General features: G+C 42.3%; 1 protein-coding gene across 1 annotated transcript; it reads right to left on the bottom strand.

Annotated features, from left to right (window-relative positions):
* Positions 1-61252: 61252 nt before the first annotated feature.
* On the bottom strand, positions 61253-132107 carry GFRA3 (GDNF family receptor alpha 3). The gene is made up of 8 exons (XM_073620426.1): positions 131678-132107; positions 95975-96244; positions 92786-92869; positions 81062-81404; positions 79790-79896; positions 76864-76998; positions 67022-67137; positions 61253-64061 (listed from the first exon to the last, which is right to left on the bottom strand). The coding sequence occupies exons 1-8, from the start codon at positions 131715-131717 to the stop codon at positions 63915-63917; spliced, it is 1242 nt and encodes a 413-aa protein (XP_073476527.1). The 5' UTR covers positions 131718-132107; the 3' UTR covers positions 61253-63914.
* Between the last annotated feature and the right edge of the window lie 12072 nt (positions 132108-144179).

The following is a 144179-nucleotide window of genomic DNA, read 5'->3' as shown; positions in this document are numbered from 1 at the left end:
TTTCATTGCAAACCTAATGTCAAAATAATAGGATTTTTAATACAGCTTACCTGTAAAATCCTTTTCTTTGAAGTACATCAAGGGACACAGGGCCATAGTAGTTACTATGTGGGTTATAGGCCACCTTCAGGTGATGGACACTGGCACGCCCTAAATTAAAAAGTGCACTCCCTATATAACCCCTCCCACTGGTGGGAGTACCTCAGTTTTGTAGCAAAGCAATACACGTGTATACCAAAGAAGGGAGGGACCTCTGTGTCCCGTGATGTACTTCAAAGAAAGGGATTTTACAGGTAAACTGTATAAAAAATCCTATTTTCTTATCGTACATCACGGGACACAGAGCCATAGTAGTTACTATGTGGGATGTCCCATAGCAATGCCAACTGAAAGGAGAGAGACACAACAAAGTAGGGCACCAAGAGACTAGAGGACTCATACTGCAGCCTGCAATACACTGCGCCCAAAGGTGATATCCTCATGCCTTTTACATCTACTTGATAGAATCTGGTAAATGTTTGGACCGAAGACCAAGTTGCGGCCTTTCAGATCTGAGCCATGGAGGTTTGGTAATGCACTGCCCAATAAGCACTAACAGTCCTGGTGGAAATATATTAATATGAAAAGGAGGAATTTTCCTCTTTAAACCAAAAGTTTGAACAATCACTTGACGAACCCATTTAGAAATAGTAGATTTCGACGCTGCATGTCCTCTTTTAGGACCGTCTGGCAACACAAACAAAACATCTGTTTCCCGAATCTGAGCGGTCACTTTCAATAGACCTTGACCGCTCTCACCACATCAAGAGAATGTAGTGACCTTTCTTCCACAGAAACGAGGTTCTGGAAAAAAATGAAGGCAGAACAATGTCCTGGTTTAAATGAAAACCCGATACTACCTTCGGTAGGAATTCAGGATGAGGCCACAATACAACCTCATCCTTATGAACAACCAATATGGCTCTTTACAAGAAAGATCAGCCAACTCTGATACTCTTTTTGCAGAAGATTTGGCAATCAAGAAAATTAGTTTTCCCCTGTCAAGAGGACCAAGGGAATATCTCGTATTGGCTCCAAAGCCTGCTTCTGAAAGCCGACAGGACTAAAATTAAGTCCCAATGGTTAAAGGGTGACCAAACTGGAGGATTAATCCGCGTCCCCCTGAATAAAGTTACGAACCAGAGAGTGAGACGCAAGTGGTCGTTGAAAAGAAAGACCGATAAGGCCAACATCTAGCCTTTGATAGTACTCAAGACCAACTTTATTTTTCATCCTATCTGTAGGAATTCAAGAGTCCTACCTATGACATATTTCCTGGGGTGCCAACCCCTGGATTCAAACCAGGAGACATATGCCTTCCAGATTCTATAGTATATGACTCTAGAGGCCTCCTAGCATTAACCAAGTAGAAACTACTGAAGCTAACACTCCACGATCTTTCAAAATGTGGGTCTCAATAGCCAAACTGCTAAATTTAGCGTTTTTAAGGTAGGATGGAATGCGAGAGAAGGTCTGGCCATAGTGGTAGGGTCCAAGGGTCCCCTACCACTATCTTTACGATCTCTGCAAACCAATATCTCCTGGGCCACGCTGGGCCACAAGAATCACCTCCTCCCCTTCTTGCTTGATCCTGCGAGAAGGCGCGGAAGCAGCAGAACAGGAGGAAACTCATAGATCATTGAAAAACTGATCCCACGGAAAAAACCAAGGCATCTGTTCCGTATGCCATCGGATCCCTTGTCCTTGACACAAAATTGTCAAACTTGTTGTTGAATCTGGACGCAAACAGATCCACATCCGGAACTCCCCATCTTTGGCATATTGACAGAAAGATGTCGCTGTGAAGGGACCATTCTCCTGGGAACAATTGTTGGCGACTCAAGTAGTGCGCCTGCTAATTCTCTATCCCTGGAATTAAAATTGCTGATAGGCAAGGAATGTTGTTTTCTGCCCAAGATAGAATATAATTCACCTCTTTCTGGGCCGCACAACTTCTCGTGCCCCCTTGGTAAATGACACAGCTGTGGCACTGTTGGACTGGATTCTGACAGGACAACCCCGTAGTCTGAGCGTCCAGGCCTTGAGGGCCAGGCGTACTGCCCGAATCTCTAGAATATTGATGGGCAAAGCCATCTCTGATTTGGATCATTTCCTTTGGACAGATGCTTCTTCCAGGCCTGCTCCTCAGCCCAGAAGACTGGCATCTGTTGTTACCACCTTCCAAGTAACTGGTGGAAAGGATTTCCCCTTTTTGAAGATTCTTGGATATCAATCACCAATTGAGGCTCTGATGCACATTGAGCTTGGACCTTCTTCTTCTAAGCTGACAGGATACTGTTTTGCAGCAGTCTTGAATGAAACTGCGCATAAAGAATGGCCTCCAAAGAAGCCACTATCTTTCCCAACAATTTCATGCAAAGTCGAATAGAAGGATTCTTATTTGTTTTGATCAACTGAATCAGCTCCCTTATGGAACTGATCTTTCCCTGGGGAAAAAAGCACCCTCTTCTGAGCTGTATCTATGATCAGCCCCAAGAACTGCAATCTCTGTCAGGAAGGGCATGCCAGCACCCAAGATGGCTGCCGAAGAAGACGACCTGTTACCTCTGCCTGTCAGGAAGGGCATGCCAGCACTCAAGCTGGCTGCAGAAGAAGATGACCTGTTACCTCTGCCCCTGTCAGAATGCCATTGGTGCACACGCACCTTGTGACAGCTTTTGCCACCCAAACAGGCTAATTAAACTCAGGAAGTTTCTAGACTCAGTGCTGTCTGCTCTACAGCATTCCCTGTGTATCCTGCAATTACTTACCTGACTTCCGTTCCTGTTGTGACCTGGCTTGCTTCCTGATATTCCTGTTTCCTGCCTGCATCCGACCCCGGCTTGTCCTCCACTCCGCACCTGCCTGCTCCTTCTGCCACTCCGCTGCCAGCCTGTTGACGACTCGGCCTGTAATCTGATTCCACTTCTACTTCAGCCTCTATTCCTGACGTGCCCGTTTGTGTATGACCCGGCCTGCCTGTACCTGCCTTCTCTTCAGCCTCGAAGGTGCCACCATCCCTTCTGCTGCATTTGCACTTCCGCCTGTGGGGACCGGTTGTCTACTCGCTCCAGCTACCTGCCTACCACTGCTCTGGGATTCCTACAGACACCTCTGCAGCCGGCCAAGTGCTCCGATCCAGCTCCAGGTTCATCGATCCTGCCAGGCACTCGTGTGACTCTGCATCTTGGTGCTTCCTGTCAGCTCTATCAGGGGCTCCAAGTCAGAGTTGTAAGAGAGGCCGTCCTCTGCATATCAGGCTCCATCACCAGGTATGTGACAATCTCCTTGATGGTTTTAAGGAGGATTTCTCTAGGTTGAGAATCCAACCTAGTGTGACAATCCGGGGTGATTAGGTTCAAGTGGTGCATGCAGTTTTCCAGAAACGTGGCACTCCAGACTGCGTTTTTAGGACATGGCAGCCCACTTTTATTTAAAGGTAACGAAAAAATTCAAAGGTTCAGTAATCTTCCCTCGCAGGGGTGTTCCACCATCACTGTATAAACAAACTTTAGCCTCCTGGCTTACTCACTGTCAGCTTCATGCTGTTTTGGTTGTGGGCCACATCTGCCTTCTACAGATGTGCACACACAGGCTGCCACCTGCAGCTTTAGACTTCGAGACCTCCTGTCTCTTTCTCCTGGAGCCGTCTCCTACTGGGACCCTCCTAGGCCAGACTTCCTGTCTGGTGGGCGGAGCTGTCTCCAAGTCTGAGCACTGACCTTTATTCTTGGGATGTTTATGAACCCAGCCCACAGGTGTGCAATTAGTATTCCTGCCAAAATCAGGCACACACTGCTCATATGCACCCGTGACACGGGGTCGTATCTCCACACTAGGTATTTCAGGTAGCTGACTGCGGTGAACAAAGTTTGGACTAAGCGGGCTACCGATTGATCTATCAAGAGAAGATCGTTTAAGTAGGCTAGTATTGCTATACTTTGAGCCCTTAACCTGGCTGAAGGAGGACCAGGACCTTTGTAAACACTCGAGGTGCAGTAGCTAGACTGAAAGGCAGAGCTGCAACCTGGAAATTAAGATTTTCTACCTCGAAGCGTAGAAATTTCTGGTGAGCGGGGAAAATCGGCACATGGAGATAAGCATTCTTGATGTCGACTGACGCCAGAAGTTCTCCCCCTTGTAGGATGGAGACTACTTATCAGATTGACTCCATGTGAAAAGAATGGATATTCAAAAAACGGTTTAGATGTTTGAGATCCAAAATGGGTCTGACATCCCTGTTTGGTTTTGGAACCGTGAATAGGTTAGAATAAAACCCTAAACCTTGCTCTTGCAAGGGGACCACAGATTCCAAAGCTAGAAAGAGAGACTTCCTTTTCACTGGATCTCTGGGAACGTTTCATCTGAGAAAACGAGGAGACGGGAACTCTCTGAACTCTAGTTTGTAACCTAGAGAAATTGAGGAAGCCACCCATCTGTCTTGACATTGTTCCTGTCAGACCCTTGAAAACTGTAGAAGCCTTCCCCCCACTCAAGCGAGCGGGGGTGCCCCTTCATAAGGAGGCTTTAATATCTTGTTTTGTGGGTTTCCTTTGAACCTGGGACTGACCCTGAGGTTTACCTCTTGAACCTGACGGTGGAGGCCGTCGAGACTGCCTGGAGGCTGATGCCCCTGGCACTGGAGAAGAAGCATGCTTGCCAGAAAAAAATGCTTAACTTCTTCTTGACCGATAAAAGGGAACTTTTTCCGATCGAAATTTGTTGAATATACTTATCCAGGTCGTCTCCAAATAACCGTTCACCATTAAAAGGGAAACTGGTCAAGAGCTATTTGCATGGCGCTTCGGCTGACCAATTTTTCAACCATAGGATTCTATGCACATGTACCAGCCCTAGCATGAGCCATGAGGCCTGGAGAATAGAATCTTTCATAGTGTCTATTGTAGAACACAACGCTATCAGGAAAAACTTTGAGTACTTCTATAAACTGGTCCTATAAGGACTGAGATACTCTGATCGCTGCCAGCGATGGTTGAACGACTGAACCTGAGAGCGAAAAATGGAACTCCAACTTTTTATCTGTTGACTCTTTTAGCATAGGCGCATTGTCTACTAGACAAGTTAGGTTTTTGTTTACAGAGGATATAGCAGCGTCAATTGCTTGAATTCCCCATTTCTTATAAAACTTCTCCTCCATAGGATAAAGTATTGAAAAACTTTTTTCGGAGGAAAAAACTGTTTATTTGGGTGCTCCCACTCAGAATACATAAGCTTTCTTAGCCATGAATGGATAGTGTCACAGAACGTCCCACACTCCGCTTGAGTGCTTCCGTCAGTATACCACTTCCTCCCAGTCTGGACTCAGATATCAGATATTTCAACCGCTCTCAAGCATAAAACAAGGCGAGACTTGCTTAAATGCTAACATGGACTATTTTTATTTAGAATCAAAATTACAAGACTTTATATGCCGTTGGAACCTCCTCTAACAATACAACTGTAACCTAATTAACATGAGCTAGTTTACTAAATCATTTACCCAGACTAGGTTACTATTCAATACACATTACCATAAACATCAACACAGAGTTAATTAGAACAAACAACAATGTGTGGAATACCCTTAGAACCTGTGGTAAGCTAGACTGTTCCTCTCCTAGCCAGTCCTGGAGGCCAATGTGATCAGCTCACTCAATTAACATGTTGAGTTCAGAATCAAACAAACCAATAATAGTCTTTACATATATATCCTGGCAGATATTGGGGATAAATATTACTGTCCCATTTTAAGTAGTCCAAGATATATTTTCTCACTCACCCTGTGCCAGGATAGCACAGGGTGACTTAGACATAAGAGGTGTATGGGGAGCTGAAACAAGGGCATCCCCTATTTTCCAAGGGATTCTGAGTTCCACGGGCCCTACCGTCACATCTCTCCCCTTTCGGCAGAAGACTAACACAGGAGGAGACCCCAGACGGGTTGACTCCGAAGTTAGTCAATAGTTCCAGTCCTCTAATGCCTGTACCCACACAGTACCCCAAATAAATTGTTCCAAACAAAGCATTACTCACCCAGCCAACCTCTGCCTCTCTCAAAGAACATATCTGCCGCTGGGGAGAGGCCTGGACTGGCCCTTCTCCCTGGAGTCCTTTCTGCCTCTGGAGAGAAGACAGGGTGACTGGGCTCAATCCGTCATGCTGTTGGGGATCTGGGCCGACTTCCCAGCATCCCTGGGGTATACAGGTGGAGACTGAAGTCCCATCCACCTTCACAGGAAATCCATCCTCTGTTAGTTGAGGGCAGAGTCCAGCAGTACTCGGCCCTGTTGCCAGCCCTTCTGCTGGAAACCCCACACCATCTGCTCCAGATAACTGTTGGGGAGGGAGGCCGACTGCCCCGCTTCCCTGGAACTCTGTAGTTGTTGCCGGTGCTGGGCAGAGGTTGGTAGCACTCTGCCCGGTTGCCAGTGCTTGAACTGGGGAAGTTCCTTGTAATTCCACAGATACTGCTGTTGGTGCTGGGCAGAGCACAGTGAAGTTTGGCCTCAATACCAGCTCTTCTGCTGGAGGCTCATCAGGTTGTTCTTCCTCAGCAGAAAAGTCTATTAAATCCCCTACCTCTATAACTGGTGTCTGGGGATAGAGGTTCACCATCTCCTGTCCGTGGAACTCAGAAGATGCTATCGGTGCTGAGCAGAGCACAGTGAAGTTTGGCCCTAATACCAGCTCTTCTGCTGGGGGCTCACCCGATTGTTCTTCCTCAGCAGAAAAGTCTATCAAATCCCCTGTCTCTGCAACTGGTGTCTGGGAATAGAGGTTCACCATCTCCTGTCCATGGAACCCAGAAGATGCTATCAGTGCTGGGCAGAGGTTAGCAGAGCTCTGCCCTGTTGTCAGCACTTCAGCTTTGGGGATGGCATTCTCCAGATTTTCCACTGCTGATTCTCTGGCATGCTGCTGGACAGGCACATTCCTCCATCCAAGATCATCCCATGCAGAATCAGGATCATCAAGGTCAGTCAGCACTTGCTGCATCCGCCATAAGACCTCCGCCTCCATAGCTGCGGGGGCAGGTTGGAAAAGCACACTATTACTCTGCCACCTTGCCGACTCTTGAGCCAGGATTTCAGGGTTGGCAACTGGTATTTCCTGATAGTCCCAGGCAAAGGGAGCCCAGCCCTGGCACTGAGCAATGTCTAGCAGCCGTTTGTAGGCGATCTCCAGCTCCCATTCCTGAACAGCCAGAAACTCCAAATCTTCCTGTACCCAGTGCACTTCCGAAATGTTCAGTAGCCCTTCTCTGAAATCCATGATTTCGTCCACCCGCCACTCCAAATCATTCCCAAAGTTAGGGTCCCCTGTCAGCCTCACATACAACAGTCCCAAGCCGCTGTAGCTTAAGCCTTCCGTTGGGCTGTCATCCGCTATCCAGGGACATGCTTGGGATACATGCCACCGGAGGGCTCTGTAGCTCTCATCCAGCTTCATCTCTGCCCAGACCAGCCTGCTTAATTCAGCTGTCTGCTCCTTGTGCGTTTTTTCTTCCAAAAACCACACCCGCAATTCGCACTGGGACCAGTACCATTCCTGGATGGAGGGGAGAACTTTTCCCTGGTGTCACTGCTCATGGGCTAGCGCTTCTTTCCAGAGTTTGCAGCGAATAGAATCACACCATCCCAGCAGGACCTGCTCTGATACTGGTCCTCTGTGCTGTATCTGCATCTCTCGCAACCTCCTTCTGAATTCCTCCTCCATGGCGGCTGGTATCTGTATCTCTCCTCTCCTCTCCTGCTATCCGGACCTTGGATCCAGGTGGAGGTTTGGATGTCCCAGACTGCAGGAAGCGTCCCGCTGCTTGCCACCAATGTCACGGAACGTCCCACACGCCGCTTGAGTGCTTCCGTCAGTATACCACTTCCTCCCAGTCTGGACTCAGATATCAGATATTCCAACCGCTCTCAAGCATAAAACAAGGCAAGACTTGCTTAGATGCTAACATGGACTATTTTTATTTAGAATCAAAATTACAAGACTTTATATGCCGTTGGAACCTCCTCTAACAATACAACTGTAACCTAATTAACATGAGCTAGTTTACTAAATCATTTACCCAGACTAGGTGACTATTCAATACACATTACCATAAACATCAACACAGGGTTAATTAGAACAAACAACAATGTGTGGAATACCCTTAGAACCTGTAGTAAGCTAGACTGTTCGTCTCCTAGTGTCAGACTTCCACGTACCAGACAGGTGAGCCCGATGTAGCAGGGGGAGGCCTCTCTTACATATCTGGTTCCCGGCCCCTGGTAGTATGGACAGGAGGCACGGGAGCACAGAATGGTATGAAAGCCTGGCAGGCTAGCTGCAGGAAGATCCCGGTAAAGGTGGTTATTGAGATCACCAGTCAACTGAAGCACAGGCAGCAGGTGCAGAGCAGGAGTGGAGCAAGCAGGTCGGGTCACTGGCAGAGGTCGGCAACAGGCGGGCAACATGGTACAGAGGAGCAGGCAGATTCATAGTCAGGACAGTCCGGGATCAGTGGCAGGCAGCAAGCAAGGAGAATCAAAGACAGTCAGGAGGTCAGGTTCAAAGCAGGAAGCAGGTGCAGGGATACAGGGAGCTGAAGATCGGACAGCACCGAGCCCCCTGTGCAGACAGCCTAAATAGGCAGATTGGCGCCAAACACCGGGCGCGCGTGCACGCCGACGCACGCCCCCGCACGCGCCTGCACGCCGGCACCCGCCCGTGCGCGCCGACGCGCCCCAACGCACACCAGCAGCACGTCTGCCCAAGGGGACTCTCTGACACCTAGCCAGTCCTGGAGGCCAATGTGATCAGCTCACTCAATTAACATGTTGAGTTCAGAATCAAACAAACCAATAATAATCTTTACATATATATCCTGGGAGATATTGGGGATAAATATTACTGTCCCATTTTAAGTAGTCCAAGATATATTTTCTCACTCACCCTGTGCCAGGATAGCACAGGGTGACTTAGACATAAGAGGTGTATGGGGAGCTGAAACAAGGGCATCCCCTACTTTCCAAGGGATTCTGAGTTCCACGGGCCCTAACGTCACAGATGAGAAAAACATCAACTGATTGGGGGGGCTTTTTGGTGAACCCAGACCAGAAGTGGGCTCATCGACTGACTGCCTTACTGGCAGAAAAAATGTGGAGCAGACCAATTCAGTGAGAGACTGTACCAACAACCTTTCCTGCGAACTAGATACTTCCTTATCAGGTTCTTCAGAAGAGGAGACATCAGCCTCTTCCTGGTCCTTTGAGAGAAATTTGTCATCTCTCGCTCCTTGTTCCTCAGCAAGAGGGTCCTGAGCAATGGACAGGAACCTGCTATGCTTAGTCCCTCTCTGGGATGCGATTAAAGCATCAATCTTTACTTCAAGCTTGAAATGGTTGAAGGAAAAAAACTCCTAGTAATATCACAAGGGCTTCAGTGTTTAAGAGCAGCTGCAACACTTGCCCCTTCTGATGGCTCACTCTGACCAGCCATATTACTCTCAGTGGAGGATGCCATCTTTACTGGGATGGATCTAGGCGTCCGTGTGACTGTAAAAAGTTTTTCTAGAGCCCTTTCTGAGGTGTTTTTCACCCCCCTTCTGCTATAGCCAAATGCACAAAACAGAGGTACTATTAGAAGGAATGCATCCACTGCTTGAGCAAATAGTCCAGCTCTGTCACTTCTATTGATGCTCAGACTGATGCAGTAGTAAATGTGTCAAAGGAATGCTTGTGTCACCAAACCTGTTATATGCAAACAAAACATTTGTTTTACCTTGCTCCTGTGTCCCCCCGCAGCTTGCAACAGCACAGCCCTTTAAAAACATACCTTCCCGCGCTGGACTTTGGAGAACGCCAACGCTGTGCTAAGCCCCGCCCCCCCTCGCGTCGCCTACAGCCCTTCCCCTCTTTTTTAAAAAGAGCTTTTTCCCACGTGAGTGCGGGCTCCTGATCCTATGGGATCCACCAGGTAGGAGCAGAAATGGCGAGGGGGGGTCTGGTGACACATAGGCATGACAGCATTTACTAAATTAAAGGAGACATTCATAAGAGAATTTTAAAAATTTCTTACACTCCACTTACCTTTCCCGCCGCAGGGTTTTCTGTGGTAAACCAACAGACCCAATTTTCACCCTTCACGGTGGGTTCCGTTAAACCTTCAGGAGCTGGGGATCCTCTAGGAAACCCACAATCGTGGACCTGTAGTAGCACCTCCGCCAGTTAAACTTTTTGGTATTAAGGCCATAAAGTACTGGATCCCGGGTTCCAGCTCTCTAAAGAGAAGCGTTACAGGCAAAACCTAATTTCTTCGGATACGTGGCCCGGGTACCATTCAATTCGGCCAAAAAGACACTTTGAATGGATCCGGCTGCATGGATAGCCTCAGCAAGGATTGCTCCAGTGGAGCTCAGCACAGCACATCTTTACTCGTGACCAACACCTTAGACACTGGCGAAAAAACTGAGTTACTCCCACCAGTGGGAGGGGTTATATAGGGAGTGCACTTTTTAATTTAGGGCGTGCCAGTGTCCATCACCTGAAGGTGGCCTATAACCCACATAGTAACTACTATGGCTCTGTGTCCCGTGATGTACGATAAGAATATGTATTTTTTTAACCAAGCACTCAGTTTGAATTACCCAGTTTTGTTTTTTTACAAGTGAACTCCAGGCACGATAAAAACAAATTTACCATACTTGTATGTTAACCACTATACCTGCCAAAGTATTTGCAGTTCTGGTTTGTGATCTAGGCACCACAGCCACTTCAGTGACCTCCCTTTTCTGCACTGCATTTAAAAACTATCTCCAGGAAATCCCAATCCCTCCAACCCCATCCAATCCTACTCATTGCCAAAGTTTTTTTTTTTAAAGGAAAAACCTACAAAGTCAGATTTTTATTTACCTCATTTACCAGTCCACCATCAGTTGACTCTCTGCCACACCTATTTGGGTAGTGGAGACTGCTGCAGTTCAAGCCTGTTGCCTGCTCTTGTTGCTGCCCCCATATGTCACAATGTCTTGATGCTACATCTTTAAGGACAATGGACCCTGCAAAGACCTTGGGAATCCCTGTGATGGACATTTGTGTCAGGGAATGAGAATATGTAGAGTGCCTTGAAAAAGTATTCAATTGAGAATCTGTGGCAAGACTTGAAAATTGCTGTTTCAGACACAGACACCATTCAATCTGACAGAGCTTGAGCTATTTTGAAAAGAAGAATGGGCAAAAACGTCACTCTCAACATATGCTTCTTATGCCAATGGCACTGCTCATTGAGATGTGATGCCTTGTCTTTAATAAATAAAGATTATACAAAAAAAAAGGGGGCTGAATACAAATGCACGCCACACTCTTCACATATTTATTTGTAAAAAAACACATTTATGTGCCATTTTGTGTTGGTCTATCACAGGCAATCCCAATAAAATACATTTACAGTTTTGGTTGTAACATGCTAAACTGTGGAAAATGTCAAGGGGTATGAATACTTTTTCAAGGCACTGTAATTCAGGAATTAACACGGGCACTGCTAGCAGAACCCTCACACACTAAAGAAACAAGAAGAATTAAGACTTTGCCTGGTACAGGGCTTTTGGTTAGGTTTCTTATTAACTTAAATTATAGATACTGTAGGTTAAATGGAGTTGGAAAGGATGGGCCTTTTTGTTGGGAAAAAAAGGAAGAGAAGGAGGGCGCACCGACCTAGTGCATTACCACTAGTAAAGCTTTATTGAAGCATAAAGACAGCAAAATGTATACTCTCAAATGAGCATTGATAACAGGCATTGACAAGTGAGCAGGTTCGCAGTTCTGAACACTGACAAGTCAGGACCTGACGTCGAGTGGATCAAACGATACCTCAAAATGGCTTGCCCGCTTAGGCTCTGAAGAAAGGGGTTCTCCCCTAAAACGCGCCAGCCATCTTGAGGTATCGTTCGATCCACTTGATGTCAGGTCCTGACTTGTCGGTGTTCAGAACTGCGAACATGCTCAATTGTCAATGCCTGTTACCAATGCTCGTTTGTGAGTATACATTTTGCTGTTTTTATGCTTCAATAAAGCTTTACTAGTGGTAATGCACTAGGTCGGTGCGCCCTCCTTCTCTTCTTTTTTTTCTCTAGCTTACGAATACCCATTATTCTGAGGAGGGCTGCAAGAAGGCAGGCATTACTGTACGAAGTTGGTCACACCACGTATTGAGGAACTATACACCTGAGTGCAGGAGAGATTTTTCTGTTTTTGCTTGCATTTTTGTTGGGAACCCAGAGATCAACTATAAAGTAAAGTAACTATAAAATATGTATAGCCCTAATTTGAAGAAAGTGTCAAAAGAATTAAAAGCTCTGTCAAACTCTCTGCTGCTCTTTATTGGGAAATTCAAAATTTGCCGCCAGAACAAAAGGCGAGGGTAATTTTTCCAAAGGGGACACCTATTCTGGAGACATTTGTCTAACACATTTGTCCAAGAAATCTTTTTAAAAATGTCCTTTCTCTTCATGTTGCAGCCTTGGGACACAGAAAAAATAAAATGACAGGGGTTTTATCACTTTTCTATACTATCAAAACAATTAAAAAAAAGAGGAGAAAAAGTGTATCGTTGCACAGGACTTTTGAAATAAAAAAAAAGGAAATTATATTATCCCTTTTGAAGAATAGTAATTTGATACATTATTTATTGCAGATTTTAATTAACTTTGCCATAGGTTGATAAATTTACCTAGTTTCATTGCTTTGAGAGGTTTTCTTATTTGTCTTCAACTGAAAATTAATTTTTGTTATCAGTATTTTAATGAAAGGCTACAGTAAACTTTTTTAAAATAGTGTTAATCTATAATGCCAATGAACTGTAAACCATAGAAAATATTAAATTCCTATACAGAACTTTCATTTATTTACTTATTAATTGTATGTCAAGAAGAGTTATGACTTTCATTTTAGAGAATTTTTATTTTCTTCAGCTGGTAATGGCATATGAGCTATGTTTCTTGTAGGTTTCTTGTTTCCTATATTAAATTTGATGCTAAAAATTCATTAAACTTTTGAAGAGGTTGTTTTTCATGGCCATGACTTTTTGGTCCTGGAAAATAATCATATATCCACTAAAGCTATTTCTTTGGGTTATATTATATGTAAACCCTAAATCTAATTTTCAGAAAGTTTGGCTCATTATATGCTGTAAATGATCTTTTGTGAATATGTTGCAATGTTTCTTACTTAGATATCCTGAAAGTAAAAGCACGTTATATCTCTCTGTTTTGTTGGCTGTTCTTCATCATACTGTATATACTCCATGCTACTCTTCTCCCCAGTTTTCACTCCACAAAAATTTTAAGTGGCTCTAAAGCCTTAACATTTCTTATCTTAATGCATTCCCTGTTTTAAGGTAAAAAATGTTTAGGTGATAATATTGCCTCTCCCCCCCACCCCCTTTCTTTAGACCCCTTTCACACTGAAGACCGCCCCGCACAAGCGGTAAAGCACGGGGCGCTTTTAACCCCAAAGAAGGGATTAAAAGGCGTTAAAAGCGTTAACATAATCGTGCTCTTGAGCGTCTGTGGCACAAGACTAAGTCTCTCAAAGACTTCAACCAATACAAATCTGCCCTCCAAAAATACTATTCTTTCCTCCACACTGCCAAGCAAACCTATTTTACAACGCTTATTAACACCTTCTCATCCAATCCCCGTAAACTCTTCTCTACCTTCAACTCTCTACTTTGTCCTCCACCGCCTCCACCCACTGACTTACTCACTGCCCAGGAAATTGCTAATCACTTCAAAAACAAGATTGATACAATCCGCTATGAAATCTCCGCTCTACAGGTGTCTCCCCCAGCTAAGACCCCATGTCAACAGGTACAACTGACACTCCCCCTATTCAAATCTGCTACTACAGACGAAGTTGCTAAACTCCTTACCTATCGCCCACCTAACCACCTGTCCCCTGGACCCGATTCCCTCTCAAATGCTACGTTCACCCTCTGACCCCATCCTACACTCTCTAACCCACATCTTCAACCTCTCCCTCACCTCTGGCATCTTCCCCAATGCTCTAAAACATGCACTGGTCACCCCCATACTTAAAAAGCCTTCCTTGGACCCCACCAATCCTAACAACCTATGCCCTATCTCCTTGCTCCCCTTTTCCTCTAAACTCCTTGAACGCCTGGTTTACAACCAACTGAGTGACCACCTCATTAAAAACAACCTTCTTGATCCCCTTCAATCTGGATTTCGCCCTCAACACTCCACAGAAACTGCTCTTTTAAAACTCACAAATGACCTACTAACTGCAAAAACCAACGGACACTATTCTGTACTCCTACTTCTGGATCTTTCAGCTGCCTTCGACACGGTTGACCACCCACTCCTCCTCAAAAAACTTTACTCCCTTGGTCTCCGTGACTGTGCTCTTCAGTGGCTCTCATCCTACCTATCCCAACGCACCTTCAGTTTCACTTACAATTCTACTTCCTCCACTCCTCTTCCCTTCTCTGTTGGGGTCCCCCAAGGTTCTGTTCTTGGACCTCTTTTATTTTCAATCTACACCTCTTCCCTGGGTCAGTTGATAGCCTCTCACGGCTTTCAATATCATTTCTATGCTGATGACACACAAATCTATCTCTCCACCCCTCAACTCACCCCATCAGTCTCCTCACGAATCACTAACTTACTAACCAACATATCTGTATGGATGTCACACCACTTCCTCAAACTCAACTTGTCCAAAACCAAGCTTATAATATTTCCTCCCCCACGTGCCTCTTCCCCGGACTTCTCTGTCAAGAGCAATCGCAAAACCATCCACCCATCCCCACATGTCAGGGTGCTAGGTGTTATCCTGGATTCTGAACTCTCCTTTCGGCCCCACATCCAATCACTTTCCAAAGCTTGCCGCCTCAACCTCCGCAACATCTCTAAACTACGTCCCTTTCTAACCAGTGAAACCACAAAGCTCCTGATTCACTCCCTGGTTATCTCTCGCCTTGACTACTGCAACTCACTCCTCATTGGCTTACCTTTAAATAGACTATCCCCCGTTCAGTCCATCATGAATGCTGCTGCCAGACTCATCCACCTTACAAACCGCTCAGTGTCTGCTACCCCTGTCTGCCAATCCCTCCATTGGCTACCACTCGCCCAACGAATTAAATTCAAAATACTAACAATAAGTTACAAAGCCATCCACAACTGTGCCCCCAGCTACATCACTAACCTAGTCTCAAAATACCAACCCTAATCGCCATCTCCGTTCCTCCCAAGACCTCCCGCTCTCTAGCTCCCTCATCACCTCCTCCCATATCCGCCTCCAGGACTTCTCCCGAGCCTCGCCTATCCTCTGGAACTCCCTACCCCAATCTGTCAGACTGTCTCCAAATTTATCCACTTTTAGGCGATCCCTGAAAACTTTCCTCTTCAGAGAAGCCTATCCTGCCTCCATTTAAGAACTGCACTATTTTCTCCATTAGCTCATCCCCCCACAGCTATTACCCTTTTGTATCACTTGACCCTCCCTCCTAGATTGTAAGCTCTAACGAGCAGGGCCCTCTGATTCCTCCTGTATTGGATTGTATTGTACTTGTACTGTCTGCCCTAATGTTGTAAAGCACTGCGTAAACTGTCGGCGCTATATAAATCCTGAATAATAATAATAATAAAAGCGCCCGAAAAAGCGCCACTTGATTCTAAAGGCAGGGGCGGTTTAGGAGCGGTGTATACACCACTCCTGCACCGCCCCAAAGATGCTGTTTGCAGGACTTTTTTTTCCGCCCTGCAAGCGCACCGCCCCAGTGTGAAAGCACTTGGGCTTTCATACTGGGGAGACTTGGGAAGCAGTTTACAAGTGCTTTAAAGTCACTATTTTTAGCGCTAAATGGACTGTAAAGCATCTTCAGTGTGAAAGGGGTCTTATGCTTATCTGAGCCCTCACTCGATCACATAACTAGCTAAAATGTTTCTAAAGGCAGAAGCTTTTTTAACCTTAATGTATTCTATGCATTAAAGTAAAAAACCTTCTGGGTGCAGGCCTCCCCTTATACTTACCTGAGCCCCATCTCGATCCAGTGATGTGCTTGAGAGCAGCGGCTTTCCCGGGTCTCTCTCTCTTCATTGGCTCACACAGCACTGAGAGCCATTGGCTCTTGCTGCTGTCAATCACAGCCAGTGAGGCAATAAGGAGAGGGTGGGGGTGGGGCCAAGCCTCGCTCTGTGTGTGAATGGACATCTTGTGAGCGAGGCTGCTGGAATGCCCCCATACCAAGAGGCTTGCTTTGGGGGCACTTGGCAGAGTGAAGGAGCCAGGACCGCTGGCAGGGGACCCATAAAGAAGAGGATCAGGGCTGCTGTGTGCAAAATCATTGCACAGAACAGGTAAGTATAACATGTTTGTTATTTAAAAAAAATACAGCCTTTAGAATCACTTTAAATGGAGATCACCTGTGAATAGTTAACAGGTTTCAAGTGATTGTAGTATACATGCTGTACATGTGTAACTGGAAGGTTCAAATTCTGGTGATTCAGTTTTGTAACAAAACCTGCACCAAGAAGACAAGAGAACACATCAAGCAACTCCATAAAAAAGTTGATTAGAAAACACAACTCAGGAGATGAATATAGTAAGACACAGAATATTCCTTGAAGTACAGTTAGATCAATTATTAAAAATGAAAAGAGTAGGGAACAGCTATCAGTCTCTTAAGAACAGGCCATCCATTGAAAGTGAGCGACTGAAGCAAAAAACTAGGGAGGGAAGCCACCAAGACACCTATGATAACTCTTATGCCCTGTACACACGATAGGATTTTCCGACAACAAATATTGGATGTGAGCTTGTTGTCGGAAAGTCCGACCGTGTGTATGCTCTATAGAACATTTGTTGTTTGAATTTCCGACAACAAATGTTTGAGAGCTGGTTCTCAAATTTTCCGACAACAAAACTTGTTGTCGGAAATTCCAAGCGTGTGTAGACAATTCCGACGCACAAAGTGCCACGCATACTCGGAATCAAGCAAGAGAGCTGCACTGGCTATTGAACTTCATTTTTCCCAGCTCATCATACGTGTTGTACGTCACCGCGTTCTTGACGTTCGGAAATTCCAACAACATTTGTGTGACCGTGTGTATGCAAGACAAGTTTTAGCCAACATCCTTCAGAAAAAAATACACGGTTTTGTTGTCGGAAAATCCTATCGTGTGTACAGGGCATTATGCCGCGTACAGACGATCGGACATTCCAACAACAAAACCATTGGATTTTTTTCCGACGGATGTTGGCTCAAACTTGCATACACACGGTCACACAAATGTTGTTGGAAATTCTGAACGTCAAGAACGCGGTGACCTACAACATGTATGATGAACCGAGAAAAATTAAGTTCAATAGCCAGTGCGGCTCTTCTGCTTGATTCCAAGCATGTGTGGAATTTTGTGCGTCGGAATTGTGTACACACGCTCGGAATTTCCGACAAGTTTTGTTGTCGGAAAATTTGAGAACCAGCTCTCAAACATTTGTTGTCGGAGATTCCGACAGCAAATGTCCGATGGAGCAAACACACGGTCGGATTTTCCGACAACAAGCTCACATCGAACATTTGTTGTCGGAATGTCCGATCGTCTGTACACGGCATTAGGAGTTACAGACCTCAGTGATTACAATTGGAGAGGCTATGTATAGAACAATTGGGTGTTTTACCAATTGCAGCTTCATAGGAAAGTAGAAAAAGAAAACCACACATAACTAAATCTCACCTACAATTTGCCAGAAGGCACCTAGAAGACTCTGAGGTAGCTGTGAGATCTTCCTTTATATGGTGAGACTACAACTGAGCTTTTATAACATCACCACCCCCAACATGAAGCATGGGGGTGGCAGTGTAATTTTGTGGGGATGCTTTTGGGTAGCAAGTCCAGGAACACTTATGGAGTAGAATGACTGCAGGAAAATCCAGGAGGGAAACTTGATGCAGTCGGCAAGAGGCTTGAGTCTAGGGAGAAGATTTGTCTATAAGCAACACAGTGACTCCAAGCAAAAAGCCAAAACTATCCACAAAAGGCTTAAAGTATTAATAGACCCTAAAAATGTGGACAGCTTTACACTGGATGCCTGCATACTTAGATGTGCCTCTTTTATTCATCAACCATGTGAGTTGCTAAATGTTGTACCTTCATTAAAAGTAATCATATTGCTACACTTAGAGGCGCCTCTCTTCTCTTTTATACTCTGGAGCTCCTGCTGGATTTAGTTTCTAATCCGCTTGTGGAGGCTTCCATTTGTTGATGGTCATTTTATGGTTACACAACCTATTACATTTCTACAATCTTTGTATATGGACTATAAACTGAAGGACTTATGAATACATGGTTGTGGAATGAATCATTTGAGTTTCCATTATTTCTTATGGGGAAATTCGCTTTGATTTACAAGTGCTTTGGATTACAAGCATATTTCCAGAACGAATTATGCTTGCAATCCAAGGTTTTACTGTATTTTCTCATCCGTACCATATGGCTTGGTCCCTAAGGTCTCCACCACTTGGGTCCGATCTTGGTTGCTGGGGCGCAGACCACTCGGGAGGTAGGCTATAAACCGCTCCCCTTGTTATACATGAGACCCTTCACCCCTGCTGGTACCTCTCTCCCGCTATCTAGCTGTCATATCATCCTTCTCGTGTACTCGTTGCCCCTAGTAACAGCATGTCACCAGTTCACCCCGTGTGTGCATTATAGGCCCAGTTCTTCCATACGCCATTACCACCATGCACCCCTTTAACCACTTCCCTACCCAGCCATAGACATATGATGTCCACAGATGGGATCTCCCATCCTGGGTGGACGTCATATGACGGCCTGGGATTCCCGGCCGTCTAGGGGGCGCGCGCCGCGTTGCTCGGGACCCGGTGCATGTGCCCGGCGGCCGCGATTGCCCGTTAACCGGGCCGGACTGTGGATCTGTGTGTGTAAACACACAGATCCACGTCCTGTCAGTTGTGAGGAGAGCGATCTGTGTTCCCAGTACAGAGGAACACCGATCGGTCTCCTCCCCTTGTACTTCCCCGCCCCCTACAGTTAGAAACACTCCCTTAGGAAACATATTTAACCCCTTGTGTCCCCCTAGTGGTTAACCCCTTCACTGCCTGTCACATTTACATAGTAATCAATGCAATTTTATACCATTGATCGCTGTATAAATGTGAATGGTCCCAAAAATGTGTCAAAAGTGTCCGCCATAATGTCGCAGTCACGAAAAAAATCGCGATTGCCGCTAAAAAAAATAAATAAATATATTTTTTTTAAATGCCATCAATCTATCCCGTATTTTGTAGACGCTATAACTTTTGCGCAAACCAATCAATATACGCTTATTGTGATTTTTTTTACCAAAAATATGTAGAAGAATACGTATCGGCTGAAACTGAGGAAAAAATTTGTTTTTTTTTTTTTAAATTGGGATATTTATTATAGCAAAAATTAAAAAATATTGTGTTTTTTTTTCAAAATTGTCGCTCTTCTTTTGTTTATAGCGCAAAAAATAAAAACCGCAGAGGTGATCAAATATCACCAAAAGAAAGCTCTATTTGTGGGGAAAAAGGGACGTCAATTTTTTTTAGGTACAACGTCGCTACCGCACAATTGTCGTTTAAAGTGCAACAGCGCTGAAAACTAAAAATTGGCCTGGGAAGGAAGGGGGTGAAAATGCCCTGTATTGAACTGGTTAAGTAACCATGCATGACAAAGTTTCAAAAGCTTTACTGGAAACTCTCTACACAACAGTACCAAATCAAAGTACACAGTCTTTATCCTAAACTAATCCCTAATTCAAGCAAGAGTCCATACACAGCAAAGTCCAAAGTGGCAGATCTTCAGAGCTGGTGTTCTTCAGGGAGGACTGCAGGTCCCAGCAATCCCCCTACATGTGGAAGGTTCCTAGAGGCAGGCAAGGCTCTGTCTGGTTGCTGCAGTTCCAGCAGCTCTGTGATGTGGCTGGGGATTACATACTGTGTCCTGTCTGTGTCTTCTCTCCCATGCAGACTGTATGTCTGGGTAGAGCCCCCCCCCCCCCTTTTATTTTCCAGCACACAGAGAGAGTCAGTGCTCAGTAGAAAGTGTAAGAAACATGTTAGATGGGGCAGCAGCTCTTTAACTGGCTATCATTTCGATCTTTTTACAGCCCGACAAAGCTGGAGCAGTTATAAAAATTGTTGAAAATTTGTAGAGTACAGATGTGCGAAGCTGATATCTTATCCAGATATCCACAGGGGCTCAAGGCTGTAATTGCTGCCATATGTGTGTCTACTAAATACTAACTTAATGGGGTTGTATACTTTTGCTGTCAGCTATTATGTGGTTTTCACTGTGATTAATTTAAGGTGGTTGTAAAGGCTTTTTTCCCCTAAAATAATAAACATGTTATATCTACCTGCTTTGTGCTATGGTATTGCACAGAGCGGCCCCAAACCCCCTCTTCTGGGGTTCCCTGCTCACGCTCTCAGCTCCTCTTCTTCTGTGTCTGCCCCCATAGCAAGCTGTGTGCTATGGGGGCACACATGGGGGTGCACTCCTGATCCCTGCTAGCTGCGTCCATAGACACACACAACATGGTTCAGTCCCGCCCCCCTCGCTTCCTCCTCACAGGATTTGATTGACAGCAGCAGGAGCTAATGGCCTGTGTCCTGTGAATAAAGGATTAGAGATCAGCCCTGCTGCAGATAGGCACAGTACTAGATCAAAGTAGGACATTATATATATATATATATATATATATATATATATATATATATATATATATATATATATATATATATATATATATATATATATATATATAGAGGTAGAAGAGTGATCAAATTACTGGGACATTTTTTACCCTAATGCAGGGAATGCATTAAGATAAAAGATGTCTTCCCTTTATAACCACTTTAAATCACATTGCCCTAAAAGAGGATTTTTAACAGGCTATCAAGTAGTAAAAGTCACCAGCAAAAAATGTACTTACCAGCCCCTTGAAGGCCAGCGTTGTCTCTCTTTGCAGTTTTTTTTTTCCTGTGCCGCCATCTTGGATCACTCAGCTGACCCCTGCACACATGCACACAATTGAAAACTGCTGTGGGAGAATTTCCTGAAGCCTACTGGGATGTGTGATATGTATCCCAGGGGCCACTTCACCTTTGGCTAGGCAAGAAATTAGGATATGGGAGCAAGCACCTGCAGAAATAAAGTACTTGCTCACCTACCCAACCCCTCACCCCACCCCCAAAACTTAAGTTACAGTATGATTGTATTACAGATAGGGTGGAGGAATGTAATAATTCTAAGATTCATTGATGTGTGAAGGTCTGCTTTAAAAGCTTATTGTTGTTCAGCATACAAAAAAACAAAAATGACATAAAATAAATACATTGAAAAAAATCTAAAAAATGTTCTGTGACACCAAAACATGAAAACTTCCAAGGGAGTGAAAACTTTTGGTTGGCACTTTATGTATATAACATACATATATATATATAGGGTTAGGTTATAAAAAATATTCCAAGCTTCAAACATCTCACAGAGCACTGTTCAATCTATTGTCTTAAAATGGAAAGAGTATGGCATAACTGCACACCTACCAAGACATGGCCATCTACCTAAACTGACAGGCTGGGCAAAGAGAGCATTAATCAGAGAAGGAACCAAGAGGCCCATGGTAACTCTGGGAGAATCTGTCCACAGGACAACTATTAGCCATGCACTCCACAAATCTGGCCTTTATGGAAGAGTGACAAGAAGAAAGCCATTGTTGAAAGAAAGCCAGAAGAAGTCTCGTTTGCAAGAAGCCATGTGGGGGACACAGCAAACATGTGGAAGAAGGTGCTCTGGTCAGATGAGACCAAAACTGAACTTTTTTGCCTAAAAGCAAAACGCTATGTGTGGAGGAAAACTAACACTGCACATCACCCTGAACACACCATAGTGAAACATGGTGGTGGCAGCATCATGTTGTGGTAATGCTTTTCTTTAGCAGGGACAGGGAAGTTGGTCAGAGTTGATTGGAAGATGGATGGGTCCAAATACAGGGCAATCTTAGAAGAAAAGCTGGTAGAGTCTGCAAAAGACTTGAGATTGGGGCTGAGGTTCACCTTCCAGCAGGACATCAACCCTAAATATACAGCCAGAGCTACAATGGAATGGTTTAGATCAAAGCATATCAATGTGTTAGACTGGCCCAGTCAAAGTCCAGACCTAAATCCAATTGAGAATCCGTGGGAGGACTTGAAAATTGCTGTTCATAGACGCTCTCCATCCAATCTTACAGAGCTTGAGCTATACTGCAAAGAAGAATGGGCAAAAATTTCAATCTCTAGATGTGCAAAGCAACATCCACAAAAAGACTTGCAGCTGTGTGCAGTGAAAGGCGGTTCTACAAAGTATTGACTACAAATGCACGTCACACTTTTCACATATTTATTTGTAAAAAATTTTGAAAACCATTTCTCATTTTCCTTCCACATCACAATTATGTGCCACTTTGTGTCGGTCTATCACATAAAATCCCAATAAAATACATTTACGTTTTTGGTTATAACATGACAAAATTTGCTAAATTTAAAGGGGTGTGAATACTTTTACAAGAAACTGTATATGAAAATAAGTTGCGGTGGCTTGAACACAATATGCTCTGAAAGGAGAATACTTAGCAACATTTTCTCATTGCCTATTATATATATTTTTAGAACTTCTTGCTTGCTTAGTAAACATCTGACTACAGGACATCTATTGTCACCTAATGTATTGATGACACAAACATTTCACCCACCATAAATCTAGTGAAACGCTACACTCACACTTGCACAAACACCTAATCAAGGCACGGCCACACACACACATCACTTACTGCGGTAACTTAGAATGACACATAAGGCTGAGCCCACACACCATCCCTGAACACAAACCATCACTTGGCACACGTCTGTTTTTTCTATAACTAATCAAATCAGACTCATGATCGCTTAGGAAGAGTCCAGGTCACAAAACACAATGGTCTTTTTGTTATATGTGATCTGTTCATCCAAAGTTGCATAATGTAGCAAAAAATAAAATAAATAAATACAATTCTACCAATACATATACATTCAACAAAATTTGTATTTGTATGAATCATAAAATAATTACTTGGTGAATAAATTTAGAGTGGATTTGGCTGAAAAGGTGCAATATGTTAACCACGCTCTCTCTTTTGCCCCTGCTCGGAACCCGTATCAAACAACCTGTACTGAGAAAGTATGGATGTTGTTGCATACAAAGCAGGAGGATTAGGAGGGCTCCAGGACAGCATAGTGATCCCACCACACATCACAACAATGTGAAAATGATGTGAAACTTTTGGCAAGAATCCAGGGCCAGATTCACCATTAGTCACAAAAGGCATGTGCCTAAAGGCAGCAAAAGCAAACAAGCAGTTTTTCCCTGCATAGTCATCATCATAGTCATAGTCGTCATCATCAGGAATGGTCATCTCATATATTCTCCTTTATATATTATCACAATACTCTAAGCCAAGTAAGAAGAACCATGAAAACTAGGAAAAAGAAGGGGGTTACTTAGGCACCAAAGTTGTGTACCTACATACTCAAGTGATTTAAATGAAATTCATGTGGTTAAATTAAGCCATGTAAATCTATGTCCTGAGTCAATCTTTCCTGCCCAGTTGAGCCTTTAACATGGCAAAAACATAATTTAAGTCCGTTATCTAGCGCTAAAAAAAAATCTTAAAATGCGTTTTAATATACAACATACATTGCGCCTGAATCTGTCCTGACATCAGCCTCTTGTAATGTCATGTACAGCAGCACTCAGACTGGGCAAGGGAACATAAGCATTTCTGAGTCAATCAGGGCTGGCCCCTTCTCCTGCATATGCCTATTGATCAGTGTGGCCACCTATCAAAGTGTTTAACCAATAATAATGTGTTCCCAACTGTCCTTCATTCAGAGACTGCCCCTCTTCTGAGACCAAATCCTATTGTCCCTTGTGCAGCCCAAAGCCTGGTTCACACTAAGTTTTTCTTCCATTCAACCCAGTGGGTTGAACAAAAATAAACCTGACAGCTCCAGTCTGAGCCGCTGTACTAATAGTCCGATCTTACAGAGCCCCCCCCCCGCTGGACTGTTGTGTTCTGACACTCTGGTCAGCGCTCTCAGCCATTGGCTGAAAACACTGATCGAGAGTTGGTCAGCAGCTGGACCGGCTGACATACACACAGGCAGAATATCATCCGGTCTTTATTGAACCGGTCGATGTCTCCCGACATTCGGCCTGTGTGTACTAGGCATTAGTTGTCTGTCTTTTTGGTCTGATGTGTACAGCTCTGAAAAAAAAAATATTATTTTACTACCAAAAGTTTTATGCTGCACTAAACTTTTTATCCAACCTCTAAATACTGTAACTGCATTTGTTATTTTGAAAAGCCAGTATAAAGGAAAAGTAGAGGTCAAAAAAGTACTTGTGTGGTTTAGCCATCATTTTCTGCATATTAGATCATTGTGGTCATTGTAACTGGGGCTGTGGCAAGAACATGTCCTTTGTCTACATAATATGTGCTAAAAGATGTCCCTCTTTGGTATGGCTAGAGGAATTATAAAGTGATGAATCATTTTAGATGAGTTTCTGGGAAAAAAAGGTGCATTTAAGAAGCTGGTCCTGTGGTATTAGATTTACAGAATTTTTTTTCCAGCAAGTTGTTGTATCGATGTTTCTGTGTACTCGGTAATGTTGGAAACCTTCCTGTATTTTAATTGTTATTACTTTGTTGTGATCATTTTACTTTGTTTAATAAAAACCTACAATGCCTTGAGAAATTATTCATACCCCATGAAATATAACAGGATAAGTGCAGCGCAAAAATATACGAATATGTTAATCGAAATGAAAATTGAATATGTTCCCCAAAAGTCTATCAAAAAAGATCCATATGAATTTTAAACGACAGGAATCAGTCATGCATACAATATGCAATTGCGCTTACCAGAGATAATGGACCTCTGCAAAGCAGGGGTCAAACTCACATGTATCCCCACAGGGATGATGGTATTCCTGGTGGTGTCACTGTAGGAGATCACTGTGGTATGGAAACCCAGGTATCCAGAGGAATGAGACAACCTTCCAACAGGGAAAAACCAAGGATGTAGACTGCCAGATAGGAGATGTAAGAAAAGCCGCTGCTCTGTGCAATTGTTTTGTACAGAACAGCCTGGATCCTCCTCTTCTGGGGTCGAAGAGGGAGAAGAGGTTACGGTGAACCGGAGAAGAGAACAGCCCGGCGGACTGACTGACGTCTACAGCTTGCGATTGGGGCAGGCACTCTAAAGGCATGAGGAGCCAGAAGCATTGGTGAGGGACCCCAGAAGAGGAGGAACCAGGCTGTTTTGTAAAAAACAATTGCACAGAGCAGCGGCTTTTCTTACATCTCCTATCTGGCAGTCTACATCCTTGGTTTTTCCCTGTTGGAAGGTTGTCTCATTCCTCTGGATATCTGGGTTTCCATACCACAGTGATCTCCTCCAGTGACACCACCAGGAATACCATTATCCCTGTGGGGATACATGTCAGTTTGACCCCTGCTTTGCACTTATCCTGCTTTGCAGAGGTCCATTATCTCTGGTAAGCGCAATTGGATATTGTATGCATTACCGATTCCTGTCGTTTGAAATTCATATGGATCTTTTTTGATAGACTTTTGGGGAACATATTCAATTTTCTTTTCGATTAACATATTCATATATTTTTGGCTGCACTTATCCTGTTATATTTTTGTTACCTCTCAGGCATATGTGATTACCTGCAGTGTTCAGCTTGAAATTTCTGATTCTTTGTATGTGTTTGCGCTGATTGTTACACCAAAAATGTAAATGTATTTTATTGGGATTTTATGTGATAGACTAACACAAAGTGGCACATAATTGTGAAGTGGAGGGAAAATGATAAATGATTTTCAAATTTTTTTACAAATAAATATTTGAAAAGTGTGGCGTCCATTTGTACTCTGCCTCCCTGAGTCAATACTTTGTAGAACCACCCTTCACTGCAATTACAGCTGCAAGTCTTTTTGGGGATGTCTCCACCAGCTTTGCACATCTAGAGAGTGACATTTTTGCCCATTCTTCTTTGTAAAATAGCTCAAGCTTTGTCAGATTGGATGGAGAGCGTCTGTGAACAGCAGTTTTCAAGTCTTGCCACAGATTCTCAATTAGATTTAGGTCTGGACTTTGACTGGGCCATTCTAAAACATGAATATGCTTTGCTCTAAACCATTCCATTGTAGCTCTGGCTGTATGTTTAGGGTCGTTGTCCTGCTGGAAGATTAACCTCTGCCCCAGTCTCAAGTTATTTTCAGACTCCCTGCTGCAGAAAAGCATCCCCACAACATGATGCTGCCACCACCATGTTTCACGGTGGGGATGGTATGTTCAAGGTGAAGTGCAGTGTTAGTTTTCTGCCACACATAGCATTTTGCTTTTAGGCCAAAAAGTTCAATTTTGGTCTCATCTGACCAGAGAACTTTCTTCCACATGTTTGCTGTGTCCCCCACATGGCTTCTCGCAAACTGCAAACAGGACCTCTTATGACTTTCTTTCAACAATGGCTTTCTTCTTGCCACTCTTCCATAAAGGCCAGATTTGTGGATAATATACATGCTCCAAGACTTTTACAGAACTTCCGCAACAGGTACCTAGAGAAATGGTCTAGGTTGGGCATGCAGAGGCTGCCCCTTCGGAGGGGCACTGTCAGGGACATGGCCGTCACAGAACTGGCAATGTTGCCCAGGACCTCTTCATGAACGCTCACGGAGGGTTCTGAGACGTGCACGAGCGTGCGCCGTGCATCAGCGTGCATTGGCGCACGCCGGCGTGCAAGTGGCATGACAGACACTGGCGCCAGTGGCCCTATTTAAGCCAGCCTGTGACCACAGGACATTGCTGGATTATCTCCTCAGCTCCCTTGTGCACCTTACTTCCTGATCTGTGATTACCCGTTGTGACCCAGCTTGCCTTGACCTCACTTCTTGATCTCCCGGTTTGACCCTTGGCCTGCTTCTGGACTCTGCTTGAGCTTCCTGATCACCCGGCTTGACCTTCAGCTTGTACCTGGACCCTGCTCGTGTATGACCTTGGCTCGCCCCTGTGTATGCTCTGGACTGACTTATCTGTGTATGACCTCTGGTTAGGCCCCTTCTCCGTTTACCTGAACACAGCAAGTTCAGCTCTGCCTGCTTCAGTCATCCCTCAGTGGCCAAGCTCATCTGACCGCAAACAAGCACCTGGCCAACTGTGCTTCTTTGGGCACCGTGCTCCCTGTTCCGAACTCCAGGGGTGCGCTGCACTTAGCCGCGAGGGAGCTCTCTTAGCATCTCGATCTCCATACTCGCACCTGACACTGCTTCTCTGATTAATGGTCTCCTTGCCCAGGGCCCCCCTCCCCAAAGCACCCACCATCCCACGTTGAGGGCATGCGGCCTGGTACAGCTCAGGAGGGGGGGGGCGCTCGCTCGTCCCCACCCCCTTTCCTGACCAGCCGGGCTGCATGCTCAGATAAGAGTCTGGTATGGATTTTGGGGGGACCCCCACGCCGTTTGTGCGGCGTAGGGGTTACCCTTAAAATCTATACCAGACCTAAGGGCCTGGTATGCCCCTGGAGGGGAACCCATGCCGGTTTTTTATTTAAAATTTGGCTTGGAGTTCCCCCTCAAGATTCATACCAAACACAGTGCCTGGCATTCACGGGGATCCAAGTTGGATCCACGCACCAGTGTGAACCCGGCTCGCAAAGTGTCAATCTCGCCGATAAAAGTGGCGAGATTGACACAATATCAGACAACAATACAGAAGTTGACCAAAGGGTGGTGGTAAAGATCTGAAAAACCACGTGATTTGGTGAAAGTTGGCTGAAAAAGTTCTGCCGTGTGTATGCAATACAAACTTATGGCCAACGCTCTTTGCACAAAAATCCAAGGGAAAGTTTGTACAAAGTCCTATCGTGTGTATGAGGCTGTGGAACATTTCAAGGGGTATGAATACTTTTTCAAGGCACTCTATATACATTAGTAACAAGGATTTATTGCTGTCCATTTACTGAACTCTAGGCAAACAGCTAAATAGATGAAATACATACAGTATAATAGAGTTGTTTTCTCTACCCAAAGCCCTTCAGGCTCATTCACACTAGTAGTGCCCTCTAAAGTGTGATCTGCAGTGGACTGTTTTTCAGAGCTAATTTGCCAGGTGGTGAGGAGGCGATATGTCGCTTTCATACTTTCAGATTTAGCTCTATAAATGCCACACTATCACACTGCAATCACATTCATTGTAGTAGTTGTAGTGCTGTAGTTGCAGCACAGCCCCATACCCATAGCTCCCTAAAGCAACATGCTGTTTAATTTATGCTGCGGCCGTGGCAATGTACACAGCCATGAGCGGTTGCATTCAGTGCTCAGGCTGGCGGTCAGCGGGCTGCTAAACCGTGGCATAACTATCTGGTTTTATTGCCCCATGGCTGCACATGTGAGCAACAACTACAGTGAAAGGAGAAGCAGTAGAATGATAAGCTCACCTTTCTCAACCTGCTCTCTCCTCCAAGCAGCATATTTCTTGCCCTGCAGATAACTGATAAGCTCCCTGTACTGCTTATCCCTTCCCCAGTATGAATTATCTTGTATATGGACAGCCAGAGGCTAATACCAAGTCAAATTCAGCTGTTTTCACTCTTTGCATAAAAAAATGTAAAAATAGATAAAGAGCTGCATCCATTTTTGTCTTTTATATCTGGAGTTGAGCTTTAAAGTTGAATTCCAGTATTTGCATAGTTACATTGGTATAAATTGGACCAATGTAAGTATACATATTCCATACCTGTGTTACCTTGGGGTGGAAGTAGAGAATCATTGTAGTAGTTGCCGCTACTACAGTGATTGCTACAGTCTTCCAGGTCCTGTGGTATGGCTCTCATTCACAGAAGCCTTTTACTTTTTCAATGAATGCAACACATTCTCTGGCTGGGCCAGGTGAAGATTGTGAAATTACTGCCCCAACTTTCTACCTCTTCTGATCAAAGAACGTTTTGTATTCATTGAAAAAATGTAAGACTGCTGTGCCAAGTAAGTTACCCCCTGTGTTCACAATGCAGCCATTTGGCACAGGACTCGGATGACAGCAGTGATCTCTATAGTAGCACCAACTACTACAATGATTCTCCATTTCCACAGTGGTCCTACAGCTTTGGAATATGTATATCTACATTGGTCCAAGTTGGACCAATATTACTATGTAATAAAAATCTTTATCTGAAGTTCATCTTTAATTAACATGAGATATTAAAGATATTGAATACTTTTTCAGAGTAAAAAGTAAGAGGTTAAAATAAAAAAGGCTAGAGAAAGAGATAGAGGCATGATGGGTGCACCATACTACCCAGTTTACTATGCCCCTATTTATTTAGGACTCATGGTTTATAGGTATTTGCACCTCTACTACATTTCTTTAAAAGACTGGTAAGTCTTAAAGTAGAAATAAACTCTTAGGAGAATTATGTAATAATGTGCTACAATGCACTGCATATTTTTTTTACTACAGGTACATATAGCACCGTCTATTTATGCAGTGCTTTACACATATATTATACATTCAAACCAGTCCCTGCCATCAAGGAGCTTACAGTCTAAGGTCCCCACTTACATTCATACGTAGACATACTAGAGCCAATTTAGAAAACATGTCTTTGGAGTGTGACCCCTTGACCCCTTGAATGGCCAGGCTGCGATGACGTCACTCCTACATACATTATATGCACAGGAGTCACTTCATCACAGCACAGAGCGGGTGCCGTAAACGTACTTTGAGCTGCGCATGTGAGGCTCGGTGTACATTGCCACTGACTACCATGGAGCAGCATTTACAGAAGACAGAAGAAACAGTTATGGTCTTTTCTGCCGTAAAAAACCCTATCTGTCATTGGTTTTTAAATTTTTTTCTTTAATCCCACTTAAAGCTTACCCCACAATCTGATCTCCTTTACAGTATATCTCTTAAAGTCTTGTACATACGGGCTCGAAACAACGGCCGGTAAAAAAGAAAACGGCCAACATTTGGCCCGTTTGTATGTTGGTCTGTCCAACAGAAGCTGGCCATTCGATTAGTACAAATCAAGGAATTGGTCGTACACTGGAACTCCAAATTATCTCGATGTCATCTTTATTGTCAAAAGGGTCAGACAGATACAGGCAATGGTAGACGTTTCAGAAACTATAGCTTGCTTGTTCACAACCTAGTACAGCGGCTCCGACCGGAGCTGTCAGTTTTTTTTGTGCAACCCGCTGGGTTGCATGAAAAATAAGTGTTAGTGTGTACCCAGCTTAAGGGCTTGCCTAATTAGAAACACATTTAAAATTGATTGTACAAATATTGTATGGTCAGACTGAGACGTGTATGGTGACTCTTACAGTTTACCTTTACAGTGGTCATGTAACACTGGATCATTCCTAGCCTTCATTCATAAAAACACTTCTGCTTGTACACCAATTTGTTGTGGAACAATACTCCGTATCTACACATACAATACAATACTCAGTGTTAAAGCTCCAAGAGTACATGGAACTACTGGCACTTTGTGAGCTGCAAATGTATTTGGTTGCCTTTTCATCTAAAGCAGGGGTCTCCAAACTTTCTAAACAAAGGCCCAGTCTAATATGCTTCAGACTTTAGGGGGGCTGGACTAAAGCCAGTGGGAGTAGAAAATGTCATGGCATCCATTGGGAGTAAACAATGCCCTATCTTTGGTGTCAGAGAGAGAAATTTTGCCCTTTCGTTGGTGTCAGTGGGGGGAATAGTGCCCCATTGTTGGTGTCGTTGGGAGGAATAGTGGGCAATTGTTGATAAAAATGAAATAAATTATGCCCCATCAGTTGTGTCAATGGAGGGAATTGTGCCCCATCAATGGTGTCAATGGAAGGACTAAAGCCCCATCGTTGGTGTCAGTGGAAGGAATTGTACCCTTTTGATGGTGTCAGTTGAAAGAAAAGTGCCCCATTGTGGGCATCCGCAAAAGGAATTATGGCCGATTGTTGGTATCATTGGATGGAATAGTGCCCCAAGGGCCAGATAAAGGGAAGCAAATGGCCCCATCTGGTCCTCAGGCCACAGTTTGGAGACTGCTGACCTAAAGTGTTGTGCTCATCAGATAGTGTTGATGCCATCCTTACATGGGTGATGGGTCATTTCCCCATCCTCAGAAGTTGTAAATTATCCACCACAGTTTCCATTACACATGAAAATTTAGAAAGTCGAGGGGCAGGAGGCGGAGCCTAGCAGAGCAGACATGCATTGTTAGAGCTCCACACCGCTGAGGAGAGAAGAGAAGGACAAAGCGGAGCCTGCAGGCTCAAAAGGTATCCATTTGAACCTTTTTGCCCCAGGGAACAAACTGTGAAAGTTTGGGCAGGAAATATGGTACTGGGAGGAAACCGTGGCAGAAATAAAAATCACCTCACAAAGAGCTCACAGGCACTTACTGCAGCTGAAGCAGCTCCAGTCACCTCACAAGTTACAGCATCAGGGTGCTCTCACAGACAGAAAATGTCACAGCAAGACTCTCCATTTGAGTCAGATACAGAACAAATCCTCTCACAAACTTCTCCACAAGCCTCCTCAGTATCCCCGGTAATATTATTACAATTTGAAAAGATGCTTCATAAGGCTTTAAAACAAACCTCAGACCAAATAACAAAAAGCCTAACCAAAGAAATAAGAGAGCTGGGAAACCGCACCGCAGCTTTAGAAATAAAAATGGATGAAATTGAAATTACAACCCAAGAAAATATAACAGAATTGGAACAATTAAAAAAAGAGAATTTAATACTTCAAACTAAGCTCGAAGATTACGAAAATAGAGCCAGATGTTCAAACTTACGCATAAGGGGAATACCTGAAACTGTGACAGACCTGCAATCTACTATTACTGCTCTATTACAAGAACTAAAGCCAGATATCCCTATTGAACGTTTAGAACTGGACAGAGTACACAGAGCCCTCACAGCCAAAAAGAAAGATGGACCCCCACGTGATATAATCACAAAATTTCATTATTACAGAACGAAAGAACAAATACTAATTGCTGCAAGAGAAAAAAAGGAACTTAATTTTCAAGGACACAATTATCAAATTTTTGCTGACCTATCCCAACTTACTATTACTAAAAGACGATCCATGAAACCCCAACTAATGGAACTGCAACGCCACAACATTATGTATCAATGGGGCTTCCCCTTTTCAGTCAGATTTAACTACCAAGGTACAATTTACAGAAGCAGATCAGCAGATGAACAACACAAACAAATTTAAAATTAAATCTGACAGAACCCACAAGCAGCAACACTCCCACACGCAGAAGAATGGCATCATCTTCACCTTCAGGCAGCACCCAGAAAATTTCAGAACAAAATGGGAATCATCATTCTCACAAAAGAGGCCGTTATGCCACATCATCCATGGACCAAGAAGATTCAATGGACTGACATCCTAATTCCTGATATCTCTTCATTTATTATACTAAGAGATGGTTCTCTATAAAAAACCTATATTTATAACTGAATGTAACTGCATTCTGATAGTCACACACTGTGTGGGATCATGTTACATTCCAGTTATATTTCTTATTACTTCTGATTCATATAGCCTTAGAATATATAAGTGAAATAAGGAAATTCTTGTTCAGTTATATATTATCAGGTAATAACAATAGATTTATTACTTTTTAGGACAAATATGTTCAATAATCCAGAAGTAATGGAAGCTTTTTCTTTCTTTTCTTAAAACAAATTTATTATTATCTAACTAGTTCCTAGAATTATGTTTTTGTTCTAATCTGAAGCAATACAACCTCAATTTTATGAGTTAACATATCTAAACAGTTACGTATGAATAAAATATGTAATTGTTTACTCTAAAAGGGTTAAAATCCCAAAATAATTCAAACTATCTTCATCAATACCAAAGTTATTAACAGTACCTTTCTAACTGAATTATTTAGCCTAGGGCAAGACTAACCATATACAACCACCCTGGAATAAATAATTTCAACAAAAACTATATTCTGCACTCCAATTAATGAAACATCATTTTGATGTCTTTTGACATAGCACTTCTCTCCTGTAAGCGGAAGATCCGTGTACCCCCATTAGCCCTCCTCATTCTCCCAACCATATTATGTGGGAGTGTGACGAAGGCACTTATTCCCCTGAGAGAGATATTTATTCTCTTTCACGGGTAAATTGTGATTACTTGCAAAAAATAATTTATACAATGTATCATCTAATCTCGTATGTTTTTTGTTTACTCTTTACTCCAGAATTCACTGGTTTCTTTTCTATCTATTCATCTCTTCAGTCCACACAGGTTGATCTGCGCAGTCAGCTCTGCATAACAAAAAGTAAGTCAAAACTATTTGATCTATTGCCATGGCACCACTGAATATACTTTCCCTGAATGTTCAGGGAATAAATGTCCCTCAAAAAAGGACCAAAGCCTTCCGTACTTTCCATAACAAGAAGGCTCACATAGTATGCCTCCAAGAAACACACTTCACCAAAGATTCTACTCCAAAATATATTTCTCCTTTTTATCAACAAATTTACACGGCTTCTGCCTGTACCAAGCAAAGGGGAACTCTAATTGCATTTCACCAATCCACACCATTCACCTTATCATCAGAAATTAAAGACCCAGAAGGTAGATACTTGATACTCATGGGTTATATAATGGATACAGCAATCACGGTGATTTCCTACTACGCTCCTAACAAACAACCTACACCATTCCTCTCACATATATTACAAGTGATTAATACACACAAAATAGGAACAGTGATAATGTGTGGGGATTCGAACCAGGTCCTCCTCCCATTTCTAGATAAATCACCTTTTACACCATCCAAAATAACCTCTAGATTACCTTTTTCTCAACTTCTTTCCAAATACAATCTGGTAGATTCATGGAGAGAAAGTAACCCAATGAAAAAAAAATTCACTTATTTCTCACACCCTCATCAAACCTTCACCAGAATAGATCATATTTTTCTAACAATAGGAATGATACCAGAAATTATTGCATCAGATATAATTCCGATTCCGTGGTCTGACCATAATGCAGTATACACTACTATAGCCTCAGCCATACCAAAAGCGCATGACCCAACGTGGTACTTACCGGACATAATGCTCAAACACCCACTACATCAGATGGCCATTGAACAAGCTTTAAAGGAATACATATCAATTAATAATACAACAGACATCTCCCCAATAACACTGTGGGAAGCTCATAAGCCTGTCTTGCGTGGTACAATACAAAGACAAATGGCACTATTTAAACGGGAACGCAAAAATCTAGCAAAAAAACTAGAACTCAATTTTAATGCAGCCTACATATCATTCCAAGATAATCCATCTCAGAGTACAAAATCTCATCTGGAAAAATCTAGATTGGAATACGATCTATTTCTCACGGAGTCAGTTGATAAATCCCTCAAACGCTCCAAACACAATTTCTACATGAATACAAACAAACCAGGTACATATTTGGCTCGGGCATTAAATTCAACTAACAAATCTTTCAAACCAATACGTTTGAAATTATCAAAAAATGTTTACACTTGTAATCCAGTTAAAATAGTCCATAAATTTCACTCACATCTCGCAACTTTATACAAGACAAACAATGAATTTAATCCTACAGAGGCTGAATCCTTCTTCTCAAAAATAACCTTACCTGAGTTATCTCAAAATCAAAAAAGCAGTTTGGATGAGCCTATAACTATAGATGAAGTTGCTAACGCCATAAAAGACCTAAAACTTAATAAAAGACCAGGCCCAGACGGCTACTCGGCTTTATACTATAAAACATTCTCAAAAATACTCTCTCCCATTCTCACTGAAACTTTTAACAAACTTCTAGATGGACATTCTTTTCGGCAAGAAACACTAATGGCAATTGTTTGTATGATCCCAAAACCCCTTTCTGATGATACTTCCTGTGTGAATTATCGGCCTATCTCTCTGTTAAACCTCGATATTAAATTATTAGCAAAAATAATAGCAAAACGCCTCAATAGCATTATAGGAAAATTAATACATAGAGATCAAGTAGGCTTCATGCCAAATAGACAGGCAGGCGATAATATACGCAGGGCAGTGTTATTGGCACATATTGCTAAAAAACGGAAAATCCCTTTATGTTTTCTGTCTCTCGATATTAAGAGGGCATTTGATACAGTATCCTGGCAATATATGCAATATTCATTACAAAAATGGGGTTTTGGACCCCACTTTTTAACATGGATCAAAGCATTATATAATAAACCCAAAGCCTATATAAAATATGCTGGATACAAATCTGAAGCCTTTAATATCGAAAGAGGTACCCGACAGGGTTGCCCATTATCTCCCTTATTATTTGCCCTTATACTCGAACCCATGGCCCAATACATCAGAACAAACCAAACTATAACTGGCATTGAAGTAGGAGGTATTACACACAAATTATGTATATTTGCAGACGATATATTACTTTTTCTATCATCACCACAGGTCTCTGGTCCTAACTTAATACCAGCTCTTGATGGGTTTGCAGCCCTATCCGGCCTTATGATTAATCCTAAGAAATGCCTAGTGCTTAATATTTCACTCACAAACATGGAATTGATCCCGGCTAGGGCTGCACTCCCATTCACATGGGCAGAAAAATCAATCCCATATCTTGGAATTCATTTAACAGCATCTCATTCTGACTTATTCTCAACCAATTATCCTCCTGTATTAAGACAGATCACAAATCTAATAAAACAATGGTCGCAACTTCCTTTATCCTGGATAGGGAAGATTAATGCAATCAAAATGACTATTCTACCCAAATTGCTTTATCTATTCAGAGTCCTCCCTATTCCAATTCCTTCCTATTTTTTGAGAATAGTACAAAAAAGAGCAACTTCGTTTATATGGGGCTCTTCTAAACCACGTATACCTATACACACACTACATCTTCCCAAAAATAAAGGAGGCCTGGGATACCCTAATTTTACTAACTACTACAGAGCAGCACATTTGGCCAGTCTGTCCAAATACCATGCAAAACAGGAAATCCCATTATGGGTATTTATAGAGGCTTCAGAAAATGACCCTCTATTAATATCAAATTTATTATGGCTTGATCCTAAAGACCGCTTTAAAATTCATAATCCCATAACTAAACACTTCTTATCTCTCTGGGATAAACTAAAAACCAAATATCAGTTACAATCTCCACACAATCCTCTCCTTTCTTTTATCAGAAATCCGGCCTTTTATCCGGCATGGATCTACCCAAATTCTTTTAAAGCTTGGACAACATCAGGCATTCAGACACTAAATGACTTCATAGCATCTAAATCATTCCTTTCATTCCCATCGCTTAGAGAAAAATATGATCTACCAAACTCTGAGATATTTAGATATCTCCAAATCAAAAATTTCTATACACCATTCCTAAAGGGGGATACACCATTATCCCAATTATCCATTTTTGAATCAATCTGTACAAAAGATCCATTTGCTAAAGGTACAATTTCATCACTTTATAATCAATTATATGGAGTAGCAAATCTTAATAGACCCTCTTACGTTCAGAGGTGGGAGGAGGACCTGGGACGAACTTTAGAAGACACGGACTGGTCTAACATATGGCTCACATCTAAGTCATCTTCACCCAACATCTTAGCACTGGAGACAAATTATAAAGTCCTAACTCGCTGGTACCTTGTACCCGCTAGAGTGGCAAAATATTCACCTAATACCTCAGCTCTTTGTTTTCGAGGATGCCCAGAAATAGGCACATATTTACACATATGGTGGACGTGCCCAGTAATCCAAACCTTCTGGAAGGAAGTCTTCGTGATTGCATCTAAAATATTTAAAAAAATAATACAACCAGATCCATATTTAACTTTACTTAATCTAAAACCGGAATGGTTAACACTCTCTCAATTCAAACTTATGATCCAACTAATAACGGCTGCAAAACAAACAGTGGCCAAGGCATGGAAATCTCCTACATTGGTACTAGCAGAAACAATTCACAGAATGAATAATACAATGTCCCATGCTAAGATGGTAGCCATCGATCAAAATCAAATTCCAAAATTTGAAAAACTTTGGCATCCTTGGATAAAACAACAGTTCCTGTCAAACTTCAATGACTCTGTCCTGTTGCCATGGTAACAGATTAAATGACTTACAGAGACACCCATTCTAAGGCTTCAAAGAGAACTAAAAAGAATAATAAACTGACGAGCGGGACAACCTTGTGGACCATACCTCTACCTTTCAACCCTTTTTCTTCTTTCTCTTTCCTTTTCTCCACCTTACGATTAAAGCTCATTATCAGAATTTATTTGACCTATATACACTCTACTTGTAAACAATATGTATAGTAGGTATAAATCATTTAAATACCTACAAAAGTAACTAAGGAAATGATATATATCTTTAATTTAGGTTTACGTGAACCCAATGTTTAATATTTGAAATTTCATGATATTTACCTATATAAACCCTACTGTAAAACAATGAGCTTACTTTATAGATCCTTGTAAACTTGCTTTATGTATCTTTATAACATTGTATACTCAATAAACTTCTTTTGACAAGGAAAATTTAGAAAGTCATAAGGTCATGGTTTCCTCTGTTTGTATTGAGCTACTGGTTTTCACAATGCAGGAAACAGTCACCTCTTAAAAGGACATGCAGACAACATACATAAATTATTGCTCAAAAAGGGTCAACACTCTGACATAAATCCATGCTGAAGACTGGCAGGTTTCTAGTGCGCTGTTGTACAATGGAAATCAAGTAATAAGAAAACAGCAATAAACTTAGCTGCAGACAGCTGTAACCTCTGGTGGTAGTTTGAGGTCATGAGGAAGATTTGTTTCGTAAATGACATTTGACTTTGTCAACAGCTACTGTAGCTGTTTGTCTGCATTGCTATTCAAACATTATTGCATATGGGAAAACAACAATCTAACGTATGTTGAATATATAAACTAGTCCAAACTGAACAAGCTGTAAATTTTTAAAAATAATAATTTTAAAAATATTATAGTTTCTATTTTTACATGTTTTCTGTGAGTCAAAATGGTTATTTAAGATTTAAATGGATTACAACATCATGTTAAAGCTATAACTTCCAACCAGAATGAAAAGCTGTGCTTTGAATATGGTAAGTGAAGGTGAATTGACCTATTTAAAGTCAGTTTCTGAAGCAAGTGTCTCCTTGGTGATGCCTACTTTCATAAAGATTATTAATTGCAGAGTCAAATGAGTAGCTGATATAAAACAACGTTCCCCAACCACTACCTCTGTCCCTTGAACAATGAGTAGAAAGGGTTATTATTCTATTAAAATAATTGACCTTCATAATCTGAGAGACAGATAGATAATTGAAGCTGACATGCTTTTATTCTTCTATTCATGTTCAGCCCCTTCTGGAGATGACATCCGCCATCTTACATATCCAAACTCAACAATTTTGAATAGAGTTCACTGAATCCTTTAACATGTATCTATAGCCATAACAGTAGTTTTGGATAGAGTAAGGCCAGCCATACACGCTTCGAGCTGAACCGGCTGAGATTCGAACTGTCAATGGGCAGGCTGAATGTACTAAGTTGAACGATCAATCAACTTGGGTACAACCAGCCTGCTGGATTCTCTTGTTTTTTATCACTAATGTCTGCTATAGCCACTAGCAATAATCACTGTCTTCTCCTGGCTGGGACCGCATCCCTCACCACCCAATCCCCCCACCCCCCCACTGGGAGAAGACAATTGATGATTCCCCTGTCAGTACTGTGTTGATGGGGGAATCATGCGAACTTCTCTCCTGTGGTGTGTATGGCCAGCTTAAGTGGTCGTTAAAACTAGGGCTGCAACTAACGATTATTTTCATAATCGATTAATCGGCCGATTATTTTTTCGATTAATCGATTAATCGGATAAAATCATAAAAAAAACCGTAATGTGCCATTTTTTTCTATTCCTCCCGGGGACACCAATGACGGGGCGCTATTCCTCCCGGGGACACCAATGACGGGGCGCTATTCCTCCCGGGGACACCAATGACGGGGTGCTATTCCTCCCGGGGTCACCAATGACGGGGAGCTATTCCTCCCGGGGTCACCAATGACGGGGCGCTATTCCTCCCGGGGTCACCAATGACGGGGCGCTATTCCTCCCGGGGTCACCAATGACGGGGCGCTATTCCTCCCGGGGTCACCAATGACGGGGCGCTATTCCTCCCGGGGTCACCAATGACGGGGCGCTATTCCTCCCGGGGACACCAATGACGGGGCGCTATTCCTCCCGGGGTCACCAATGACGGGGCGCTATTCCTCCCGGGGTCACCAATGACGGGGCACTATTCCTCCCAGGAACACCAATGATGGGGCACTATCCCCCCACCCCTCCCAGGAACACCAATGGGGCACTATTCCCCCCCCCTCCCAGGAACACCAATGGGGCACTACCCCCCCCCCAGGAACACCAATGGGGCACTATGTCTATTCTCCTCCCACCCAGGAAAACCAATGATGGGGAACTACTACTCCAGGCAGCCACCCCCCGGAACACCAATGATGGGGAATTATCCCCCCCCTCCCAGGAACACCAATGGGGCACTATTCCCCCCCCCCAGGAACACCAATGGGGCACTATTCCCCCCCCCTCCCAGGAACACCAATGGGGCACTATTCCCCCCCCCAGGAACACCAATGGGGCACTATTCCCCCCCCCTCCCAGGAACACCAATGGGGCACTATTCCCCCCCTCCCAGGAACACCAATGGGGCACTATGTCTATTCCCCTCCCTCCCAGGAACACCAATGATGGGGCATTCCCCCCCCCTCCCTCCCCAGTAATACTGTTAGGATGGTGCCCGGTCATAAAAATGTGCTGTTTTTACTGTGTTATTAGCTGCTACCTTTCACTATGAATGAGCAGCTCGGCTCTCCTCGCTTCTTGCCCTCGCCTCTCTGTTCCCTCGAGGCAGCGGGCAGGGCTGAGATCAGTGGGGATGACGTCTGCAAAGAGGAGGAGGGGGAGAGGTGCGCCGCGGACGTGCCTGGTCACAAACGGCGGCGCCGAGGACACAGGAGGGAGGATTTTTTCTCTGTTCCCTCGAGGCAGCGGGCGGGGCTGAGAAGATCAGGGGGGGTGACGTCAGCAAGGAGGAGGAGAGGCGCGCCGTGGACGTGCGGCGGCGCAGATGTGCCTGGTCACAAATGGCGGCGCCGAGGACACAGGGAGGGAGGATTTAAAACGGACGGACAGACAGAAGGAAGGTGCGGACCAACTAATCGATAATGAAAATCGTTGACAACGATTTTCATTATCGATTATTATCGATAATATCGATTAATCGTTTCAGCCCTAGTTAAAACCCAACAGTTTGTATCCCATTAAATTGAATTTCCTTCAGAAACACAAAAGGAAGTAAGGTAAAATCTTAAAAAAAAAAAAGGGCAAATCTACTCTTAGATAGTTATCACTATAATAGGTGTCCTTATTGGAAGATTTCACCACCACCTTCTGTTCTGGTGACAACCAAAAATTTTGAATCTCCCATCACTTTTTCTCCCAGAGATAATGGTCTCCAGGACAAACCAAAAGGGTGCATCTCTCCAGCAAGGACATAGACAGAAATAATCTCTGACATGTTTCTAACCTTACCATACTCTATCCAAAAATAGAAAAAAATGTATATGTAGGCAGGTGCAGTCTACTTTCTCCACTGCAGGTGACGCTCAACCGCAGCAGCATTGCATAGGGATAGGAAGTCAAGAGGAACATGGTTCCTATATGGTTTCCTGGGTCACTGGGGAAGCTATCCGATTGGATGCTGCCACCCCATTTGACTCTGGTGGCCATCTTGGGTTGACAAAACCAGAAATCTCTCCTGCGCTCAGGTAATGGGTTCCTCAATGTGTGGTATGACCGAATGCCTCAGTGGTAATTGCCGTCTTGCAGCTCTCCTCAGAATAATGGGTATTCATAGACTACAAAAAAGGAAAGAAAGGAGGGCGCACTGACCTAGTGCATTACCACTGGTAACATTTATTAAAAAATCGATTACTCGTCTAGGCTCTGAAAAAAGGGGTTCTCCCCAGAAACGCGTCAGCCATTGCCCCATCTACCCGATGTCCGGTCCAGGGTTTTTTGATGTTTGATTTTGCTCACCTGCAGCTACTGTCTATGTCTGATATTTCAAGCTCGTTTGTGAGTATCCATTTGCTGTTTTACTTTTTTAATAAATGTTACCAGTGGTAATGCACTAGGTCGGTGCGCCCTCCTTTCTTTCCTTTTTTGCCATCTTGGGTTGAGCAGAGTCTATTTAAGACCCTGGCTCCCAGGCTTGGCGCACATTTCGCATTTAGGTAGTGTAGGGACCCATCTAACAGGGACAGTATTTAGCAGCAAGGAGAGATTGCAGATAGGTAGGGAAAGAGCAGGGACGTCAGTATTCCCAGAAGCTTCCCCGTTTGGGCACAGATCAGCCAGGCAGCATTCCACCCCTTGAGATAGATGCTGTTGGTGCACCTAAGGCCCACTGCTATATTCTTCACTATTCTGTGAGTGCACCCGGTCGGGTTGTCTTCCTGCCAAGTAGTTGTGCTTTGTTGAACTTTAACTTTAATACATTTCTGTTTCTGCAACTGGACTCTGACTGTTTGCTGCCACCGCACCATGCTGCACCTCCCCACATATAGGCTAGAGATACAGTTTATTTGGCTTTGGGTGCATCTTTGCGAATCTTCTTCAAATCAATAGCAATAAATAAATGAAATTACAAGGTCATGATGCTTTTCACATTGTTCTGTGATCAGCACAGTGACAAAGCTCCTTCTATCTATCTATTCTTCCCTGGAAATCTCATTATATTTTAGAATTCTTAAAGTAACTAATTGCAAATTTTTTTTTTTTTTTCGTTTTGGATAGAGTGGAGAGAGATTAGAACACCTGTCCATTTTTTATTGATGTCTGTGCCCCGTTAGGTAGATGCATGCTCTCTAGTTGTCCTTTTTACCTTTATCATTGGAAGTGAAAGTAAAGGAAAATACCATATTTTAGGTTGATATTATAACAACTATAGAGGGAAAATCTTCCAGAAGGGACATTTGTTCAGTTGATCCTGCTGACAACACGTGATTCCCTCATTTTGCAAGGATTTCCTCTCACTTCATGTTTTGGCTATGGGACAGGAAGTGAAGGAAAATCTCCCCTATTGGACAAATATGGCAAAACAAAACCAACAGGGGTTATAACCCTCCATTACTTAATCCCTGTACACTTTAAAGTATAGGGCCAACCTCCGACACTAAATTTATGATTAACTTCTTCATTAATAGCTTGCGAAAAAGTGCCTTTTCCGGTCCAGACAGTGCTACTACTATCTCCTGGATAACAACAGAAGTTTTATGGAGGATGATGTCACTGCTGAGGCAAGACACAGTGCCACGGGGTGATAACACTAGAAATTCAGCCGCTGAACTGTGGTGTTACCAGCCTGAGGCAGGAAATGAGGACACAGTGGGAAGGCTGGCGGGATCAACAGGTTAATACTTTAAAAAGAAAGGAACATTAAAGATATCAGCTTTAGGAAAGTCATAAAGATTGCAAATTATTTAAGAAAATGTTGCATTTAGCCTATAGTTCCACTTTATATTGGAGGGAAGGTTGATGACTTATGTGTCAATGAGAGATCATAGATGGGCAACCAAAGGTATTGTAGTATAAACTGGATTTCACTAGTATTGGCCTGAATACCTGAAGAGAATTATGGAAAATTATAACTTATATAAACAATCACAGCCTTTCTGAACTGAGGCCTTCTAAGGTTGCTATTGATTTGGGGTTCCTTGAACAGTGTTTTGAGCTGAGTTGATCTCCCACCTACATGGAGCACCAATACAAGCCAGCAATTTTTCCCTGACTAACAATGTAAGGAGTCATTTCTAAACTGACCAGTAATGTTAGAGGACATTTTTCACTGTCTCCATTCTTTTCATCATATCATTATTCATTTAATTTGAGGGCATGAGGTTTAGAGTGCTTAATGCAGGAAATGACTATGTTCAACATTGTGATACTGTGAGTTGATAGTATCTGAAGAGATATGAATGTCCATTTAGGTCTGATCCCAAAGGAACAGTAGCACGTATATACTATTCATCTGATTGGTCAATCTGCGCAACAGCAACCGCCTGAGGATAGGCTCCAGATCTGCACAGCAAAAGCACATGGGCAGAGAAGGTTTTGATGCAGTCTTTTGGTAAGTTTCTAATTTTTTACATGCAACATTATATACTGAAAGGTTAGCTGAAATGTAGCTGACCAACTACAACATATGGTACTTGTTCTCATTTGGGCTCCAGTTTACCTCCACGTACATGTAAAACAAGTACCCTGTCTCCAAGTCATAAAGGCAATTGTTTGACCTCCCTTTCATTGCTTAAGTCATTGCCCATGTCACACTACATTTTTGGCCCATTCTAGCTGGTGTCAGTGTTCCAATATCAATTTGTCTACATTCCTCATGGTCATTGCCTCTGAGTGCTCTATTATTAAATTCATAGTCTGTGGTGCCCAAAGAGCAAAAAGAAGGATGTTTGCCCTGTAGGGCTATGGATGACATAGGCTATTTTGCTATTGCTTCTCTCTTGAGGATTGCAACATGTTTAATAAGGTTATGTTAAATTATTCACAAACTACATAACCCTGGGTGTGATAGGGTGTGGTATGTGATCTGATAATTCCACACAAATGGCACAGTTCAGCACAAGTGATCCAATTTTTAGGCCCTAACCGGTCAGTACCCCTCTTGGTAACTGTAAGGACTAATTACATAGTTCCAAAGAGCTTATGCAGTGGTGAAGGCAGTCATATCTTTGGTTGACAACCACAACAAACTAAAAAAAATAGTCAATAAAAACCAAGGCATAACAGTGTCTGAAGTGACAGTCTTAAAGCATAACTCCACTTTTGTTGAGAAAAAACATTCCCCTCTGGGTGATCTATGTACATTGCAAGGATTATAACCACCTTTGTTGCAGATTACTACCTTTTGTTACTCTGAAGAAATCCATGTGTTTTTGTCTGTGCCGAATGGGTCTAATGGGAGTGGTTTTATAATTAACTGTCAGGTGTGCAGCTGTAGGGCACTAATGAGGAAATTCGCTGGGCCTGCATCCCTTTAGACGTGCTACTATTGAAAGTATCTTTCCAAAAATGACATTTTTGTTGCAGGGGATGCCTGAGATCTGAATTGTATCTTAGGTAGACTTCTGGGAAAATTGGTAAGCCAATCACACAAGCAGGAAATTATGTTTCTGGGGAGTGGTCAGTACATACTCTGTGTACAGAACATTTAATTTTTAATAACATTCAATTACAATATGATTAGAGACGCAATTATATGTGCTATATTATTTTTTCTTTATTTGCTATTTTTTCCCCCAAGAAAGTGGAGTTACCTTTTAAGAGCGACAATGTTCATGGTTATTAATTCAAAAGATTCCTCCATTGATAAGTGGCCCTGTCCTTTTTCCATTGCGTTTGTGTATTGCACAGACTGCACAGTCTCTAAGTGCCTGTGCTACCCAGTAGGACAATCCTGGGCAGTAAAAGTACTGCCTTACTACATTTTTCATTACGCCCAGGCCTATGCAGAAGTATGCACCAGCTTGATTACATACTGCAAGAGCAGTTTTCTGTGGAATCACTAGTTACCAATTTTTCTGTTCTTCTCTTGGAAGTTGAATCCATTGGTAGTCTAACAGTTTTTTTTAACTGACACAATGGTCACCAATATTGATGGCCCCTTACACTTCTATATGTATTTTTCACAGTAATTCATTGATTCCTACTGTGTGTGCCACCATGGATTTTAGTATATATCTTCCCAACACTGAACCTGCTCTTACCTGTCCCCTTGGTCCATATGGATTGTACTGAGAAAGCTCCTGGGATAGACATCCCTGATGGCTCTTTATTCTCAAGCACTGTCATGCCTAAGCTGATTTGTAAGTAGTGAGGCTGTTTAAGAGCCTCATGGAATAATCTGCTTGATTTTGTGATATCAATATTTGGCATAAACAACTTTCTTATACTGATATTTTACTTCATAGATACATATTTTCCATCTACTTCTGAGGAAGTGAACACTGATTCGCGAAACACGTCAAGTTGTTGGATGCAGTTTGTTGTCTACTCATGTATCCATATTTCAGATTATGTATCAATACATTAAAACTGCATATTTTGATTACTAATCAGCTTAATATTTATTGTAACTGGATTTTATTATGATGTCACTTTAAATTATGTATCAATAAACTTAATAGTAAACTTAAAAGTAATCTTGTAGAATAATTACAATATGTGTTTTGATGTGTGATGTACCTCATATAAGGTCCCAGGGAAATGCAGTGGCTCTTGGGTATCTATTGAAGCATGTCCTTTTAGGCCCCTTCTATTGTTAGCGCATTTAGGCCACACCTACCACTTGCCATGGCGAGTTAAGCTCTCCACATGGTGCCCTTTGCCCAATGGTGCCCCAAGCCTTTCACAAACAATTGCTGGGCAAAGCAAGCTGCTTCATGCTTGGCTACTTTAATATGCTGTATTAGCTGAAACATTTGTAGCATCTCAAGAAAGTATAGGCAGTATTAGATGGAGTAATAAACATAAAGTTGCTGATTAAATATTTATTCTTGAGTTTAGCTGCCATTAAAATAACTAACCTAGCAATTTTCAGTTCTAATGTTGGTATTATAGTGGGATAATTTGTTTACTTCTTTGGATTTATTCATGTAATGGTTTGAAAAAGCTGGTGTGGTTTCCATGATCTTAAACGCTAAATTGGTTTGAAGTCAATTGTGTCAAGGGTGAGCGAAACTCCAGCGTTTGATTGATCTTATTAACATCTTCCAAGTGTAGAAACAAGGTGTGTCTGGAATCAATTCAATTTTTTTTTTAATATAAACATCTGCTTTACCTAATATTTAGGTGATCTGTTTTGCATGCCCTCATATTTTATAGTATCCTTGTCACTATAATAAATATGAAAAACACTCTCAAATCCTATCCAGTGCAGACATTTCCCACCTAATGGACAACAATCTAAGCACCAGAGGACTGAGAGTGATTGTCACTGGGGCAGGTTAACTACGCAGTTAACCCCTTTACACACATACACAGTACCCACCACCACAACGCCAGGTATTAACGGAAACATGCACCATTCACAGCATCCACTATTGCAATTCTGACCTTTTAAAAGAAATTACTGTATCGCCTGCTGCCATGCCCAGACAGGAATGGAACAGAGTTTACAGTACAGTAGCTAATTGGCTCATTCAGAGATTCAGCCAAACAATTTTTAAATACTGTATTGTTTTAATAAACAGAAGAAAAAATGGTACAACAGAGAGAAGGGATAGCTAATAATGTGGTTGATTAAAAGTAAAAAATACTTAAAGCAGAACTTAACTTTATCTGAACTACACAAACTGAAAACGCTATTTCATTCATTTTTAATAGTCAAAGCAAACTCACCCATCCATCCATGTCTCCATGCTTTATTTTGTTGAGAAATCACTTTGAAAAACAACCCCCCAGCTCTAAAATAAGGGCAGATGATTCATGTAGCATTTACTTTCTGGAATCCATCTGCCCTTAGCTCAGGCATGCAGGCAGGAGGGTGTGCTTAGCTGAGAAAGCCCCTCCTCCCCTCCTCCAGATGAAAGAAAAATAATAATCATGAAGACTCCTGAGATGTAAGACATCATTCTGGCCTAGGTCAGAAACCAGAAACCAACTAAAGAAATAAAAAAAAAAAGTTTAAACAAGTAAATATAAATATAGCTTTTTATCTATTTACTAAGGCTAATAGCAAAAGGATTAATAATAGTTGATGTTGATTGAGTTTAGTTCCACTTTAGGTAATGTTTGCTTGGTAATTGGTTCCATGCAGAGCTTAATTTGCTTGCAGAATAAGTCAAATCTGATGTATCAGATTAATTGCTGTTATAAATTACTTTCATTGTTTCTAAGGTAAACAAGAGCTATAGTTGCCAAATGCAACAGCATTTTCATGGAGAGGGTGTCATAGAGCTAATAGATCCCAATCAAAGGGTCTGGGGGGTGTGTCAATAGGTGTGCTGGAGTAGTTTATTATGCTCAGCATAGACACCCGTAATGCCAACTATTCTAAATATATCTATATATCCATTTTACCAGGTTTTACAATACAATAACCAACATATTAACAGAATTACATTATAAGTTATTAGAGACCAAATATTTTATGTATGTCTCACTTAGGAGCTCTAATGTGTTTTATTAGCCTTCTGGACCTTAATTTATAGCAGTGGCTTCCAAACTGCGGCCCTGGGGGAATTTTCTCCCACTGAGGCAAGGCACTATTCCTCCCTCTAAAACCAACAATGGGTTTTTTTTCTTGCTACTGACATCAAAAACAGGGCACTATTTCTCCCACTGATACCAATGATGGGACACTGTTCCTCCTACTAACACCAATGATGGGACACTATTGCTACCACTGACTCCAACGATGGGGCACTATTCCTCCCACTGACACCAATGATGGGGCACTATCCCCCCTACTGAAGATGAGGCAGTACTCTTCCCCCAATGCCAAAGATGCACTGTTTACTCTTACTATCGCCAAGACAATTTTGACTCCCAATGGGCACAGTCCGACTTACCTAAAGTCTAAAGGACAGTAAACTGGCCCTTTGTGTAGAAAGTTTGGAGACCCCTGAACTATAGGATGGTTTGGTGTCCAATTGATCAGCATCTTCCTCATACTTCAGCGTAATCACTTTTTTATGAAGGTAATTCCAAGACCACCGAAGTTCTTGAATATGAACCAGAGGTGAGAGCTTAAGATGTATGCAAGTTCGGTTTCAGTTGAAAACCCAGACTTGCAGCTGTGTATTGCTCAGTAGAAGATTTGAGACAGGCTATATACAACACAACCTCATTAGGAGACTTTTGAACAGTCTACCTTTTAACCTGGCTGTGTTCTGCAAAGGGGTTTTTTTTAAATGTGTCTCTGGGTTCCCAACACAGACATATTTATTTGATCATTTTTGGTGCCAACTTGCGAATGTTGGAAAAATGAGGGTGGCACTTTGTATATTATTATGGGGCGTACACATGGGTGGACTTTTCAACCGGACTGGTCCGACAGACTTTCAACAGACTTTTGACGGACTTCCGACTGACTTTTTAACGAACGGACTTGCCTACACACGATCACACCAAAGTCCGACAGATTCATACGTGATGACGTACACCGGACTAAAATAAGGAAGTTGATAGACAGTAGCCCATAGCTGCCCTAGCAGACGAGCGGATTTCTGGGTCCGGCGGAGTTACGACGTAAAGATTTGAAGCATGTTCCAAATCTAAAGTCCGTCAGATTTTCGACTGGAAATGTCCGCTGAAGGTCCGATGAAGCCCACACACGATCGGATTGTCTGCCGGACTCAGTCAGTGTACGCCGCTTTACTCTCTTTTTTTCGTCAGACCTCATTATGTCAGACCCCTGCAAAAAATTCCTACTTACCTTTTGCACTGCTGATCTATGCTCTATTATAAGGATACAGCTGCCTGAAGAATCTTCAGTATCCAACACAATTCCAAGTGTGTCAGATGCTTGGTTCCACCGCTGGGCTCAGGAATATGACATTCTGTTGTGGATCCTAAAGATTTTTGGAAAAGAGATGCACTGAATTTTTTTTTTTTCCCCGACATACACTTTAACTGCAGTAGATGAAAGTTAGAACACTAACCTGGCTGTACTATGTGGCAGAGCTGTACAAATCTCAGGACTGGATGAACAGAAATAAAACTCCTCTGGCATCCATAAATGCACTTCAACTTTGTATTTTGTGTTTGCCTGGAGTTCAGCGCCAATTGCCCGTTTATGGATACTGCCATGCATTTTTGCTTACCATGAGTCTCTTTATGCATACAGGCCGCAATTAAATAAGTATTCCAAAAACATAAGCATTGATTGCCAAGACATAGCATATTTTTAGCCTATGAGTGGGAACAAAATAGAACCTGAACGAAAAACAGCTGGCGCAGACACAATCAGTTAAATCAAGTTGTCCATTCTTGTCTTTTCTCCTTTAATTATCAAATATGTCATTAATTTAAAAGGAGCTCTCATCCTCTCATTATTTAGCGCACACTTTAATGTCATTAAAATCTTCCAAAGGACACAATTTCTCTAAGAGCCTTATCTCTGCATCACTAATGGATAGCTTTTGGCTTGGCTCCCTGTAAAGGGAAAGCAAGCAGTTGTTTACCGGGAATCTAGGACTACATTACAAAGGGAATTAGCTCTGAGCTGTTAGTCTGATTAATGCACTTAACTATTCTTGACCATCCCCTCCTTCTCTTGGTAGATAATGCATGGGGATCAGCTGTAAATGGAAAAGATGTGGGGGTCAGACTCAGGAGGCAATGGATACAAGCTTGGTGGGTAGACTGACCTGTGTACAGGCTTCATGTTTTGCAAGAAAAAAAAAAGAATTTGAAACCATTTCCTGGACTCCACTGGCAATTATGACACATTGCATTAGGAATCTTGCTGAGTTTTTAGACAGCTTTTTCGTTAAAAAAGAAGTAACTACAAACACATACTGTATATAGGGAGAGAAGAGTAAAGCAATATGGGTTGAATTAGGCTTTAAAGAAAATAACAGCTTTGTTATCCACATCAATGATATTATAATATTCAGCTGTAATAAATAAACCCTGGCATTGAATAGTACAGTTATTATTTCAATGTGAGAAATGGAAAGACTAAGAATGCCCCCAATTTGCAATATTACTTGGTGGAGCAATATACATTGATATATTTTTTTTTTTTGTAGTGCAAATGTCAAATTGAAAACACATGACACGCATATTAAGAATATTGCTGTGTTTCCCATACATTAGATTGACTAATAAAAACTGTAGCCTGGAAAACTGAAAAAAAAAGTTGTGCTGGTACCCACAGCAACCTCGGAAAATGGGATAGGCAATATTTTGCTTGCTATGGACAAGAGTTTCAGTTTTAATCGCATTTCCTTTGCTGTTTTCTTTAATGTACCCAACCTAGTGTGCACAGGTTTCCAAAGATGAGGCAGCTTGATCTTCACTAATGATGCCAAAATTTGACAGGTATGTGGAATCTTGGCAATTACCAGTAGTCCATATTGTGCAGGATACAGTAGAAATACATCATTTGAAGGTCACATACAATCAGTTCTGTTCTATTCTTGAACCTCTCCTTTTCTCAAGCTACACCACCTCCCTGGGTCAGTTGATTGCCTCCCATGGCTTTCATTATCATCTCTACACTGATGACACCCAAATCTATCTCTCCACCCCCCAGCTCTCTCCATCTGTCTCCTCACGCATCACCAACTTACTAGCAGACATATCAGCCTGGATGTCACATCACTTCCTCAAACTCAACCTATCCAAAACCAAGCTCATGATATTTCCTCCCCCAGGCGCCACTTCCCCTGATTTCTCTGTCAATATCAATGGCTCAACTATCAACTTGTCCCCCCATGCCAAGATCCTAGGTGTAATCCTGGACTCCAAACTAACCTTTCGGCCCCACATCCTATCGCTATCCAAAATTTGCCGCCTCAACCTCCGCAACATCTCCAAGATATGTCCCTTCCTAACCAATGTCATCACAAAGCTTCTAATCCACTCCCTGGTCATCTCTCGCCTCACCTACTGCAACTCCCTCCTCATTGGCTTACCTCTAAATAGGCTATCCCCACTTCAGTCCATCATGAACGCTGCTGCCAGGCTCATTCACCTCACAAATCGCTCAGCGTCTGTTATACCCCTCTACTAAACCCTCCATTGGCTGCCACTCAACCAACAAATTAAATTCAAGATACTAATAATAACTTACAAAGCCATCCACAACCTGGCCCCCAGCTACATCACTAACCTAGTCTCAAAATACCAACCTAAACGTTCTCTTCACTCCTCCCAAGACCTCGTGCTCTCTAACTCCCTTGTCACCTCATCCAATGCTCGCCTTCAGGACTTCTCCAGAGCCTCCCCCATCCTCTGGAATGCTCTACCCCAATCTGTCCGATTTTCTCCTACTTTAACCACTTTCAGACAATCCCTGAAATCTCATCTCTTCAGAGAAGCCTATCTCTCCCCCAAAGAACAACTGTACATTTACTTTCTCCATCAGCAGATCCCCCACAGTTATTACCTCTTGTATCTCTTGACCTTCCCTCTTAGATTGTAAGCTATAAAGAGCAGGGCCCTCTGATTCCTAGTGTATTAAAGTGTATTGTATTTGTACTATGCACATATGTACACTCAAGTTGTAAAGCGTTGCGTAAACTGTTGACGCTATATAAATCCTGTATAATAAAATAATAATAATCAGCAATGCCTTCAAACAAATGTGTTCCAGTCTACCATGCCTTGTGACTTTCAGATCTGTGGCACCATAGGAGAAAAGAGGCTGTACATGGTTTGATTCTCTTTAAAGCTGGCTTCCAGGAAGATACAAAAATCTCTGATTAATACAGTTGTGTAATTATTACAAAATAATGAAGTGTATTTTTAATTGCAGCTAGTGTAAGTACTGATCTTCATCTGTGATGACAAAATCTGGCAGATATGGGCAATCTTTGCTGATATCAGCAGTTCATATAGTACAGGGTACAATAGAAACAAGTCATTTAAAAGTAGTCATATACACTCACCAATGCAGCCTTCAAATATATTCCTTCCTATCAGAACTTAGGCTGAGTGGTCAACTTTTAAGTTACCCACACGTTACCACTTTTACAACCACTTGAGCCTTTCTCACTGGCTATAAATTGAATGCATTATTCAGAATTGCCCTCCAGAGAGACAGCACAACCAGACCGTGGCATGTTTTAGGCAGGATGGTTAGAAGCCCAAATAAGCCCAGCTGAAGCGGATCTCCACTGCATCTGAGCACCACAAACCAAAAATGCTATTTGATAATTTTTTATTATTCAAAGCAAATTCCCTCATCTATCCATGCCTTCATGCATTATTTGGTGAGAAATCACTTTGAAAAACACCCTCTAGAATTTTTGGTTGTAGCCATCTGGAATAAGGGCAGATGATTCATGAAGCATTTACTTCCTGGAATCCATCTGCCCTTAGCTCAGGATGCAGACAGGAGGGTGTGTGTCTCAGGCATGCAGACCGGAGGGTGTGTGTCTCTTCCACTTCTGAAGACTTCTGGGATGTATGACACCATTTGCCTAGGCCTGGAAATTGAGAAGTAATTGAAGAAATGTAAGATAAAACGTTTGAAATAAGTAAATATGTTATACTTTCCAGTCAATGTTGATTGAGGAAGTGAAGTTCTAGCTGTACTAGGTAAAGAAATCTGAACTAGTAGCAGAGACTGTATTTCCTTTACCATTGTACTATAATAATGTATGACATAGTAGTGCTTTAATCTGTTTAATGGGTAAATAACAAATCTTCACAATGGCTTAACTATAAAATTTGTTTAGTTAATTAAATAATTGACTGTAAGTGGGGAGTCTGCTCATGGTAGCAAAGAAAAGAAAAAAAATCAAGGATTGCAGCCGCAGTGCTGATCAACACAACCACCATTTTTTTTAAGCCTTTGCAACATGAAGCAAGGCTATCGCTTTTTTAAGCACTCCTCAGTATGGAGACACTAAGCACAATACAGCTGCCTTTAATGCACCATGAATATCTTGGCAAGCATTGAATATTCCCTTTTGGCCCTTCAGTGCATTAAACCTTAGAAAAAGGGGCATTTATGATTTGTTACCTCCATGAACACCAGCACACAGCCACCAGTGCTGCCACAGGTCACCGCACAATACAACTATGAATATCTCTGTATTCAACTGTAAAAGACATTGTGGGGACACATTCGGATTTGTGCAGTTTTCTTGGCTTAAAGTGGTTTTCACATATACCCAGTGAAGTGAACAGCCTCAAATGATACACAGAGATGAAACAAATCCTCCTACACAAGTTTTACTTGTGAATCTGCTGTCTTCCCCTTTCTACACCCTTTGAAAAGTGCAGATCATATTAGAAATCTTTCTTCCTCTTTCAGCAGTAGATAGGGATGGGTGGGGAGACTGGACTTACAGTGAGAGCTGATTAGTGAGAGCTAATTGGAGGAAAGGGACACACCCCCACTCCACATAGGCAGAGGAACGAAGGAACATGCAGAGCTGTATTCTGTATAGACAAGCTCCCTGCTAATCTCCCTCTAATGCCGCGTACACACGAGCGGACATTACGGCGGACTTTGCCCGGCGGACTTTTCGATGTACTTTCCGACGGACTTTCTGAATGAACGGACTTGCCTACACACAATCCACCAAAGTCCGTCGAATTCGTACGTGATGACGTACGACCGGACTAAAACAAGGAAGTTCATAGCCAGTAGCCAATAGCTGCCCTAGCATGGCTTTTTGTCCGTCGAACTAGCATACAGACGGCGGACTTTTCGACCGGACTCGATTTCAACGGATAAATTTTAAACAAGTTTCAAATCTAAGTCCGTCCAACTTTTGAGAAAACAAAGTCCGCTGGAGCCCACACACATCGAATTGTCCGACGAAATCCAGTCCGCCGGGCAAAGTCCGCCGTAATGTCCGCTCGTGTGTACGCGGCATAAGCTTTCTCCCTGACACAAATTTTGAGCTTGTGTTATCTCATGTGTCAGAGAACTTGTCAGAAGTGACACATGCTGATGGAGTTGCATGCATGCAGAGGAACAAAGCACCAGAGAGAAATGACACTTAGAGCTTTGAAGAGAGATAAGTAAACACTACAGATATATGTGCTTAGTTCGAATTTCATGAATGGGGTTTACAACCACTAAAGTATAACTAAAACCAAAACATTTTTTTCCTGTCGCATCATGGCAGCATACACGTTGGGTTGTGACTCCGCCTCCACAACCTGATAGGACCACATAGCTATAAATTAGAGAGTAGACACCTGCCCCAGTATTCTCTTATTTTTCCTCACCTGTCAGGACGCACAGATCAGCACCCCCTTACCGCTTCGCCCCAGCCAGGTTCTAGCCTCTCCTGGATGGAAGTCCTTCTTGTACAGCCTCTAAACGAGCTAAATGGAAGGAGCCCCACTCTGGTGATCTCAGGGGCATACTCTCATCTCATTCAGCTGTCTGACCACAAGTATAAGCCTTAAACAGGCTTCAAGTGCAGCAGCCCACAAAAGCCTTAAACAGGCTTGCTGGAGGAATGGCCAGGAAAACTTCATTGTGGCCTCATGAAATAAGCCTTAAACAGGCTTAGTTGTGTGCAGCGGTCTCCCCCCCTCTTTCCCCCTCTCCTACCAGTGCCTCTGCCCGTCTGCTGGGCTCTGTGGTTCTCCTGATTTGCTCTCCGGAGCGCCGAGTGTTCTCGGCGTCCTCGCGCATGCGCGGTACGTCGTTTTGGGCACCGCTGGGCTGCTTTCCAGCTTCCAAGATGGCGCCGGGTGTCTCGCGGCGCTACTGCGCATGCGCGAGCGTCCGACGCTGATGGCGGCGGATTTAAAAGCCCAGCAGTAGCTGCATTTGCTGCTGCTGATTGTCTATGCATGACAGATTGTCTGTTTGGACTCCAAAGCGCTCTACAAAGGTAAGTGGCCTTCCTTTATACTGCCTTTAAGTCAGGATTCCTGCTCCCTCTGAAGCCTCCTCTGCATAGCGCTGTTTATTGTTTCTCACTGCAGGTTTCCAGTCCGCTTTCTCTCCATGGAGACCGCTGCCCCAGCAGATCACCGTCAGCCTATTAGGTAAGGGGGGGGAAGACAAATGTAAGTATTGAAGATCGAAAAAGAGAGCACTACTAACGCTGCCTAAATTGGTCAGCCCTACCAGGTCATCAAGAACGTCTGCCTCAAGACAAAGAGAGTCCTCACGCAGGAGAAGTCGCTCCAGACATAGAAGGAGCCGCTCCTATCACAGAAGAAGCCGCTCGAGAGGAAGCCGCAGAAGAAGCCGCTCCCGGTCGCGCTCTAGACACGGCCGATCCCGCCACAGAAGATCGCCTTCACGCAGGCATCGTTCCCCCGCACGCCACTCCCGTCCTGCCGGGAACGCATGCTGGGTTTGCGGCGCAGCGGCTCTTCCAGGAAAACTGGTCTGTCAGACATGCCGGGAAGAGGCCGCAAGAGAGAGAATCTCGGAGGTCGGAGATTCAGCAGGGGCCGTAGCCCCCCAGGCCTCGGTATCCGAGGTGGATTTCTCTACCACTACCTCTCCAGCCCGGGCTAGCACATCGAAGGAGCAAGACTCCCTGTCGGATAATGAGGGTCTGGAGGTATCGGCCGGATTCGACTTCAGTCTGGTAGAACCGTTTATAAAATCGGTTAAGGAGGCGATAGGTTGGGAGGAACCCCAGCAAGCCCAACCGAAGCAGAGGAAGTATTTTCCTCAGCTTAGAAAGGATCCGGAATCCTTCCCGTTCATTGAAGAACTTGAGGACCTGATCAAAGAAGAATGGCAGAGACCAGAAAAGAAGTCTAGTCTGAATAACAGACTACTGAAGTTATACCCACTCAAGGAGCCTAAGGTGAACCCTCTGGTGTCCCCTCCGGTAGTGGATGCATCCCTGATGCGCCTAGCCAGACATGTTACCCTCCCGTTAGAAGACGCGGTAACGTTTAGAGATGTCCTCGACAGAAAGATCGACACGGATCTCAAGCGGGCTTACCTGTCGGCTGGAGGCGCCTGCAGACCTGCAATAGCACTTGCTGCAGTAGGAAGAGCCATCTCGAGCTGGTCCACAAGCACGGAAAAGCTTGTATCAGAGGGGGCAGACCAAGAATCAATAGTAAAGGCGTTGCAAGAGTTAAGCCTGGCGGGCGACTTTGTGGCTGAAGCTTCAGTCGACACTATCAGGTCTGCATCTAAATCTATGCTGGCTTCAGTAACAGCCAGAAGAGCATTATGGCTAAAGCCCTGGACGGCGGATCCAGCTTCCAAATCCAACTGGTGTCGTATTCCGTTTGATGGTGAGCACCTCTTCGGAACAAAACTAGACACAGCCATCTCCAAAGTAACCGGCGGAAAGTCCGGGCTCATCCCCTCAGACAGGAGACCCAAGCAACAGAGACCTCCTCCCTTTAAGCGGAACCTCCCAGAGAGGTATAGGGATGCGAGAGCATACAGACCAGGCAAGGAGTATAGAAGGAGCTGGAAGAACCCTCAAACCTCCTTCATGAAGTTTCAGAAGCCTAAGGCGCCTGCTTCCAGTGACCAGAAGCCCTTTTGAAGGTGCGCCCGTCCGACCAGCGGTAGTGGGAGCAAGACTCTCCAGTTTCAAGCTGGTCTGGGCGGAAACCATAAGGGATACCTGGACCCTGGCCACTATCACCTTCGGCCACAGGTGGTCCTTCAAAAACCGGCCCCCAGGGGATCAGTTCTACCCCACCCGTATTCCCCCATCTCGAGAAAAAAGGTTGTCGTTACTGAACTACATCCAAGATCTTCTCCAAAAACGAGCAATAGTAGAGGTTCCACTGGCACAACGAGGCAGAGGATTCTACTCTCCATTATTTCTCGTCAAGAAGAAGTCAGGAGACCTTCGTCCGGTTCTAGACCTAAAGAACCTCAACAGGTCCATCAGAGTGGAGTCATTCAGGATGGAGAGCTTGCAGTCTATCCTGCAGGCTATAAATCTGGGGGACTGGATGCTCTCCATAGATCTCCAGGACGCCTACCTGCATATTCCGATCCACGGGGCATTCCAGAAATTCCTACGATTCTCGGTGGGTCAGGGGCACTTCCAGTTTCGAAGCCTTCCCTTTGGCATCTCATCAGCCCCCAGAACATTCACGAAGGTGCTACTACCAGCAATAGCTTTTTTGAGGGAGAAAGGTCTAAGGGTCCACCATTACCTGGACGACATCCTCCTCCTCTCAAGCAGCCAGGAATCACTCGTCCAACATCGCGAGATCCTGGTTTCCACCCTAATGAGTTTAGGATGGATAATCAATTGGCAGAAAAGCAACACCCAACCTACCCAAAGGATGGTCTTCCTGGGAGCCGAACTGGACACCCGAGCGAACACAGTGGAGTTACCAAGGGAGAAATCGTCCCTACTCATTCAGAAAGTGAAAGAGGCTATCCCAGCGTCATGTCTGCCGGCCAGAGCATACCTCAGCCTCCTAGGTTCCCTATCAGCAACCATTCCAATGGTCAGATGGGCGCAATGGAATACCAGACCCCTACAAGCCTCCTTCCTGCGCCAGTGGGACGGATGGTCCATGTCCCAATTGATTCGCATCCCAGAGGAAGCCAGGCTATCTTTACGGTGGTGGACCCACCCCGACAACCTCAGCAGGTGCAAGCAGATAGTCACCCTCCACCAGGAGGTAGTAACTTCAGACGCCAGTCTGGAAGGATGGGGGGCACACTACCTACACTATGCAGCTCAGGGCCGCTGGCCCTTCAAAACCAAGGATGTAGTATCGAACATCCTAGAGATGAAGGCAGCCTTCCGAGCCCTCTTGGCATTCAGTTCACTCCTGAGAGGGAAACAAGTCCTCATTCAAATGGACAACCGAGTGGCGGTAGCCTATATCAACAGGCAGGGGGGTACCAAGAGCATCTCCATGATGCGGGAAGTCGGTCCGGTGATGCAATGGGCTCAACTGAACCTGTGGGACCTGAAGGCGACCTATATTCCGGGGGTTCAGAACTTACTGGCGGACTCCCTCAGCAGAACATTCGTTTCCAACAACGAGTGGTGTCTAAGCCCACAGGCCTTTGCCCTCATATGCCAGACATGGGGTCATCCAGACATAGACCTCGCAGCAACACCAGAGAACAAGAAGTGTCAGAGGTTTCTGTCGAGGAATCCCTTCCCCACAGCGGAGGGTACGGATTGTCTCCAGCACGCCTGGAACTTTCACCTAGGCTACATTTTTCCACCAACCCCACTGATAGCCAAGTTCCTTCTGAGGCTCAAACACTCAACAGCTCTAGTACTAGCCGTGATTCCCTTTTGGCCACGGAGGCCTTGGTTCACCACCCTCCTGCAACTGAGCACAGCGGATCCACTTCCACTCCCGGTAACAACGGATCTACTAACCCAGGGCCAGCTACTACATCCGAATCCAGAGAGATTGCACCTAGCGGCCTGGAGACTGAAAGGTCTAGGTTCCTAGAGCAAGGATGTTCTCAGAAGGTAGTCGATACCCTGCTTCAAGCCAGGAAATCCTCCACGAATAGCACCTACGAGAGAATCTGGGAAAGATTCTCTTCCTTTGCTCAGGAACAAGGTTGGGACCCGTCTTCCCCATCAGCAGTACAAGTGCTTGAGTTCCTTCAGTCAGGTCTAGACAAAGGCCTTAGGTCCAACACCCTGAAAGTCCAAGTCTCTGCCATCTCTGCCTTGACAGGGGTCAGATGGGCACTTAACCCTCTGGTGGTGCAATTTCAAAAAGCCTGCCTGAAGCTAAGACCACCCAGGAAACCTTCATTTCCAACATGGGACCTATCAACTGTCCTAGAGGTTTTATCCGGAGAACCATTCTTCCCCCTTGAGAATACCTCCCTCTGGGACCTGACTCTAAAGGTGTCTTTCCTAATTGCCATCACATCAGCGAAGAGGGTCTCAGAAATGCAAGCCTTGCTGATCAAAGAACCGTATCTGATGGTTTACCCAGACAGACTAACCCTGAAGCCTTCAGACAGGTTTATCCCAAAGGTCTCCTCTGCGTTCCACTTTAACCAGGAGATTGACCTCCCGGCTTTGATCACGGATCAGGGCGTCCCTCATCCCTTGGATGTCAAGGGCAACATTCTCCATTACCTTTCGGTAACCAAGCCATTCAGGAAGTGCGAGAACCTTTTAGTCATCCCACATGGGTTCAGGAAGGGCCAGGCAGCTTCTGCCCGTACCATCGCCTCATGGCTCGTGAAAGCTATCAAGAAGGCCTACTCCCTAAGCACCTTGCAGATTCCGGGAGATCTAAGAGCGCATTCCACCAGGGCAATGGCTACTTCATGGGCAGCTTACTGTAAAGTCTCAGCGGAAACCATTTGTAGAGCGGCCACTTGGTCTTCGAGGAATACCTTCATTTCTCATTATAGAATAGACGCTGCACGTTTAGCAGCAGTTGAATTTGGGAGGGCCGTTATACAGGCCAATTCTTCTGTTTCCTGTCAATAAATTTTGATTTTGCATTCCCACCCAGTTTGGCGAGTTACTCCCCAACGTGTATGCTGCCATGATGCGACAGGAAAACGGAAAATTGTATACTCACCTTTCCGTAATTTTCCTTTCCTGTCGCATCTTCATGGCAGCATACAATCACCCACCCTCTAAGGTGACATGTGTATATATTTACAGAGAATACTGGGGCAGGTGTCTACTCTCTAATTTATAGCTATGTGGTCCTATCAGGTTGTGGAGGCGGAGTCACAACCCAACGTGTATGCTGCCATGAAGATGCGACAGGAAAGGAAAATTACGGAAAGGTGAGTATACAATTTTCCGTTTTCCCGTCAGAGTAGGGGAGGGTTTTAACCCCTGTCAGATTTCTTTTTGACATCCAGATCACATTCGGGAGATACCTTTACTTCCTGTCCTATAGCCAGAACAGGACATGCAAGGAAATCTCTCCATAGTAGGAGTACAGTGGTCATCAGAACTAGTGCCCCAATGGAAGATTTTCTGGTAACAACTCAAATTTGGGGTTTTCTCACACTTTCATTCTCTGTGATAAAGTTCACCAGGACAAATACGGAGGGTAAATCTCCTTAATGGCGACAAAGACAGCAATAAAAACCCGAAAGATGTTTTAATCCCTAACCACTATAAAGATAAAATAACGTTTTGAATTTAAATATACTTTGAGGCTACATTGGTTGGAGCATTTGTTATGGCAAATAGTTTACAAGAAGATATCTAAAAATTGTTCTCATGGATTAAAAAAACAACATCTCATACCAAACCTGTACAACAGGGATATGCAATTAGCAGACCTCCAGCTGTTGCAGAACTACAAGTCCCATGAGGCATAGCAAGACTCTGACAGCCACAAGCATGACACCCAGAGGCAGAGGCATGATGGGACTTGTAGTTTTGCAACAGCTGGAGGTCCACTAATTGCTGTACAATGTCCATAATCTGTAAATGGTACTAATGGTACTAGTATCTCATTATGTGTATTGTGTTGTGTAAAAATATGATTAATCAGAGTCAGGTATGCAAATAAATACCATTGGAATAAGAATAAAGATGACCAATATCAGCTATTCTACAGTCAGTTTTAAACAACACTAACAGGCCCATGGGTATTGGGTATGATTTAATAGCTTAAACCTCTTGACTATGTGAATAATGATTTACTTTAGAAAAGAAAATGATTTTCAATATAACTTGAATTAACATTAACTATATACGCTCTATCTATCTATCTATCTATCTATCTATCTATCTATCTATCTATCTATCTATCTATCTACCATTTTTATATTATAGAATGGTATCTTCTGGTTTATATTGAATGGCTTAAAGTGATTGTAAAGTTGGTGCAGTTGGTTTTGCACAGAGCAACCTGGATCCTCCTCTTCTTGGGTCCTGCTTTGCTGCTCCTGGCCCCTCCCTCCTGTTGAGTGCCCCCTCAGCCAGCAGCTTTCTATGGGGGCACCCGAGCCGAGTCAGAGCTCTCTGTGTCCATTTAGACACGGTGCCTCAACCTGATCCTGCCCCTTTCTCCCCTGATTGGCTGACTGACTTTGATTGACAGCCACGGGAGCCAATGGCGCCACTGCTGTGTCTCAGCCAATCAGGAGGAGAGTACTGGACGGCTTAGACATCAGTGGACATTACTGGAGAGAAGGGGCTAAGGTAAGTAATTAGGGGGTGCTGCTACACACAGAAGGTTTTTTATCTTAATGCATAGAATGCATTAAGATAAAAAACCTTTTGCCTTTACAACTCCTTTAAACTGTTGAATTTTATTATCCATTTTTTTAGCAATATGGCAATGTTTTTCATCCATAACAAATCTCCAAACACTGTTATAACTAAATATACATATTTTATTTAGGGTTTCAGCAACTGAAAGCACAATATCATTTATACTGAAGAATATGTGATTTTTTTTCCTTTTTGTTTTGTTTTAATTTTCCGCATATTGATATTACACATACATTATAATTTACATATACAATAGTTTATTGCACATATTACTTCCATATAATAAGAAGCTAATATTACCATATTTAACATGTAAGTGTGTTAAAACAGAAAGATTTCATAGTATAGGATTCGTGTGACAATAATCCAAATTAAACTATGCATTTTAGTAAATATATATTTTAGGAAATATAACCACTCCATGTAAAGTGAAGCTATTAAGATGTTACAAAGCAGGCTGTAGACAGATAACAGCAAGTAAAGTCAGTATCATATTGCAGTATATTAGTATATAAGAGCTTCTTTATCACCGTGTCTGAAATTAAAATTGTTTTCTATAGTCTCTTAGCCAATCGGAGTATCCTGTCCTTTCTTTTGCTGCACGTTTAAATCTGATTGGGTAATATTGAGTGAAACAGTTCTAATTTTAAACGATAATAAAATGACGCAAACACTTGCTTCCACTATGTTGTTTTCTGTAATATTTTTAAGAAATCTAATCTTTTGAACAGTATTTAAACCTACCCTATGAATTTAGCAGATATATGACAGTTAAAATCAAATAGAATAAATAATGCTGACAGCATCCACCCAGCATTTTATGCTGATTAAAGTGTATGTAAACCCCTCCCCCCCCAAAAAAATATCCCACTGTATACAAATCTCTCAAATTTTTTTTTTTGTAAAATGGTTGCAAAGTTTATTATCCGGATTTAATAAACATGCTAAGCAACCAAATGGCCAACTAGGCCAACAGGCTGACAACGCTGCTGCTAATTGCAAGGCAATGGCTAAAGCTATCCATATAGTGTGTGATTTTGAACAAATGAAAATTCTTCATTCTTCGTATGAAGACGTGTACGAAAAATTCTCAGTACATTCGATGACTTGACCAAACTTGTTCAGAAGTACTTCAAAATTTGATTTGCTTTTAGCATTTGACTTTAGAACGAATACCACACACACTGTTAGCAATTTGTTCATTTGAAAAAAAAATTCCATCCTGCTCCTTCAAACTTTATTGTCGCTGTGATCAAAACAAATGCGTGGCCAGCTTTAGCAATGTAAGCCTGCAACAGTAAGTGCTGATACTGATAGGATATCCAAATAGCAAACAGATCAACAAAAACATATTTGCTTAAGAAAACTGTATATCATGAGATATGTTGCCAAGCATATTGAAAAATACATTTAGGATTTGCATACACTTTAAAGGTAATCTGTCATAAAAAAAAACTGTAGGTAAGACACAGTAGTAGTGGTACCTGCAGAAACCTAAAACAGCCTCTTTCATGTCTGAAAGCTGGGCCACTTACCAGTTAAATTTGTTGCATTTCCAGAAGGAAGTCCCTTTTTGTCTGCTGCACATTTCCATTTGCCAGTAAGGCAACCCATTATAGTGAAGGGCTAATAGGAACGATTCACAGCTTTGCTTGTGAGAAAGGCCTAGCATTTTACAGCAAATTTAGGGTATTAGAAGATGCTGCAGGTATGTGACAACATTCTTCTGTCTGTATGCCATCATTCACCCCAGAATTCTAAATGTTTTTAGAATGAAAAACTGTTTGTAGAAGAAATATTATAGCCAGATCATACATGCACAGTCAGCTGTCATCTGAGGTCTGTAGCCACCTATAGTTCCTTTCCAGAGGTTTCAGAGCAGAAAAGAAATATTACTGCAATTTGTCAAAAGACAACTAACACTGTCTTGGACATATTTAGACTGTTCACACTTGTGCAATGCAGGAACATGCTCAAAATCGCAAGCATTTTAATGGAACCGTAATGCACCTTGCTAAAGTGCGTGAGAAACGGTGTGACAAAATTAATGGTAATAAAGTATCATTTGTTTTGGTGTGGAGCAATTAAAAAAAAAAAAGAGTCATGCACTTCCTAGGTGTGATTTAGATGTGGTAGGCAACCCATTCAGATAAATGAGCTGCCCTAAAGCAGTGCTGGTAACATACATAAAAGCATACGGCAACACTAGTGTACTAGTGCACCGCACAGATGTGAACCCAACCTTAAAAGTCACATAATATTTAGCCTTCTAGTGTGATGTAGGAAAATTACACGGATGTTTCTGTCTCAGTTTTTACAATTGATAGATGTCTACAGGTTATATGATTAATATTAGGAAGTACAGCCTGAAATTACAGAAGCAGAACAGGATTCAGCTCTTTTGTAGATCAACACAGTGTCCATAAATGTTCCTGTTGCATCACCTTCCTTCTAGTAGAATTACCAGTCAGTGTAAATGTAAGACAAGCTGCCTGCCAGGTCCTAGCAGTGTACTGGCTACAGTAGAACACAAATAATATATGGCCACTCCACACCTTCTCTAGGAGTCTTGCTTTTCACAAGTCATTGACATGGGTGGCCATTAGTTGTTGACACAAGCCAGTTGATCTCCATGTCTTCGTCTGCAGTGAATTAGTACAAGGTTGAAAAACACAGCTCATATACTGATGAATTTTCCAGGTGTTTCTTTCTAACCCAGATGGAGAGCCAAAACCAACATGTCCATAATGATTGTTCTGTAGCATTCATCTTAGAAGCAGTGTCTCTAAGCTCATATAGATAGCATAACTTTCAAAACGATAAACAATGTTGTACCCAGCAGCGTCAAAGCTGTATTCAGAGATGGACCTCCAGATGCTGTATTTGATGCCTGTTTTGTTTTGACAGGAAGGACTTGCATGGTGCGTCCTTCTTCCACCTGCGGAATGGTACAATACAAATAAATAATATACCTTATCACCACAAGCAACACTATAGCATAGCTCCCAACTGTCCCTGATTTCAAAGGACTATGCCTGATTTGGAACAAAGTTCCCCTGTCCCTCTTTCCATCTCATTTGTCCCTTTTTTTGGTCTGGTCTATATAGTTGTATATAAAATGTACTATTTATCTTTCAAAAAGTATTTCCCAGTGTTAAACCTTTCATTCAATTTCTAAATTGCTGCATTTGTAAACTTCAAAAGCCAATATAAAGAAATAGTAGTGGTAAAAAAAAGCATTTTTTGTATAATTCTCCTTTAAGGGGGTGTGGCAGGGTGTGTGTCCTTTGCTTACATACTTTTGCTAATAGGTGTTCCCTGTTCCCATCTCAAAAACTTGGGAGGTATGCTATAGTTATATGCAGTCATTGTCATATTTTATATAACATAAGCAATTGTTAAGCCCTCAGCAGCTCCTGGGACCTAGTACATGTTCTGCCTATATAATAGAAACAGCAAGGGTGCAAAAATAGGATAGCTAAAGGTTAACACAAATGTATATATAGAAATAAGAATAAAAGACTGAAAAAAATATTTCATATTGTTCATGCATTACTGCAAATAACTGCCAGGCAAAAAATCATTTAGCACAATACAATTTGCTTTGCTACCCTAGAATGCAATAACTGTATACTCTAGCTTCCCTGTATACCTAGCCACTCTCCTCTCTGTATTCCCAGCCTCTCTGTATACACTAGCCTGTCTTCTATATACACTAGCCTCTCTGAATGTAACAATCTGCATCTTGTGGCAGGTAACATGACACACGCACACATTATATACATGTGTATGCCCGCCCAAGCGTATGACTTTCTTTACTTCGCTGCTATGGCTCTAGCCCCAGATCTTTTGTAGACCTAACAACGCCCCTGCTGCAAAGGTTAAAAGTTTGTTAATGTCTAGGCTAATGTGATCGGAAAAACAGTCTTACTTATCTGATCCTCTGCTCCTCCAGACAGTGAATGAGTTTGCCCAGACTCTTCTCCTCCATGCTCTGGTGGTCAGATGCCCTCTGGCAACATTAAGACTGATGCAGAACCTATAGCCTTGCAATGGACAAGAGGACTCAGAGAAACAGTCCACCTCTCAGAGCATAGGGAATCCCTGTCTGCCAGGGAAGCGGAGGATCGGGCAAGTAAAGCTGCTTTTCCTGTCCCCTAAACCTAAAAGAGTATTTAACTCTTGCAGTGTGAGTGCAGCCCCACTGCTAGGGAGAATTTCTATTTTTCCTGGAAGTGGACTTTAAAGAACTGTGATTAGGGCTGGAAATGGCAGAATTTACCCTAGGAAGTGCCCACTTACGGAGAATAGGATACTGTTGTGTGAAAAGCTTTGGAGGAAAGAAAATGTTCTCAGGGAGAGGCCAGTCCTCACACAGGACAAGCTCAACAAGTAAATAAACCATGATTTTTGAAGATCCCTTACTGGACTCCCTGGGGTGAGCAGAGCCTGTTCCAACATTAGACAAGAGCATACAGTGTCAGTAACAGTAGCTATAGTTTTGTTTAGCTTGGAAGGAATATCTGTACTAGAAGTGTCCTCTTAATCCAATGCCTCTGAGGGCGAGGGATCCTCTTCTGTATTATCTACCGTCTTCTCAGAAACCACTTTGTGATCAATGGCAAAGTCAAAAATTGAGCTAGGAGGGGAGGCTAAAGGGCAATATTTGTAATCCTCTACTGTCTATGGTCTTGACAAGGCCCATGAACTCAGACATTGTAGCAGAAATATTCTCCCTGGAAAGGAGGGAGGAGTCTGGCATGGCTGAAGGCCAGGGAGGAAGACAGAGTTAGAATTGGGATGCCATCAGATTATAGGGCATCTTGACCCTTAACCACAGAGCAAGCACGTGTAGGCCATGACTCCAGAACACAAAGCATCACAGCTAATATTGTGGTCAAGAGGACCAGGAGATGTGCATTGGTTGGCATCTGAAATCCAAAGTGGTGGGGAAGGACGTGCACAACCTGCCTCTAACCCGAGATACCACACAGGTTCTGTATGCACCACAGGCTATGCACATGCCAAGGCGCCTTGCTGAATGGGTGCAGTAGAGAGCCACTTAGTATAATAGAATCAGGAGCAACAGTGCGAACTGCAGGTGCCCTCCAGTACGACAAGGTTCCATACATAACAAGGGTGCCAAAATGTTAACCGTTGTCATCCAAAACTCACTGCACTCCACAAAGAAACAGCAGTGGGAATACCCCTAAGTGAAAAAAACAACTGGGGCATCCTGGTATGAATGTTTAAAGAGCTTCCACAGTGTTCTCACCAATCAGCCACAGAAATAATGGGGATTTAACCTCTTCCTGGATTCCCCCTCTACGATGAGTATACCTCCACAGGAGTTCTGGTGCAGAGCCCACCCTGCTCACCCTGCAGCACTGGACCCACAGCATTATCCATGATTGAAAGCAACATTACAGTCCAGCCCCACATCTTCCATGTGGCGGGGTCCACATGCAGTCCCCCAAGACACTGCCAAGCAATGATTCTGGAAGCTGCAGAAAACTAGCTATGGTGCAGCCAAGTCTGGATAGAATAATCAACATGGAAAAAGATTCACAGAAAGAAATAAAAGCTTCCATTTTAGGAGGTAAGATTTTCTCAGCAAAGAGAAAAGATCCATCACCCAACGATACTAGCAAAAAAAAGAGGGATAAGTTTTATGGGGAATGTGTCAGCAGCTTTTTTTGCCATTGTCCTATAGCCTGAAGCTAGCTGCATATAACCCAGAGTGACATAGAACCCTGACAACCTTACACAGAGAATGAAAGTCCTAATGTAAAATGTATAATGCCACATGTGTAATCCCTTTCGGATATTAAAAAGTGGCCACATCTTATAAATAACACTCAAAAAGAATAAATTTTTTATGCAAAATTGATCTCTCACCTCATTAATTGACTGAAAAACTGGCGGAACGGAATCCTTATCTGTGAATGGATTTTCTAGCTCAGAATCCATATCTATTGCATTGCTGTTATTAAGCTCCATCTTAATTGCGCTTTCTGAAAGAAGATGCAGAAACAAATATATCACTTTTAGGTGTTTGTCAAGCATCATTTCTTTCTCTGGATTTAGAAATATTTTTTAAATTTAGATGAACAAAATGACTCAGGCAACTACAGCCTAATGTTTGACATGGAAAAGTTTTTGACAGTATAGCAACTGCATTTACCATGCAAGCCATTTGCTGGCTAAGCACATATCTATCAGCCATGAGCAGTGCTTTGCAACCATACATGAACTCGTTATTAGCGGACATGATTAATGCTCAACTCTACCCAATAAGCAACACAAATATCTGCTCTAAATTTTGTATTCACATGTGACTTTATTAAATGGTATTATTCATATAAGAAAGTGATTTGTTAAAGGATTTAATTGCAATGCCAATTTAATGCTTTTGAATGTATACCTTTGCATTTTTAATAGGCAAATGCTTCAATTTGGAAAACAATTGTCTTGCTTCAGTTTAAATAGTAAAATATCTTGCTGGAGTGTTTTGCATTTTCAGGTGATTTTTTTATTTTTTGTAATCTCCAAAAATGCATTGTACAGGAAATCATGTATAATCATAGTAAACTATAGGTGTTTTAAGTAATAGGTGGACTTAAGTTGGTGCAGTGTAAGGCTGGCTACCTAGCCATGTGTTAAGCTAATTTCGGCCAGTTACTGATGAACCAGCCAAAGTTCACTCTGTGGGTGGCCCGATCAGCACACTCGCGAAGGAGCCATGTAGATAATTGTCAACCAAACAGTGCCTGCATCCAATCGGTTGTAGTCACTGTTTGGGTATCTTGACAGTTGGTGGTGCCATTGATTGTGGATAGAGGAGTCTGTCAGATTTGTTTTTTCAGCCCAAAGGCTGAATGAAAAAACATATGTGTGTATGGCCATCTTTAGACCTACAGAGCAGTCAGATTTTGTTTACTGGCTTGATTATATTGTCTTTGTTTAAAAAGATCCACAGAAAATAATAGAGGTAAAAGAAAAATAGATAGAAAAATGAAATACACATAACAGCTACTATGGTGCTTCTTAGAGGTCATCCAATTTCTAACTGCATGAGTATTTTCAGCATCTAAGAATATGCTCTAATCCTCTAGCTGAAGTCATGGCAAGATAGGTCTACAGGGATTTTCCCCTTTACGTAGTTACATAGTAAGGTTGAATAAAGACACCAGTCCATCCAATTCAACCTGAGTGAGTGTCTACAATTGTCCCTATCCCTGTACATTGTGTCTCATTAAGATGCTCATCTATTATATCATTATTTATTTAAGATACCCATATAGCGCCGTCAATTTACGCAGTGCTCCACACATACATTGCACATTCACATCGGTCCCTACCCTCAAGGAGCCCACAATCCAAGGTCCCCAACTCATATTCATATACTAGGGCCAATTTTGGACAGAAGCCAATTAACCTACCAGCATGTCTTTGGAATGTGTGGGAGGAAACCCACAAAGGTACAGGGAGAACATGCAAACTCCAGGCAGGTAGTGTCATGGTTGGGATTCGAACCAGCACCCCTTTTTACCCACTACACCACTGTGCCGCCCTTTCCTCCTTCCTGATGTACTCTAAGCTTTCAACAGATTTCACCAGCCCTCTAATAGGGCGTACACACGGTCGGACTTTGTTCGGACATTCCGACAACAAAATCCTAGGATTTTTTCCAACGGATGTTGGCTCAAACTTGTTTTGTCTACACACGGTCGCACAAAGTTGTCAGAATTTCCGATCGCCAACCACGCGGTCACGTACACCACGTACGACGAGACTAGAAAAGGCCGGTTCAGAACCAAGCGCGGCACCCTTTGGGCTCCTTTTGCTAATCTCGTGTTAGTAAAAGTTTGGTGAGAGACGATTCGCGCTTTTTCAGACTCGTGGTTATCAGATCGTTTTCTGCCGTTCAGTTTGTGCTTGTGGGTTTGTATCTGCTCTTCACTGCGTGCAAGCAAGTTCCGCGTGACTTTAGTCATTGTATTCTTGTTCGTTCGTTACTGTTTTTCAGGTCGTTCTTCACAGGCCTTGCGGTTCTTCAGTGCATTCTGTTACTTCGTTCTGAGCAGCCGACCATTTTCTAGCCATGTTGCGTATGCGTACTCCTCGTAGAGTTCGTGCTGTGCGGGGGCTTGGTGTTGGGGTCCTGACCTTGACACAAGTCCAGTCCATGAACAGGGTGGGGAGGAGTTCATGGACCAAGAATTGGTTGCTTCAGCGTGACCAGTTCTCTCATATGCCTTTGCTCCGTGAGATCCGTGAGAATAATCCTGATGATTTCAGGAACTTTCTCGGGATGACGGACCCCGTGTTTCACCGTCTGTTGGCTTTGCTGACCCCCTATATCAGCAGGCAGGATACCTGCATGAGGCAAGCCATCACTCCGGAGCAGAGGTTGGTCGCTACCCTGCGGTATTTGGCGACAGGGAGAAGTCTGCAGGACTTGACGTTCTCGACAGGCATCTCCCCCCAGGCTCTGGGTATCATTATCCCAGAGACCTGTTCTGCCATCATCCAGGTCCTGCAGAAGGAGTATATGAAGGTAAGATTTTTATCCTTTAATATCACATTTTATTGTATTGAATGTTTGCTAATATTTGTATTTCTTTCCTCATTCCCTAATTACCATGATTGGAATATGCTGTGAATGTCCCCTTTGTTCTCATGCATGCTGGATTTTTATGTAATTATTATTTTAGGTCCTTCATACATATTTGCCCTTCAATAACCTCCCCAGCATGGTGTCTCCTGGCCCTATATTCACCTCATGTAGTCACTTAACAATGTATTTTTTCTGCTCCATAGTAGTGCTTTACCCCAAACACCCCCTAAAATGTTTTGAAATGTTATTTTTGCTTTAACTTCAGGCAGAGTGGCAGAGGCTTTTTTTTGGTGGTGTCCCCAAATAATTTTATGTAACTCTCCCTCCCCCAACTGCTAAGTCAGCTGATCCCAATTCTCTATCTATCCTCAATCATCTATCTGCTGACTTTGCCAAACCCATACACACTATACCCATCTCTTTTGTGGTCATATTTATGGATGAATTCCCCAAAGCATGTAGTGCAAGGGCCTGCCTGTATACTTTCAAATGGTACTGTTTAAAGTTTTTGTATCCTATTATTATCTTGATAGGTAATAGCAGAATGTCCAAATGTCCTCAAATGTGTACAGTGTGTATTCATATCTTTGTATTATGACACTTCTTACCTGTCCAGTGGGCTGCCAATAGTGTAACTAAGGAGGGGCTTTTCCAAGTAATACCCTGTATTTAGGCATTCATCTCTCAATGACGTGAAGAGGGTTACCTGTCCAAGATTTCCACACACCCCTATAATGTTAGAAATGGCCCATGAGAGGGGGGGGGAGGGGGAATATGATAGGTGTACCTTATACTTTGGCGTTGTTAAATTCCCCTTAATAAATGCTATCTGGAGGTTGCCCCATAATGTTTGTGCCTAATCTGCTTGCCATGTTTCTGATCAAAAATAGTAATGTTTATTGTTTTTTCCTCAACAGTTTCCTTCCACGCCACAGGAATGGCAGACTGTGGCCTCCCACTTTGCCCAGCGGTGGGACTTTCCTAACTGCGGAGGGGCAATTGATGGGAAACACGTCCACATCGTCCCACCACCCAAGTCGGGGTCGTACTATTTCAACTATAAGGGGTTCAATAGTATAGTGATGTTGGCGGTGGTGTCGGCTAATAACGACTTCCTGTATGTGGACGTGGGGAAGAATGGCCGGATGTCCGATGGTGGAGTCATCGCCCAGACGGAGTTTTACAGGCGTCTCCAGAATGGCAGCTTGGACTTGCCACCTCCAGAGGACAATGTTGAAGGACTCCCATTTGTGTTCGTTGCTGATGAAGTGTTTGCGCTGGGGGACCACCTGATGCGGCCATTCCCAATGAGGACCCTCACCCCGGAACAGAGGGTTTCTAATTACTGGCTGGCCAGAGCCCGAAGAGTGGTGGAGAACACATTTGGAATCCTGGCCAGCCGGTTCCGCCTATTTCTGACACCCATCCATATGGCGGAGTATAAACTGAACCATATTATACTTGCGTGCTGTGTTCTCCATAACTTTTTAAGGAAACATTCGGCCAACTATGCTGGCTCAGTTGGGCCTGAGGCTGGAATGATACATCAAACCACACTGACGGCGCTTGAAAGCGTCCGTCCTGGCTTGCCCTCCCTGAGTGCCCGTGATGTCCGGTTACGCTACCTGGAGTTCTTTGCGGGTAGGGGGGCTATCAATATGCCAGCAAATCTGTGAAGCCTTTTTATAATAAAACAAAAAAAGAAATTCTTTGTGGACATTTACTGCTTGTGTTTGTTTTAGCTGACCCTGACAGAAATGTTTTGAGTGCAGAAAATGGCGTGATTGTGTAACCTTATACAAAGCACTGTTGGCTGTTATTTAGTAAATGCAAAAACACATTTCACTACAAGTGCACTTGCAACTGCACTGAACCTGCACTTGTAGTGCAAAGAGGATTTGCCCTTAGGAAATAACCCCCATTTTTGCTGAAAACAGCAATTACATCACCCCAAAAGTGTTGTAGTGTTGAGACAATAATCCACACATTCTTGATTAACCAACTTTTTTATACCTGCACAATCCCATGTACCTGCACAATCACAAAGGTTTTTAAAACAAACCAACATGTTTGTTGTATAACAATTTTTGGGGTGGCATTATCAAAAATAGAAATGTCCATTTACGATAAAACAGGCCTGTGTAAAACCAACAAGAAAAACAAAAAACTTGAACTTACAAAGTTGGTAAAACCTGAAGGCAATATCAGACATCAGTATTTAAGAACTGTGTTTGATATTGCGTTCAGATGGGGGGAAATCACCCCTGGAAAAGCCAAATTTGGAAGATGCACAACAATTTACGAATGGCAACATGTGGGGGATCACGGGGGATCAAGGGACGTGTTTTGGGGGAGCAAGCCCTTCCTCACCACTACTTTATAATTGAGGAAGGGGTTGCACCCCCAAAACGCGTCCATTGATCTCCCGTGATGGCAGATAGCACATGTTGGCACACTGTGTGCATCCTCCAAATTTGGCTTTTCAAAACATTGCAAAAATATTTAAAAGATTGGACCACAATAAAAAAAGTGATTTTGTGGGGTTTTAAATTTGCCCCAAAACATCAATGATGTTATTATTTTTTTGAATCACATCATTTATTTTTTTCTGGATGTTTTGCAATTCGACATTACACCCCATGATCTCCCTGATCAGGATCTGGGCACTTTCTGATGTGAAAGGATCTGGATCACGATCACCTAAAAAGAGAGAAACCAAACAAAAACAGGTATCAAAAATCTGCCGGCATCCATCTCTTACCTGAATCTGTGGTCGCAGACACTCACCTGTTGTGGTGCCAATTTCCACCACATCTTCCTCCTGCTCAGCTTGTGTTGGTGGTATTTCACCTTCTTCCATAGGTGAGGGGTCTGTGGTCTCCTCGGATGATGGGTGTCCTCCAAGTCTTTTCTCCCCTATGTAAAACAAAAATGGTATAATTAGCACACAGATATTTGATGGCAGAACTATAAATAGGAAACATTGCTTGGAAGTGGTGTACAATTGTCAATTTTAGCCGAGTTCCAAGATGTAGTTTTTTTATTGGCCTTTGTCAAGCTGCAATACTTTACCTGTTTAGTACAAGCTTCACAGATGGAGACCCCCCTATAGTATACACTGGAGCACCTTTGTGGCCCCCTAATAAAAATGGTGTTCTTGTGTCCCACACTAGTGCTCCAGTGTCCAGATGTGAAAACAGCTGCTCAGTGTCCTCTCCTTACACAGAATCTAGTTTGCATTTCATTCTAGTAACAAACCCATCTACACAAACAAATATTTGGCATCCAAGTAGGCCCTTAAAAATGTGGGAAAATGCATATGGCCTAAACAATGGTGTTTTAGAGGCCAAAGAAAAATGTTTGATACGAACGAATAATGGGCCCATGAACATTAAAGTTGCCCTTTTTAACTGTACAATTAAGAAAAGCACATGGAGCAGCACGAACGTAATAAAGACAAAAAGAATAGGAACACAGCACAACTACTTACTTTTTTACAGCACTCTCTGGATCTTTCTGTACTGCTCGGGCTCTCTTAATTTCAGGTCTGACCACCGCTTCCTAAGCTGATCTTTCGATCTTCGTACCCCTGAAATTCTTGTGAAGACTTTTGACCACTTTCGCCATGATCTTTGCCTTTCTGATATTGGGGTTGGGGTAAGGCCCATACTTTCCATCATAGTCGGCCTTCTTCATGATGTCGACCATCTCCAACATCTCCCCAAAGGACATATTTGTGGCCTTAAAACGTCTCCTTCTGGATCGGGACGTGTCCGGATCCGGGCTTTCATCCTCCTCGTTCCTGTAATTATCACGCACCTGCTGTGACTCCGCCATGTGCTCTTCCCCCACTGCGCCAAACGAAAAGGGGCGGGGAATAGAATAGAAAGAACGTCAGGGGCAGGCGGAGTTACACACATGCGCAGTGTGTATAAAGCGTAACACGCGTGCGTAGTACGTACGATCTGTGAGCGGAGGAAGGAGCATTGGACGCGCCGATCGTAACAACGAAGGTAAGAGACAAACTTGTGCCTATACTGCTTCTAGATTGAGGCCTATATTGTAACAAGATTAGGAGAGTTTTGTCTGACATTAGGCTTTGTCTTGTGTTGTGTCTTGCAGTGAACATGGATATGCTAATGACAGATAATGACTTCATGTCAGTATTCCTAGATATGTTAAGGGAGCTGCCATGTCTGTGGGAGATTAAACACCCACATTTCAAGAACCAAGCAAAGAGGAAGGCAGCACTGGAGCAATTGTGTGAAATTGTGAAGCAGGTGATCCCCACGACAGACATCACCTATTTATAGATCTTAATTGGTGGCCTGAGGAGCACATATCTGAGGGAGTGCAAGAAGGTCCTGGATTCACAGAGATCCGGAGCAGCAGATGACATCTATGTCCCCAGGATGTTGTACTATGACAGGCTGTATTTTCTGGCAGTCCAGACTGAACCCAGGTCATCCCTCTCCAGTCTTCCTTCCACGCTTCCTTCCCCCCCGGCTGAGGCTTCTGACGCCCAACCTGGGCCTTCCAGGCCGCATGTGGAGGAGCCCAGATTGAGCCAGGTATAGCATTCCTCGAAATATTTCTGCTTGTCCAATCAATGATGTTACCTAGATGTTAGTTGGGAGTACTAATTTAGGATTGTGATTGATGAAGCAAAAACTAAAACCATGTCCCTTTTTCATACACAGGGAAGTCTCAGCCAGGAGGTGGCCGGGCCGAGCTGGCTGGCTGATCTGCAGGTCCCTCCACTCCCCCTGGAAAGAGAAAGTGGCAGGAGGAGGAGTGCCCTAGAGGAGGCTGCCAGAGGTCTCTTTTGGAGGGCTACAGAGGTCCTGGGAGCACCACACACCATGGAGGAGGACATTGCTGCCGTCATTGCATATAAAATGCAGAGGATGGAGGAGGGACAACAAGCCAAGTGTGAGTCGCTCATATTGGAGGCTTTTAATAAAGGTATGAGGGGCCAAATTACAGCTCAGACACACCTTTGCGATGGTCCTCCTCCTCCTCCTGCAGGTCCTCCTCCTCCTCCTCCTTCTCCTCCAGGTCCTCCCAGTCCTCCTCCAGGTCCTACTCCTCCTCCTGCCACATCTCCAACAGCACAGCCACAGCCGGGAAGGAAGCGTGGAAGGAAGACCAGAAAGTGAGGACCCTGGATCCAGTCTGGTCGGCCAAAAAATGCAGCCTCTTGTGGTACCACAGCCTGGGGACACAGATGTCATCTGCTGCTTTCCAGATCTCTGCGAATTCTGGACCAGACTGCCCTCCCTTACATATGGACTCCTCAGGCCACCAATATTGGTGTTCAAGAATTGATGTCTGCCATGGGGGTCCCAGGCTTCGCTAATTTCTAATGTTGATCCAGTGTTGCCTAACTCTTTGTTTGGTTCTGAGCCCTTAATAAAGGATTTTTGTTTTGAATTATACTCTCCTATGTGTTTTACTTCAAAAATGACAGTTTTTTTGTGAGGATTCAGGTACATTTCAAATATACAATGTGAAATGAACAAGGGACACCAACAACAAACAATCTCCTTGAGATTAAATAATAAAAGATATCAATGGTGTTGGGGTAACTTGATACACAAAACACACACAAAAATATTCTGGAGTAAAAATAAAAATAACATTGAACAAAGATCAGCCTTGTAAAAAATACAAACATTAAATTAAAAAAAAAAAAGGCTTAAAATCCCCCAAAAAATTAAATAAAAAAAAAAAATTCTGTCAGATGTGACAACTAATAACAATATATTCAGGGAATCCCAATAAAAAAACAAAAATAAAACTTTGTGAGAAGTGTGTGTGAATATGAGCAGCAAAACTACTTAATTCTTGTCACATTATAAAGAAGAAGAGAGTGCGCTGTATTAAACCATTTTTTACATTGCAGCGTGACGAAAGTGCAGTATCCATTGCGAACGCTAAGTTTACCAGAACAAGCTGTTCCGTGCCGGAATTTCTTCTGAGCATGCGTGTCGGAACAGGCCACACACGGTCGGAATTGATGCGATCGGATTTTGTTGTCGGAAAATCTTATCTCCTGCTCTCCAACTTTGTGTGTCAGAAAATCCGAGGGAAAATGTCCGATGGAGCCCACACACGGTCGGAATTTCCGACAACACGCTCCGATCGGACATTTTCCATCGGAAAATCCGACCGTGTGTACGGGGCATAAGTATGACATGTTTCCACCTTTGAAGTCTAATAAAAAGTGTGAATTCCATAATGACATAATTGTATATAAACATTGGACATTTCTGTTCTTTCCTTATTTTCTTGTTTTTTTCTTTTAACCTTTATTCATAGCAGAGGCAGATCAAAGGCATTCAAGCGCAGGTATGCATTGAAAACCCCAGACTTCTCTAGCGGAAACAACACGGTCCCCATCCAGCCAACTACAATTCATGGCACCTCTTTATTTTGTTAATTTAATAGTCTTTATAAAATACAATTAATGAAATGTAAAACTACCTAGTATGGATTAACATTTCCATGGAGCTTCTTATGCCAAAGATAAAATGTATCCAAGCATTTTAAGTATGTACACTCTGGCAACATGAGATCATTTGCCTTTTGTGGCTTGGAAAATGTTAAAAAATCACCTAGGGGTGGGGACATTCACCGCTCCTAGAGGTGTGGTGGATTTTTAGCCTCCAGACCAGGATGCCCACTGGTTTAAACTCTCGTATGATGTAAATCTATTTCTCAAATTAGTATCTTTAATGGTGTATCTTTTGTTTATTTTATCTTCTTTTATTTAGATGACTGTCCAGATTTATGTCTTATATATCCATTGCCACAATAAGTCTTTCATCACTGATTTACTAATTGCTACACCTGATCTGTTGATTCTTTTTATTATGTGATTTATTAAGTTAATCACTTAGAAGGTGGAGTTTATTTGTGAAAATATGTCTTGTTTTTTATCTTAAAATTTTTATTGTGACCAAGGCTTGTTTGCCGAAACACGTAAGCCCTTGTATTTTTTACTCACTTTCATGTATCAATAAACCTATAATAAGGATTATTGGAGTTGCCGGCTCTACTTTCTGGAATTTTGTTACCTAGTACAAATATTGGAGTAGCATTTGAGCTTTGCACTTACTAAGACACTTGTTAGATGTGAACATTGAGAGAATGTTCTTGCAGTCATCCTCCTGGTCTCCACTTCCTTCACAATTGCACCACAGGGATGTCTCCATAGTCGAGTTATTAATAAAGTTTGGGGTCATTACAGTACCTATGCGGAACATAAAACAACATCAGTAATGCTATTGCTTAAAGACATTTGAACACCTAGCCTCTTTCTTTCAAGCACTGTCACATAACAGTAGTATGGAATCTCTTCTCAGCCACAGGACTGTTATAAAATGACACTAGGTTCTGGTGGCTGTGGTAGGTTTGACTAATGTCTGTTGCAAGAACTGCTGACTGCCAATTGTAGTCAGTGGTCAGACTCAGACCGTGACTACCTGATGCTCTTACAGGGTGATCTTCCACATTCTAAGAATTATTGTAATTACTCACAGCTCTGAACAGTTTAGTTAATTAGTCCAGTCCCCATAGAGATGTTTTCCCTGCCAACCAAACACACAATACCCAACCTAAACCTGTCCACCACTACCTTTTCACCTTTCCTCTCATTCTAATACCTGGCACCCATCCCCCTGTACCTTTTCACTTTTATTACCCATGCCCATGATACTAACTACATTCTCCCACCTATTCTTTCCCCACTTCTACTGCTGCTGCAGTATTGGAGGAATGCTCTTTTGTACTTGAGTGTAGAACCTGCAAGTGCTCAGGACCAAAAACTTGTGGGTTCACAGTGTGCAGAGGAGATCAGTGAACTAAAGATCAGTGATCTTCTATAGCTGTTGTGTACCTAGGACTATGGGATTTTGCACCTGCCTTGTGGCACTGAGTGGTGATCTCAGCTACATTGGAGCTCTGTTTTCAGTGAAATGGTGCAACTTCCTAATTTGTCGAACCCCAACAGTGTGGCATGTGAATGCAGCCAGCACCCTGCAAAGCCAGCTTCCTATTGGAGCAACCAGAGTCCCCCTCTCCACTAACTGCAGCCAATAGGCATTCATGTATTTTGATAGGGGTGTTTGGCTGCTGGTTAATGGCAGGAAGGGGTGTTCTCTGGGGAACATGTACCAAAGCTTAAAAAGCGTTTTTAAAAAGTTTAAAAGATTAAAGCGGAGCTCCATCCAAAAGGGGAAGCTCAACTTGTTCGCAGCCCCCCCCTCCTCCAGTGCCATATTTGGCACTTTTTTTTGGGGGGGGAGCGGGTACTTGGTTTTGACATGTACCGGCTCCCACTTCATGGTAAGATTGCCGCACAGTGATCTGCGTCATGTCCGGCCCCTCCTCCTTCCCCCTGCTGCCTTCTGGGACCTGTGTGTGTTCCAAAAGACGACAGGACCATTCAAAAAGTGCAAAGCGACTCACGCATGTGCAGTAGGAAACTGGCTGTGAGGCCTGAAGGCTGCATCCGCCGGCTTGGGGTGCTGACATCGTGGGATCCCTGGACAGGTATGTGTCCTTATATAAAAGGCAGCAGCAACAGTATTTTTTTTTTTTTACAGGCTGTAACTCCGCTTTAAATTTGGCCAGAAGCACAGATTTTTTTTAAAGTATTTAAAATGAAACTAAAAATGTCCAATTCCTTCAAAAACATGCATGAGGGGTGCTCTAATCCTGTCTGTGAATGGACACATCTCTGTGATGTACAGAAAGTGCTGCAGCAGCACTGACATTTAGAAAGGAAAAATGTGTTTAAAACTCCCGGGACATGACATGTTAAAATGCATAAGATCCCTTTCATTGCATTGGGTCTCACAATTCATGATCGGCAAAAATCTACATGTTATACAAAAAGACACAATGGCAACAATTTGGAAGGTGTAGGAACCATGGATTGAGTTCTATTTACTGAATATTGTGGCCTTCCAACCATTTAGGTCCCCTCTTCCCTTTCCTATTCTACCCTCCTCAAGGAAAAAGGAATCTCACCCCTCCCCTTATTTTTCTCTATTTTACCCCCCTCTCTTTGTTTTTTACTTTCACCCTTCTCTGGGGATAAGGAAGACCTGGACTTAGCACGTCGACCCCTATTCCCTCCCTTCCATTACCATATCTTATACCCTTTACCAAAAATTTGTGGTAGGAACCACTTGTTATAGATAGCTCTCTTTAAGGCCAGCCATACATGGATCGAAATTCCACTAATTCAGCAGAGACCAGCCGAATTTTGATTCATGTATGATCAGAGAGGTTGTACAGAAGTCGATCTACTGATCAATTTCTATACAACCGTCCTGTCAGTATTTCTCGATTTGATCAGCTCTGCAGGCTATACTCGGAAGCACTGATCGGCGCGGAAATGTGGGGAGCTGTCAGAATACAATAGCTCAGCGGGAGTAATTTCCCCATCCACCTCGAATGTGTGGGTGGGGAATCGAATCAGTTTTTTTCATTGGCTAATGTAGGAGCTGCCTAAGACCATATCTGTAATTGTTAGAATATAAAACATATTGTGTACAAATTCTCCTGCTTTGTACTATGGTTGATAATACTATATACTGTGTGTGTTTACCTTTTTTTTGGAAACAAAATTTCCTTTAATAAACCAATAAAAATGTATTAAATGAAAAAGATAAGCTCTAATATGACAATACTGTCAGGACATATGTATAAACATAAAAAATACTATATAATAGTTTGATACAAATATACATTTTTAATTATTTTCATTATTCAAAATAATAATAAAATGGCAGTTATAGAATACAAATGCAAAAGAAAAAAAACTGAAAAACTGAAAAAAAATAACAAAAAGTAAAAATTCAACGTAGGTCAATTAAGTATTAGTAGACTGTTCTTTAGACCCCCTTTTTATTATGCATCATTTAACAGAATAAGCCATCTGACAAAAGAGGAATATTAACATTTATGACAGGTAATTAATTATATGAAACCTGAAATAAAATAAAAAACTATTTGCAAATATAATGTTATCTCACCTATCATTCTGATGTAAGACTGTATGCATTGACTGTGATTTTCTTGAGGGCATCTGTCCTTTTTTTTAAGGAGCTGACAGTGCTTTTGGTAGTCAAGAAAACGTGATCTGAAAAAAAGTTAAGTGAAGAATATATAGAAACGTCAGCTGCACCTTACATCCGATACAAAGCTTGACAATACATTGTAATGCCTTGTTAGTCGCCACAAAAAACCTGAAGACAGTTAATTCTGCCAAGTCTGCATGATTTAAGTGGAAATTGTGTAATTTCAGTGCACATATGTGGCGCTATTAAATGCAGTGTTTACCCTTATGTAATGTGTGAGATGCTTCCATTTTACAAATTTCCTCATCCTGTTTGTGTTATTACATGCAGATTAGGCCTCATTCACACGGTCCAAAAAAAAAAAAAAACCAACTAATTTACATCCTTTTTTCTGAATGCAGCTGCATTGTTTTGAATGGAAACATTCACACAGGTGCGTAAAAATTCAATGCATTCAGATCCGTAACAGAGAATCCAAAAATGTGCATCTGAGGGCATGCATCTACACATATGGCAAAGAAAAAAGAACAACATAATTTTTACGCCTTCTATTTACTGATCATTATGCAGAAACTCTTGTTCCTGATCAGTACATTTTTATGGCACTATTAGGGCCATGTGAATGGAGCCTAAGCCTCAAGACATACTTCCTAAAGTGTATGTCCAGGTGTAATAAAAATATTCAGTATACCTCTGCAATATATGCACAGTTTTTGTTTCTTCAAACACACTGGATGTACAATAAAAAAACAAAGTAAAAAAAACTTATGATCTACCAGAAACCCAGTGTGCTCCTAACTTTCCATATGAGCCAACAACAAAGTGCCACTGCTACACTGAAATCCCAATAAGTGTTGTCAGCTTTGCCTAAGTTGGCTTTCCCTGGACTTCAGAACACCTCACTCTGTTATTAGCTCCATAACACATGGAGGGAGGTGTTCTGTAGTCCAAGAGAAAAACTGGGCATGGCTGATAACACTGGTTGGGATTTCAGTGCAGTAGAGACACTGGGGTTGATTTACTAAAACCGAAGAGAGCAAAATTTGGTGTAGCTGTGCATGGTAGCCAATCAGCTTCTAACTTCAGCTTGTTCGGTTTGACAAAAAAAAAATGGAAGCTGATTGGTTTCTATGCAGAGCTGCACTTGATTTGCACTCTCCAGTTTTACGTATACACAATGTTATTAGGATGAAAATTGTTTTTTTATTAATATAATGCTCAACTCACTTGCATAAATTATTTCTCAGACAGGTGTCACGGAGCTCCAGGCAGTTTCTCTTGACTTTTTCCTCAAAAGAACATTCAGGTACAATGTTTTTTCGCCTGCGTTCTGCACAGTTACTTTCCTGGTTACACTGGCAAAATAAAATCCTCTTTGTAAATTCCAATGGGACTTTTTTAAAGAATTCTCGGAGATAATGGTGACATTTTTGTTGGTCACACGAGCCATTGGGATCCATGGTAGCACAGTGCATTACATAATCACTCTTGTATCTTGAGCACCTGCTATTGGTACTGCAAATATTTGCTTCTTTTAAACAATTATTTGTCTCGCTGTATTTGTCAGACTCTGGAAAGAAAGAGGGAAAACCGCTGTAGACCATTATGGATGAGTAGACAATGCTAAAAGCACCAAAGATTGGTTTACAAATGTGTGTAATTAACAAACAAAACTGCAACAACAAACATTTTAAACTGCATAAACTTTTCATGAATATACTGTAATATCATAATATTTGTCATAAATATTTTTGGCATAATGGCATATATCAGGGGTCAGCAACCTTTTTCCACTTAAGAGCTGGATTCAATGTATGTGAATGCATGGAGGGCCACATTCACATGCTACTAAATGAAGATAACATTACACAACCCCCCTGCACCTCTGGCCCCCTTTAAATCACACAGCCCCCACACGTCTGGCCCCCTTTACATTACCCATCCCCCACACCTCTGGCCCCCTTTACATTACACAGCCCCCTGAAGTTCTGGACTCCTTTACATTACACAGCCCCAATGCATATTACACAGCCCCCTGCACATCAGATATGCCCCCTACCCCCCTTCATATTACACAGCCCCCCCCCCCAGTTGTGTAAGCACAGAGGGATGGGGCGCTTTTTTTTATGCTGTCCCTTTGAAAAAAAATGTGATCACTTTTATTGCTGTCAGAAGGAATGTAAACATTCCTTGCGACAGTAATAGGCAGTGACAGGTACTCTTTATGGAGGGATCCTGGGTCTATAAGACCCCAAAACCCTCCTTTGCACTTAAAAGCATTCAAAATGCCAAGTTTGGCTGTTTTAAATACTGCCATATTTTTAAATTTGGCGCCTTTAAGTCTTCTGTAAACTGGAAGTGATGTCATGACATTGCTACCAGGTTACTAGATCTAAGACCCGATCGAAGCTGATTCCGGCTTCGTTCGGGTCTCCAGCCAGCCTGCGTACATGCCGAAGGGGTTAAAATGTCCGCGGGTTGGGTGCACGTGAATTTATCACCTGCACTGATGGGCTGGACATTTTGCGGAGGCGGGCCGGGTGCAGCCTGCAGGCCGTAGGTTGCCGACCCCTGGCATATACAATAAGTCTAAGATCTGCACATACACCAACATCCTTATCCATCAAATATTTAGACCCGAAATGTGTAAGCTTACATTTATTTACATGGAACTTCATAGCCCTAGAAAGTTTAACCTTACATTTATTTACAATGATCAATGAGTCAAAATCAGCTTGTGAACTGAAAACATCTTCTTTGGATTATATTACACTACAGAGCTTTGTGTCATCTGTAAACAAAGTGTAGCACCCTGATGTTTAGGCAGGGTTGCTATAAAATTTAGTTGCCAGGCGATAGTTGCCTTGGCCAATTGTTAGGAGATCAATTGATTCCTCTGGACTTGTTGCACCCTTTCTCATCTGTCACTGGGTGGCACATGCTGGTGACATTGGATGAGACAGGAGCTTTGCAAGCTCAGACATGAATGGATGAGGTGTCTCAGCCAATGGGCAGGGATTTTCTTTGGTCCCTTTGCCTGCTGGGAGTACCTATTTATTTGGGTGGAGTCAGGTGATTGGGGTTCTGTGCCACCTGGGCGGCTGTCTGGGTGGACGTGTGTTATGCTGCCCTGGGCTGCTAGGCTGTCTGAGACCTATCCAGAAGCAGGAGAAGCAGAGTAGGGTTGGGACTGCTGTCTTGTAGTCCAAGCAGAATTAGAAGTTCAGCCGGACAGGGAACCAGCCGTGGTTGGAGGTAGAAGGGGAAGCTGTCGCCACTAAGGGACCATCCACCTTGTTACCGGAGGCCACCGTGAGTAAGCTGAAGCCAGTACCAGAGCAGTCTTCTCACCAGCCGGGGACGGTGAAGAAGTGGGAAAACTTCAGCAAGTGCCAAGCCAGGGACCCAGCAGGACAGCAGAGGTTATGCTTGCGGAGTATCAGTGGGTGCCAAGCCAGGAACCTAGTGGGTCAGCAGGGGTGACGCTTGAAGAGTATCTGTGAGTGCCAAGCCAGGGACCCAGCAGGGAGGCGGGGGGTGATGCTTAAGGAAGATACTGAGTGCTAAAAGTGGAAGAGCTCAGGGGATCCAGTGGCTAGTGGATCTGAAGTCTAGTGAGAGAGACTGGGAGCTCGTTGAGTGAAGATCCACAGTGAGTGACTGTGGAGTAAGCAGAGAACTGTGTTGCCAATAGCTGAATAGAACTACCGTTAGTAACTGCTACAAGATTGTTGCCATAAGAGACAGCGGTCCTACCTATACAGAAGTGGTGCCCAGCTGGAGACCTTTACCTGTGTAGCTGTCTTCCTATTGAAGTCTCGGACTCTGCCAATAATCATTGCATCTACTTAAGGGTGTCCTGGCCATAACCCTCTCTCCCACAGTTCTGTTCAAGAGACAAAAAATCTCTTTGCATTCAAAAAGTGTCTTGCACCCACCATTTCATCTTGCATTACACCCAAAATGCCTTGTAACCCACTCTACACAGAAGGATGTCAGCTGCCCTTATCTCTGGAGGTCACCATTAGGCTTCAAGGGACTCGGGACTTTGCTACAATAGAAATAGCTAAAAGTAGCTAGAAGCATTCCACTTGACATGGTTTATAATATTGAAGATGTTTCACCACTCATCCAAGTGGCTTCTTTAATTCAAATAAGTGTCAAGAACAATCCCCAACATTTATAGTCACATGGAAAAGTCATCTTAAAGCAGGAATTAAAGGTTAAAAAATTGCAAACAGGCAAACTGTTTATTGCAGAAGAAACATGCCTGTTTGCAATCCTCTACAGAATGTACAGAACATTGAGCTGCGCATGCACCTGTATGAATTACTACCACGTGTGCGTGGGGGTAACGTCATCCCGCATCGGCAAATCAAAACGGCCAAAGACCGGCATATGGAAGAAGATCCCGGAGCCAGTAAGGGAGCTTGTAGGCGTTGGACTATTGGAGCATAGGTAAGTATTTTTACCTTTAGTTCCATTTAATCCAATCACCATGATGTAATGTAATGTGTCAAGGCATGTGCTGATTGTCCAAGAACATGACATGCTGTGAAAATGCTCTGTTTTGATTTAAATAATCCAGTGAGTAGTGAGGTGAAGTTTTATTCTAAGAGCCCGTTCACATCAGTGGGTACACATTAGGGGGCACAGTGCACACATTGCAATGTATTCTTACAGCTCACTGCAGTGTATTTTTTTACTTTATTTAGCATTCAAATTTTCTTATTCTAATTTAGCCTCATGCACAGCAGCACATTGCAATGCACTAATGAGCTTTGTAACCTGTTGTGCGCTGTGCTGCAGAAAATGCAGGCATTCCACATTTTTATGCAATGCGCACCAACACATGTTTAATTTGAACAGGGAATATAGAAAAAAAAATTTTCTCAGTGTCCTTGAGTTGAGTGTGTCTTGTTCAACTGGTGTGAATGAGCTCTAAGTTCCTTACATTTATTGCTTACAGGAATTATTTGTATACTATATTTACCTAAGGTTGACACTTACATTGGCTCATGTATTTGTGTGTGCATTGGGGTGTGAAAGAGATATTACACAGCAACCTCGCAAGTCAGTTGTGAAAATCAGAATGTACATGTAGATGCCTTCCTTGTTCACAGGTCAGGTTTTCTGACATTTGCTCACTACACTGTAGATAAATATGTGCTGGAGCTATACTACTTAAATTATTTGTGATTTATTATTGATGACCGCACACAAATCTTCATTTATGGTTCCAGACATTGAAGAAACTGAATCATACAAGAATTATCTATTTAGCTTAATATATTCCTTGTCAAAAGAAGTTTATTGAGTATACAATGTTATAAAGATACATAAAGTAAGTTTACAAGGATCTATAAAGTAAGCTCATTGTTTTACAGTAGGGTTTATATAGGTAAATATCATGAAATTTCAAATATTAAACATTGGGTTCACGTAAACCTAAATTAAAGATATATATCATTTCCTTAGTTACTTTTGTAGGTATTTAAATGATTTATACCTACTATACATATTGTTTACAAGTAGAGTGTATATAGGTCAAATAAATTCTGATAATGAGCTTTAATCGTAAGGTGGAGAAAAGGAAAGAGAAATAAGAAAAAGGGTTGAAAGGTAGAGGTATGGTCCACAAGGTTGTCCCGCTCGTCAGTTTATTATTCTTTTTAGTTCTCATTGAAGCCTTAGAATGGGTGTCTCTGTAAGTCATTTAATCTGTTACCATGGCAACAGGACAGAGTCATTGAAATTTGACAGGAACTGTTGTTTTATCCAAGGATGCCAAAGTTTTTCAAATTTTGGAATTTGATTTTGATCGATGGCTACCATCTTAGCATGGGACATTGTATTATTCATTCTGTGAATTGTTTCTGCTAGTACCAATGTAGGAGATTTCCATGCCTTGGCCACTGTTTGTTTTGCAGCCGTTATTAGTTGGATCATAAGTTTGAATTGAGAGAGTGTTAACCATTCTGGTTTTAGATTAAGTAAAGTTAAATATGGATCTGGTTGTATTATTTTTTTAAATATTTTAGATGCAATCACGAAAACTTCCTTCCAGAAGGTTTGGATTACTGGGCACGTCCACCATATGTGTAAATATGTGCCTATTTCTGGGCATCCTCGAAAACAAAGAGCTGAGGTATTAGGTGAATATTTTGCCACTCTAGCGGGTACAAGGTACCAGCGAGTTAGGACTTTATAATTTGTCTCCAGTGCTAAGATGTTGGGTGAAGATGACTTAGATGTGAGCCATATGTTAGACCAGTCCGTGTCTTCTAAAGTTCGTCCCAGGTCCTCCTCCCACCTCTGAACGTAAGAGGGTCTATTAAGATTTGCTACTCCATATAATTGATTATAAAGTGATGAAATTGTACCTTTAGCAAGTGGATCTTTTGTACAGATTGATTCAAAAATGGATAATTGGGATAATGGTGTATCCCCCTTTAGGAATGGTGTATAGAAATTTTTGATTTGGAGATATCTAAATATCTCAGAGTTTGGTAGATCATATTTTTCTCTAAGCGATGGGAATGAAAGGAATGATTTAGATGCTATGAAGTCATTTAGTGTCTGAATGGCTGATGTTGTCCAAGCTTTAAAAGAATTTGGGTAGATCCATGCCGGATAAAAGGCCGGATTTCTGATAAAAGAAAGGAGAGGATTGTGTGGAGATTGTAACTGATATTTGGTTTTTAGTTTATCCCAGAGAGATAAGAAGTGTTTAGTTATGGGATTATGAATTTTAAAGCGGTCTTTAGGATCAAGCCATAATAAATTTGATATTAATAGAGGGTCATTTTCTGAAGCCTCTATAAATACCCATAATGGGATTTCCTGTTTTGCATGGTATTTGGACAGACTGGCCAAATGTGCTGCTCTGTAGTAGTTAGTAAAATTAGGGTATCCCAGGCCTCCTTTATTTTTGGGAAGATGTAGTGTGTGTATAGGTATACGTGGTTTAGAAGAGCCCCATATAAACGAAGTTGCTCTTTTTTGTACTATTCTCAAAAAATAGGAAGGAATTGGAATAGGGAGGACTCTGAACAGATAAAGCAATTTGGGTAGAATAGTCATTTTGATTGCATTAATTTTCCCTATCCAGGATAAAGGAAGTTGCGACCATTGTTTTATTAGATTTGTGATCTGTCTTAATACAGGAGGATAATTGGTTGAGAATAAGTCAGAATGAGATGCTGTTAAATGAATTCCAAGATATGGGATTGATTTTTCTGCCCATGTGAATGGGAGTGCAGCCTTAGCCGGGATCAATTCCATGTTTGTGAGTGAAATATTAAGCACTAGGCATTTCTTAGGATTAATCATAAGGCCGGATAGGGCTGCAAATCCATCAAGAGCTGGTATTAAGTTAGGACCAGAGACCTGTGGTGATGATAGAAAAAGTAATATATCGTCTGCAAATATACATAATTTGTGTGTAATACCTCCTACTTCAATGCCAGTTATAGTTTGGTTTGTTCTGATGTATTGGGCCATGGGTTCGAGTATAAGGGCAAATAATAAGGGAGATAATGGGCAACCCTGTCGGGTACCTCTTTCGATATTAAAGGCTTCAGATTTGTATCCAGCATATTTTATATAGGCTTTGGGTTTATTATATAATGCTTTGATCCATGTTAAAAAGTGGGGTCCAAAACCCCATTTTTGTAATGAATATTGCATATATTGCCAGGATACTGTGTCAAATGCTCTCTTAATATCGAGAGATAGAAAACATAAAGGGATTTTCCGTTTTTTAGCAATATGTGCCAATAACACTGCCCTGCGTATATTATCGCCTGCCTGTCTATTTGGCATGAAGCCTACTTGATCTCTATGTATTAATTTTCCTATAATGCTATTGAGGCGTTTTGCTATTATTTTTGCTAATAATTTAATATCGAGGTTTAACAGAGAGATAGGCCGATAATTCACACAGGAAGTATCATCAGAAAGGGGTTTTGGGATCATACAAACAATTGCCATTAGTGTTTCTTGCCGAAAAGAATGTCCATCTAGAAGTTTGTTAAAAGTTTCAGTGAGAATGGGAGAGAGTATTTCTGAGAATGTTTTATAGTATAAAGCCGAGTAGCCGTCTGGGCCTGGTCTTTTGTTAAGTTTTAGGTCTTTTATGGCGTTAGCAACTTCATCTATAGTTATAGGCTCATCCAAACTGCTTTTTTGATTCTGAGATAACTCAGGTAAGTTTATTTTTGAGAAGAAGGATTCAGCTTCTGTAGGATTAAATTCATTGTTCGTCTTGTATAAAGTTGCGAGATGTGAGTGAAATTTATGGACTATTTTAACTGGATTACAAGTGTAAACATTTTTTGATAATTTCAAACGTATTGGTTTGAAAGATTTGTTAGTTGAATTTAATGCCCGAGCCAAATATGTACCAGGTTTGTTTGTATTCATGTAGAAATTGTGTTTGGAGCGTTTGAGGGATTTATCAACTGACTCAGTGAGAAATAGATCGTATTCCAATCTAGATTTTTCCAGATTAGCTTAATATATTCAAGAACTACCTTCTCCTAACAGTTCATGATGTTTCAGCCTGTGAGGAGTGCAGCGCAGCATAGAAACCTAGACTTGTGCACAACGGGAAATTTTGCTTCATTTCGGTTCGTTGTCATTCTGTTATATCCGTTATGTTACGTTAATTCATTTTCGGATAATTCGTTATTATTCGCAGAGTGTCGATATTCGTTATTCTGAATTTCGAATCATGCCGAATTCATTTGTTATATCCGCTATAATTTCTTTCATATTAGTTGAAATTCAATATTTATGTATGTATATTGATTTGTGATAATGATTTGTAGTTTGGAAAGTCGTTTGTTTATTGAATCTATTAACACACAATGACAATATCTCTTCTCTGCTCAAATACAATACAACATCCTTCTCACTCAGTTCTCAGGAATTTGCCAGTAATCCAACCTCCAGCACAAAATTAATCAGCTGATTGGACTGTAAGATTTACTTTGAGTTGACCTTTTGTTTCATTGGATCTTTAACAAATTACCGAATCATGTCGAATTCATTCGTTATATTCGCTATAATTTCTTTCGTATTAGTTGAAATTCGTTATTTCTTTATTCGGGCATTCGGATGCACCCGAATGTCCGAAAGATGCAAAATTCGACCGAATTTCCATTCGTTACGAAACGAATTGCACATGTCTAGAAACCATAAGGTGTGGCTATACGGGAAACTGAATCAAAAGATATGCATTGCAAATGCCTGTCATTTTCATGTACTTCGTCCATCTCAAGTATCTGGTTGATCCTACCAGTCGTCTTTCCTTCTTGTTCCAAACTGACCACACAAAGCACAGAAGCTGATCTGTGTTAATGTGGTCAGTTTTCATCATTTGGCTGGCTATTCAGAGGTACAGAACATGCCTGTATTGGGTAGTTCATTAAGCCACCACACCAATCACAGCGTGCCTCTGATACACACCCCCTCCCAATCACAGCCTGCCTCTTGAAAACACCCTCTGCTCAATCACAACCTGCATCTTGCCTCAGGCAGAACAGACTATGGAATACAGGCACACCGTGTGTCTGCTTCGTGTCCTGTAGAGATACATGGTCACATGACATTAACCTTGTTAAAAAGGTAAGTCAGATAATTTCTGAAACTAAGAAAAAGCAGTTATGGTGCATGCATAGTTATAACTCTAATAGAAAATGTCTATAACATTGTATGTTCACATTTACTTTAACAGAATACAATACATTTTACAACAGCTGTCCTTTAACCAAACACACTGTAGGAAACCCATATTAACTGTATAGGAATGTCATCACAGAGGACAAGGGAGCACTCTTTACGTCTGGAGGAAAAGAGATTTAATCTCCAAATACGGAAAGGCTTCTTCACAGTAATGCCCCGTACACACGGTCGGACTTTGTTCGGACATTCCGACAACAAAATCCTAGGATTTTTTCCGACGGATGTTGGCTCAAACTTGTCTTGCATACACACGGTCACACAAAGTTGTCGGAAAATCCGATCATTCTGAACGCGGTGACGTAAAACACGTACATCGAGACTATAAACGGAGCAGTGACCAATAGCTTTCATCTCTTTATTTATTGTGAGCATGCGTGGCACTTTGTCCGTCGGATTTGTGTACACACGATCGGAATTTCCGACAACGGATTTTGTTGTCGGAAAATTTTATATCCTGCTCTCAAACTTTGTGTGTCGGAAAATCCGATGGAAAATGTCCGATGGAGCCCACACACGGTTGGAATTTCCGACAACGCGCTCCGATCGGACATCTTCCATCGGAAAATCCGACCGTGTGTTCGGGGCATAAGAGCTGTGAAAATGTGGAATAGACTCCCTCGGGAGGTGGTTCTGGCCAGCTCAGTAGATTGTTTTAAGAAAGGCCTGGATTCTTTCCTAGATACACATAATATAACTGGGTACTAACATTTATAAGTAAAGTTGATCCAGGGAAAATCTGATTACCTCTCGGGGGATCAGGAAGGAATCTTTTCCCCTGCTGGAGCAAATTGGATCATGCTTTATTGGGGTTTTTTAGCCTTCCTCTGGATCAACTGTGGGTATAGGATTGTTCATATTTAGGATTGTATTTTTTTCCCCTCCTATTGGTTGAACTAGATGGAAATGTGTCTTTTTTTAAAGCAAACTAACTATATAACTATGAAAAGGACCTTTATGTATTATATCATTTTTGAATTGTGATTGTTAAGCCGCTCTAACATCTTTATACTATCAGCGCTGTCTCTTAATGCAGTGTGCCCCTGTGTGTGTGTGATTTATAAAAAAAATGCAGTATATACCTAATTTCAGAGCACCAATCAGCGCTCACGTGACCAGCCAGCTCTCTCCTCTCCCCATCTGACAGCTGCAGCAGGCGGGGCCTTGATTCCCCTGCTGATGTCAGTCGGGAGTGAAGGAGGAGAGGAAGAGAGAGACGGAGGCACGTAAACAGACCACGGTGTCAGGGCTCAGCATCCGTGATACACTGTGGTCAGTTTACAGGGGGGAGGGTAAAAACTGGCAAGATCAGCCAGGAATTTCAGATGTTACAGGGGGCCAAATTACACAGCACAAACACTGTGCTGTATAACATACTACTATAACATACTAAAGGAATACGTTTTAATTAATAAAATGTTTGGAGTCATTCAATATGTACATGCACAATAAGCATTTGCAAAAAAACAAGTCAAGTAAATTAAAAAAATTTCAGTCTGGTATCGTCGTATATATTAAAGATGGCTGGGTTACTGAATCAGCATAGAAGAATGCCAATACGGTGTAAAATGCAGTAACCTAAAGCAACCAATTACATTTTTGGCTATGGTAGTTAAAGTGCTAATAAACCCAAAAGCAAACATTTATTATATTGCAGCTTACCAATTCATAGATGTGGTGGCTGCATTAGTTTTCTTGTTTAGGGCTTCTTTCTGTTATTTTCATCTGGTGATCTGGCCAGTAAGTCTGCTGTTTTCCAACAAAACAAACTGTCCTACAGATGTAGCAGTTCGAGGGTCAAGGCAAACTATTTAACATTGACAAGGGTGCATACATTGGTCAGCTTTTTTTTTTTTATTTCTGTAAAACCTTTATCCCAAAAGGAAAATAAAAACTGCTATAATTGCTTGTAAAGGGTGAGCTGGAGTTTGCCTTCAATTTGTTAGTGTAATTAAATCTTCTAGTACATCTAACACTCCCCTCCCCCAGACAACGCTGCTGTTCAAAATGTGCACCTATGCTCCTTAAAGAGGAGTTTCAACTAAAAAAAAAAAATGAAAAGTCAGCAGCTACAAATACTGCAGCTGCTGACTTTTAATGATCGGACACTTACATGTCCCAGGGTCCAGCGATGCGGGGGATCGGAAGCCCCACTCGTCTCCCCCTCCGGGCACCCACTGCACATGCGCGAGTGGTGCTGCACGCCGTGATTGGCCGCGCAATCATATGGGACCTGTCACGCGTCCCATATAATTGACAAGAGGGAGGGGGCAGAGCTGAGCCATTCCTGTGCCGAGGGGATGTGATGTCACCAGCCCAGGCACTGAAGGAGGCAGACTACGAGGGACCCCCTAGCAACAGGCATTTAGAGGTGAGTAAAAAAATTTTTTTTTTCAATTTTTTTTTTTTTTTTTTAGGCACATTTATGCATTTTTTTTTTGGGGGTGGAACACCACTTTAACACAGAGTGGGGGTACTCTAATACAGGAGGGGCCTTAGGCTCCATTCACACTAGCGCGTTTTTTGATGCATTTTGCATTTTGCAGAAATGCATGGGAATTTTTTAACATGGGTTCCTATGGAACATGTTCACATCAATGCCTTTTTGTATCTCTGCATTTTTGGAAAGGGTCAGGGACTTTTTTTCATGCAAAATGCAGCGTTTTGCATGTAATAGGATTCAATGGACAAGCATCAAAAACGCAAGTGCACCGTTTTTGCAGCGTTTTTGATGCGTTTTTGATGCGTTTTTGCCGTTTTTTGTTTTTTTTTTTTTTTTTTTTTTTTTTTTTAGACTGTAAAAAAAAACTGTAAAAAAAAAAACGTAAAACGCGGCAAAAACGCTGCTCAAAAACCTGGCAAGCATGAAAAAAAAACCTCCAAAAACGCTCAAAAGCAACATGCATAGGTGTGAATCGAGCCTTATAACTGACCAGATCACCAGGTAAAAAAACTAATGCAGCTACCACATCTAATGATTGGTAAACTGCAATATATTACATATTTGGTTTTGGGTTTACTACTGCTTTAAATTAGTCACAAGACCTCTGATTTGTTCTCAACGGTTATAGTTTTTTTTACATGTCTTTTTGGATTATAATTAATGAACAAGCCTGGTTGATAATATGTATAAATACAAAATTATTCACCAATATTCAAATAAAAAAAACACACTAACTGTCATAATATAAAAAAGATGAAATATACCAGCGGCCAGGCGGGCATGTTCATTTGCCCCCTTTTTGTCTACTTTCTCATCTACATATGGAGAGTCATTTGAATCCATGTAACCTGTATAGAGGAAACAAAAGTTTAGCACAGGCTCTAATCTGCACAGGGTATTTTGCAACGAGCTTAATAAATGTTTCAAAATATATTTTTCTATTGTTAAAATAAACATGGCTCCCATTTCACACCATCCTAATTGTATCCATTCGGTTCTTCTGAGTTTTCTTCAAAATGTGCTTTTTATCATTTCTCTTCCTAAAATAACAGATGGCTAATTAAAAGCAAAGGATGTTTAACACAGAAACATTTTGAATTAGGCAATGCCTGTGCACTGGTTTAAAAAGGAACTCCTGATTCAATCAAAAGTACAAAATATATCTGCATGGCCCTGTAGTGAACATGTGCAACTAAATAATACTAACAATGTTTTGTACCTGCAGAGATCCAAGCCCTAGAGATGGAAGTCTCCCCAGGGAAATACAACCATAATAATTAGTTGTCTGTGTATACTCAATGTGGGTTCTCAGAAGAGAAAGGAGGGGAGCATGGCTCTTCAAATTGGTCTTCTGCTATTGATGCTGCTGACCATAAATTTGTTTTTATGCACAGCACTATCTAGTGGCTGAAAGGGAGAAGCACAGTCTAGTTGCGTTCAACAGATGCAAGAATGCAAGGCATCTACCAACACTGAGGACCCCCAGAGGAGGGGGACAACTCACACAGGAGTTTTGCCAAAAAATAAAAAAAAAATGAGATGAGTCGAAACTTGCTTCCCCCGGCAGCCACTGTGGTTCCTCCTTCTGGCTGAAACAAGTAGTGGCTCTCTATTTTCTTTGCTGGTTTAACCACTTGCTGACCAGCCACCATCATTATACTGTGGTAGGTTGGCACGATCCCGCGAGCCGTCGTAGCTGTACGTCGGCTCCTTTAAGGGGGATAGCAGGCGCGCGCACATGCCCACTGCACTGCAGGGGTGCCGATGCTCGTGACCGGCGGTCGCGATGGCCGCCGGCCACGATCGATCACGGGCACGAGAGGCAGAACAGGGACGTGTGTGCGTAAACACACAAATCCCTGTTCTGTTCTGAGAGGAGATGCAGATCGTGAGTTCCTAATAGCTAGGAACCACAATCTGTCATCTTCTATAGTCAGTCCCCTCCCCCTACAGTTAGAACACAAAGTCAGGGAACACAGTTAACCCCTTGATCGCCCCCCAGTGTTAACCCCTTCCCTGCCAGTGACATTTATATAGTAATCAGTGCATTTTTATAGCACTGATCGCTGTATAATTGTCAATCGTCCCAAAAATGTGTCAAAAGTGTCCAATGTGTCTGCCATAATGTTGCAGTTATGATAAAAGATCACCGCCATTACTAGTAAAAAAAAAACAATAATAAAAATAACATAAATCTATCCCCTATTTTGTAGACGCTATAAATTTTGGGCAAACCAATCAATATACGCTTATTGCAATTTTTATTACCAAAAATATGTAGAAGAATACATATCGGCCTAAACTTTTTTTTAAAAATGGGGATATTTATTATAGCAAAAAGTATATTGTGTTTTTTTCTAAATTGTCGCTCTTTTTTTGTTTATAGTGCAAAAAACAAAAACCGCAGAGATGATCAAATACCACCAAAAAAAAGCTCTATTTGTGGGGAAAAAAGAACGTCAATTTTGTTTGGGTACAGCGTCGTCCCTGCTGTCTAAAAAGTTTTAATGCCATGCTATAGGTACACTTTATAACAGTGTTGTCCTCCAAAACACACACAGTTTATATGTGGTTCTTTGCAGTGTGACATCTAAGGCCTGTACCGTGCCACATGTATTATATGTTTCTGGGTAAACTGCATAGAGAACCTGCATTTAGTACAAAGGAAGCTTGTGATTTGATCTCTGATATTTTGGTCCACATCATGGGTAGCCCTCCGTCAGCTGTAAAGACTGTAATGGGCAGATTACAAAGAGAACTCTAAACTTGCAATCTCTGACATTTCAATGTATATTTTCAAGGGTATCTAACTCCCCTAGCTGCTCTCTACAACAAAAATTTGCAACTTGCAATTTGCAAACCAGCAATACAATAAATGATATGGTTCTTGGAAATTAGCGGTGTTGGAGCCACTTAACCAACCTTTAAAGTCACTGTACCCTTATTTTATACAGCATTGACTTCATGTTAAGTAGTCTTGGTGTCTCTACATGTTTTTCCTGCCTTGGGAGGGGGGGGTACAAACCAGGTGTCATCAGGTATAATGCTATGAATAGTACTGCATGTAAATACTCCTGATACACACCGGCAGCAATAATAGTGGATGCAGCAGCAAGTTTGTTCATACAGAGAAACATACTAAGGATCTACCTGACTTTCTATTTGTTTTATCTGCTGGGATGTTTTTTAGGCTTAATGAAACATTATTTCATTAAGTGAATTATGAGATACATTTTTACAGCTAGAATAACTGACTAATATATTTGTTTTCAATACTAGGAATTCTAATTGCTTCACACGTTGCACAGTGTATATGTTTGATACAGTTGTACATTCTTCAGAGTAATGCCTCGTACACACGGTCGGATTTTCCGACAGAAAATGTGTGATAGGACCTTGTTGTCGGAAATTCCGACCGTGTGTAGGCTCCATCACACATTTTCCATCGGATTTTCCGACACACAAAGTTTGAGAGCAGGATATAAAATTTTCCGACAACAAAATCCGTTGTCGGAAATTCCAATCGTGTGTACACAAATCCGACGGACAAAGTGCCACGCATGCTCAGAATAAATAAAGAGATGAAAGCTATTGGCCACTGCCCCGTTTATAGTCCCGACGTACGTGTTTTATGTCACCGCGTTTAGAACGATCGGATTTTCTGACAACTGTGTTACCGTGTGTATGCAAGACAAGTTTGAGCCAACATCCGTCGGAAAAAATCCTAGGATTTTGTTGTTGGAATGTCCGAACAAAGTCCGACCGTGTGTACGGGGCATTACTGTTGTCAGTGCTCCATGACTAATGAAAAACAGGGACTTTATCTTGTATGATAATGAAATAATTATTATATACATAATCATAATGTAAGCCTTAAATTTTGCTAAACAGACTTTCTAATTAATTAAAACCCGATGTATTGCAACCTTAAGTTGAATGAAACAGAGACTCACCATGAACATAATCTGGGTGAAGAGCCCAGTAAATATTCAAACAATGCTCTTCCCTCCTCATTCGTTGACACTTGCATTGCATTACAGAATTCTGGGAGAGAACCTCAGCTGCTTCTTTACACTTTACAGAATTGACTTGGTCCATCACATCTGTTCTGGAACAGTTCTTGTAATCATCGTAGCTGGCACTGCAGGGAGAGTCTTTCAAACACTTCTCTTCAGCCAAGATGCAATCAATTGGTTCCACTGAGTTTGCAGATAGGAAGTCAACTGTCAAAAAGATGATTCAAGGTCATATACTCTGCTACCTGTAAGCAGTCAGGTTAGTAAAAACTGCATCACTTAGAATGTACAGTGCCTTAAATAAGTATTCATACCCCTTGAAATTTTCCACATTTTGTCATGTTACAACCAAAAATGTAAATGTTATTTATTGGGACTGTATGTGATAAACAAACACAAAGTGGCACATAATTGTGTAGTGGAAGGAAAGTGATAAATGGTTTTCAACATTTTTTACAAATAAATATCTGAAAAGTGTGGCGTGCTTTTGTATTCAGCCCCCCTGAGTCAATACTTTGTAGAACCACCTTTCACTGCAATTACAGCTGCAAGTCTTTTTGGTGATGTCTCTACCAGCTTTGCACATCTAGAGAGTGAAAATTTTCCCTATTCTTCTTTGCAAAATCGCTCAAGCTCTGTCAGATCGGACGGAGAGCGTCTGTGAACAGCAATTTTAAAGTCTTGCCACAGATTCTTAATTGGATATAGGTCTGGACATTGAGTGGACCATTCTAACACATTAATTTGCTTTGATCTAAAACATTCCATTATATCTCTAGGTGTATGTTTAGGGTGGTTGTCCTGCTTGAAGGCAAACCTCCGCCCAAGTGTCAAGTCTTTTGCAGACTCTAACAGGTTTTCTTCTAAGATTGCCCTGTATTTAGCTCCATCCATCTTCCCATCAACTCTGACCAGCTTCCCTGTCCATGCTTAAGAAAAGCATCCACACAACATGATGCTGCCACCACCATGTTTCACGATGGGGATGGTGTGTTCAGGATGATGTGCAGTGTTAGTTTTCAGCCACACATAGCGTTTTGCTTTTAGGCCAAAAAGTTAAATTGTGGTCTCATCTGAACAGAGCATCTTCTTCCACATGTTTGCTTTGTCCACCACATGGCTTCTCGCAAACTGCAAAAAGGACTTTCTTGTTGCCACTCTTCCATAAAGGCCAGATTTATGGAGTGCCCGACTAATAGTTGTCCTGTGGACAGATTCTCCCACCTGAGCTGTGGATCTCTGCAGCTCCTCCAGAGTTACCATGGGCCTCTTGGCTGCTTCTCTGATTAATGCTCTCCTTGCGCAGCCTGTCAGTTTAGGTGGACGGCCATGTCTTGGTAGGTTTGCAGTTGAGCTATACTCTTTCCCTTTTCGGATGATGTATTGAACAGTGCTCCATGAGATGTTCAAATTCAAGTAATAGACTGAAATGCTACTCTAAGTCCTAGTTACATTATTTATGGGACCCATATATGGATTCATAGAAAAAGGCATTGAGGAGCATACGCCTAGTAAGGAATATAATTGGAGGCTACAATGGAACATTCTATTATGGGACTTTTGACAGCTAGATGAGATAATATGAAATAATATTTGTCATTACTATCAAGTTAGTATGATCCTCATTTAAGTAGGACAAGAACTATAGCTCTACAGCAACAGAGTGAGATACTACTAGTAGTACTAGTTATGTTATTTATGGGATCCATAAATTAAATCATAGATCTAGGTTCCCCTTGGGGATATATTTGTAATAGTGTCCCCTTGTTTGAAAAAAGTATTTTAACTACAATCCATCTTTCAAAAAAGGCTAATAGGTTTTGGTAATGTATATATGTGTAACAAAAACCTCAAAATAACATACACTCCATAACATCTTTGGAATAAAAATTTATTGAGACTCTAGTGGGAATAGACATGCATGCCTGGTTGTATGTCTATACGCTGTATGCAAAGATTTTTGGAAATAACCCCTAGGTATAGAGTAAAAAAAAAAAAATTAAATAGAAAATCTCCTTTATGTAGGGGTAAACATTGTTAGATCTTCTAAACCAGTTTTTGAAATAAAAAGAGATGGCTGCACATCGAGTGGTTGCAAATGCCGTTTATTGAGTCACTGTGGTGACACCAGGGGACATCAACACACAGTCTCGTAAAACCAATCAGAATAGAACTTGGAAAATGATTTATATTGCAAAAATGTAAAAGTCAAATCTGTATTCTGAACTTTAGCAAAAAAGATGCACAATGTACCTAATATTTATTCTTTACAGCATGTTAGCAGACAAAGAAACAGTGGTTTTGTGACTTTCAATCAGGAAAGTATTAAAACTGCATTCTAGACAGTTGTAAAATACACAAATTAAAGCAGAACTAATTGTATCTGAGCACCACAAACTGAAAACGCTTTTAATGTACTTTTAATATTCAAAGCAAAAGTACCCATCCATGTCTCAATGCTTTATTTTGTTGAGAAATCAGTTTGAAAAATGCCCCCCCTAGCATTTCTAGCTGCAGCTATCTTGAGTAAGGGCAGATGATTCATGTAGTATTTACTAGAGATGTGCATTTGCTATCGTCCGAATGCATTTTCGCCCGAATTTTGGGGACTTTCGTGTTTGTTTTAACAAAACGATAACGGACACGCAGAATCTGAAATTCGAAAGATCCCAAATAAAAAAATACTTTATTTTCTTATCCATTATAATTTCCTATCGTTGCAACAACAGTTCGATATAGATAGATAGAAGATTCGACATGACAGGGACAATAGCGATCTGTTTCTATCGAACCTGCGGTAATACCATTCAACATGAAGATTCGACGAGGCAGCTAAAAACATACGATCGCCACGGGCGGACATTTACGGTCAAATGCTCCATCGATAGTCTATAGAAGAATTCTAATGTTGTTTGACTAGTAATAATAATTAATAATTATAATTATTACTAGTCAAACAACTTTAGAATGCTACTATAGCTTGTGGACGGAGCATTCAACCGGAAATGTACGATCGCGGCGTCATACAGTTTAGCTGCTTTGTCGAATCTACAGACACCATAAGCCTTCAATTGACAGATTCGACCTTAATTAATTCAGATTTTTGTACGAATGCATTTTTTAACAAAACTAAATAAAAACAAATTTCGGGAGTAACTAAATTAATTCATTTTTCGGACGAACCCAAAATTCCGAAACAAAATATTTCAGTGTGCACATGTCTAGTATTAACTTCCTGAAATCCATCTGCCCTTAGCTCAGGCATGCAAGCAAGAGGACGTGCATAGTTGAAAAAGCCCCACCTCCCCTCTTCCAGATGAGATAAAAATTAAAGTGTCACTAAACCCACATAAAAAAAAAACTATTAATAAATGCTATATTACATGCTGTTCATACAAATTCAGTCACTGTGAGATTCGTTTTCTGTATTTTGCAAAACACCTGGTTGATCCTGCTGCTCTCTATCTTCCCCTTGTGTCCAAGTCCCCAATGCAGCTGGGGATTTTGCAGAGCAGTGTTGGCCGCTCTGAACATGCTCAGTTTTCAGTGACTTTCTACAGTATGCTGAGCATTTCCTCCCTATCACATCTGAGCAGCCCATGTGACTATAGAGTCCCACATGTGGGTGTATATACAGTGGTAAATAACAGCCAACTCCTTCCCTCCTCCTCCATGCCCACTAACCAGCTAAACACAATGGGGATGGGATATTACATGTAGATTGATGGAAACTTCACCTCCCTCTTATTCTAGGACACAGGCTGGAGGGGCATGACACAGCCTGTGACTGGCAGAAATATTCCCATACCATGTTATTGCTAAAAAAATAATAAAGCTTTGATTTCAAATATATATTTGTATGACAATTTAAAAGTTTATTGATATTTAATATTTTATTACCAGCAGCAGAGGACTAGAAGCTCCTCCTGCTTATGTTTCCATAGAGACAGCCTGGGAAAGATCTGGGTCATGTGACAGCTGTATACTGATTAGGAAAAAGATACTGTAAATAATTACAGTGCCATCATCCATATATTAAACAGATATCCATAAATTAAACAGTGTGCGTTTAGTATCACTTTAAGATTACTAGATTACTTGGATGTATGACATTATTTTGGCCTAAGCCAGAAACCAGGAAGCAACTGAAGATATGTAAAAAAAAAAAAAAAAAAAAAAAGCTCATAAATTCACGGATGTAACCCTCTCTCATCTCTGTTTCTGGATTATCGTATGGTTCTGTTATTGACCCCTGTAAAGGTTCCATCATTGTGAAAAAAAAATCTCAAAACAAGTATAATATACCTTCCTACCGAATTACTAATGCTAGCAGAATAAGGATTATAATTAGTTAATGTTGATTGAGAGAGTTTAGTTCCACTTTAATGCAGCCCTGTATTTATTATTACATAATTTCATGTAGTTTGTTTAACCTCCCTGGCGGTATGATTATTTAAAATTTTTGGTGCTGAAAGCGGTACAATTATTTTGCATAGAAATTTGGCGTTTTATATTGTAGGCCTGTAATTCTTAGGAATAACACATTTAAATCTGTCCAAACAAGAGTCTAGTAGACATCCCGGGTATGATAAAGTTTGAAACACTAAATTATAAATTATAATATAACAAATAACTATAAATAATTATAACAAATAATATAATAATAATAATAAAAATGATTCAATAAGGTAATCAAAAACACAGAAATTTGCTCAGTTGCAGAATTGTCATTGTCATTACTTTCAGTGTTTGATGACGGATCTCCCCACAAATCACTATCGCTCAATTCTTCAAGTGATTCTAATTTATTATCACTGTTTTCTAGCTGGTCTAAACCTGCTTTTGATGTAAAGGGACAATTTTGGTTGCTATGGACAATCTCCATTTTCCAGGCAAAAAGAACAGTTTTTATAATATAAAACTGCATGTAGGGCACTGGAGAAACCATTAGGGACAAAAGGGAGGAGAAATAAATTGATACAGTAATGTAATCTGTAAGATTACAGTGTACTGTAAATGTATTGTGTGCTTTACTTTTTGAATTTGGCGCCGTTTTCCGCCCCCGTGCGTCGCAGCGCTCGCAGGGAACGGAGCCCGGGCACAGTGATAGATCGAGCGGAGGATGGCTTGCTCACACTGCGGGGAGACATCGCAGGATCCAGGGGACAAGGTAAGTAAGCTCTTCCTGGATCCTGCGATGCGATCCCGAGTCTGGCTCGGAGTCAGGCATGTACTGGCCATTGGGACTACCGGGAGTTTCCCGGTGGGCCGATGGCTCAGTGGGCCGGTTTGGGGCTATAGCTCCGAATCTGGGGCCCATCGCCCAGAGTCCCAGGAGTCCCCAAACACAGGTAGTGTGTCGCGGCCTCTCTGTAGCCGTGCGGCGGGCAGCATGGGAGAGCCGGAGAGCAGGCGGGCAGCATGGGAAAGCCGGAGAGTGGACAGGCAGAGGCGGGCGGGCGAGAGAGCAAAGAGATGACATCATCTTTCACTGCCCGCCCTGCATCACTGCTGTTCCGCCCTCACTGTGCAACCACGGGCAGCAGAGAGATTACATCATCTCTCACTGTCCGCCCTCTCTCTGGTGACCCTGATGTAAGTGGGGGGCTCTCTGGGGACTCTGATGCAAGGCTGAGGCTCCTTGGGGACCCTGATGTAAGGGGGAGGCTCCCTGGGGACCCTGATGTAAGGGGGAGGCTCTCTGGGGACCCTGATATAAGGGGGAGGCTCTCTGGGGACCCTGAGGTAAGGGGGAGACTCTCTGGGGACCCTGATGTAAAGGGGAGGCTCTCTGGGGACCCTGATGTAAGGGGGAGGCTCTCTGGGGACCCTGATGTAAGAGGGAGGCTCTCTGGGGACCCTGATGTAAGGGGGAGGCTCTCTGGGGACCCTGATGTAAGGAGGAGGCTCTCTGGGGATCCTGATGTAAGGGGGGCTCTCTGGGGACCCTGATGTAAGAGGGGGCTCTCTGGGGACCCTGATATAAGGGGGAGGCTCTCTGGGGACCCTGATGTAAGGGGGAGGCTCTCTGGGGACTCTGACGTAAGGGGGGGCTCTCCGGGGACTGTGATGTAAGGGGGAGGCTCTCTGGGGACCCTGATGTTAGGGGGAGGCTCTCTGGGGATCCTGATGTAAGGAGGAGACTCTCTGGGTACCCTGATGCAAGACTGAGGCTCTCTGGGGATCCTGATGTAAGACTGAGGCTCTCTGGGGATCCTGATGCAAGACTGAGGCTCTCTGGGTACTCTGATGTAAGGGGGCTCTCTGGGGACCCTTATGTTTTTTTGCACAATTGTGTATAGTTTATATACTGTTTTTGTGCATGTTTGCAAAATTAAAGTGGGCCGGTCTGGATGAAGTCCAGGGCCAAATTTTTGTCCCAGTCCAGCCCTGCTCGGAGTTACCGCTTTTGGTACTGAAAATCCACCCCGAGCCAGACTCGGGAATACTGCCAGGGAGGTTAAAGCGGTTGTATACCCGCACATCAAAAACCCTGCTCTGTCCTTCTCTGTCCTCCCCTCCGTCCTCTCCATTCTCTCCCTGCCTGTCTGTGCCCCCTCTGCTCCTGCTGCTCTCATAATTACTATAATATCCTCCCATCTCCTCTCTATATAACAATAAGTTGGGTACAATCAGTCTGCTCATAGATAAATCGTATCTCGGCCAGTTCCTGCTGAACCGGCTGAATTTCGATCCATGTATGGCTGGCTTAAGGAGCTAATTAGTTGTACTGCAGTTTTCATGTGTCAATGTGTCAGGGACATGCTGAAAGGAGGAGAAAGCAGTGTAACAGGAAGAGGTACAGTGCATCATGAAAGTATTCACAGTGCTTCACTTTTTCCACATTTTGTTATGTTACAGCCTTATTCCAAAATTGATTAAATTCATTATTTTCCTCAAAATTATACAAACAATACCCCCATAATGACAACATGAAAGAAGTTTGTTTGAAATCTTTGGAAACTTATTATAAAAAAAAAAAAAAAAAATCGCATGTACATAAGTATTCACAGCCTTTGCCATGACACTCAAAATTGAACTCAGGTGCATCCTGTTTCCACTGATCATCTTTGAGATGTTTCTACAACTTGACTGCTTGAGTCCACCTGTGGTAAATTTACAGTAGTTGATTGGACATGATTTGGAAAGGCACACACCTGTCTATATAAGGTTCCACAGTTAACAGTGCACGTCAGAACACAAACCAAGCTATGAAGTCCAAGAAACTGTCTGTAGACCTCCGAGACAGGATTGTATTGAGGCACAGATCTGGTGAAGGGTACAGAAAAATGCAGCATTGAAGGTCCCAATGAGCAAAGTGGCCTCCATCATGTGTAAATGGAAGAAGTTTAGAACCACCATAGAGCAGGCCACCTGGCTAAAGTGAGTAATAGAGGGAGAAGGGCTTTAGTCAGGGAGGTGACCAAGAACCCGATGGTCACTCTGACAGAGCTCCAGTGTTTCTCTGTGGAGAGAGGAGAACCTTCCAGAAGAACAACCATCTGTGCAGCACTCCACCAATCAGGCCTGTATGGTAAAGAGGCCAGACAGCCACACTCCTCAGTAAAAGGCACATGACAGCCCGCCTGGAGTTTTCCAAAAGACACCTGAAGGACTCTCAGACAATGAGAAATAAAATTCTCTGGTCTGATGAAACAAAAATTGAACTCTGTGACCTGAATGGCAAGCATCATGTCTGAGGAGACCAGGCAATGCTCGTCACCTGGCCAATACCATCCCTACAGTGAAGCATGGTGGTGGCAGCATCATGCTGTAGGGATGTTTTTCAGCTACAGAAACTAGTCATGATCAAGGGAAAGACGAATGCAGCAATGTACAGAGACATCCAGACTGGGGCGAAGGTTCTTCCAAAAGGACAACGTCCCTAAGTACACAGCCAAGATAACAAAGGCGTGGCTACAGGGCAACTCTGTGAATGTCCTTGAGTGGCCCAGCCAGAGCCCAGATTTAAACCCGATTGAACATTTCTGCAGAGATCTAAAAATGGCTGTGCACTGACAGTCCCCATCCAACCTGATGGATATTGAGAGGTCCTGCAAAGAAGAATGGGAGAAACTGCCCAAAAATATGTGTGCCAAGCTTGTGGCATCATACTCAAAAATACCTGAGGCTGTAATTGGTGCCAAAAGTGCTTCAACAAAGTATTAAGCAAAGGCTGTGAATACTTATGTACATTTTTTTGTTTTTTTTAATAAAATTTGAAAAGATTTCAAACAAACTTCTTTCACGTTGTCATTATGGGGTATCGTTTGTAGAATTTTCAGTAAAATAATACATTTAATCCATAAGACTGTAACATAACAAAATGTGGAAAAAGTGAAGTGCTGTGAATGCTTTCCAGATGCACTGTATTTATCAGTCTGCTGCTTCTTCTTTCACTGTCCAGTCAAAATCCCTGTAAAAGTTACTGCAGCAGAAACAAACAGGTATCCTGCCCTGCCACTCCAGACAGTGCTGTGTGGCATAGCTTTTCAAATATTAGGAATGGATGGTGAGAAATACAAATAATTTGGTAGGTATAATATGTACTTCATCTGTGTATTTAGCGGTTTGCTTAGAGCTCAGTTTTAAATCAGATAATCTCTCATCTGCATTCTGGTTGACTCACAACACACCTGCCCTGTACTATACAGCACACTGCTCTTTCCAACCATCAACCTCACGCGTAGAAGGCCATATGGAAGAATCGTTCCCCATATATTCCCTCCAGATGGAAAAGTATTTGTTTACATAACGCCATGGTTAAACTACCCTTATCAGGAAACAATAGGGTTAATTTATAACCTGTGATCGGTGTCTTGTACATATTTGTCCACTATTCTGTGAAAAGTGACCTTTGCTGATATGGCCATTTTAACACCAGGTGACAGTTTGTATTTCTGATCCAAATGTCTGCTGTTGCCAAAGTGTTAACTGCTGAGCTATAGAGTTTATTTAACTTGTGCTCATTTTTCATTCATCTGACAAAAATAGAAAAGATTGCTTATTGTATAACAAACCTTTTGCTTGCACAAATTTGACTGCAGCTGTACATCAGAAATGTTAAGGTTAATATAAAATCTCCAGGTGGTTCTTATCATTCTTTTTATTAAGAGATATTTTAATGGTTTCGTTTTGTTTCATTGTTTGTCAAGCTGTTCCAATGTACTTTTATATGCTCATCCTTTTTCAAAACATTCACTAGCCAATGTATACATTCTTATGTATAGTGTACAGGATAGGTAAGGGTTGAGCAACTGTTGACTTTTTTTTATACAACTTATATTACATCTATATTTCTGTGTTGTGTTTTTATGCATGAACATCTGTAGAGTAAGCCCCATACACCCTATTAGATTTTCTGCAGATTTTTGTCTTCAGATTTACCAAAACCATATAATATGAGGTCAAACCTTGAAGCTGGATACACACTATACAATTTTCTGTAGATTTTTTCCTTCAGATTTTCCAAAACCATATAATATAAGGTCAAACCTTTATGCCGTGTACACACAAGCGGACTTTTCGACAGTAAAGGTCCGACGGAACGAATCCGCCGGACAATTCGATCGTGTGGGGGTTTTCATCTGACCTTTGCTGTCGAAAAACAGACGGACTTTAGATTTAGAACATGTTCCAAATCTTTCCGACGGATTCGAGTCCGGTCGAAAAATCAGTTCGTCTGTATGCTAGTCCGACGGACAAAAGACGACGCAAGGACAGCTATTGGCTACTGGCTATGAACTTCCTTATTTTAGTCCCTTCGTACGTCATCACGTTCAAACCAACGGACTTTCGAACGGACTTTAGTCCATTCATGTGTGGGCAAGTCCGGTCGTTCGAAAGTCCGTAGTAACTCAGTCGAAAGTCCGTCGGAAAAACCGTTGGATGCTGAAAAGTCCGCTCGTGTGTACGCGGCATAAGAGTTTCAACTTGTATACAATCAGGCAGGTCCTTGCACTACATGGTTTTGGTAAATCCGAAGACCAAAATCTGCAGAAAATCCAATAGTGTGTATGGGGTCTATCAGTTCTCCCTGTCTAAAGCCTCGTACACACGATTTGATTGTTGGACGACCGAGCGTCTAATTTTTGTCAAAAGGGCGTGTGCAGGATTTAGTCTAGCATACTAACTATCCTCAAATTGTCGTTTGACAAACACGAACGTAGTGACGTACTACGAGAGTATAAATCGGAAGTTCATTTCTCAAGCGCCACCCTTTCTGCTAATTTCATGTTAGTAGAACTTTGGTGAGCGCTGATTCGCGATTTTCAGATCGTACAAAACAAATGCCTTTTAAAATACGTTTGGCATAACTACATCAGTATCACCAGCAAAGCAGCTTCATTATTATCCCAGTAAAGAAGATGAGAATTTCGACATTTCATCAATTGCCGCGTCACGAATGTGAATTCTAGATTACGAATGGTAGTTTACAAGACCAAATTCTTCCCACTCGTTCCTTGATTCCGAGCATGCGTGTTTGTACTTTCGACTTTTGTGTGACGGATTTCTGTACTGACCATCAGACATTGAGTTCACATCAGACAAAAATTTTATAGCCTGCACATCCAGCTTTTGTCTGATGTAAAAGTCAAATTTATGCACCGTACTAATGATCCAAATATCCGCAGACAGCTCGTCTTCAGACTTTTCCCTTCTGATTTTTGTACCGTGTGTATGAGGCCTAATTCTGAAAGGAGGATTTCATTTTCTGTAAACTAAACAACCAAGTCCAATGGTGCAACTCAGGAGAGTAAAGAATACAAATTCAGGCAGCAGCTGACCTAAAAAAGCCTAAGGCCGTGTTTACACTGGTGCGACAAACGCTCCGACATTGGGAGCTCATGTCGCATGACGTGTGAAAATCAATGTTTCCCTATGGGAGCTGTCTTAACTGGTCCGACACAAGTTGGTCCAACTTTGAAAATGCTCCCTGTACTACTTTGGTCTGACTTTGATCCTACTTCAGTCTATTGACTATCTTTGAAGTCGGATCAAAGTCGGGTCGCCGTCTTGCATGATCCGACTTTGGCATGCGACTTGTGCTCTGATGATCTTGAGGGGAAACTCCACTCCAAATTAAAAAAAAACACCAGAATGGGTTCCCCCTCCAAGAGCCAGACCCTTGGGTCTGATTTGGATGTTAAGGGGAACCCCCTACGCCGAAAAAACGGCATGGGGGTCCCCCCAAAATCCATATCAGACCCTTATCCGAGCACGCAGCCCGGCCAGTCAGGAAACGGGGAGGGGATGAGCGAGCGCCCCCCCTCCTGAACCGTACCAGGCCTGGAACGGTTCAGGAGGGGGGCACTCGTCCTCACCCCTTTTCCTGACCGGCCGGGCTGCGTGCTCAGATAAGGGTCTGGTATGCTCATGGAGGGGGAACCCATGCCAGTTTTTTATTTAAAATTTGGCGTGGAGTTCCCCCTCAAGATCATCAGAGCACAAGTCGCATGCCAAAGTCGGATCATGCAAGACGGCGATTCGATTTGATCCGACTTCAATGATAGTCAATGGGCTGAAGTAGGATCAGTCGGACCAAAGTAGTGCAGGGAGCATTTTCAAAGATGGCTCCCATAGGGAAAGATTGATTTTCACACGTCATGCGACATGAGCTCCCAATGTCGGAGCATTTGTCGCACCAGTGTAAACCCGGCCTCAATCTTCCAAAGGACTCCAACAACCAGAATGAATAGACCTCAGGTAACACTTGCACAATATACAAATTAACATATTGTAGGTAATAAACCATATTTGTAATACTGTCAACAAAACCACAACAATAATTCACTCAAGCCACCGGCATCGGTGCAGCTAGAAACTTCGATTGGTAGTCCTACAAGGTACACAGTATGTGTGGAACGGCTGACAACTGTGGAGCAATATAGGTAATAAAATACTGAAGGAATGAGGAGAGAGTGCTGAAATGCCACCAGGGTCCTGGCTGTGGACATTCCTGTGGATTTCGCTGTAACAGGATATCCTTTAGCTTTGTCTGTCACCTTAAAAAAGTGGACCACCGAACTCCCGAAACATTGGTGTAATTTTTTTGCTAATATGGACCTTCAGTAAACCTTGCTTTAAAATCAACTGTGTCCTGGTTTTCTCTTAATGGCTAGGTAATTGTAAGGACATGGCTTACAGCACACATCTTTTCACTCTTTCAGCATCAGCTTCCTTTGTGTCTCTCATCATTTGGTCATATGAGTTCCAAAAGCCTCAAAGGAAGTTGGTGCAGGAGACTTCCTTCTGCTAGAAGTTTTTAATTGCAGTTCTGAACAGGAAGTAGGTAGTTATATATTGCTAAGTATGTGTCCATAACTGCTGGTTTCACTCTGATAGGTGTCTAAATGGTGAAGTATCTCCACGAAGGTCTACTACTCTATCATACAGTATCTTACTAGTACAGACCCAGGGTCAATAGTCATTTAGCATAGGCCTCCCCTGCTCCTCATACACTGTAGCTTGTTTCCTCACTTAATGCCTCAACATATGGTATGTTGCACATCAGCACTAGATGATGAATACAAATAGGTATGTTAGTGATTTTATTCTATAAGTTTTAGTTCAAAACTTAATTCCAGCTTTGAATTGAGTAGGGAAGAGTTAAAGCAATATTAAACCCAAAAGCAAACATTTATTATATTGCATCTTACCAATTCTTAGATGTGATAACTACAGTCATTTTTTTTTTTTCTACTTTCTTTCCTCTATTTTCTACAGGTGATCCAGCCAGTAAGTCTGTTGTATTTCAAGTACAAGTTCTCTTGCAAATTGTATCAGTTACAAGGATGAGACAAACCATTTAACACTGACAGGGGTTCTTTTAATGATCATCCTATCTGCTAGTACATCTAACACTCTCCTCCCCCAAGACTGTCAATGCTGCTGTTAAAATGTGCCCCCTGTGCTCTTTGATCCAGAGAGGGGGCACTTTAATACGGGAGATTTCTTACTGGCCAGATCACCAGGTGAAAACATAGGGGAAAAATCCTGAAATAGAAGACTAATGCATCCACCACATCTATGGATTTGTAAACTGCAATATAATTTTTTGGTGTTGGGCTTAATACCACTTTAAACCTTCTCTTCCGTTTAAAGAATACCTGTGGTTAGGTACTGTAAATCTGTAGGTTGTCTTTGATGACCTACTCCTGAAAAACACACACACACCTGTTTTTTGGGCTAATGCAAAAGGCCCAAACATTGTCAATTCCAAGTCCTAACAAGTCAAAATAATAAGCAACAAGTATTTTCAGAAGGAAGTTAATAATGGCAGTTTCTGTATATCTCCTATGACTGAGATACATTCAGCTTTAGATTCAGTTTTATGAAGAATGGATCTATGAATGAGTCCATGGACATTAGACGGTAGTCAAAAGCACAGGCATAGGAGATGAGAGCTGGAGTACCCTCATGTAGCTTCTGCTTGCTGCTTGGGGGTCAGCAGTAGGATTGGAGCTCTGCTCAAGGTATGCAATCTATGCTCCCCCAATAGAATTGGCATCTGTCTCACTCCACAGACATGATAATACTGCTTGCTTTGGGACAAAAACGGTTGACTTGGAAGGGAGTTATGTCATGTCTATGTGCAAATTTACTAGGATTAACATGAAACTCAAACCCATTTTTTATTTAATTATGAATAGAACCAAAAAGAGTAATGTCGCGTACACACAATCGAAGTTTCAGTCGGAAAAAACTTGGATGGTTTTTCTGACGGAATTCTGCTCAAGCTTGCCTTGCATATACACGGTCACACAAAAGTTCTCTGAACTTTCGACCGTCAATGTTGTTGTACAACACTACGACAAGCCGAGAAAATGAAGTTCAATGCTTCAGAGCATACGTCGAATTGTTTCCGAGCATGCGTAGGAATTTTGGTACAGACGATCAGAATTTCTGATCTAAACTTTTTCCAACTGAAAAATTGAGAACCTGCTCTCAATCTTTTGCTGGCGGGAATTCCGCCAGCAAAAGTCCAATGGAGCATACACACGGTCGGAATTTCCGACCAAAAGCTCACATTGGACTTTTGCTGGCGGAGTTTCCGGTCGTGTGTACGGGGTATTAGAACTTCTGATGGTCTTTATTGCGGTGTGTCCACATTGAGGAGAGTCAACCTCTCATCCTGTCTTGGGTAAAGCTGGCACCAAGACAGAAGGGGCAAATCTACAGTTTGACGTCATAACAGGAGGGGAAGCTGAGGCTTCCATGAGGTGGAATTCCCCCTCACCGTAGAGAGATTTCTATTCCCGAGAAGAAATCCACCAACAGGAGACATGGACAGACAATAATAAAAACCTGATAGGGGGTATAACTTTCTCTCGCTCTATTCAAAACAAAGCAAATGTTCTTCCCTCTGTTTGGTTTTATGTTTCTACACAGTTATCTTTACTGGCCAGGATGTTACACATCTGTAACCAGTGTGAATAAGCAGATTGTTTGGACAGGCAAATTTATAGTTATCCAAACAGGGACCTTATGTTCTCTATACTTTGTTTAACATCTCCCTTCTTCTAGACTCTGTATAAATCATATTTAGCAATTTTATCTCAACTTTCCTTATGTATGAATTGTATGAAACAAAGAATTTGAACACTTGCTATTGTAAGAGCAGGCATTCTCCTTTCAGACACATTGAACCCTTTGGCTTCAATAGCCATCTCTAATAGCTGTATTTCAAAAAGTGGTGCCCTGTGAAAAGACATGTAGAAGGGGTATTATTTGTCAAGGCTAAATATCGGCTGATTCCAGTTCACTGCCAAATCTCAGCCCTGGCAAGCTGCTGTAACATTTGATAGACATATATGAGAGGGGAAACAATGCAGAGTCTGCCCAAGAAGTCAGTAGTTTAGGCAGATTATATGACATGCCCCTAATATGAACATGAAAAAGCAAGTACTATTGCTTCATAAATATTAATCTCAAAAGTAACTAAGGCAGAGAGGTCAATGTGCAAGTTGTACCATTATGTTAATTAGTAAGGTTGTAAATCATTAAAACATTGGTGAAATACTACAGATAGTGTCAGATGAATAACATATCGGGCACCATAGAGGCATTTCTAAAGAGAATGGTGCATGTCTGATAGATTGAGATGTGGCAAACAAAACCCACCAATAAGTGCATTAAAGATTGAGATTGAAATGCTTCGAGTCAGTTGATGGACTCCAATTTTTAACAGTTTGGTTAAAATCTGTGTTAAACTGTAATCATTGTCCAGCATCTCTGTGAATTGATTACCAGAATGTAATGCCCCGTACACACGATCGGACTTTCCGACAACAAAACCGTGGAATTTTGTTCGAAGGTTGTTGGCTCCAATTTGTCTTGCATACACACGGTCACATAAATGTTGCCAACAATTTAGAACATAGTGACGTACAAGACGTACGGCGAGCCGATAAAAAGGAACTTCAATAGTCATGTGATATCTCCATTATGAGCGCTAGTTTTACAAGGCCGAGCGCTTCCGGCTCGTACTTGATTCCGAGCATGCATGAACTTTTGTTCGACTGACTTGTGTACACACGATTGGAAAGTCTGACAACAAAGTTTTGTTGGTGAAAAATTTGAGAACCTGCTAGCCAACAAGTCCGACAACAAATGTTCCATGGAGGATACACACGGTCGGACTTTCAGCCAACAAGCTCACATCCAACATTTCCCGTCAGAAAGTCCGATCGTGTGTACGCGGCATAAGTGTCAGGAGTCCGGTTGGAGGCCAAGGTGCTGAGAGAGGCAGTGCAACCCTGAAGGTTAAAACGGAATGCAGTGCCCAGAGAAGCACCGTTTGACAGTGGCCATGGTTGAAGGCTTGATTACTGTAGGGCGACTGCAACAAGTGAGATGCTCTGTATGGCAGGTGCGCGTGTGGAGAGCCAGCAGCGGCAGGCGATTGGGTGATCCAGAAGGAGTATCAGAAGCCAGGCGGGGGGTTTCTGCACAGATGTCAATGTAAATTGCAGGCCAAAATCGCAAAAAGTAGTACAGAAACTACTTTTTGAAATCAGTGCAGCGCCGCAGATGCGACGTCGCACAGATTAGGACGGTGACATTGATGGCAATGGCCGCCGATTTGATATGTCAAATCGCATGTCAAAATGCTCCATGGGCTAAAGCCATGGAATTGATAGTGGGAAACATAGGTGGGGAGTACAAGCAGAAGGGAGAGGGGGAACCAAGATTGAGAAAAAGAGGAGAGAAGAAAAGAAAAGTTGGGGTGGGGGTAAAGGCCCCTCAAGGGAGGGAAAGAAAGAAGTGTCCCCAGGTGAGACGGGAACTCCCAGGAACTGTTGGTGAGTGTATATTATGTGTATTTATCACAATACTTTTTTAAATACAACAGTTCAACAGATAAAAAAACTATTCCCATCTGTTACAATCAGTTGCAGATGGTGTTTTTTTTGGGGGGGGGAGGCAGCCCTGGTTGGTTGGTAGGTCGGCGCCCCCCCCCCCACCCGGCACTTACCCCATCTAGGTTGCGGACTTCTACAAGCGGCAGGCAGGAATTGGGTTGCAGACTCCTGCAGGTGGGTTGTGGGCTCCTACGGGTGGGTTGTGGGCTCCTACAGGCGACAGGCAGCGAGCGGGTTGTGGGCTCCTACGGGGGCAGGCAGTGGCTCCTGTGTCCTCTCCTCTTCTTCTGCATCACGACGGCTTCTGCCATGTGGCTCCTCCCTCCTCCTCCTTGGCATCCAATAGTATCGCCTGTCCTTTCAGCCAATCGGGTGACGGGTCTCAAGGAGGATCAGTGTGGCGATAGCAAATATTCATTCGCTATTGTCACACAACTGGGTGACCCTTTTTTTGAAGCCTATTAGAGCCTCTAGCTCTAATCACGTGCTTCAAAAAAACACCCCCCACCACTGGAATCAACGCGACGGTGGATGGGGGGTCGGTGCCCGTGCGCCCCTAATGAACGGGCCGCCACTGGTTACAATGTTGTTTGCAGTCTGTCTAAAAAGTCAAATGCTTATTGCAAAAAGGAAAAGGGAATAGAATATCTAATTCCTACCATGTCAGATCAAAGAACGTCTCAATCTTTTTGAAACAGTCAAAGATGGAAAATCTCAGAACCCCTTTTAATAGATCATATCACACAAGTATGTAAAACTCTCCTTGTAACTAGTATATTCCCACAACTAATAGCATCTGTTGGAAGTGTCTCTTAAATGTAGAAAATATAGCATTTAGTATAACATTTAGTAATTCTGTTACAAAATACACACTTACTGGAAAAATATATTCTTTATACCAATTTATCTCAGGTATGAATGGTAAGTTATCAGCAAATTTACTATATCTTACTCATACATCCTGTAAGTCCAAAGCTTCTGTGTTGAAAACTTATTATCACTGTATAAAATATAGTTCCCAGCTAATGGAAATCAGAAACACAGCATGTGTTAAGAATTACTGTATATCAAAGGATAAAAGCAAATCCTGAAATAATCTTAGATACAATATTAGGAACATTCAGATTTTGGTAGATTCCTGTAATCCTTTATTTTCTTATAAAGATGCTTGGCTAGCTTAAAATGATTGCTAATAAAAAATTAAAAAATAAAAAAAATCAGGGTTTACAAACATGTTATACATACCTGCTTTGTGCAATGGTTTTGTTTGCACAGAACAGCCCCGATCCTCTTCTCGGGTCACTTGTCTACGTTCTTGGCTCATTCCCCCTGCTGAGTGCCCCCATAGCAGTCTTGCTATGGGAGGCACTCATGTGCGCTCACTCCTGAGCTGCACTCTGTGTGGCCATTGCCACACAGAGCCTGGCTCTGCCCCACCCCCTTCTCACTGGCTGTGATTGACAGCAGCAGAGTCAATGGCTCCTGCTGCTGTGTTTGAGCCTATGAGGAGTGAGGGAGCCGAGAGAGCTACTGCTCTTGTGCACATCGATTAATCGAGATGGGACTTAGGTAAGTATAGAGGGGGAGGGCTTGGGGGAGCTGCACGCAGAAGGTTTTGTACCTTAATGCAGAGATCTCGGGATCTGCTGAAAATGCGGAAGCATTGAAACGCGTCAGCTGATACGCCCAAACGTCTCTTCCGTTTCCAGACTGCACCGAGTGCGCTCCAAGCTGAATTGCACGCCGCTGCCGAGTCACCCATAGACCAGCAGGGCTTACTGCATACTTCAGGAAAACGCTTGCCCCTGCTCCGCAAACCCAGATGATTCCGCTGACAACTTCTTCTAGATCAACTAATCTTATCCAGTACTTTCTCAGCATTACAGGACTGCACCGAGGCTGCATCCCTGGACAGCAGAGTGACCATACAGCCATTTGGCTGATTGATTATCATTAAACGATCCTTTTTAACATATTGCACTTAGAAGTGCCCCTTTTTTGTTCTGTAAAAAAACTACAGCCTTTAGAACTACAACGTTTTTTAGCTTAACACATTGAGGACAATAAAATAAAAAATTCCCAGTAAACTATCTGCTAAAATTCTTACCCAAGCATTATAGTTTACAGCTTTCAATGCTGCGGGCTCCTGCTTGCAGTGCTGCTTCCCTGAACTCCTGGTCTTCATAGGAAAGAATTAACAGTAGACAGTGCAGTCTCCAGCCAGTCTGTTAGCTTGGAGAAGGAATGGGTGCAAAGGAGGTAGGAGTAGGGCAGTGCCTTACCATCCTTTGCTATGGGGTTGTGTGTTTCTATTGATGCACACAGTGGGGAGACACCACTCTAGTCCCTTTATGCAAGGGTGACTCTGAAGGATGCTGCAAAAGAAAGAAGTCACCCCAAAACAAGAAACCCAGGGCTGTGGTCATGGCATCAGCCTAACTGGAATATAGGCAAGGATTAAAAGATAAAGAAGCTGCATACTCAGTAAGTGATTAAATAATTTTCTGAATGTAAAGGATCTTTTTCGTTTTCTTTTAAATAACAAACATGTTTTACTTACCTGCTCTGTTCAATGGTTTGGCAGCCCCCATCCTCCTTTTCTGGGGACCCCCGCCAGTGCTCCTGGATCCTCTTGCCTTCTAAGTACCCATCTATTGACACAGTGTGGCTTGGCATTGCCCTTTGTTCCCTTGTTACTGGATTTGATTGACAGCAGCAGGAGCCAATGCCTCCCGTTGCTCTCACTGACTTCAGGGGGAGGGAGAGAGGTTGAGCAGCGCTGCAGCTCTTGGGCACGGCATTGGATTGAGATTGGGCTCAAGTTAATATTTAGGGAGGGGGACAGGGAGGGAGCTGCACCTAAATGGTATTTTCCCTTAATGTAGAGAATGCATTAAGGTGAAAAAATACTTTAGATTTTACGACCATTTTAAGTTCTCCATCTTGCAAGTGCTATTATGCTGTTAGTATAGAAGATTGACAGTATACAGGAATACATTTGTCACCTTTGGGCCAGCTCTAAATATTATTAAACTATAAAAAAAGTATTTCACAGCAAAACAAAGAACACAATGATAGCCTATATGTTATAGTACATAGAGTTTACATGCCAGTTTGTAAAAAATAAGTCAATAAGGCCTGACAGTTCCTCCTTATGTATAATCTGTGGACAGGTATTTTTCTTTATAGCTTAAGCTGGTGACATCAAGATCCTACGCAGAGAACTATAGACATATTGTTCAGAAAGAAAGGTTATTAAAGTGTATATATACCCAATACTTTTTTTTGTTTTGGATACAATAGGGAAAGGTCAGAACCTCTATCCGGAGATTTCCCCTCATTTTTTGTTCTGGGGACAACCTACTACCAGATAAGAAGTAAGGGAAAACCAGCAAGAGGGAAACAGACAACAAAACAAAGTTGACAGAATTTCTAGCATTCTCTTGCTTAATAAAAAAAAAATTACTTGCTTGTGCAGCTGTTAGAAAGGTTTCCCCCTCACTATTTTTCCATGGGACAACCTTTTTACCACACAGGTAGTGAAGGAATTTCTTTCATATATCCTCTGATTGCAGTTCTTTTCCTTTCCCACTCTATCCAAAACTAAAAAAAATTGCCTTGTGTATAGATACCCTTATATAGTACTATGAAATCATTATTTATGATCTGTTTGAAAACTGTTGAGGCACCAGGCTTGTGAATCAGTTGAGACTTGAATGTTGATGAGGTCACACAAATAAGGTCAAAATGAACAGACTCTCTCTAATCTATATAACCAGAGGAAAAGTGCAATTGCAAGCGCCTTACTGGACAATCAAGTTGTTTAGGAAGGGTGTAAGACAGGGGTCAGCAACCTTTTTCCACTAAAGGGCAGGATTCGATGTATGTGAATGCATGGAGGACCGCATTCACCTGCTAATAAATGAAGATAACATTACACACCCCCCGCACCTCTAGCCCCCTTTACATTATACAGCCCTCCGCACCTCTAGCCCCCTTTACATTACACAGCCCCTCGCACCTCTGGCCCCCTTTACATTACGCAGCCCCGCACCTCTAGCCCCCTTTACATTACACAGCCCCCCGCACCTCTGGCCCTATTTACATTACACAGCCCCCGCACCTCTGGCCCCCTTTACATTACACAGCCCCCGCACCTCTGGACTCCTTTACATTACACAGCCCCGTACCTGTGGACCTCTTTACATTACACAACCCCCCCACCTCTGGCCCATTTTATATTACACAGCCCCGCATCTCTGGCCCCCTTTACATTACACAGCCCCCTGCACCTCTGGACCCCTTTACATTACACAGCCCCCGCACCTCTGGATCCCTTTACATTACACATCCCCGCACCATTGGACCCCTTTACATTACATAGTTCCTGTATCTCTGGACCCCTCTACATTACACAGCCCCCCTGTATATTACACAGCCCCCCACCCAGCCCCTCTTGCATATTACACAGCCGCCCTGCATATTAAACAGCCCCCCAGCTGTGTAAGCACGCAGGGATGGGGAGCTTACATTTTTTTTATCACTGTCCCTTTGAAAAAAAAATTCTTATCACTTATATTGCTGACAGAAGGAATGTAAGCATTCCTTGTGAAAATAATAGGCAGTGACAGGTACTCTTTATGGAGAGATCTGGGGTCTATAAGACCCCAAATCCCAGCTTTGCACTTAAAAGCATTCAAATTAGCAAGTTTGGCTGTTTTGAATACTGTCATTTTTTTAAAATTTGGCGCCTTTTAGTTTTCTGTAAAGCAGAAGTGATATCATGACATCGCGTCCCGGTTACTAGATCCAAGCTTTGTTCGGGTCTCCGGCCAGCCCGGCGGAGATGCCGGTTGGTCACTCGGGCCTCCCGGTGGGACTGAAGGTGGTGGGAGGGGGGACGTCCCCTTCCGCTGCTTGGGATAACAGCCGAGCGGCTTCTTAGCCACATCAGTTGTTATCCCAAGAAAGCCAACCGTTGGCTCTAAAAAAAACCCTTCAAGCTGAGGTCGCATATTTGTGTACGGTCAGTGTGAAGGGTTTAAAATGTCTGGAGGGCCAGGGGCACGTGAATTCATCATGTGCACTGATGGGCTAGACATTTAGCGACGGGCCAGGTGCGGCCCATGGGCTGTAGTAGGTTGCCGACCCCTGGTGTAAGACGTCACAAAGACAGCAATTTTAGAAACAAAATTCTTTGTAAAGAACTCAGCCAACTCATGTTGAGAGGAGCAACCCCTTCCTCGGTGCTTTTGTTGGCAACAGAGACCAAGATAGCAAGAATAACTGCCCACAAATTTGTGGCAGTGTTGAATTATAAGTCTTGTTAACTTTTTGCACATTTCGCTGGCAAGTTGTACACTTGCAGAACACTTGAAGCACAAGTTCTAGTTGACACTTTTCCAATTTGTAGCAAATTTGCATGGCAAGACTCTAGCAAGAGAAAAGTTGCAGTGCTGAGTCTACAGCAAGAGCTCTGCCAGTCTACAGCAGTGTTTCTCAACTCCAGTCCTCAAGGCGCACCAACAGGTCATGTTTTCAGGATTTCCCTCAGATGAAACAGCTGTGGTAATTACTAAGGCAATGAAACTGATCAAATCACCTGTGCAAAATAGTGGAAATCCTGAAAACATGACCTGTTGGTGCGCCTTGAGGACTGGAGTTGAGAAACATTGGTCTACAGCATGAAAATTCAGCCACAGTGACCCCTGTGGTGGGATGACTATTGCACAATATAACTGAACCAGAACTTGCAGCAGACTTACAGAATGTTTGTAAAGAAAGTTGATCGGGAGTCATGCAATGAGAACTTGCTGCAACTGTGCAACAAACTTGTGAAGCCTGGCAAGTCTAGCAATAGCTTAGCAAGTCATTTTCAAACTCGCAGCTCAATTGCTTGCTATCTAGGGATAAAGCAATGTGGAGAGTTGGCAGTAAAAGCTTTATTATATTGCCTCATTGGACATAAATAGTGCACTCATGGAGGTCTGGAGTGTTCCAACTGGCTACAGTCCTGAAAATAGGGGTTCTCATCCCCAAAACACATGGCCTCAGTTCCTCATTAAAATATGTTGCTTCTATGAACGCCTTCTTTGTGATGTAAGCCATTCCTAAGGAATCTTTTTGTCCAGTGGGGTGCTTGCCATTCTGCTTTTCCAATATTTATTTGGTACATGCATTTGCCAAGGTCAGGTCTTCTGGCTTGCTACTCCCACTCACTTCATTACAATCTTCTTATGTATTAAAGCTAAAATTCAGAAACATGAAAGCCTAAAAAATGTACAAGTCAAAACAAGACAATCACTGTAAGCTTGGTCAAACCGGGTAGAGTAATCTGATTCCGGAACTTGAAGACTTCATGTGCTTTTCAATGCCTCTCTTGTATAACACAAATCCTATCACTTGTTGGATCTGATTCATATTTCAGTATTGAATAATGGTACAAGGATGCTTTGTGGACCAGATGTTTAACTAATTTTTTAAATACATAATATCATCTACAAACAGTGCCTACAGAAGAGCTTGTATTGCCTGCTCAATGCCAAAAGTATAGTTTTAAATTTCTCTGCTGATGTGCACATGTACTTCTATTTAAAAATGTATTTTGGTATGACATTTTTGGTATGAACACATATTACTGGGTATAACTGCTGTCACACTTGGCAGATTGGAGCCTTTTCTTTGTTAAAGGGTAGTGGGGGAGATTCACTTAACCATTGCACACAGAATCTGATGCAGCTGTGTATGGTAACCAATCAACTTCTAACTTCAGCTTGTTCAATTAAGCTTTGACAATAAAACCTTGAAACTGATTGGTTACTATGCACAGCTGAAGTTAGAAGCTGATTGGTGTAGGTGAGGTCGAAAAAAAGACACAAGTCCATCAAGTCCAACCTATGTGTGTGATTATATGTCAGTATTACATTGTATATCCCTGTATGTTGCTGTTGTTCAGGTGCTTATCTAATAGTTTCTTGAAACTATCCATGCCCCCGCTGAGACCACCGCCTGTGGAAGGGAATTCCACATCCTTGCCGCTCTTACAGTAAAGAACCCTCTATGTAGTTGAAGGTTAAACCTCTTTTCTTCTAATTTTAATGAGTGGCCACGAGTCTTGTTAAACTCCCTTCCGCAGAAAAGTTTTATCCCTATTGTGGGGTCACCAGTACGGTATTTGTAAATTGAAATCATATCACCTCTCAAGTGTCTCTTCTCCAGAGAGAATAAGTTCAGTGCTCACAACCTTTCCTCATAACTAATATCCTCTGGACCCTTTATTAGCTTTGTTGCCCTTCTTTGTACTTGCTCCATTTCCAGTACATCCTTCCTGAGGACTGGTGCCCAGAACTGGAGTTTTGCATAATGGTGTCAGCAGCACACAGTGGTCCTTTGATTTTTTTCCTCTGCTTTACAGAAGAGTTAGAAAATCTCCCTGTGTGAGATTTTCTGCCAAAGATTTTCTGTCAAAGATGCTTGTCATCACCCCACAAAACATGATCAAAAAACCTATTACCACAAATGATGCTCAAATCGAGAGCATTGCTTCCTGCACCTTAAGGCTCCATTCACACAGCGTAGCGATTTACTGGCGTTTTTCAGGCATTTTATTAAAGCATTTTTGCAGCTTTATTCACAAACATTTTTAAAGTGTTTAAGAAGTGTATTACAAGCGTTTTACAGCTTCAAGCATTTTTGTGTGCCCAATAGAAAGCATTAGAGACAAGAGAGGGAGAGGAAATTATGGGTGGAGAGCTGCTATTTGAGCAGAAAATGCTTGTAAAACACTCAAGTCAGGTGTTTCTATTGAAGTCTATGGGGCCAAAAACGCTTGTAATCTGCCAAAAAGAAGCTCATGTACTTTTTTGAGCAACAGGCATTTTGCTTCAGGCAACAGAACGATGTGAACAAGGGCCATTGAAATGAATGGGATTTGGCTTGTTAAGCGTTTTAGAACTACAAGATTCAAGCAGAAAATCGCTCAGGTGTGAACAGGACCTAAAACAAATTTGCCCACACAGGACAAAGCAACAGGTTCATTTAACTTTTCTCCTAAGCAGGATATCTTCACTCACCACTAATCAGCGCCTTCATTTCTTACCATGTTGTTCCATTTGATCACCAGGAATGAACAGAAAAAAATTGGTATTTTCAAATACCGGGGAGCATGTGACTCATTCACCTTACTCCCATATAACAGTTCTGGTTCTTAGTGATTGGGTGATGTATTTGGCTCTGGAGAGTGAACATTTTAAGTGAACATTTTGCTTGTTTCTTTATATTTAAACTGATATGCAATTTTATTATTATATTTTATTATTTATGATTTATTTTTATTTATTATTGCAGGCTATTTAGCCATCCCAAAAGGTAACTTTCTGCACATCACTGATCTACCGAGCACAGCGGATTATGTTTTGAGGCTATTATCAGTATCACTGTGATACCAATGTACACACATTAAACTGATGAAACAAGGATACACTCACAGTAAATGGAGGAAAACACCTCAAAAAGGAAAACGCACAATCACTATAGCCTTATTACCACTGGCAAATGATATTTATATATACTTATTTTATTATAAATATTTGCTTAATGAACTTGGATAAGAATTCATGGTGAAGCAGGTCATGTAGCATCAGCTTTTCAGTTTTTTAAACGGCTGTGGAAATTTTGCGTTCTTTGTATGGTAAGCTAATCGTAATGGTACATATGCTGCAAACAATCATCAATATTACATTATACAGCACTATGAGGATGCAAAGTGGTTTTTCCAAGAATATTTCACTTTGCCCTTCATGTTTAATAGGTGATGATGTCATTTAGTATGTGATATGAATTCTTTCTTTATATTAACATCAGACAGTCATTGAAAAGTCAAGGTGGTAAAGATAATTACAGTCAGTACTATTCTTATCCAGTATGCTTCTGGTAACTGTATGTATTATACATGGAATGGGATTTACTAGAGGGTGAAAGTTTTATTCCAGCCTCATAAACCTATGTTACAAATGTTCAATCAAGGATTGGAGAGCTTTTATTTATTTTTAAATAGACTTTTAAGTAAAAGAAGAAATGTGTGATTGTATGTACCAGGTTAAGAATAGAATGAAAAAGAAAGGTTGGAAGCTCTATCATGTTTTTATTTCTGTCTGATGCCATTGGTGAGGTTTATCTTTAGTTTTTGCCCCAGAAACATGAAAGAAAGTGAAAATAATCCTTCCCAAAGGGACAAAAAAATCAAACTTTGTCAGCAGTACAGATGTTTCTACAGAGAGGACTCTAAAGCCGCGTACACACGATCGGATTTTCTGACGGGAATTGTTTGATGACAGGCTGTTGTCGGAAAATCCGACCATTTGTACGGTCCATCGGACAACTGTTGTCGGATTTTCCGCGGACAAATGTTGGATGGCAGGCTTTAAAATTTTCCGCGGACAAATGTCTGTTGTCGGATTTTCCGATCATGTGTACACAAGTCCGTCGGACAAAAGTGCAAAGTACAAACACGCATGCTCTGAAGCAAGGAAGAGCTGGAAGCGGTCTGTCTTGTAAACTAGCGTTCGTAATGGAGAATTAACATTCGTGACGCGGCAAATTATGAAATCTCGAAATGCAGAGCACATTTCTCTTCTTCTTTATTTAATGGGATAATAATGAAGCTGCTTTGCTGGTGATACTGATGGAGTTATGGCAAATAAATTTGTAGCCTCCCTGACGGTATTCCAGAGTGTGGCTTGGGGTTAAATTTCAGCACCTTTAGCAGTAACCCCGAGCCACACTCAGGATTGCATTGCAGGATCCTGGTATGGTATACTTACCTTGTCCCCAGGATCCTGCGATGTCCCCCGCTGTGTCTGCGGGCTCTGTCCTCCTCCCGAAGCCTCTCTGTGCCAGGCTCTGTTCCCTGTGAGCGTTGCGACGCACGTATGCGGAGCTTGGCGGCAAATTCAAAATATTGTAAAAATCAAGGCACATACAGTACTATAATCTTACAGATTACAGTACTGTATGAAATCATTTCACATCCCTTTTGTCCCCAGTGCTTTGGCCCATGCCCTGTATGTAGTTTTATATTATATATACTGTTCTTTCTGCCTGGTAACTGGAGATTGTCCATAGCAACCAAAAAGTGTCCCTTTACATCAAAAGTGGCTTTAGACCAGCTAGAAAACAGTGATAGTAAATTAGAACACTTGCAGAATTGAGCGTTATTGTGGGGAAATGTATTTTATTATTATTATAATATTATTTTTTTTAATTATTTACATTTATTTATTATATTATAATTTATGATTTTGTGTTTCAAACTTCATCATACCCGGGATGTCTACTAGACTCTTGTTTGGACAGATTTAAGTGTGTTATTGATAAGAATTACACGCCTACAATATAAAACGCCAAATTTCCATGCAAAATAATTGTAACGCTTTCAGCACCTAAAATCCGACATAATCATACCGCCAGGGAGGTTAAACCTTTTTTTTTCTAGTGATATCAAGAATAATATTATTATGCTTGTTATTTTTTTTTTTTTTTTTGGTGCAAGTTACCACAACACCATTATCCCGGAGTTTTTAAGATCAAAGATACAACTGTGTTGGTGTCCCTTGTTAATTTTACATTGTATTTTTTAAAATGTAACTGCCTACTCCCAAACTGTCATTTGAAGTAAAACACAATTATTATTCTCCACAATTTTTTTATTGTGTATTAAAAAAAGAAAACAAATAAAATTAGACATGCTATCTGCCAATTGAACGTAACCAAAAAGTGCATTCTATGCATCCAAATATAGAAAATAGAAAATATACCAAATCAAATCATTATTCAACCAAAAAATAAAAGAAAAGCCTCATGCATGTGTCCTGCTTCTTAATATAGGGGGTCAACAATGTCAAGAGTTGGTACAAGCAGGGGTCCGTCATCCGGAGATAATTCCAAAAATCATCTAGATTATTCTCCTGGAGCTCCCGCAGCAAAGGCATATGACATAATTGGTCACGATTAATAAAGCAACCAATTTTTGATCCTAGAAATCCTCCTCTTCCTGTTCCTGGACTGTACTTGGGTCAAACGCGGTAACTCGCGTTTAGCCGCGTTTCGTTTACAGGCGTTTTGAATTTTTGGCTATTTTGCCAAAAAAAAAAAAATTTTTTTTTATACACTTCTAACCGCAAACACGGCAAAACGCAGCTAAACGCGGCATGTAAACGCTGCAAAACATACGTTTTAAATGTGGGTTACTATCGGCCAAGTTAAATCGTTCAGGAGAAGTTGTAAAAACATCCCAAAGCCTAATATTTCAATTCTTTCTCCCAATGCAGGCCTGTATTAGTGTGAGTCACGCTACTTACTGGCTCCTGGCTGCAATAAGTGATCAGTGAGAAAAGTCTTTGCTAAATTTCAATGTGGTGCTCTCCATAGGTTCATGCCAGCTTCTGTCTGAGGAACTTCCTATTATCTGATAGAGGCTAATGTGGTCTGATGCAGAATCTACCCCATTGTCAATATGGCTGCTGCAAATCCACTCTTTTTTTTAGTAAGGCTCTGTTTTATTCAATAGCCCTCTAATTGACCCTTCTACTTCATCTGATTTAAGTTAAAAGACCAGGAAGTGCAATGTGGTCTGGTGCAGAATGCTGCGTAGGAAGTCATTTGTAAAAATGTCCTCTGCCAGCATGCTGATTGCAGATGGCAGCCAGGATGCGGTGAGTAGCGGGTCCTGCACTGGTAAAGGTCTGCAATGGGTGGTCCAATGTATAAAGTGCCTCTGGCCCAGTTTGCCTCTGGCACATAGTAAGTTCTAGCCAGGTCCTGTAAAAAGATTTACACCCCAGTAACTAATGTGCAATTTTACTGTTTCAATTGCCAATCAAAAAAAACAATTTTTACAGGACCTGGCCAGCAGTTACTATATGCCAGAGGCAAACTGAGCCAGAGGCACTTTATACATTGGACCACCCATTGCAGACCTTTACCAGCGCAGGACCCGCTACTCAGCGCATCCTGGCTGCCATCTGCAATCAGCGTGCTGACAGAGGACATTTTTACAAATGACTTCCTACGCAGAATTCTGCACCAGACCACATTGCACTTCCTGGTCTTTTAACTTAAATCAGATGAAGTATAAGGGCCAATTAGAGGGCTATTGAATAATACAGAGCCTTACTAAAAAAAAGAGTGGATTTGCAGCAGCCATATTGACAATGGGGTAGATTTACTAAAACTAGAGCACTCAGAATCTGGTGCAGCTGCGCATGGTAGCCAATCAGCTTCTAACCTCAGCTTGTTCAATTAAGCTTTGGCAATAAAACCTGGAAGCTGATTGGTTTCTCTGCAGAAGTGAGCCTGATTTTGCACTCTACAGCTTTAGTAAATAAACCCCAATGCGTTGTAGTGGTGATATCAAAAGCATAGGAAATGCTGCTAATTAAGTGTATAGGGACAGATTAGTGCTGGGCTTGTAGACAATGGCTGGTTTCTAGGTAGATGTAAACCCTTAGGCCAACCATACACAGTTCGAATCTCAGAGATTTGAACCCTTAATGGGCAGACTGAATGTACCAAGTTGATTGATCGGTCAGCTTGGGTACAACCAGCCTGCTCGATTCTCTTGCAGTTATAGATAGCGGCTGCTATAGGCGCTAGCGATAATCACTGTCTTCTTCTGGCGGGGGGGGGCAGCTTCACCCGTTTCTGTTCAAAATAATGGTGGCTGGGGGGTGGCCTTTTTGGCAAAATAACAGCATCTGGCTACCTGCCACTGTGGTATAGAGTAGGTCATAAACTCACAAAATGGGATGTTTGGCAAAGCTTGCATTAAAGTGGTTGTATACTCTAATTTCATACTTTTAATCCTATCATGGCTCCCAACATCCCCAAGCTATTGCAATTATCTGTTTTTTGCCTACTTGCTTCCTTCCTCTGTTATTGCAATTTTTTCGTTGAATGACGTCACAAGCGCATGCGCCGTAACATCGCTAAAATCCGGCAACTCGAGACCCGACCGGACAGATGCCTGTGTATGTCGGGGCTGCGTCATTTCCTGTTGTAGACGTCAGCCCCGACCTCCTGCGATGGTTCCTGATCATTTTCGTCCCCAAGAGGATCTTGCAAGGATTAACAGGACGAATAGGTACTGTGGGCGGAAGCGTTTATCACAGCAGACGCGGAAGACCCACAGTACAGATGGCGCCGGCCAGGACACAAAATAAACGGCGATAGAACAAGAAATTTATACAGTAAGAGAAACGTTTTATAAAACAAATGAGTGATCAATCGTTTATCAGTGATGATGTCTTTTGGAATATTTGTAAATTTAAATGATTTTTTGAGGGTTTACTACCGCTTTAAGAAGCTGGGCATGGGGGTGATCTGGGGGCACTTTTCCACTACAGCAGCAAATATCTCTAGGGTAGCAAAAAAAAAATAAACAAACACCGCAGAGTATTCTGGACTGGCCCTGGGGATAGTAGTGTCTAACTAATTCTGCCAAGTCCTCAAAGCCAGTTGGTAGGGCTATGATGGGATTAGCAGAAGAAGAGGAGGAGGAGGCTCAACGCCCTGGAGGAGCAGGTGGAGGAGGAAATGGGCACATTAGCAGCACTTGCAGGTAAGTGACCACTCTACACCCTTGAGGAATACAGAAGGAGAAAAAGGAAAAAGGGTTCATTAGCAGTACTTGCAGGTGGGTGGCTGCTTTATGCCTGGCAGGAGTAAAAAGGGAAAGGCTTTTGCAGCCACTACATTACCTGCTGCGCTGTTCATCCTCACTTTTGATATGATAAAAAAAAAAACTTCAAATTGAAGGGGGAAAAGGAAGAGGAGCAGATGGATATGGAGGGGTGATGGAGGAAGGGAAGGAGGAAAAGGTTACATTAGAAAAGCTCAACCTCTCTGTGGCAGCAGATCTATCTCTTCTTTTATGTTTGCCTGTCTTTTTTTTGGTCTTCATTTGGAGATATTTATTTATGTGGGCCACAGGATTCTGCATTTAATGTTTGCTGCCCCCCACTGTTTGCAGCTGTCTTCCCTTCCCTCTACATTGTGGAAGAGAGGGAAGCCTATGGCTGTAGGTTTCCCCATGCAGTTACAGCTCTAGTGCCCTGATTATAACAGAATAAATAAATATTTAAAAAATACAACTAACTGCTGAGTACCCAGGAAGAAAAAGATTATGCTGGCAAAGCAGAGGAATTGCCAACATGTCTCACCTCAGCTGTCAGCAGCCCGACCACCACACCAATGCCAAAAATATAGAAAAACAGCATAAGTACAAGCAAAAACAACAAAAGCATTTATGGCTGCATAAATTGTACAATATTTGTGACAATGGTCTCTCAAATAATACACTCAAATACATTTTGCAAGATAAAGCCTGCCTTGTCTCTCCCTCTTATATTGCAGCCTAACCAAGATGCTTACATACTGTGCTCCAGTGAACAATATTTGTGGACATTGTCTCAAATAATACACTCTAATTTGTAACTAACATATGCCTCTTTTCATGTGATGCCTGTTCAAATGCTCATGTACTGTACTGATGCTAGCTAATTTCTACCAAACACAAAAATGATGTCTAAATACAGGAATGAGAAGGAAATTCGGAGATCGTTGGGTTGTGACTCTAAAATTTTTGACAAATTAATACAGTGCAGCGATGTAATGCAAAAAAAAGCTCACAAAGTATACTTTTTAACTACTGTGCCACTCTGCTGCTGCCCAGTTTCTACAATGTTGGGAGCCTTTTTTTAAGAGTAAACTCATGTTTAGCTTTGAGATCTGTGGTGGCTGCTACTTCCACTATTCAATTTAGGCCTATTATGCCTAATGTGGCCTAATAAATCAGGTCCATGCTAAATGTAATGCAACAAAAGTTAAAAAAATTGTAGTACACATCCAGCATATGTGAAGCCAGAGTTCAGTGTCAGTGACAGTGGGCACCTCCCAACCATGTTTTTTTAACCACTATAGCAGTTTCACCAGTGGTCCAAAGGGGGGGCATGGGCGCTGAACCCCCCCCCCCCTCAAGCAGTCACAAAAAAAAAAATTTAATAAAAAAAAGGTCCTTAAGTGCACTGTGTTCAGACGCCGGACACAGTGCGACGCGGGACACAGTGCACTTATGGGAAGCGCCATGTCTATGCAATCACGGGATTGCAGACGTGGCACCGCATTTGCGGGCGTTTAGCCCGCCTTGCGGCGCTTCCTGAAGCACCGAGTAGCTTCCGCCCGGCGTTCGTAGTATCTGTTACTACGGCTGGGCGGTTTGATTGACATCTCAGTTTGATGTCACTTCCTGTTTTCATTCTCCCATTGCACCCGGGAGAGAGGAAACAGGAAGTATGAAGAAGACACCGCTGAAGAGAACAACAGCAAGGTAAGTAGTACACTACCGCTGTGCTCCCGCGGAGAACTGGGGGGAGGGGGGTTTGATGTGACACAGGCCAGGCAAGACTGCATTTAGGGGACACAGGCAAGGCTGCATTTGGGGGACACAAGCAAGGCTGCATTTGGTGGGACACAGGCAAGGCTGCATTTGGTGGGACACAGGCAAGGCTGCATTTGGTGGGACACAGGCAAGGCTGCATTTGGGAGACACAGGCAAGGCTGCATTTGGGGGACACAGGCAAGGCTGCATTTGGTGGACACAGGCAAGGTTGCATTTGGTGGACACAGGCAAGGCTGCATTTGGTGGACACAGGCAAGGCTGCATTTGGTGGACACAGGCAAGGCTGCATTTGGCGGACACAGGCAAGGTTGCATTTGGGGGACACAGGCAAGGCTGCATTTGGGGGACACAGCCAAGGCTGCATTTGGGGGACACAGGCAAGGCTGCATTTGGGGGACACAGGCAAGGCTGCATTTGGGGGACACAGGCAAGGCTGCATTTGGTAGACACAGGCAAGGCGGCATTTGGTGAGACACAGGCAAGGCTGCATTTGGGGGACACAGGCAAGGCTGCATTTGGGGGACACAGGCAAGGCTGCATTTGGTGGACACAGGGGCAAGGCTGCATTTGGTAAGACACAGGCTGCATTTGGTGAGACACAGACTGCATTTGGTGAGACACAGGTTGCATCTGGGGGACACAGGCTGCATTTGGTAAAAAACAGACTGCCTTTGGGGGACACAGGCTGGCTGCATTTTGTGTGACACAGGCTGCATTTTCTGTGACACAGGCTGCATTTTATGGGACACAGGCTGCATGTAAGGACAGACTCCGCTGGGGACACCTGATGGCATCTGGTGGCAGGCAACATGGCTTGTGACACGCTCAGGGCTCCCACTGAATCTGCATTATGGTGAGTTGAATGATTTCATTTTATATTACAATGTAATAATAGAAATAATACGCTTCAATCATCCTGGCACCATAACAACCATGATTGAAGTGCTAACACCAGATGTTTGGAGTATCTTTATCTGCTGATTGTTAAACTTTCTAGAATACACATATTTCTATTGTTGTGTAGGATCTGGGCCTGCTCTCCCTCCATCCCTCTCTCCCTCCATCCCTCGTTCATCTCAGACTTCACCAGCCGTCACTGAGTTTCACTGCTACAGGGCGGCACCTCAGCGCTGGATCACATATCTCTGTGTGCCGCCGCCGGCTCTCTCCCGCTGTGATCACACACAGCGGGAGCCGTTTGGTGGGCGCAGTGGACACGATATCTGCCGGCACCCGCCGATGATCCAGCTGAGAGGCAGAATGGCAGTCTATCTATGTAAACAAGGCAGATCGCCGCTCTGTCAGTAGGGAAGGCATGGATCCTGTGTTCCTGCAAAGCAGGGACATGGACCATGCATTCCCCTAGTAAAATCACCTCCCACGCTGTAGAAAAACAGGCTAAGAACACAGTTAACCCTTCAATCGCCCCTGATGTTAACCCCTTCCCAGCCCGTGCCATTAGTACAGTGACAGTGGATATATTTTCGCACTGAACATTGTATTATTTATTTATTTATTTCAGGTACTTATATAGCACCATCAATTTACGCAGCGCTTTACAAATACATTGTACATTCACATCAGTCCCTGCTCTCAAGGAGCTTACAACCTAAGGTCTCTAACACACATTTATACCTACTAGGGCCAATTTAGACAGGATCCAATTAACCTACCAGCATGTCTTTAGAGTTTGGGAGGAAACCCACGCAGGCACAGGGAGAATGTGCAAACTCCAGGCAGATGGTGTCGTGGTTGGGATTCGAAACAACCAGCGACTCTTTTTGCTGCTAGATGAAAGTGCTAACCACTACACCACTGTGCTGCCAATATTAGTGTCACTGGTCCCCAAAAAGTGTCAGTTAGTGTCCGAATGTCTGCCGCAATATCATAGTCCCACTATAAGTCATTGATCGCCGCCATTACTAGTAAAAAATAAATAAATAAATAAAAATATCCCATAGTTTGTAGACGCTATAACTTTTGTGCAAACCAATAAATATACGCTTATTGGGATGTTTTTTACCAAAAATATGTAGCAGAATAATACATATTGAACTAATTTTATTAGGAAATGTTTTTATTTTTACATTTTTTTTAATTGGATAGGTTATATAGCAAAAAGTAAAAAATATTGTTTTTTTTTTTTTTTAAATTGTCGTTTTTTTTTTTTTTTTGTTTATAACATAAATAAAAAGTGCAAAGGTAATCAAATACTGCCAAAAGAAAGCTCTATTTGTGGGGGAAAAAAGACATAAATTTTCTTTGGGTACAGACAGTGTTGCATGACCACACAATTGTCAGTTAAAGTAACGCAGTGCCATATCACGAAAAATGGCCTGGTCATGAAGCTGAGTAAATATTCCAGAGGTCAAGTGGTTAAAGGACTGGTGTTGATCCCACGTCACCCTTAAAGTCATGTTAAAAGAGGACCCTCTCCTTGCTGTACAGTATTTTTACCATTTTCTTTTTTTGCTTTGTTAATTGTCTCCTATGGCAGTACCTAGCTTACTATGACCTTTTTTGCCCTTTATAGCCTTGAAAATAGCCAGAATGTAGTATCAAGGTTCACACCCCATAGCCCTCAGTGGGCTTTGATTCAAAGTTTGGGTTTTGTGGACTTCACACAGGATTAGATGAACCTCCTGCGAATTGAACCTGAGCAGATTCATTCATCCCTAATGGTTACTGTACTAGTCACCATATCTCTTTTCACTGCCTTTAAAACAAGACCTTTTATTTTTTAGGTTTCCTATGTATGTTTATTATTTTGCATTCTATATTTAGTGTATTACTATTCCAAAATTCTTCACTGTATTTATATGAGGAGAATGGGCACCACTGATCTTTACCTATGACTAATTTTTGTAATTACATTTTTAATTCATTGGCAAATCAGCCTCACACAAAAGGAACTAGAAGCTGGCTGGTCAATCACATTACCTACAAAATCTGTAACACCAGAATACATCTGTGAGGTCTGTAAGATGGACAATAGCAGTAACAGGTGCCCTATGACATCATATTCAAGAACCATTGTCTCCATTCACCTAAAGAGACCTGTTTCTAAAAGTCAGTTTATTACTACTTTATACATATTAGGACTTGTAGCTGGTGTGAAAAGCAGTGCTGTCAAAAAGACTTGCCAAAGTTTGCAGTAAATGTACACAAGAACATAATTATGCACTGATATCCCCATTAGAAAAATAAACAAAGGGGCTTTTTACAACCTTTAGTGACTGCTAAGTATGATAAATTTAGCCGTCAATCCCAGTACTTACATGACTGAAGATCAGTCCTTGAGATACAATGTGATTGACAAGTCTCCCTAATCCAGAATATGTGTGTACTCCAGGAACTTGGCAAAAATAACACAAACACATAGAGCCTAGCAAAAATAACACAAGCACATTGATCTGCCATCAACATACACTGAAGTTAACAGTAGCATGGAATTCCTTTAAGTTGTGAAATAAAACCTACAAATTGTTCCAGCAAGGCTTCCCTTATGCACAGGTGTCCTTTATGAGAGTGTTTTTATAGGATTAGCCAGAATCACCAGTCCCCCACAGGATGCTGGAAACCCATTAACAATAAACATCCCAATTCTCATTACCACTTTACATTGTCCTTTATTCGATTACATGTCCATGGCTTTACTCCAGCAGATCAGGTTATGCAGGTTCATCATCACCTGTCATGACTGTCGCATGCAAAAGTATTTAACCCAGTTTCGTTTACTCTAGGACTATATGGATAATAACAATAATATGAATAATAATAACAATAATAATATGAATATTAATAATATTAAAACAGAATTACCAGAATGTGAAAGGAGCAGGATGATCCCCACTTGGAGCATGATGGAGAGTACCTGGTAAGTTTTCTACAGTTTGCAGGTTACACCAAGCAGATCGTCATTTATCCCCAATGAATTGGTAGGTGATTTTAGTCCCAGGGGGTCTTCCTAGGAGGTCAGGAAAGCCCAGTATTCCAGGCTAGATATCTGTAGAAATCCAAAGTAGTGGTAATACTATACACCGTGCTTTAGACCAGCAGATCTGTAATGATGTAGATTATCCAAGGTAGGTGCGTGGGAGCTGTCAGTGTCAGGCAGTGATGTGTAGCGATGTATGAGAATGGGAGCAGTGCTGTGCTCAGTCCAGTGATCACACGCTGTAGTTGGCAGTCCCAGTGTTTGGTGAGGACTGGGAGTAATGTTCTCTTCTCCACTCCCTGTGTGCTCCTCCCAGCCCTGACTTGGCTCCCTTTACTCCTGACAGCTTTGTTACACCATGATCTCCTCAACTCCCACACACACAATAGGTTTTGTCCCCCTGTTGATTCAGTTTATTTTATTATTTTTGGAAGGGTGGACTGTGGGGGTAGTAAATAAATGTGAATAGTTGACCATTGTTCTTAGTATGTGTGATTAGTATTAGTAACTTGGCTTGATCTCTGTTAGTAAATAAAGGATGATTCAGATTCACAATTTTCTGTGTTTATTTGGTAAAGGACTGTGCTGCTAAACATTCAATCCCTCTCTTCCTTTTTTCCCCTCTCTAGTTTATAGTGCCAATCTTATGCTGGCAGAGTGGCAGTTTCTCTTCTCTCTCATTTGAACCTTCTGTAATCCCCTTTCTCTCCTCCTCTCTCATTCATTTTCTCTCTCTCTTTTTCCACTGTTTTCCTGTTCATTCTCCTTTTCCCTTTCTCCTTTCTTCTTCTATCCTCTCCCTTATCTTTTTTATTTTCTCTTCCCCTATTCCACACTTTCTATTCTCTCTCATTCCCTTTTTATACCTCTCTCTCTCTCTCTTTGTTTCCCTGTCTATCTCCTCATTCTGTCTTTTACTCAGCTCTTCCTTCACTTTTTTTCTCCTGTTTCTTGTGCCCTCTTCCACCCTCTCACCTTTTTTTCATTTTTTTTTAGCTGTCTATCTCATTGTTTCTCTCCTCTCCTCTCTTCCTCTTTTCCACCATTTCGCTCCTTCTTTTTGTTTCTCTGTCTTTCATTGTCTATCTCATTCTCCCTCTCTCCTCATTTTGTCTTTTTATCATCTCTCCTCTCCCTTCTCATCTTCCTTGCCACTCTTTCTATCCTTCTCTCTCTCCCTCTCTCTTTCATTGTCCCCTTATCTATCCCATTCTTTCTCTCTCCTCCTTCTGTTTTTTTTATCATCTCTCCTCTCCCTTCTCATCTTTCTTTCCATTCTTTCTATCCTCATTCTTCTATTGTCCCCTTATCTATCCCATTCTTTCTCTCTCCTCATTCTGTATTTTTATCGTCTCTCCTCTCCCTTCTCATCTTTCTTTCCACTCTTTCTATCCTCTCTCGTCTATTGTCCCCTTATCTATCCCATTCTTTCTCTCTCCTCATTCTGTATTTTTATCATCTCTCCTCTCCCTTCTCATCTTTCTTTCCACTCTTTCTATCCTTCTCTTTCTTCTATTGTCCCCTTATCTATCCCATTCTTTCTCTCTCCTCATTCTGTCTTTTTATCCTCTCTCCTCTCCCTTCTTTTCCACCCTTTCTCTTTACTCTCTTTTTTGCTTTTTTTTCTCTCTCTCTTTCATTGTCCCCCTTATTTATCTAATTTATTCTCTCTCCTCATTGTTTTTTCTCTTCTCTCCTCTCTTCTTCTCTTCCCCTCATCTACCATTTCTCTCCTTCTCTCTCAACCTCTTTTTCCCTCTCCCTTTCATTGTCTCCCTGTCTATCTCATTGTTGTTCTCGCCTCGTTTTATCTTTTGCTCTCCTCTCTTCTCCTTTCCCACCTTTTCACCCCTTCTCTCTTATTCTTCTGGTTTTCTCCCACTCTCGTTCATTGTCTCCTGTTTCTTTGTTATTCTTTCTCTTTATTCTTTTTCATACTGCCCCCATAATTCGATCTCTATTTTATTTTTGTTCTCTCTTCTTACTTTCTCATTATGCCTCTCTCTTTCTTTTTTCTCATTCATCCTTTCTCTCTCATACTCTATCTATTCTCTCACCCCTCCTCTCATGTTTCCTTATCCTCTCTCATTCTCCATTTCTCTTCTCCCTCCCCTTACTTTCTCCTTTCACTACTAGGAAAAAAGAAATATCTGATCTTCTACTTACATATAATACCATAATTAGGGCTTATTCGTATGGGCACAGAGAGATACTCACCAATAGAATTCAGAGTACTTCTAAACCCAGAAGGCAGAGCTGTGTGCATACAGCCGCAGCCAGCAACCTGTATAAATCATTGACAGGCTGACAAATGCAACAGCTGTGCCGATGAACAAACTGTCTGCATCAAGGGTTAGGTCCCTTTCACACTTGTGCGACTTGTCCTGCAACTTGGGACTGCAAAGTCACATGACAAGTTGTTCCCCATGATTTCCAAAGATAACCATTCATATCTGTGCGACTTCAAGTCCTGCCGACTTCAAAGTAGTCCCTGTACTACTTTGGTCCAACCTTCATGCGAGTTGAGGTCCATAGACCTCAAGTTTACACAGGCATTCCCTGAAATCGCGTCTAAATTGCGGCGACAAAATCGCGGTAAAATCATAGTGTGAAAGGGGCCTAACTCATCCATTTCTGTATGCGTGTAACTGCTCAAATGTACGCACAGCAGCTGTGTCTGTCAGCCTGTCATTGATTAGGCTGCTGGCTGCGGCTGTATGCAAACTACCTGTGATTAAAATTCCCAAACGTGCACTCATGTTCATGCCATTTTTTTTTTTTTTTTTTTTTTTTACAAAAACGACAGTTCTAATTGTGAAGTTTAATTTCCAATGAAAGTAGTGACATTTTTCAGCAATGAGAGTGCTCAATCCAATGTAAAACATGTTCGTTCTTGAAATTTCTCAGCAGTTAAACCATTTCTATGAAGTAAAAACAAAAAAATGAATGGAAATTGAATGAAAATTGGACATTATTATTTCTACATTCTCTTCCCTTCTGGGCTTGTCCTTCAAGAATTAGTCACTGAGAGTATTGGGTGTTCTTGTTCTTTTTGGAGTGGATTAGGATAAGACTGGGAACCTTTGGCCTTGGGGGGGGCAAACACAATCAACTAGCTCTTTTGCCGCCACCATTTACCGTCACACATAGTTGTGTGCATAGCCTATTGCATTAGGGTGTGCACCCCAAAGCTCAAACACACATGTGTGTGTGTGTGCATGTGTATATATACTGACAGTGTCAGTAGGGCAGAGATTGGTGTTAGTAGATTTGATTTTTATTATTTTTTAACAATTTTTTTAGGATCCCCATTAGGGGCTTTGGTGAAATATCAGGGGTCCAAACAGGGGGTATCTACGCCACACGGGCTGATTAGGGTGTGCCCAGGCACACCTGGCACACCCTGTGCGCACGCCACGCCTTTCACATTTCCCAGGATCAGCTTCCTTTGCAACTCAGCATTCAGTTACATGGCATCTCAGAGTCTCAAATGAAGTTAGTGAGACTCTGTGATAGCAGGTCTAAATGTGTGACGGGTACAGTAGTTATAGAATGTTCAACATGTGTCACTGACTGTAGGTCCTCTGATCTATGTCTAAATGCCCAGGACCACCATCCCAACAAAAAGGTGTAATTATTCTTTTTTTTAACCTCTTCCTCCCCTTTACCAGGGTCTTTACGTCTGGAGGGGGGGGGGGGGGCTTCCAATAATCTGACTACTGTGATTGGCTGTCACTGTGGTCACATTATCAGGAGAAAGTCCTGCTGGCTCCAAATCATTTTTTTTTTTTTTTAGAAACTGAGCGCTGTCATTGTCAGCTCAGTCACTGTGCTGGGAGCATGCAGTGAGCACGCTCTAAGAATAGAAAGCTGTGCTGTCCATGGACACATACAGTATGTGCTGCTTGTGGGTGGTAAAGCCTACCCACTTTGCCACACCACATATGCATTACGTGGGCAGGTTAAATATGTTTCCTATATCCTATTCTGTATACTTTTCTTTGTGGCTGTCACCTAGACTTGTGCAGGCTCAGTGTTTAGCTGTTGTTCACTCTCAGACCAGAGAAAGATTGTACAAAGGGCTAAGGACAGCAGAATAAGCAGTGGAAACTGCCTTAAAGTAATCTGAAAAGTGCATTTCTTATTTTAAACTTTGGAGAAGATAATATATTAAATATAAAGTTTGATAAAGACAATAATGTTATTGTTTCACCTGCAAAATGATTTATAATTATGTTCAACCAGTCCTAAGATTCACCACAGAACAGCAAACAGATCAGAAATATAAGCCCGCTTAGAAGTCATTGCTTAGAAAATGTGTATATGTTTTAATTAGCGAGTGCAGATTTGACAGTGTTCTTCTTTAGATGGCCTTGTGATCCAGGCACCCCCCAAAGACTGCACAGACTGGTCCTCTACAACCACTACTGCATTAGCTGAACAGTTTGTCAAAAACAATTCCACAGCCTGGTAATTGGACAATGAAGAAGCAATACCACATTGATAAGTTTTTTCTTTGCTTACTTTGCTCTCTCCTCCTGTCAGCACATGTAGGCTGCAGCAGAACCTAACAAGGCTAGTGGTGGCATGTCTTCCCCAGTCTTCTAAGAAGAAGATTATACAATGCTATGAAAACAAGTTTAGTACTTATAACAACTGTTTAAAGCTTATCTTGGGTTGAAAAATAGAATCCTCCCTTGGAGGGCTGCCCCCACACTGCAAGGGTTAAATGATCGCTCTAGAGCAGTGGTCTCCAAACTGTGGCCCAGTCACCGCACTGATAGGTGACACTATTCCTCCTACTGACACCAACAATAAGGCACCATTCCTTCCACTGGCAAAAACAGTGGTGTATAATTCCGCCCACTGACACCAACAATGAGGCACAGTTCCTTCCACTGATACCAGCAATTGGGCACTATTCCTTCCACTGACACCAATGATGGAACACTATTTCTCCCACTGACACCAACAATGAGGCACTGTTCCTTCCACTGGCAAGAACAGTGGGGTATAATTTCTGCTACTGACACCAACAATGAGGCACTGTTCCTTCCACTGATACCACCAATCGGGCCTTATTCCTTCCACTGACACCAATAATGGAACACTATTTCTCCCACTGACACCAAGAATAAGGCACCATTCCTTCCTCTGGCAAGAACAGTGGGGGTATAATTTCTGCTACTGACACCAACAATGAAGCACGGTTCCTTCCACTGACACCAATGATGGAACCCTGTTTCTCCCACCGACACCAACAATGGTGCACTATTCTTCCCACTGACACCAATGATTGAGCTCTAGTTCTAGTTCACTATTCCTCCTCCATCTGACCACAGATCCTATGTAATTTTTTCACTCCCACTCACCACCCAGCCTGAGGCATTGTTTACTCCCATTAACACTGGGGCACTTTCTACTTCCATTGGCCACAATCTGGCCCCTCTAAAGTCTGAAGGGCAGTAATCTGGTCATTTGTTGTTTGGAGATCCCTGCTCTAGTTTACTGTAAAAAGCAGTTTTACTCACCGGCTGCCCCAGCAGTGGGTGCTCTCCTCCTCACCCCTATGCTTCGGCTTGTGGACTGTCCCTCAGTGTTCTGAAGGCCAGTGCAGAGCTATGAGCCCTGCTTTGTTCTCAATGATGTCAGTGGACCTGTGACTGCTGGAGAGTAGTAGAGGAGATGCTGCAGGGATCAGTCTAGCAGAGCGGGGGGGCCTATGAGAATGAAAAATCGAGTAAGCAAAAGTGTTTTTTCTGGTACCCTAGACCCTAGCGCATTTAACCCTTGCAGTGTGAGGGCCGGCCAACTGCCAGGGAGGAATTCTGTTTCCCTTGAAATTCAGCTTTAAAAATAAATGTACTTATATTTTAATAAACACATTTGTGCCTTAAGTGGTGTGTTTTATATTTTCCTGTAGTTCAGATTTAAAGGATACTCATACAAGAAAAGGTTCATGTTAGGTTAGTGGTGGCCAGAAGCTACTGGTTAATGTTCACTGTTTTGCACAGGTAATATATTCTATGTCACACTTCAGATTGTTCAGTGTTAGTGATTACGTTCAGTGCTACACTTCATGCAGAGGCACAAAACTATTGCAAAGTCCGTTGTTTCTCCAAGCCATGTTAGTTAGGTCATTGTCCCTCATTCTGGTTTACACTTTGAAAAGACATCGCTCAGAAAGTAAAACAAAGAGGCAAAATCACAAAAAAAGACTTTCTATCGCCATTATGCCTTGTGATTGCCTCACTTTAACAATCCTTTTTTTAAGTTGTCAGTTTGATAGTTTGATTCAGTCTCTGACTCCACCCTGGGCTGTTAACTATTATTGTACAAACCATTATGATTTACTTGGCACCCTACTGAACACACTATACACTTGGCTTTAGGTATGTACATGAAAAGATAACAAAGAGCACACTGCAGAAACATACAAAAGCATTACTAAAAAGGAAATTAGGAAAATGCTTTGATGTGGTGTTGATTAGTGTTTGTCTATATTTTAGTCTATAGATTTTAAAGAAACGTTAAAAATAATACTGACAACAATTAAAAGTGGCCTTACCTATAAAGGGCACCATATACACTCATCGGCCACTTCTGTAGGTAGATCTGTTCAATTGCTTGTTCACACAAATTGCTAATCAGCCAATCACATGGCAGTAACTCAATGCATTTAGGTATCTAGAAGTGGTGAAGACAACTTGCTGAAGTTCAAACCGAGCATCAGAATAGGGAAGAAAGGGGATTTAAGTGACTTGGCATGGTTGTTGATGCCAGACGGGCTGGTCTGAGTATTTCAAAAACTGCCGATCTACTGGGATTTTCACACAACCATCTTTAGGGTTTACAGAGAATGGTGCAAAAGAGAGAAAATATCCAGTGAGCGTCAGTTCTGTGGACAAAAGTGCCTTGTTGATGTCAGAGGAGAATGGGCAGACTGGTTTGAGGTGATAAAAAGGCAACAGTAACTCAAATAACCACTTGTTACAATGAAGGTATGCAGAATACCATCTCTGAACACACAACACATCAAACCTTGAAGCAGATGGGCAACAGCAGCAGAAGACCACACCGGGTGCCACGCTTGTCAGCTAAGAACAGGAAACTGAGGCTTCCAGCAGGATAATGCACCATGTCACAAAGCTCAAATCATCTCACCACTGGTTTCTTGAACATGGCAATGAGATCATTGTACTCCAATGGCCTCCTCAGTCACCAGATCTCAATCCAATAGAGAACCTTTGGGAGGTGGTGGAATGGGAGATTCGCATCCTGAATGTGCAGCCAACAAATCTGCAGCAACTGCGTGATGCTTTCATGTCAATATGGACCAAAATCTGAGGAATGTTTCCAACACCTTGTTGAATCTATGCCATGAAGAATTAAGGTAGTTCTGAAGGCAAAAGGGGGTCCAACCTGGTATTTGCAAGATGTACCTTATAAAGTGTCCGGTGAGTGTATCTGCCAATATTTATATCAGGAATCTCCATATTTCCCAGTATGAGGGCCACATGCTATGATTTACAAATATTTGTGGGTCTAATAAAATCACCATCAGAGTTCTTCCTTACATTTGGGTCCCCATCAGACTCCTCCCTTACATCGGGGTCCTCCATTTCATGAAGGAGTTGAAGCAGAGACAATAGTCACCCTCTGCTGCCTTTAATACTCAATCTTTGCACATTAAAGTATAACTAAAGGCAAAACTTTTTTCTAGTTTTGGATAGAGTGGAGAGGGATTAGAAGGCTTGTCAGGTTTTTAATGCTCTCTGTGTTCCCAGTAAGGGGATTCACCGTCTATATTTGTTCATTATAAAAAAAATGTGAAAGTGAAAGTAAAAGAAAACCCCAAATTTTGGGTTGTCCCCAGAAAAGTAATAGGAGGGGAAATCTTCCAATGGGGACAATAGTTCTGGTGACCTGGGGTTCCCCAAGGAATTCCCTTAATTGTCAGGGATTTCCTCTCACTTCCTGTTTGGCTATGGGACAGGAAGTGAAGGGAAATCTCCCCAATGGGAAAAATAATCCGACAGGGATTATAACCCTCCCTTGCTCTATCCAAGATGGAAAAAAACGTTTTGCCTATAGTTCTACTTAAAGAATATGCCACTGACCCTAACTGCATGCCAGATAAAATCATGTAGTGGGCTGGGCCCACCACGGGCTGAAGTTTGGAGGCCCCTGATTTATATCATCTCAAAATGATCTCAGCAAGTTTGCAAACATTCAACTAGCAGATATTGCTGGTGTGGCTTCCATACACATAAATATTATAGAAGATAGCATCTGTTATGCTTTCATCTAAGGACTCTTTTCAATTTATTGGCAAGCATTTCTTATGAGTACACAAATAATACATTTTTATTGAGGACTCTTAGCAATAGGAAAATATTTACAGCTCAATTACCCAAGGTGTGGGCACAAAGGATGTTGGTAAGATGTAGGGTGAATCAATAATAATGAAATTAAACAAATAACGAAAGTAGGGCAATTTGCCAATATTATACTGACAGAGCCTAATGGTGCCCTTAGATACTAATAGGAAGTCAAATGTGAAAATATAGGCCAAGACTATGAGCTCCTCAATAACCTGGCTGCACACATTACAATTTGTACAATCTACTAAACTGAGGTAGCATTGTGCCAAAGCAAAACTAACTTACAGTCAAAATTCAAAATGTGAGAGAATGGCTTAAAAAGAGATTGGGATTTAATGGAATTCTTCATGATTTGCACAAATTAATTGAAAAATAATTTCATAGTATTCACACAATCTCATACTTCATGAAAACCTTTGATTCTCATAGTGAATACACATTTGAGCTTCTGTTGGTAGACTGTATGATCAAATTGTAAATGCACCAAAATGCATCAAAACATACTCCAGCCAAACAGTAAAGCGCTCCAACATTTTTAAAGGACGTTAGTAGTTCCCCCTTCGAGCTGGTCCTAAGTTTGACTTTTCCACTGCCTATAGTCAGACACAACAAAAAAACCTTACAAAAAACATGATCTGTGTACATATGGATTCTGAGATACACCTGTCTTCACGGTCATTAAATATCTCAACTGGGCTGCCATATTTGCTGCATAGTATCATGTTACACCTGTTCATGTTACTAAATGTGAATTTATGGGGGGCGTGTCCAAGATGGCGACCGGGATGGACGCATAGTTAGGAGGCTCCAACACCCTGCCGGCTACTAATCCTGTTTCCCAGTGGAATCTTATAAATCTGAAACTACCCAGGCACAGCTCCGAACTCACAGACCTGGTATGCCCTATAACCGCCGCTCCGCCGCCCACAAGAAGCCCTCTACGACCCGCACTGCTCCCCGTGGCGGGAAAGCTGATAGTAACAAGACGGCTAACATGGCGTCACAGACCGAGGAAGTGGATCCTGAGCTTCAAGAAACAGACCACTTCACTGCGCTGATGCAAGCAATCGGGACATGCCAAACCACACTGACAGGCAAAATAGATAAAATCCAGCTGGAGATGGGTCTAATTCGAAAGGATATGGACAAATTCAGGACCCGGCTGACGGAGGTGGAGCGCCGCGTGGGGGACACGGAGGACGCGCTAGGTGAGCACACATCATCCCTCCGAACCCTCACTACTAAAGTGAAGGCATTAGAATATCATGCGGAGGACGCGGAGAACCGCAACAGGAGGAATAACCTCCGAATCATTGGACTGCCTGAGAAGGCTGAAGATCCTGATCCAGCCGGGTTTACTGAACGCCTTCTGCGACAGTTATTCCCGCAGACGGCCTTCTCCCCCTTCTTTGCGATGGAGCGTGCCCACAGAATGCCGGCGGCTCGAGGGCCTCCTGGGGCCCCACCTCGCACGTTCATCCTCCGGCTACTGAATTACAGAGACCGCGACGCTGTGCTAAGGGAGAGTAGGAAGATGGAGACTCTGCGATTTGAGGGGTCCCGCCTGATGATTTTCCCAGATTTCTCTGTTGAGACGCAGAAACAGCGCAAATCATTCGATCACGTGAAGCAAGAGCTGCGCAAGAGAGGCCTCAAATACAGTATGCTTTTCCCGGCCCGTTTACGGGTCCAGGACGGAGAAACACACAGATTTTTTACTATCCCTGAAGAAGCCGTTAATTGGCTAGACACCATCCCACAGCGCTAAATACAGGCCCTGACTGATACATGTTCTTTCTCCCAAGTGGGTGAGTTCTTATTTGCTGCAACGCACTTTTATTTCTCTTATCTTTTATTTGTTTCGTCACTGGCTGCCGACTAAATACTACTGCCACCGATGCATAATGCTCCTATCTCTATGATGGTGGAATTTACACACAACAAGTTATTGGTCAGAACTCGGGATATACATGCATAACATTGATTGCTGTAAGCCAGTAGGGGAGGCTTGGTTTGCTGAAACACACGTTTATTTATTTATTTATTTATTTATTTTATTTATTTATTTTTTTCACCCGTCTGGTTGCTACCACTGACGCACTCGGTTTTCCTCCTTATGAGTATGGGCCCTAAACATAACCAAGTAATGCGGGTCAGAACTCTGTGACATATCCGCATACCAGTGACCGCACTGTGCAGCAGTGCATACATTGCATAATATATTCCAGGGGGAGAGTTTCTTTTTGCTCCAACACACTCTTTTTTTTCTCTTTCTACCCTACTGGATTATGGATACTGGCTGGGCACACTTGCCGTACTGCACGGCGCTCCACTCCTCCTGAATGTGATCTTCCAACACAGCAAGTTAGTCCGGGTCAGAACTTAACATCAAACATGCGCACCAGTACTCACATTGCGAAGCAGTAAATATATTGCACAGGAGAATTGGCTGCGGTGCACTTCAGGACTTTAACCCATGAGGAGGAACCCTCGGCCCACGGTCTGTCAGGAGGGGACTACGGGGGTCGAGATTGGACATCCTCCCTTGTTTACACTCAGGTGAACCTTCTCCACCGGCTCGTTATAACACCTAGCTGTGGATAGGCTTATTCTATTATATAGGGGACATAATCCTTCCGCAGGGAAAGAGATTCCCTTTTTCCTTCTTTTTTTGTTTATACCTTGATAAGGGGTAGCTGGCGGACACCACGACTGTTAAGCAGTTTGTGGTCTTCCTTGCTGTGCCTCTAAGGCACCCTGTTGGCGCACCGCCTCCCAGGGACTTAAAAAGTCATGATTTGTTTGGGTGATCAAACGCACCCGAGTTTTGGGGGTTGCGTGGGGAGGGGGGGTATGGGTTTTGTTCAACGGTACATCAAAAATCTGTCTATGTTGATGCTCATATGTTAGATCTATATTTTACATGGGTTACAGGAGTATGGAATTTGATTGAAGACGAGCCAGGAATGCTGGTCCTACGCCTGGGTCTGGATGGAGGTCCGGAGAGTGGATTAGCCGTGATGCATACCCACCTACAAATATGGCCCCTCTTAGAGTGATATCCTGGAATGTGCGGGGGCTTAATTCCAAGCTTAAACGATCCCTTGTATTTTCATATTTGAAAAAATATCACCCGCACATTTGCTTACTCCAGGAAACTCATCTTACGGGCTCCAGAGTACTCTCCCTCAAGAAGCCCTGGGTGGGATCATATTTCCATTCCACCTATTCCTCCCACTCCCGGGGAGTCAGTGTACTTGTGCATAAGGCGCTTCCCTTTGTGCTTCTGGACCTCCACCTGGACCCGGACGGGTAATATGTAATTTTACACGCACTATGTGACAGATTGGAAATGTTAATAGTAGGTCTGTATATACCACCACCGGCTAAGATGATGATATTGCATAAAATTCAAAATATTATCGACAGTTACCCCACCCCCAATATAATCATAGCAGGTGATTTTAACATGACCCCAAACCCCAGTGCTGATAAACTACACCCAGGTCAGACGACCGACACAGCGCTGTCCCGTTGGGCGGAGGTGTGTGGCCTTTATGATACGTGGAGATGGAAAAATCCACAGGGTAGACAATTCTCATGTCATTCTGCTACACATGCGACATTATCACGCATTGATTTAATTTATGTTACCGATCCCCTGTTATCTCGGTTGTCTGCTGTTTCCCATCTACCGCGTGGCATATCGGACCATACCCCAGTTATGGTGGATCTCTCTACGGGCTCGGCAGCTAGTGCGGGCCTGTGGAGACTATCCAGATACTGGATCACAGATGAGAAACTGGAACCGCTAATGTTAATGGAACTTGGGGATTACTGGACACATAATGATCAATCAGCCTCTCCGCCAATAGTATGGGATGCATTTAAGGCGTATGCCAGGGGTAGGTATCAGTTTAATATCTCTAAAATTAGGAATGAGTCGAAACTGGAGCTCTCGACGGCGAAAAAAAGGGCAATAAGACTGGAGACTCAATACACA

The sequence above is a fragment of the Aquarana catesbeiana genome, linkage group LG03 (genome assembly GCF_042186555.1).
Source record: "Aquarana catesbeiana isolate 2022-GZ linkage group LG03, ASM4218655v1, whole genome shotgun sequence".
Lineage (NCBI taxonomy): Eukaryota > Metazoa > Chordata > Amphibia > Anura > Ranidae > Aquarana > Aquarana catesbeiana.
This window is presented reverse-complemented; position numbering and strand designations above follow the sequence as displayed.

What these genes read in the sequence shown, in the direction of transcription:
- GFRA3 (XM_073620426.1), bottom strand. Translation starts at nt 131,717, where the DNA reads ATGCTCCAAGTGGGGATCATCCTGCTCCTTTCACATTCTG. An exon ending in CTGAGAAATAATTTATGCAA is followed by an intron (nt 79,897 to 81,061) that starts GTGAGTTGAGCA and finishes ACTTTTTTTCAG; the next exon opens with ATCACGTTTTCTTGACTACC. An exon ending in CACATCTAACAAGTGTCTTA is followed by an intron (nt 67,138 to 76,863) that starts GTAAGTGCAAAG and finishes ATCTTCTTTCAG; the next exon opens with AAAGCGCAATTAAGATGGAG.